Source organism: Panthera pardus, unplaced genomic scaffold (assembly GCF_024362965.1).
Source record: "Panthera pardus isolate Hobbes unplaced genomic scaffold, ASM2436296v1 HiC_scaffold_1, whole genome shotgun sequence".
NCBI lineage: Eukaryota > Metazoa > Chordata > Mammalia > Carnivora > Felidae > Panthera > Panthera pardus.
The window spans coordinates 7191138-7313033 of NW_026526654.1; the positions used below are offsets into that span (position 1 = coordinate 7191138).

Sequence of the window (121896 nt, forward strand, 5' to 3'; positions counted from 1 at the left end):
GTCCACGTTAGTATTATATAGTGTCCTTCTTTATCTCTGTTATAGTCTTTGTTGTAAAGTATAGTTTTTCCAATATAAGTTTGTTTCTCTTGCTTGCTTGTTTCAGGGAGTATGGCCGGAGTCGCAAAAGATGATTCCACAAAGTACAGTTAAGTGAAAGTCTTCATACTAAAGTCGGAAGGAGGCCCTGGCTCCAGAATGAAGCTTCTTTTTATTAGGATAATTGCTAAAGACTACATGCATAAAGTCAGCTAAGCAAGTGTGTTAATCAATCTAATGGTTTAGCTTTTCAAGGTTGAATTTTGAGTTAATTGGTTTCTATAACACTAAGAAGAGTCAGGTGTGAAGGAGGATCCAGCCCTGGACAATGTTAATGGCTCTAGGCATTTCTTACTAGCCACAGCCGTGTTCAGCTATGTAAACATGTCCTAAGGCCTTGCACCTTCTCCAGCCCTTCCCTTTTGAAGTCTTTTCTCTTGATGCTTCTCTCCTGCCTCTCCCACACTTGTTTTGACATCCATTTGCAGGATAAATATTTCTCCATTCCCTCTTTCAACCTGCAGATTTCTTTAGGTCTAATATGAGTCTCTTGCAGGCAGCATATAGGTGGGTCCTATTTTTCTTCCATTCTGACAACCTTTGTTTTTTGGTTGGTGCATTTTGTCTATTTATATTCAAAGTAAGTATTGAGAGATATATATTCATTGCCATTTTATTTCTTGTTCTATTGTTTCTGGTGATTTTTCTCTGATCCTTTTTTGACTTTGTCACTTTTGTTCTCTTCTTTGCATCCAAAGATTTTCCTTTAATATTTTGGTCAGGGCTGGTTTGGTGGTCATGATCTCCTTTATTATTGTTTGTATGGGAAACTTTTTATGTATTCTTCTATTCTTAATGATAGTGTTGCTGGATAGAGTATTCTCGATTGCATTTTTTTTCCTATTCAGCACTTTGAATATATCATGCCACTCCCTTCTGGCCTGCCAAGTCTCTGTTGGAAAATCTCAAGCTAGACTTACAGGTTTTCCCATGTATTTTAAGGATTTCTTTGTTTTTGCTCTAAGATTTTGTTCTTTATCATTATCTTGTGCAAATTTAATTACAATATGTCTTTATTTGGGCATGCTTTTGTTGATTTTCATGGGATTCTTCTTTCCCTTCTGCAACTGGATGTCTATTTCCTTACCCAAATTAGGGAAGTTTTCAACTATTATGTCTTCTAATAAATATTCTGCCCCCCTTTCTCTCTTCTTTTTCTGTTATGTCTGTAATATGAATGTTATTATGTTTCTTTTCTCATATTGCATAATTCTCCTTTCTCTCTTTTCTTCAGGTTCATTTATTTCCATTACTTTGTCTTCAGGTCATTAATGTGTTCCTCTGCTTTTTCCAGTTTTCTGTTCATTGCACCAAGGGTGTTTCTAATCTCATTTATCATAGACTTCATCTCTGATTGATTCTTTTTAAATTATTTCATCTTTATGTTAAGGGTCTCCCTGATATCTCCCATTCTTTTCTCAACCCCTAGTTAATATCTTTATGATTGTTGCTTTAAATTTTCCATAAGTCATGGTACTTTATGTATTTTTCACTTAGGTCTCAGGCTATGGTTTTACCTTGTTCTTTCATTGAGGATGAATTCCTCCACTTATGCAGTTTTTTAAGTCTCTGCCATCTTCTTTGTGTTAAAAAGCCAGTTATGTCCCCTGCTCCTGAAAAAAAAATGGACTTATTAAGAAGAGGCCATGTGGTGTGTGCCCAGGGCCTGGCACTTCAAGGAGTGTCTCCAGTGTTTGCTGTGTGCACTCTGCTTTTGTATTTTGGCTGTTCTGTCCTTCAGGCCACTTGTCTGTAGAGGCTATCCTTTCCTGTTGAGGGCAGTGTTTGGTCGCTGGCCTGAATGTTATGACTCTTAACTAGGTGCCCGTTGTCTGCTTGTGAAATAAGATCTCTTACTCCCTCCACCCAAACTTATACCCTGCAGAACTTTCTGACTGGAAGACATGATGTGGGCAAGGGTTTCTGCTGCTCCCCTAGGGGAGAAGCCTGCTGCACTGAGACTGAGGCAAATGTGACTGAGAAGGGCACCTCCACCAGTGAGCAGGAGGATGGGGCCTGGTTAGTCAGCCAGTGTCAGAATTGTGCTGCTTTTGGTGGGTGGCTCTGTGTTTATGCTGAGGGACGGAGGAGGGAAATGGCACTGACCAGTTTCTTTGTTCCCAAAGAGGTGACCGCATTAAAGTTGCCTTTCAGGAAGCTCATAGAAGAGTGAATAATCTCCCCACTGTGTGCTCCAAGCATTCTTCAGATCAGTGTTTCTATGCTATCTGCCCCTGTGTTGTTTGCTTGCCTTCTGTCTAGGATCAGGGTGTTGCCCTCTGGGACCTATCCCAGGCAAGCTCAGTGACCTTTAAAATTGCAGGCTTTAAGCCCCTCTGGTTGTAAGAATTCATAAAATTCAGCCACTCATTTTCCATTTCATTGCATTTAGGGAAATCTTTTCCTTGTGCATTCCCCTGCGTGCTCCTTTTTGGCCCTCTCTGTGACCATGGTTTCATCCCCTCTACAGCACTTATGATCTATTTCTTCCTGAAACCCTTTCTTCACACTTCCTACCTTCTTTGATGTTTCCTCTTCTTCCCATTAGTTGTGAAGTTTCTTCTGTCAGTTTTCAGGTAGATTTCTGGGGGTATTTAAGATGATTTGACAGTTTTCTTGTTGTAGTTGTGGGATGGGGCAGCAGGGAGTCCTCCTACTCTTCTACTCTCTCCCCACAAAAGTGCAACTACTAATAGGTTTAATCATGTTAGATTTCTATGAATGAATAAATAGAAATGTTATAAATATCCATTTTAGAGTTTGTAGTAATTACAGAAACAGACAGACATTTGATACGTAGTAGTGCAATTGATGGATTGTAGGGTAGTTCTATTTCTAACTTTTTGAGAAACCTCCACTATATTTTCCACAGTAGCTGCATCAGTTTGAATTCCCACCAATAATGCAGGAAGGTTCCCCTTTCTCCACATCCTGACCAACAACTGTTGTTTCTCGTGTTGTTTATTTTAGCCATTCTGACAAGTGTGAGGTTGTATCTCATTATAGTTTGGGTTTGTATTTCCTTGATGATAAGTGATGCTGGGCATCTTTTCATGTGTCTGTTGGCTCTTGTTAGTAAAAAAAATATATAGAAGGCTTATCAGAGTCAACATTCAAACAACAAATGATCCAATTAAAAATGGGCAGAGGATATGAATAGACATTTTTCCAAAGGGACACACACTTCTTAATTTAAAAACTAACAATAAGAGCTACGGTAATTAAATGTAAATTACAAAAAGACCAGTTGGATAGAATAAATATCGTGTATAAGTTCTCACATGGGAAATCAAATTATTTTCAAGAAAGTTGTCTGAAACATTCAATTAGGAAATAACAGTATTTCAAAAAGGGGTACTCAGAAAACTTGGTATCTATACACAAAGCAATAAAATGAAACTATTCCCACCTAATATACAAAAAGAACTTGAAGTTTATTAAAGCCTAAACATAAGCACTGAAACTATAACATTTTTGGACAAAATAAGAGAAAATGTTAATTACATTGTTTAACAATGATTTCTTAGATGTGACACCAAAGTACATGCAACCAAAGAAACAAAAAACAGAAAATTTGGATCTCTTAAATATTAAAAAGAAAAAAATACTGTACATCAAAGAAAACTTATTTTTTTAAGTTTTTATTTATATTACAGCTAGTTAACATACAGTGTAATATATTATTTCATGTGTAACATATGGCGATTCAACTCTTCCATAGAACACTCATTGCTCATCACAAATGAAGTCCTTAATTCACATCACCTATTTAACCTTCCTCCCACCCCACCCTCCTCCCCTCTGGTAATCATCTTTTAATAAAGTGAAAATAAAGCTCATTAAATTGAAGGAAATATATCATATAAAAATAAATATCTAGAATACATAAATAACTCATAAACCTCAACAACAAACGTTACTAAAATATGGGTAAAGTATTTAATCACGCATGTCTCCAACAAATATATACAAATGCCTGATAAGCAATTGACAAAACAGTCAACATTACTAGGTGTTAGAGAAATGAAAATAAAAACCACAATGAAATATTCCTTTTACCCATTATGTAAGCTATTGTTAAACAATAAATAATAATAACAACAAATGTTGGCAAGAATATGGAGAAATTGGAAACTTAGCATATTTTTGATGGGAATGTAGAATGGTCACATGCTTTGAAAACCAGTATGGCAATTCTCTGAAAGTTCACCATTAACTTATATGATTTAGTAATTATGCTTCTAAATATATAACAAACTGAGGGTTGATGGGGGGTGGATGGGAGGGGAGGGTAGGTGATGGGTATTGAAGAGGGCATCTTTTGGGATTAGCACTGGGTGTTGTATGGAAACCAATTTGACAATAAATTCCATATATTAAAAAATAAATAAAATAAAAAAATACAATTCATGTGTAAAAAAATAAAAAATAAAAAGTAATTGAAAGCAGGAATTCTAGCAGATATGTGTACACTTGTGTTTAGCAGCATAATTCACAATAGGGAGAAAGGTAAATGCTTACTGGAAGAGGAATGCATTAAAAACGTGATATATACACATAATGGATTATTTACACTTAAAAATGAATGAAATTCTAATATATCCTACAATATAGATGAATCTTGAGAACATTTGTCTAAGTGAAATAAGCCAAACAGAAAAGGAAACTATTATATGTTTCCACTTTTATGAATTAGCTAAAATAGGCAAAATTGAGACAGAAAGAATTGTTAGCGGGATATAGGATGGGGGACTGGGGAAGTATTGTTTATACGATGAGAAGCTTCAGTTTGGGCTGGTGAAAATATTGTAGACATGGATAGTGATGATGATTGAATAAAAATGTGAATGCATGTATGTCACTCAATTGTACAAAGATGGTTTGAATTGTACAGTCAAAGATGGTTAAAATTGTCAAATATGTTATATATATATAACAAATTCTAATACTATATATATATATATATAACAAATTCCAATACTATATATATATATATATATATATATATATATATATATAACAAATTCCAATACTAAATATATATATATGTATATATATACATATATATATATGTATATATATATATATTTAGTGTATGTATATATATATATATATATACATATATATATAATTAAAAAGTTTGGGAAAAACACTTAAATTAGACTAGTGGTACCCCTTCCCAAGAGAAATGTATCACTGATGCATATACTGGAGGCTATAGAAAACCTAAGAACATTTAAGGTGTTATCTGCAATAAAAAATGCATTATTGAATATTATCTAAATAATAGTCTACCAAGGAGAATGGTATTAAAATTTAAAACATGTTTTATAATTTAATGGCAATTTCTAACTTAATGAGAATAATTCATAATAAATATCTACACTAAATTAAAGTTTATAGGCAAATTTTAAACATTTTAAGAATTTAAAGAATTTTACAAATTTCTGCCTGTGTTTATATAAAATTTATCATATTCCATTATAATGTACCTAATTTTAAGGCATTTTTTTACAAATTGCCAAATAATATGTTTTCACATTATATTTTTTAAGGTTTATTTATTTATTTATTTATAGAGAGAAAAAGACTGAACACACACGCAGGGAGTACCCAGAGAGAAAGGGAGAGGGAGAGCTCCACACTGACAGCAGGAGCTTGATGAGGGGCTTGAACCAAAAACTGTGAGATCATGACCTGAACTAAAATTTAGAGTCTGACATCCCGTGGACTGAGCCACCCAGGTGCCCCTGTTTATACATTATTCTTATGCAATTGATGAATACCAATATATAAAATTTGTGACTTCATAAAACTTTAGAGATATAACAATGTTGGAAAAATATAAATAAATATATTTGTTTCTCGACTGAATAGACCCTTGACACATCTTTGAAAAGATCTAAATAAATTATAAGAACTTTCCAATCTTGGCCTGAGGCCATATTGAGTTATTAGTGACTTAAACTACATTATTCAAATCTCCATGGACATTCCCAAGTGAACACACACATACACACAAAATAAGTCTTATCTTTAATTTCTAGGTAAATAAGAGCTGGAATCATGGTTGCTGCTGAGTCTTACTAAAATTATCTAAGATGTCAAGTGCAGGGATAAGAGCTGAATATATACATTTGTTTGAAAAGTATTCATGGAAGTCTTTTCAGAAAAGAGATATTCATATGATGACTGTAGAACCACTCTCGCCTATTCGATCCAGTGATATTTTAAAATTGGGAGATAACAGGGGCACCTGGGTGGCTCATTCAATTAAGTGTCCACTTCAGCTCAGATCATGATCTCACCATTCCTGAGTTTGAGCCCCATGTTGGGATCTGTGTTGACAGCTCAGAGCCTGGAGCCTGTTTCAGATTGTGTCTCCCTCTCTGTCTCTGCCCTTCCCCCGCCCCCCCCGCTCTCTCTCTCTCTCTCTCTCAAAAATAAACATTACAAAAAAATTTAAATTGGAAGATAACAAAAGGTACATGTCCTAATTGTATTTTTATTTTAATTTATTACATAAGCAACAAGACTCCTCTACAAGTACCTAAAGGAATTTGATTATAATTAATTAAGAATTGCTGTTTTTAAACTATTAAAATAAACAATTGTAACATTAAGTTATCTTATAAGCAGGAGATTTCAAAAAGCAAATTTCATTTAATTGAAATAAGTTTGAAAGGTCATGTGTGTGTGTGTGTGCACAATTAAAATACTAATCAATTTCTGAAACGTGTGTATTTAAAAATGTACCTGTCTTTATTTTTTTAAAAATATTTATTTTATTATTTTTGAGAGAGAGATACAGAGCCTAAGTGGGGGAGGGGCAGAGAGAGAGAGAGATAGACACAGAATCTGAAATAGGCTCCAGGCTCTGAGCTGTCAACACAGAGCCAGATGTGGCGCTATTCTGGAACAGTGAGATTATGACATGAGCCAAAGCCAAATGCTTAACCAACTGAGCCACCCAGGTGCCCCTAACCTCTGCTTAAACCTAAAACATAAGTCATTATAGAATCCTGGAAAGAATTGGCATTTCTCCTAAAAATCTATTGTAAACTAGCAGTAAAACAGAGTAAAATTCATAATATAGTCAATGGTTGATATTATCTATGAATTTATTTTCTGGATATTTGCTGAATAACACCATGGTCTATACTAAATGATGACATGTTCATGAAAATATGGAAACTTTAAAAATAATAATTCTGTGTCACAAAATGTATGCTAAATATTTATATGATGCAAAATACACTTCAAATGTGAAAAGAATGTATTTGTCCCATAATTAAACCAATACATTTTCTGAAACAGTTATATTTGATATATAAATCATACTTATCAAGGAAGGGAAGATGCATTGCACCCAGAGCCTGTAATGAATCTTTTGGAGATGGAAAAAAATTGTAGCTAAGTGAATACTTTAGTATGATATGTGAAAAATGAATTCTATTCATCAGAAGTAGAGCTATTTTCATGCCAGAATATGATGTGCTCATTTAAATGTTGATTCCATTGCATTAATCCTTCTGGCACTTTGTATTAAAATCATTATAATTTTAAGGTGATCAATTTAAGAAATTAGTAACTTATTCTATGTAAGAGTTAGTTGAGTCCAAAATTAGAATATTTTAAGTAAAGTTGGAGTGGCAGAAATTTTACAACACAAAATGATTCTGGAATTAGTTCATAAATATGCTGCCTGAATGGAAAGGAATGAAGGTATTCATAAAATATAAGATAAGTCATATTGGCATAGATTTTAGATGGCTCACATAAAATTTGATGAAAAAAACTAACATGTAAGAGTCCCAATCCTAAATAACAATAGTAGAAAGTAGAATTCCCTTGTTCTTACTTGGATTTTTGTGTGCTTTGTTTGTTTGTTTACATTTTTATTTGTGTATGGTTGACATACAGTGTTGTATTAGTTTCAGGTGTACAACATAGCGATTGGACAAGTTTATACATACTCTACACTCACCATAAGTGTAGCTACTACATGTTAAATCACAACACTATCACAATATCATTGACTATATTTTCATGCTGTGTCTTTTTTCCTGTGATTTATTCATTTCATAACTGAAAGCACATATCTCCTTCTGTTCTCTCTAATGAATTTTTGCTAATGAGCATAGTGGCTATGGGGTTGCCAGGGCAAATTTATTATTACTTATACACTGTCTTAATTTAAATGAATATGTTATTTCTAATTAAATGATACCTTGTCTCAATTTTATTCAAAACATAAAATTGAAATTATAATAAAGGCAAAAAAGATTAAAAGCAAAATCTGTCTGTTTCTGGGACAATTGTAGATTATCCAAATTTAAAGGACATCTAGAAATAATTGAAGTATTCACAGAAATAGAGGATGTATTAGTTATAAATTTCTTTTTCCAAACACAGATTGTGACTAATTTTACTTTCTCTATTTAACTTTTGTAGTTTATCTTTTAACTTCCTGTATGTATAATTGAACTTCAAGTGAAATAATAATATCTCCATTAGAAATTAAGGATACTTTGGGAAAATCAGATGGAAATGGTACACAGAAATAATTTGGAAACTATATTGATGATAAATCTAGGCATATCTGGTGTATTTATGAAAATAATTTGTTGGTAATTTTCTTGATGTTGCTGGATCATTATCATAAAGATGGTAAATATCACACCTATTTTTCTGTGAAGTCTGAAATTGTGATGCTTTCAAGTTTGCTTTTCTTTTTCAAGTTCTTTTTGGCTATTCTGGGTCTTCTGGGTTCCATTAAAAATTTTAGGATTGTTTGTTCTAGCTCTGTGAAAACTTCTGTTAATGTTTTGATAGGAAATTCATTAAATGTGTATATTGCTTTGGGTAGTATAGACATTTTAACAATATTTTTTCTTCCAATCCATGAGCACGGAATATCTTTCTATTTCTCTTTGTCCTCTTCAAATTTTTTCATCAGTGTTTTAAAGTTTTCACAGTACAGTTTTTTTACTACGTTGGTTAAGTTTATTCTTAGGTATCTTACTGCTTTGGGTGCAATTGTAAATAAGATTAATTTCTTACTTTCTCTTCATGCTGCTTCGCTTTTTGTGTACAGAATGCAACAGATTTCTGTTCTTTGATTTTGTATCTTGAAACTTTACTGAATTCTTTTTCAGTTTTAGCAATTTTTGGGTGAAGTCTTTTGTGTTTAATATATATTCCACACTTTCTCTATTCATTCATTTGTTTATGAAAACTTAGTTTGTTTACCTATCTTAGCTATTAGAAATAATGGTGCAATAATTATAGGACTGCAGATGTTGCTTCAAGATATAGATTTTTACTTCCCAGAAGGAGGATTGTGGGATCATATGGTATATCTATTTTTAATTATTTGAAGAACACCTAATTTACAGTCCCATGAACTGTACACAAATATCCTTTTTTCTCTCCATCCTGGTCAATACTTCTTATAATTTTGATAATAGCCATTTTAACAGGTGTGATATCATATCTCATTCTGGTTTTGGTTTGCTTACCTTAAATAACATTCATAGAGTTAAATTTGGTAATCCAAACTTTTCTATTTCTAAGTTGCAATACTAGAACTAGATCTAGTTTGGACTCCAAACTATGTGTCACATTCTTGTGCAATAAAACAGAACAAACCCATCTTCATTCTGAATCCAAACTCAAAGTACTTCCAGTAGTAATTATTTTCTTTTCATCTCTCAAAATATGTCTGCCTATTTTCATATTTATCTAGCTATTAATGGTAATTCATTACATGAAATTTCATAAAAGCATGTAATATAAAGGTATAAAAATATCTGCATTACAAATACTGTGTATTCTATACCTCTTTAACATAATTATGCATCTGAAACTGTATGCCCTTTTAAAAAATAAGTCACATGTTTCTTGGAGTGCCTGGGTGGCTCAGTTGGTTAAGCATCCGACTTTTGGTTTCAGCTCAGGTCATGAGCTCATGGTTTCATGAGTTTGAGCCCTATGTAGGGCTCTGCGCTGACCGTTGGGAGACTGCTTGGGATTCTCTTTCTCTCTCCCTCTCTCTATACCCCTCCCCCACTCATGCAGTCTTTGTCTCTCTCTAAATAAATAAATAAATTTTAAAAAATAAGTCACATTTTTCTTAAATATGTAATAACTCATTCTAAGTACCTACAATACACAAAGTATATACTCTGTCTGTTTTTAGTAGAATCTATAGTGGAAACACCTGAAGGGATGTGTAATCTTATGTGAGATTTCATGAAAGGATATTGTGTAGAACTATGCTTGCTAAGACCCCAGAGGACACTCTTTTGGGGTTATGATTTGAAAACATTGAAAGCCATCTCACAATGCTGTAAATTCTAGATGACTTAAGGCAATACAAAATAATTATTATATAGGGATGTCTAAATACAAGCATGATGAAACATTTCAAGGAACCAAGGTAGACTTTAGGAAACCAATGGGCTTCAAAATTCTCTGGGAAATCTGACCTGGTAGCTCTTTCATAGAATTCCTCCCTTACTGGTAGATAAAAACATTCCCTTTTGGTAAAGTGAAGCACTTTAGACTATTTCAAGAATCTTGAGAGTGTCTGACCCTAAATTGATGTGAAATCTTCTGGAGAGTTTTTACAATAACATATATATATATATATATATACGTTATATATATATATATATATATATATATATATATATATGTATATATATATATATAATGAATATATAAATATAATATATATAAATATAATAATAAATATAAATATAATAATATATAAAGAATATATATAATGGATATTGAAATCATGTGATGGCAATTTGCCCATCACCTTGAAACTTGACAGCAGTTGGAAAATTTTCTTCATCATGATATAAGAATAAACTGAATATATCTTGAATATACATATTTACAACTTGATTTACAGAGGAGATAATACGAATGTTTTTTGTAAACAAAATTACTGGGGGACACTTTGGTATTGGGGCAAGGCGTGAATTGCAGTTAATTTGGAGAATCTGGAAATTATATCTGCATTCTCTACAACTTCATTAGAGTTGTATATGTGCAGGGAACAAGTGACAGTGTGGTAATCATCGAAGAAGAGGAAACATAGGAAGAAGATCTTAAAACGAGAAAAATTAAACACTAGACCAATTCATTTGGGCATAAAGGAACTTGCTTATTCATGATGGGTTTGGGGTTTCTTTTCTGTTATGCTTCTAGTTCCTTTAGATATGCTGCTAGATTTGTATTTGGGATTTTTCTTGTTTCTTGAAATGGGCCTGGATTGCAATGTATTTTGCAAAAGACTGCCTTTGCTGCATCCCAAAGAGTTTGGATTGTTGTGGTTTTATTTTCATTCATTTCTGTATATTTTTAAATTTCTTCTTTAATTGTCTGGTTGACACATTCATTCTTTAGTAGGATGTTCTTTAACCTCCATTCATTTGGAGGCTTTCCAGACTTTTTCCTGTGGTTTATTTCAAGTTTCATAGCATTGGATCTGAAAGTGTGCATGGTATGGTTTCAATTGTTTTGTATTTATTGATGGCTGTTTTGTGACCCAATATGTGATTTATCTTGGACAATGTTCCATGTGCACTCGAGAAGAATGCATATTCTGCCTCTTTAGGATGAAAGTTCTAAATATATCTGTCAAGTCCATCTGGTCCAATGTGTCATTCAGAGTCATTGTTTCTTTATTGGTTTTCTGTCTAGATGATCTGTCCATTACTGTAAGTGTAGTATTAAAATCCCTTCAATTACCACATTCTTACCATTAACGTTGCTTATATTTGTGATTAATCATTTTGCATATTTGGGTGTTTCTGAATTTGGTACATATACATTTATAACAGTTAGTTCTTCTTGATGGCTAGACCCCATGATTATTATATAATGTCCTTCTTCATTCTTCTTACAGTTTAAGTTTAAAATCTAGTTTGTATGGGGTGCCTGGGTGGCTCAGTCAGTTGAGTGTCCGACTTCAGCTATGGTCATGATCTCGCAGTCCATGAGTTTGAGTCCCACATCAGGCTTCATGCTCACAGCTTGGAGCCCAGAGCCTGATTTGGATTCTGTGTCTCCCTCTCTCTCTGCTCCTCTCCTGCTTGCACTCTGTCTCTGTCTCTTTCTCAAAAATAAATAAACATTAAAATCTAGTTTGTCTGATAGAAGTATGACTACTTTAGCTTCTTTTGACTCCCAGTAGCATGACAGATGATTCTGCATCACCTCACTTTCAAGCTGAAGTTGTCCTCAGGCCTAAAATGGGTCTCTTGTAGACAATAAATAGATGGGTTTTGTTTTCTTTTATCCATTGTGATACCCTATGTCTTTTGATTGGAATATTTAGTCCATTTACATCCAGTTTTATTATTGAAAGATATGAATTTAGAGTCATTGTGTTATCTGTAGATTTCATGCTTGAAGTGATGTCTCTGGTACTTTGTGGTCCTTGAAACATTTCACTCACAGGATCCCCATTAGGATCACTTGTAGGGCTGGTTTAGTAGTGTTGAGTTCATTCAATTTTTGTTTGGGAAAACATTTAAGTCTCATTCTATTCTCAATGACAGACTTGCTGAATAAAGAATTCTTGGCTGCATATTTTTCCTATTCATCACACTGAAAATTTCCTGTGTTTCCTTTCTGGTCTGCAAAGTTACAGTGGTTAGGTCTGCTAATATCCTTGTGTGTCTACCCTTGTAGATTAAGGCCCTTTTATCCCTAGCTGCTTTCAGAATTCTCTATCTTTGTATTTTGCCAGTTTCACTATGATATATTGTGCAGAAGATCAATTCAAGTCAGGTCGGAGGGAGTTTTCTGTGCCTCATGCATTTCAACGTCTGCTTCCTTCCCCAGATTGGAGGAGTTGTCAGCTATAAGATGTTGAAGCACAACCTCGGCCCCTCTCTCTCTTCTCCTTCTGGAACTCCTATAATACAGTTATTGTTCCATTTCAATGGATCACTTAGTTCTCTAATTCTGCCCTTGTGATCCAGATTTTTTTATCTTTTTCTCAGATTTCTCTTTTTCCATAATTTTATCTTCTATTTCACCTATTCTCCCCTTTGCTTCTTCAATTCTCGCTGTCACCACCTCTAGTCTATTTTGCAGCTCATTTACAACATTTTTTAATTCATCATGGCTATTTTTTAGTTCCTTGATTTCTTCAGCAATAGATTTTCTTTTCTCTTCTATGTTTTTTTTTCAAGTGCAGCAGTTAATCTTATGACTATTATTCGAAATTATTCTTCAGTTATAGTGTTTATATCTGTTTTGAGCAATTCTTTAGCTGTCACTTCTTCCTGTAATTTCTTTTGAGGAGAATTCTCCTGTTTCATTATTTTGACTAGTTTTCTGTCCTTTATGTGTTTTAAAAACTTGTTATGTGCCCTGCACCTGTGAACACTCCTATATTAAAGAGGGCTTATACACTTCCCAAAGCCTATCACTTCAGGAGGTGTTTTTGGAGAGTGTTACTTGCTCTCTGTTGTTGTGACTTTGGTTATTTTATCTCCCTACTCATAGTGATGTTTTGAACCCTCCACTAGATGTGCTTTGATTTGTTCATTGAAGCAGCCCTGGAAAGGAAAACAAGCAAACAAAAAACCAAGCAGAGAGCAAAAACACACAAACACACAAACAAAACCCAAAAACAAAAAAAACCCAGAAACACCAGCTACAAATAAACAACAGGGTGGAGGTGGTGCTGATGGAAGACACCTTATCCCATAAAAAGACAGAAATGACAGGGGCAGGGAAAAATAAAAAATAAAAATTGACCATCCAGGGAAACTATATGGCTTAATCCAGAGAGAGAGAAAGGAAAATAAAGAAGGAGGTGTGGAACATTTATCAAGAGAATGGAGTAAATATGTCTGCTTAAACAAACCAACAACCCAGTAGAGGAGGGAAAAGATAAGAAGGAGAAAAGGAAGGAAGATATATTTATAAGAATTGTTGGAGAATTAAACCAGGCAATGAAACGGTGCTGGTCTGGAGGAGGCGCTGTCTGTTTCATCAGTGTCAACCCTCCTCCAGTAGCTAAGCAGTTACCAGGCAGAGGGGGGTGGTTTAGTGTAGGCTGATCCCGCCTCTACTGTGGGCCTGCTCTCCAATACCTGAAGCCCCACCTTGGTGGTGATGGGGAGAAAAATGGCAACACCTCAATCTTTCCTCCAAGAACCAGGTGTCCCAAACCACTGTATTCAAGCAGTCCTCACTGTGGTGTGGTAGTAAACTAGGCCGTTTGTCCTGCTCAGCCTACTCCAGTGCTCTGGTGCTTGGCCTGGATTCAAACTCCACTCTGTGCACCCAGGTATTGGAGGAGTGCCTCTCCATGCCGCCTGATATATGGTCCTTGGCTGGTGGACACAGGCAGGCTTTGTCCCGTCCCAAACCACTCTGGGGAGGGGATAACTTTCTCCTACTTCAGAATGTCCCCGACCTATCCACCAAACCCAGGGCTGGCTCCCCTCCTCCCCAGGTGCGTGATATGGGTAGCTGGCCCCAGTCCAGAGAAAGCCCCTCAGTTAGAGATTGGATCTTTCTCTGTCCTGGTCAGTGGTTTTTCTTTTTTCCAGATACAGTCCTATGTTTTCCCAGTCTCTCTTTCTCTTCCCTTTTTCTCTCCACAGAAGGGATCCTTCACCTCCTTTCATTTTATCTCTTCCAGTTCACAATCACTCACCTATGGCCCCCGTCATGTTGTGCCGGTGGGTCCCTGGAAGTGGCTGTCTCTTTGTGTCCTGGACTCTCAGAGTTAAAAATCCTTTAGCTTCAACACTGCTTTGTTTTAGAGATGAGGGAAATTCAAATCCCCCTACTTCTCTGCCATGTTGGCCCCCTCCCTGTTTATCAATTTAAATCCAATATTAACATGTAAATACCTGTGCCTTTTCATCTAGAAACTAAATTACTAGCAGGGGAATCAGGGAAAGTCGCTTACCCTGAATCTTGGTATATCATCTATAATACACTGAAGTTACCTCAAACTCAAGAGCCATTGATCAGGATTAAATAAAATTAAATTCTGGTACAAATCTTGACAGAAGTCAGATTAAAGCCAGTGAATATAGCCAACAAAAGTTGATAGCTCTGTATTCTCCTTCATGTATAGACCTTATTCACAGACAAGACTTGTTTCTCCAACTCAATAAAAACTTGATTGTTCACCTGTGTATATTTGTAGCATAAAAAAAAAATCAAGGTGGTGAAAATATGTAAATGGTCTATAAATAGATCGCTGACTTATTTAATTGGACTAAATCAAAATGAAAGGGGAAATATCTAACTAATTTTGTAAATGAAAACATATTATTACTTTAGACCTTGAAACAGGTATTTGGACATCTGAGTGGCTCAATTGGTTAAGCAGCCACACCTTGATTTCTGCTCAGGTCATGATCTCATGGTTTGTGAATTTGAGCCCCAGATTGGACTCTGTGCCTACAGCATGGAGCCTGCTTCAGGTCCTCTGTCTCTCTCTTTCTGTCCCTCCTCCTTTCACTTTCACTCTCTCTTTCTCAAAAATAATTAAATGTTAAAAAAAGAACATATATTCAATGGCTGAGGTTGCTCAGATGCAATATTTCCTTAAGTTATGTCACTTATAGTTTATTAATCTTAAACCATAATTTGTAAATTGGGCCACTGTGAATGAGACTCTGCTCCCTTTCTACGTCATCACTCATTCTTTCTGTCCTCTTATGCTCTCATCACAGTTACATACCACTTTATGTTTGGTAACATGAGTTGATGGTATTGTTTCATCTTCTATAAATTAATGGTTTTATATAGAAATATAACATTATTGAAAACTTTATACAATTTTATTGATTATTGCTAAATACATGTCTTCTACTTAATCACTGTAATTCTCTAAAGAAATTTAAGATTATAACTTTTTGGATGATATTAAGAATTATCAAGAAATTGTCCACTAGAAGATGGAATTTTCCAAGAAATCCTTTAATGCATCATTTATCCTTTATTCTTCTGTGTTCTTTGCATTGTATTTAAGTATTATACCTCATATATAACAATTCTGTGAATTTTGTTTATGATATTCACTCCTCAGTTATTATGTCATATGCATTTTTAGGAAAATCCATATGCATAAGTTGAATTCTATTAATTCTTAATTATCTTTTATTTTAATTTCAAACTATTATATTTTGTTTCTGTTTTTGTTTTCTTTCTGGTCAATTTTCTCCAACTTATCGTTTGAAAATTTTAATAAATCTATTGTATTAATTATTATATTTTTAATTTCAAGAAGTCCTTTATTGTTATCTGACACTTTTTTTATATATAATACATAATATTTCTACTGGAGATTTAACAACTTCTAATAGTATTCTGAGTTCCTTGCTAATAGTATTCCATCTTGAAGAGAATGTCTCCATGCATTCCAACTAAGAAGACTCTCAGGACGACATTTCTCCTTCTCTTTTAAAATGAAAAGTCCTGAACTCTTATGGCAATTTATAAGGGTTAGAAAAACATCTAAGTCCTATTAATTTAATGTGTAAATATTTTCTATTATAATTTTATGCAGATTTTGAAAATATTTACAAGAAAATGTTTATCACCTGAATCTTGCATTTTGGGGACATGGAATGTGATTTCTTTTTCTTTTTACCATTTTTACTATATTATTACTGAAGTGTACTTGACACACTATGTTACATTAGTTTCAAGTGTACAACATAGTGATTTGGAAAATCTATGTTATGTTAACTCACGACACGTGTAACTACCATTTGTCAACATGCAATTCTATTACAATACCACTGACTCTATTCTCTATGCTATACCTTTCATCACTGTGACTTATTTACTCCATAATTGAAAGCCACTTCCTCCCACTCCCCTTCACTCCTTTTTACCCATCCTCCACTCACCTTCTTTCTAGCAACAACCAGGATTTTTTCCGTATTTGTGGGTCTCTTTCTGTTTTTTTTTCTTTGTTTTGTTTCTAGATTTCACATATAAGTGAAACTATATGGTATTTTTTTCTCTTACTGTCTGATTTATTTCGCTTAACATAATATCCTCTAGGTCTATTAATATTGTTTCAAGTGACAAAATATCATCCTTTTTATGGCTAAGTAATGTCTCATTGTATCTATATACCATATCTTCTTTATCCATTTATTTATTGATGGACACTTACATTGCTTCAAATCTTGGTATTATAAATAATGCTGTAACAAACATAGGACAAGGGGTGTACATAGTTTTTTGAATTAGCAGTTTTGTTTACATTGGGTGAATACACAGTAGTGGAATTACTGTATCACATGTTATCTCTATTCTTAACGTTTTGAGAAACTTCCATAGTTTTCCACAGTAGCTGTACCAGCTTACCTACCCACGAGAAGTGAACAAAATCCCTATTTCTTCTAATTCTCACCAACACTGGTTATCTCCTGTCTTCTCGATTATTGCCATTCTGACAGGTTTAAGGTAGTATCTCATTACGATTTTTATTTGCATGTCATTGATGATTAGTGATGTTGAGAAGCTTTTCATGTGTTAGCCATCTGTATATTTCTTTGGAAAAAAATGGCTATTCAGGTTCTCAGCTTAATTGTAATTAGATTCTTTCTTTTAGTGTTGAGTTTTATAGCTTCTTACAAATTTTATATACTAACCTCTTACTGTATATATTATTTGTAAATATCTTCTCCCATTCTGTAGGTTGACTTTTAGTTTCATTGATGGTTTCTTTGATGTGCAAAAGCTTTTTATTTCAGTGTAGTCCCAATATTTTATTTTTGTTTCGGTTTCCCTTGCCTGAAAAGACATCCTAGAAAAATGTTGTGAAGGTTGATGTTAGAGATCTTAAAGAAATTTAAGATCTTAGAGATGATCTTAGAAATTTAAGATGTTAGAGATTACTGCCTATATTTTCTTATAATAATATTATGAATTCAGGTCTAAAGTTTGTGCATTTGAGCCATTTTTAGTTAAGTTTTGGGGCACCTGGGTGGCTCAGTCAGTTGTGCATCTGACTTCAGCTCAGGTCATGACCTCACAGTCATGATCTCACAGTGGGTTTGGGACCTGCATCGGGCTCTGTGCTGACAGCTCAGAGCCTGAAGTCTGCTTTGGATTCTGTGTCTCCCTCTCTCTATGCCCCTCCCCTGTTCATGCTCTGTCTTTCTCTGTCTCAAAAATAAATAAAAACATTAAAAAATTTAAAAAATTTGTGTACAATATAAGAAAATGGTCAAGTTACATTATTTTTCATGTAGCTGTCCAGTATTTCTACAACCATTTATTGAAGAAACTGTCATATTTTTATTACTTTTATTTTTTAACATTTATTTATTTATGAGTGATAGAGACAGCATGAGCAGAGGGAGGGAAGAGAGAGAGGAAGACACAGAATCCAAAGAAGTCTCTGAGTGGTCAGTACAGAGCCTGATGCAGGGTTCAAACTCACAAACCAGGAGATCATGACCTGAGCCAAAGTCGGGCACTCAACCTACTGAGCCACCAAGGGGCCCCTTGAAGATATTTTCTTTACCCCATTGTATATTCTTGCTTACTTTTTCATATATTAATTGAACATATTTTCATGGGTTTATTTCTGGACTGTCCTTTTCTGCTCAATTAATCTATATGTCCATTTTTGTGTCAGGAATTTACTGTTTTGATTATTATAACTTTGTGGTATATCATGAAATCTGAGATTATAATACCTCACACTTATTCTTCTTTCTCAAGATTTCTTTGTATATTCAAACCACTCTTTGTATGAGTGGTTCCATACAAATTTTGAAATTATTTCTTATGGTACTGTGAAATGTTATCGGTGCTTTTATAAGAATTACATTGAATCTATAGATTGCATTGAATAGCATGGGCATTTTAACAATACACAATTTTCTAATCCGTTAGGATGGAATATTATTCCACTTGTTTGTGTTATCTTTAATTTCTTTCATCAATATTTTATAGTTTTGAGAATATACTTCTTTCACCTCCTTGGTTCAGTTTTTTCCTAGATATTATATTCTTGGTGCAGTTGTACATTAAACTGTTTTCTTAAATTCTCTTTTTGCTACTTCTTTATTAGTGTCTAGAACCTAACTTATTTCTGTTCATTAACCATATATCTTCCAAGTTTACTGATATATATATATATATATATATATATACACACATATATATATGTGTGTACACATATACACACATAAATATACACACACATATATATACACATATACCTTTAAAAGGTTTAAAAGAGACTATTGTTCATAGTGTATTCCCAATCCTACTTATGTACCTGTTGATAAATGTATGTTGTTTCCACTTACCTTCCTTTGCTCACATTTTTCCTTTTCTTTTTTGTCTTAAGCTCATGCTTGATTAGTTGGTCATGTGTTATTTTTTTTCCTTTTTTCCTCTTCTCCCCCCATGCTGTTTAACGTATTTTTTTTTAATGTTTTTAAGGTTTATTTATTTTTGAGACGAGAGAGAGACAGAGTGCAATTGGGGTAGGGGCAGAGACAGAGGGAGACACAGAATCCAAAGCATGCTGCAGGCTCCGAGCTGTCAACACAGAGCTCAATGTGGGGCTGAAACCCACAAATCGTGAGATCATGCTCATGAGGCTGAAGGTGGATGCTGAACTGACTGTGCCACATACGTGTTCCCCGCACCATGCTCGTTTTTAATGGTTTACCCCTACCCTAATTTGTCCTTGCAGAAACTATTTCTTTAGTGTCTGTCCTTTTAGTACATCATTTCTGTCAACTCCATTGTCAACATATTGGTTATGGAATTCTACTGTGTGTGGTTTCCATCCATGACTCATCGCCCCACAAGGTTTATTATTCTTTTTTTCTCTTTCTTGGAAGGAGCTGAGCTAAATGTTTTTGTAATGTTTGTATTTCTCTTGGAAAGGGAGGGAGAGAGAGAAAGAATGAGCAAGTGCTAGTTGTTGTGATCTGAAAATATGCAAGGTATGATCTCAGTCCTTTTATATCTGTGGAGGGCTGTTTCGTGACCCAGGATGTCACTTATATTGGAGAATGTTCTATGTGCACTTAAGAAGTATGTGCATTCTACTGCAGTTGGATGAAAAGATCTCAAGATATCGGTGTTGATACTCATGTATATAAATGTATATATTAGGCCAATATATATCTATGTATATCTGAATACATCTGGTCCAATGACACATTGGATGTGTGTGTCCTTACTGATTTTCTGCCTTGACGATCCACCTATTGCCATGAGTGGAGTCTTAAATTCGTCTACAATCATGGTATTTTAGTGTATACATTTAATCATGTTTGTGATTAATCGATTCATATGTGTGGGCATTTCACTTTGGGGGCATAAACATTTGCAATTGTTAGCTCCTCTTGATGGATAGACCCCTTAATTATGATCCAATGCCCTTCTGAATCTGTTACTACAGCCTTTGGTTTAAAATCTAGTCTTTCTGGTGGAAGTGTGGCAACTCCAGCTTTCTTTTGACTTCTAGTAGCATGGTAGGTGGTTCCCCATACCTTCCCTTTGAATCTGGAAGTGTCCTGGGGTCTAAAATCAGTGTCTTGTTGATGACATATAGATGGATCTTGTTCTTTGGTTTTGTTTTTGTGTTTTATCCATTGTGATTCCCTGTGTCTTTTGATTGGGGCATTGAGTCCATTCACATTCAGAGTGATTAGTTAAAGATATGGATTTAGTGTCATTGTGTTATCTGAAGGTTTCATGCTTTTGGTGAGGCCTCTGGTCCTTTGTAGTGTCTGCTGCTTTCCACTCACAGAGTCGCCCCATAGGATCTTCTGCAGGGCTGCTTTACTGGTCATGAGCTCCATTAGGTTTTGTTTGTCTTGGAAAGCCTTTCTCTCTCTTTCTATTCTAAATGGTAGCCTTGCTGGGGAAAGGATTCTTTGCTGCATATGTTCCCATTCAGCACATTGACCATTTCCTACCCTTCCCTTCTGCCCTGCCAAGTTTCTTTGGACAGGTCTGCTGCTACCCTTATGTGTCTTCCCTTGTTGATTAAGACCCGTTTGTCCCTAGATGCTTTCAGAATTCTCTCTTTATCTTTTTATTTTTCTGGTTTTGCTATGACATGTCACTGTGTTGACCTGGTTTTGGTGACTTGGAAGGGAATTCTGTGTGCTGCCAGGACTTGGATGCCTGTTGCCTTCCCCAGATGAGAGCATCTCTCAGCTATAAGTTGTTCAAATAAAACTTCTGCCCCTTTCCCTCACTCTTCTTCTTCTGGGACTCCTAGGATGTGGCTAATATTTCATCTCACCGAATCACTTAGGTCTCTAATACCTGCCTCGTGGTCTAGTAATTTCTTTCTTTCCTTTCTCTGCTTCATCTTTGTCCACAATTGTATCTTCCGTTTCACTGATTCTGTCTGCTGCTTCTCCCATCCTTGCTGTCACTGCATCTAGTTTATTTTGTATCTCATTTACACCATTTCATTTTCAGCATTCATCTTGACAATTCCTTAGGTCCTTGATCTCCGAAGCAGTAGATTGTCTTCTGTCTTCTATGCTTGATTTCAAGCGCAACTATGCGTCTTATGAGTGTTATTCCAAAAACGTGCTCAGATACATTTTTCTGTCTCTTTTGAGCACTTCTCTGGCTGTCCTTTCTTCCCGGAATTCTTTTTGAGGAGAATTCTTCCATTTGTCGCTTTGGCTAGATTCCTGCCCTTTATGTGTGTGTGTGTGTGTGTGTGTGTGTGTGTGTGTTTATAATATTTTCTTTTTTTTTTAATTTTTTTAAAGTTTATTTATTTTTGAGACAGAGAGAGACAGAGCATGAACAGGGGAGGGGCAGAGAGAGAGGGAGACACAGAATCTGAAACAGGCTCCAGGCTCTGAGTGGTCAGCACAGAGCCCGACGCAGGGCTTGAACTCACGGACCGTGAGATCATGACCTGAGCTGAAGTCGGCCACTTAACTGACTGAGCCACCCAGGCACCCCTACCCTTTATGTGTTTTAATAGCTTGTTCTGTGTGCCACACCTGCGAGTACTACTATATTAAAAAGAGCTCCAACATTGTCCAGGGCCTGGCAGTTGAACAAATGGTTTTGGAATGTGTTGTGTGCACTCCTTTGGTGCATCTTTGGCTGCTTTTCTGGCTACTTGGAGTGGTCCTTTGGGTCTTCCACCAGGTGTGCTTTGATTTGTTTGTTGAAGTAATCTTGGAAAAAAGGAGAAGAGGGTGGTGAAGAATCCTTAGCCCAAACAAAGAGAGAAATGACTGGAGTTCAAAAAAAGACCAGGCAGTGACTCAAAGGAGCTATAGGGATTAATCCAGAAAGAGAGGGAAGAAAATGAAGAAGGACATCTGGAAAAGTATAGAGAAAATGCCCGATCCAACAAACAAACAAACAACCATACCAGAAGAACAAAGTGAAAATATAAATATATATAAATAGCTTTGATTCACAGTCCAACCGAGACTACTAGGCTGATTCCAAAGGGAGAAGAGGAAAGAGGAGAGTAGAAAGAGAAAAAAGGGAAAAGAGAAGAAAGAGAAAGCAAAGGAAAGAAAAGATGGGCGCCTGGGTGGCTCAGTTGGTGAAGCATCCAACTCTTGAATTTGGCTCAGGTCATGTTTCGCTGTAAGTGGGCTTGTAACCCCCATCAGGCTCTGCAGTGAGAGTGTGGATCTTGCTCGGATTCTTTCTCTCTCCCTCTCTCTGCACCTCTCCTGATTGATCACTCACTTTCTCAAAACGAAGAAATAAACATTAAAAAAGAGAAGAAACGATAAAAATAATAATAATTCAAATGAAAACAAACAAAGATAGAAAAGCAGAGGAGAGTTGTCTACTGGTGCGTGGGACAGGTGGTTGTGCTGGTCTAGGGGAGGGGCTGTCTGGTCCCATCAGTGTCAGTCTCACTCCCATAGAGAAGCAGTTACGAGGCACAGAGAGCCAGGGTTCGGTGTAATGGGCCTGCCTCCACTGAGGCTCACTGTCCATTCCCTGAAGCCCCACGATGTTGGTCATGGGGAGAGAAATGGCAACACCCCAATCTCTCCTGCCCACACGAGGTGTCTCAAAACTCACTGTTTACACCGTCCTCACAGAATATCCTGGGTGGCCGGCTTGCCTTGCTGCACAGTCTCCCGTGCTCCCAGAGCACTGAGCTGGGATTCAAAACCCTATAGGTTCCCACTTTTCTCAGACATGGTTTTGGAGTAGCACCACTCTGCCCAGTTGACAAAGGGCCTCTGGCTCGTGCCTGCAGGATCTTTTTCCCTTGGGCCGGGCAATATCTCCCCTTTCCAACATACTCTAGGTGTTCTCTCCCAGTGTTGACCTGAGAGCCTAGGGGCGGCTCCCTCCCCACCAGGCATGGGAGGTGGCAGCTCTTTTCTAGAGAAAGTCTGGAAACCTTGAAAATTCTGTTTTTTAGCTTCTAAGGCTGTTTTGCAAAGTAGAATTGGCTCTCTGGTCCTCTCCTTGGTGTGTGGTCTGGACAGGTTTTCTCATATCCAAATGCACTTCCCACAGCCTCTCTCTCTATCTTCCTTTCATTTCTCCACCAAAGGGATTCCCCCACTCCATGCCTGTGGGGACCATTTTACTTCTCCCAATCTGCATACACACCTCTGTCCCACCAAGCTGTGTCTTTGCACCTGTGGAGATTTTTCTGTCCCTCTACAGCCTGTATTCCTGGTATTCCAAGTGTTGTGACCTCAATACTTCTGTGTTTGAGGGTCAAGGGAAATTCTGATCCCTCTCCTCTGCCATCTTTACTCCTCCCGCCTCCTTTTACTTTCCTTTTCACAATTTCACACTTCTCTGTAGGTTTGCATTATTATATCAGTTTAATATGTTTTATAGATATTTATGATGGTCTTTTCTTACATGAAGTGTATTGATCTGAATTTTCTGTCTTTTTCTTTTTTAAAGTTTATTCATTTATTAATTGGAGAGAGAGACAAAGAGAGCACAAGTGGAGAGGGGCACAGAGACAGAGGGAGAGAGAGAAATTCCCAAGCAGACCCTGCACTGTCAGCGCAGAACCAGATGAGGGGTTTGAACCCATGAACTGCGAGATCATGACCTGTTCCAAAATCAAGAGTCAGGTGCTAACTGAAAGAAGCATTTAGGCGGCTCTAACATTTTCTTTGGTAGTCCCCTGGGTACTTTCAATTTAATATGCCTTAGTTTAAAGACATTGTTTCTGACCCTTTCCCTTTCCTCTTCCCTGACTCTTTGTAATCTGCTCTGTCATTCGTGTTCCCTAGCCTAATAAATAGCAGCCCTGGAACAGGAAACGTCCTGGACTCTGAACTTCCCTGAAATCACCGCATCCAGTCACTCACCACATTCGATATTTTGTACCTGCTTACCATTTTTCATATGTTATTCCTGTAATTCACTCGCTCACCTATAATTTTGCAGTACTCTTCTGGTTTTGCTTCCTTTACGTTCATCCTACATTGCTGCCAGAGTGACCTTTCTAAAATATACTTGTGATGATGTCACTCCTCTGCTTATTCATGCTTATTCAATGGATCCCCATTAACTGAAGGTGTAAATTCAGGTTCTAGCATAACACTGCTCTATTTTTTTTTTTTTGGTTTCGTCCTGATGTTCCAGTAAATCTCTCTATCTATCCCATTCCCAATAACTCTGTTCCAGTTTTGCCATATTGCATAGGTCTTGTCACTTACAATATTATTTCATACTTGATCCTTTAGCCATTATATAATGCCCTTCACACCCTCCCTGTGCACTTTGTCTGTCTTTTAAGATACAGCCCTATCTTCCCAACGTTTGCTCAGCTTCCCAAATGTAAGTGTTTTCTCCTTTGTGCGTTCACTGTACGTTATTCACTTCCCTTGCAGAACTAGTGGATGCTATTTTTTATGCCCTTACCTGTTTTCATGCATGTCTACTGCTACTAGCATATAGAACAGACTCTGTCTTTTACTTATATTTCCAGCTCTTTCCCGAATCGTGGCTGTGACTTGACAGATACAGTATGTGCTTGTCTTTCTGAGTGGGTGAGTGCGTGACCAAATGAATTAATGTGATATTTTTCTGAAGTTGGTTTTTTGTTTTGTGCTGTTTTTCTAGGAAGGCACAGCAAAGTCAGCAATGGAAGCAAAGGAAGATGGTGTTGGTATTATTGAAAATGTGCCACCCGAGCAAACAGTTAATGACAGTTTGACTTCTGCTGGTGGAGTGCATTAAAATTACAGAAGTGGTAAGCTAGTGAATCTCTGTGAGTTGTTTTCCTATGACTAAATGATAGTATTAAAAAAATCTGGAAGTATGTAGATTCAAATATATTATCTTTTTATCATGAAGATATTTTTCTGTTGCTATCTTTCTTTAGAACTATCCCAAGTACTACCCCTTTTTACTTATGGAAAATCTTGAACCCCCTGAACATCTTTTCTGCTATTTCTTTTATTTTATTGAAATATTCATGAATGGAGATAGACTTGTGTATGTGTTTAAAATTCATAGTAACATGTTTTCATTAATTTATCTGTGACCCTGTTCTGTAGATATCATGTCAGCATTAGAATTAGAAGAGGAAGATGTAGAATCACCTTCTCTTCCTGAGGTACTGTCTTCTTCTTATTTTTAAGTATAAGCATGGAGTGATGCTAAAACATCCAAGAGATGCTTCGACTTTGACCTTTGAATGATTAAAATAACATCGCAGTCATACTTGTAGTAATATAAGTAAAGTAATGATGACCTATTCTAAGGTGACAACTCGGGAAGGAGGTAAAAAAAGTCCTGATCTCTTAGGCCCAGGCTGCTGATGCATAATGCTACAAGCACTGTATTTATAATCAAAGACATGCTAGCATCTTGGTTCCATCACTTCCTAGCTGTGGGATCTTGGAAAAACTTGTTTGAAGGTCAAAGACATCGTTCCTAAAAATGGCACCAATACCCACCTCTTGGTTATGCGTAATGAACAAATGTGGCAACGTTTTGTAACCTGTAAAGGGTGCTATAGAAATAGAAGACAATATGATCACAGTGGCTTTTAGTGACTTACTAAATATTGAGCATAGTTTTTTTTGGTGAATGTTTGTTTATTGTTCAGAGGGGGGTGGGGGCACAGAGGATCCGAAGCAGGCTCTGCACTGAGAGCAAGGAGCCCAATGCAGGGCTTGAACTCATGAAATGTGAGAACATGAGCTGAGCCAAAGTTGGGCGCCTAATCAACTAAATCACCCAGGCCCCCCAAGAATATTTGTTTTAAATGTGAAGATGTCTGAAGGCCAATAAAATGGCCGTAGCGTTCAGAAAAGAATGGGAAAGTAGGAATGGGTTTTTGATTTTCTAATTTGGCGCTATGTTAACTTCCGGTAATCTCTTAGTGGAGACATCATATAGGTATACAGTTGACCCTTGAACCAGGTGGATTTGGACTGTGGAAGTCCACTTACACACAGATATTTTTCAATAAATAGAGTACCATCGTGTAAATGTATTTTCTGTTATTTATGGTTTCTTTTTCTTTTAATTCTTTCTTTTGAGAGAGGGAGTAGGACAGATCAGGTGGGTAGGTGAGGGCAGGGTGAGAGAGAGAATCTTAAGCTGATTCACACTGCCAGCATATTTCTTTCTCTTTGATATTGATTGATTTGGCTGCTAATAATTTAAAGTTTTCCAATTGTCTAGTTATTAATCTTTTTTTTTTTTTTAATTTTTTTTTCCAACGTTTTTTTTTTTTTTTTTTTTTTTTATTTTTGGGAGAGAGAGAGAGAGAGACAGAGCATGAATGGGGGAGGGGCAGAGAGAGAGAGGGAGACACAGAATCGGAAACAGGCTCCAGGCTCCGAGCCATCAGCCCAGAGACTGACGCGGGGCTCGAACTCACGGACCGCGAGATCGTGACCTGGCTGAAGTCGGACGCTTAACCGACTGCGCCACCCAGGCGCCCCTAGTTATTAATCTTTAAAAAGTACTCAAATGCACTGTAGTGCTCATTATAAGGGATCGTAAGCTAAATAGTTTTTAAGGTTTGTAACATTAAAAATCATCTAACTTATTTTTTGGTCGATTTAACATGTAATGAATTGTTTAGTTCCAAAAACTGACAAGCTTAAGTTTATGAGTTCATATTTTCCTGTCTTAGGCTAAGGCAAGTTAGTTTTCACTTCTTACAGGAAGTTACAATCCAGTGACTTGGGAACAGCTAAACATAGATGAAGAAAGTTAACAGTAAATTTGTAATTATTTTCTCATTTTTGTTTGTCCATACTTGATTACTTAAGGATAAGGTGTTTTTACAAACATGTATCCTGCCCGAAAAGACATGTGGAAATCAAAACAAGGAAATTAACCATCCGTTTTTGCAACTGCAGAGAATGACTCAAGGACCAGCAATGAATAAGGAATGTGATAGGGAGTATGATATATGTCTATATGTAAGACATGCTTCTATGCAAAACTTTGGAGGAAATGTGTATCAAATAAGGCATATTAGACTGGAAAAATAGCTTAAAACTCATCACCAGTGAGTGAAAGCTGAAGTTTGGTGAAATTTGTTAACAATACAGCATTCCTACTCATCTTGAAGAAGAACCACCATGGGGTCACTCTCAGGAGGAACCAACTGAAAGGAAATACCTTCGAATTGGACAAATACTGTACTTGATTGTGAGGAAGAAGATGCATTTGGAGTGTCTGTCTTGGTAGTATTTCAGGCATTTCCTGAACAAAAAGAGCCTAGTCTTGAAAATGTCATTCTCTCTCATTCTTACTCTGGGTCCCCAGAATATGCTTGCCAGTCATCTTCTAAGCTTTCTTTAAATGAAAGCAAATCATCCGGGACATATAAATCAAAACCACACTGAGATATCATCTCACAACAGTGAGAATGGCTAAATGACCAAATCAGGAGACTATGGATGCTGGGGAGGATGTGGAGAAACAAGAACCCTCTTGCACTGTTGGTGGGAATGCAAACTGGTGCAGCCACTCTGGAAAACAGTGTGGAGGTTCCTCAAAAAATGAAAGATAGATCTACCCTATGACCCAGCAGTAGCACTGCTAGGAATTTACCCAAGGGATACAGGAGTGCTGATGCGTAAGGGCACTTGTACCCCAATGTTTATAGCAGCACTTTCAACAATCACCAAATTTATGGAAAGAGTCTAAATGTCTATCACCCGACGAATGGATAAAGAAATTGTGTTTTATATACACAATGGAATACTACTTGGCCATGAGAAAGAATGAAATATGGCCTTTTGTAGCAACGTGGATGGAACTGGAGAGTGTGATGCTAAGTGAAATAAGTCATACAGGGAAAGACAGATACCATATGTTTTCACTCTTTTGTGGATCCTGAGAAACTTAACAAAAGACCATGGGGGAGGGGAAGTGAAAAAAAAAAAAAAAACCTTAGAGAGGGAGAGAGCCAAAACATAAGAGACTCTTACAAACTGAGAATAATTTGAGGATTGATGGGGGATGGGAGGGAGGGGAGGCTGAGTGATGGGCATTGAGGAGGGCACCTGTTGGGATGAACACTGGGTGTTGTATGGAAACCAATTTGACAATAAATTTCATATTAAAGAAAGAAAGAAAGTAAATCAGACTATGAAAATGAGAACAAACCAGACATTGAGCATCTTTTTAACAACAATGAGGATTTTTAAAATGATATAGAAAATAAAAAAGCAAGGAACCCACTAGTTACATTTAAAGTGAAAGAAGGCCAAGAGTTTGACATGCAAATGGCAAAAAATATGGACCAAAATACCACCGATTGTAAATTAGACCTCAGTCTAGTGATTCAGAGAGCCTTTTTCATTTGTGGCTTGCCTGCTGCGATGTGATGAAGCACATGGTTCAAACAATAAGGCATGATATTTCTGATGTCACAAACATGAGAAAAGACAACCAGTACAAGACTTTTTTTCCAGAAGCCATTATATGCAGAGAATGGCAGTACTCCTAACTATAAAAGTACTGATTCTGAATTAGAAATTGTGAGTTCTTCTTCAGCATCTAGTTTTACAGCATCTGAAGTACATCTAAGTGAAGAATTACATCAAGATATGCAAAGGTTTAAGAATGAGATAGGCATGTCACAAGTAGAGTTCCTGTCTTTGGAAAGAGAGAAAGTTCAACCTCCAAAAGAGAAAGAGGTCTGCCTTGCTGTTACACTTGTTTTTTCTCTTTAGCAATTATCTGATCCATTCTGATTTTCCACTCAAGATAACAAGAGTGTGCATACAACGGAATTGTCTAAATAAGTAATTGTGTCTGGAAATAGATTATTTCTGCTATCTAACTAATAGGAGTTCAGGAAAACATTCTTATGATTTGTTTTCCTGAAAGTTTCTGTGTCAGGCTTCCAAGTAGTATATGAACTGGGAAACTAACTTAGCTATATAAGTACCATGTGACCTCACGAACCAGAATAACCATAAAGAAACTGCTTAAAAAACATAATAATCTCAAGGTTTTTTTTTTAATATATTGGCTTAAATATAAATTGCATTTCCATAAACAATAAAATGAGAAAGAAGCAGTAACTAAGAGAAGGAATATAAACACATATTCCCAGCTAAAGCAATCTATTTATTGCTTGAGTATCTGTCTGTAGACTCTGGGTCTAGGGTTCTTGCTTGTCTAGCAAGACAGCAGCGGGATACAGGATTACAATGGGAGAGACAGCTAATGTCCCGGAGAATACACAAGCCTGGATTAAGGGTCCTTGCTCTGTTTTTAATAGGATCAGAAGGCTTCCGAACATGGTGATGGATGTGCACAAAGAGACAATCAATCTGTGAACATGAACTCATGGGCATGAGGGAAAGGGGGTTTCAAGATATAGGGTGTTAGGTGTTAGGGTCAATATAAAACAAAATCCTGGTGCCTGGCAGATGGTTGTTAACAGCTGACCTGAAGCAGCTTCTCTGTTTATCTTAGCTAGTCTAGGGGAGAAGACAGATGCTACCTCAGGATCCACAAGGCACCTCTCTTTTGCTAATTAGCTCCTCTCTGGGCATCTTCACCCTGCAGCCTACAGCCTATAGCCCTATTTACCTGTTTACCTCATTTGGTCCTTCCTTCCTGTGAAAGCAGCTTTCTGCTATAGTACTCAATTGGGGAGTGTGTCCTCCTGAATATCTAATCTTGTTTACCTCTCACACCTTGGTCTTGGAGCTTTTGCCCCACCCTCTCTATACCTAGATACCTAATATCGTTTACCCAAACTTGGGTGTGAGCATCCTATGGCTTTGTAATTTTCTATGCCTGGTTAACCCATCAGTGCAGGCTCAGGGAATTCCTAAGCTTATTGCCCACAAATATAGGCAGTCTTGTCTGCTTTACTCATAATCTTGGAACTTAGAATTTAAACATGACCCCTTTGAGGTATGCTTAATAACAGCTATTTGTGTTATCACCCCTTTTTTTCACATTTTTTAATCTTATTCTCAGATGTTTCTGTTGAGTCAAACCTTCACTTTATGTTCAATAGAGTATGATACCTTTTGGCCTGTATGATTTTTACCATGTAGGTAGCATAAACCTTCAGCAAACCTTCAGTATTTAACTCCAAGGGAGAAAACTGAGTTTTGAGATGTGTGGACTTTAGAAATAGACAAAATCTAGAGGTACCCTCCTTTAAAAAAATAAGTAGCTAATCTCCTCGTCCCCTATCAAGGTATTAATTTACTGTGCCAAAGTCACACTTTTCATGCATCTGACTAATTTAATGAATTTGTGGTCATTTCTCTGATTCAGCATTCAAGAATTGTATCGTCTCTTTTGGTGCCACAAAATGCTAGCTAATGCCACTTTAGGAACGTGGGACAAATCATTTAACCTTTTTGAGTTTTGCTCGCATTATCAGTAGCAAATGGGATTAAAGGTGATCATTACTTTTATACCCTCTCCCTATAAAATTTTATGGTTATTGAATGTGAGATTCGGAGAGCATTACTAATTACCCAGAATTCCACCCTAACGTGCATTTCACTTTGTTCCTTTTGGGTTGTGGCAGACTTTGGTTCATAAATTTTAGGGGACACTGTGACTTATTTTGAGAACCTTAGGATCCAAAAGAAAAGAATTTTAAAAGGCAGTCAGGGAAAGTATAGCTCCGTGCAGAAAGAGGAAAGCTTCCTGGTTTTGTTACTGGAGCACCTCCATGTCACATGTTTTAAATCTGGCAGTTGTGTTAAACCCAGGTGGTAAGGATAGAAAAGGACAAATTTTGTCTCTTGTCTTTTTATTTCTTTGTATCTCTTGGTCAGATGGGGTGGGGGTGGGTGGGGAATTCTCAGTAGCAAAGTGTGGATATGAATAAGAGTACAAAATTAAGAAAGCCCTTTTAGAAATTTTGGTAACTTCTGCTTTTTTTTAAATTCCAACAGAAATGAAGCCGAGTTTATAAAAATTACAATTACTTGTAATGATAAAGTAGACACAAAATATTTTCCTCCATTGAATTTATGACAAACTGTCAACTGATAAAGTTAATGAAAAAAATTTCTTTTTATTGACTAAAGTAACAATTACCTTTAGTATCAAGTTCCATTAAAGGTTGAAGAAAAAAAGAAGCACAGAGGAAGTGACATGGAAGTATCAGAAAACATACATGATGCTGCGGCTGCTGGATTAATTCCACAAAGACGGAATGGAAAAACTGATAACCATCAATTGCCTATTACAGAAAATAAAGATTCTGATAGGTAAGCCTATAGCAATATTTAAATAGTAGGTAATTGTTATTTTCCTATGCAACAAACTTTTCTAGTTTGAGCTAATGTTCATGATGAACAAATTTTGTATTTTTCGTGGAGATATTTCATCCTACGTGCTAATGAGAAAAATGTAATACCAATGAGATACCGTTTTTTGCAGTCATAGTGATAAATATTTTATTTAAAAAAATAACCAAAGTTAGGAAATGTGAGGAAAATGACATTCTTAGACCCTGTGGCTGGATGGAATTGGTAACTCCTTTCTGAAAGGTGATTTAACAGTGTATTTCAAAATTTCAAATATGTCGGGTGGCTCAGTAGGTTAAGCGTCCAACTTCGGCTCAGGTCATGATCTTGCTCTTCATGAGCTTGAGCCTTGCGTCAGGCCCTGTGCTAACAGCTCAGAGCCTGGAGCCTGCTTCAGATTCTGTGTCTCCCTCTTTCTCTGCCCCTCCCCTGCTTGTGCTCTGTCTCTGTCACTGTCAAAAATAAATAATATAATGTGAGAAAAATATTTCAGGTAGGTTATCCCTTTATTCCAATGGTTTCATTGCCAGGACTGAGTCCTTCTGAAATACGTGACTTCTATAAGTAAGCGCGTGCACCTGCACGTGCAAACACACACACACACACACACACACACACACACACACACTATAAGGGCATTTATTATATATTATTACATATTCAAAATAGGACAGATATATTAAGGTTACTTATATAAATATGTTACATGTATGTGAATGATATTTATCATAGCATTCTCATATCAAACATTTGGAGATAGTCTAAATGTTTATTGACTTATTTTGAGAGACAGACAGAGAATGTGCACACTCGGGAGCCCAAGCATCGAGGGGGAGCAGAGACAGAGAGGGAGAGAGAGAGAATCCCAAGCAGACTCCACGTTAACAGTGCAGAGGCCAACACAGGGCTTCATCTCATGACCACAAGATCATGACCTGAGCCAACATCAACAGTCAGATGCTCACCAGACTGAGCCACCTAGGTGCCCCAGAGATAGGCTAAATATCCATTCATTAATATGGAAGTAAAGTTTCACTTCTATAAAGTAATGGGGCATGTGACCATTTTAAAAAATGAACCTAGGTCTATGTGTACTGATGGTTTAACAAAGTATATTTAAAGCATTTGGTTTGGTTTGATGTCATGTCTTATGCACATTTTGTTAGAATACTTTTAATATCTACTGAATTGCAAACGGAAGTTCCCTGCTACACTGGCAGTCTACCAACAAAATTGCTAGTTATTAGATTTTTGGCTTTGTTTCCCAGTGCATGAGTGCTCCAATGTTGGACCCTCAACTTAATCTGAATATTGTCAAGAGGATTCATGTGGCAACATGTCTCATATTCTATATAAACATTTCATGACCCCTGTGCTATAAACCAAGATGCTGATAATGCAATGAATCGTTTTTATAAAGGTACCTTGCTTGCATGCCATTATCCTGCCTTTGTAGAGAATATATTTCAACATGCACCACACTAAATTTTTCAACAGTGCCTTTATGTTATACCATTTGTGACAATTCAGTTTACAAAGTAGGACTATTTTCTGCATTCCCAACCCCTTTTACTTCTGTGTATAAAATTTTAATATGACTAATTACTTTGGATAGTATAAAATTTCCTAGAGTTGGGTGACTTTTTAAAAATATTTGTTTATTTTGAGAGAGAGAGATAGAGTGAGCATGAACACATGAGTGGGGGAGGAGCAAAGAGAGAGAGAGAGAGAGAGAGAGAGAGAATCCCAAGGAGGCTCCATGCTGTCAGTGCAGAACTCGATGCTAGAGAACATAGAGATCATGACTTGAGCCTAAATCAAGGGTTGGATGTTTCGTGGACTGGGCCACCCAGGTGCCCTTAGAGTTCAATAATTTTTATCAAGCACGAAATACTGCCCTTGAAACTTAGTTTTTCTGTGGTCTTTCTAAGCATGAGAAAAATGGTAATCAGCTTATATAATATCATATATCTAGAAAAATTTTAAGGAGTCTTCTCAGTGTATAATTTTGTGAGTTATTTAGTACCTTAGTCTGGTATTTCAAAAAAGCAAAAAAAAAAAAAAACTACTGTTACATATATGCAATTTTTAAGACTTCCAAATATTACAAAAATACTACCTAATCATTATGTAACAATTGAAAACTACAGCAATAATAGAAAATTAGATCAACCATGACCATTCCACTTAGCTATGAAATCCTTCAAGAGCCTTCTTCACTCTTTGATCCTGATTTCCCTCCCTCCCATCCACTCTTGAATTCATTGTAGCAATTTTCCCTCTCCTCCAGAATGGTTTTTTCAAGGTTACCACCGATTTTCACTTTAATAAATCTAAACATAATTTCATACATCTCATTTTACTTAACCTTTCAGCAATATTTGACCCAATGGAAAACTCTCTCCTCCAAAATTCTGTCTCCATGGTGCTTGTAGGATATCACTCACTCACCTGATTTTCCCGCTGCCTTTCTAGTCTGTACACCTCAGCCTGATTTGCTTGTTTCTTCTCGTCCCCCACCTTTTAACCCATTGATGTCTTCCAGGAATTTGCCTTTGATTTTCCTTCTCTTGACTTTTACTATCTTGTATATTCTAATGATCCTCAAGTTTGTATCTCCAGCCCGGATCTCTCTCCATAATTCCAGGCCCGCATATCAAACTGCCTACTTGATATCTCTTTCTGGATAGCTATTGCAAACTTAACATGTCCCAAATTGAACTCCTGGTATCCTTTCTTAATATTTGCCTTTCATGTCTTTCCTAATTGAGTTAATAACAGTTCTATGAGTTGCTCTGCTAAAAAACTTGGTGTCATCTTTGACTCCTGTCTTTTTTTCGTTTCCTTTCACTTTTTCCTTCTATTTTCTTTTTCTTTTTCATACACATCACATCTCATCTGTCAGCAAGTCTTGTCATGTCTTCCTTCAAATATATCGAGAATCCAAACACATCTTCCATGACCAATAGACTGTCATCTGTTGTTTATATTGGTGTAATAGGTAACTAAATGGTCTTCTTGTTTGTTTGTTTCTTCCTTTTGTTTTTCCTGTTTCCGTTAATTCTAAACACATTGGATCTAGTAAGACATAAGTCGGATTGTGTCCTTCCTCTGCTCCAAGCCTAATTGCCTCCCATTTCACTCAGAGTACATGCCAAAACTCTTCCTAATGCCGACAAGGCCTGTATATGATCAGGTGTCTCCTTCTCTCTCTCTGATTTGAACTCTTTTCTACCCCTTTCATTCTGTCCAGCCATACTGATTTCTCACTACTCTTTAAGTACTTTGGACATACTTCCGTACTTGCTGTTGACTCTGTCTGGAATGCTTTCCCTCAGATACCTCATGGCTTGATTTTTCCTTTGTTGTTTGTTTTTCCTTTCAGGTTTTTGCTTAAAAGTCACTTTCTCAGCAAGGCCTTTCTTGGCCATCCTGACTAGTACTTCAACTACCCTTTTCCCTATAACACATCAAAATGTGATTTCTCTGCTTTAGCTTTTCTCCTCTAATACTGTATACTTTGCCTGTGTAGCTTATTGTTATTGTATGTTTACTTCACTCATGAGTAGGATTGTTATCTGTTCTTTGCCATGTCCTCAATGCCTAGAAAGTGTTCTAGTCTATATAATACTTATTCAATAATGTTTATTGAGTGAACGGAGTTTAACTTGTGTGTAATTTTTTTAACCTAATACTAGTCCCCACTTTGACAAAGTTTGGCGTGGGTTCATTCTGACAACTAAACCTGCTAGTTATATACAGTTTTTGGATTTTGGGGGGCCCAATATTGTGTTTACTTGCTACTTATTCTTTTAGTTGTATTTATGTTAGTTTTCATTATGGTGAAATGTATCAAAGGAATAGCAAACTTCCTTTATATTTATTAAGGAAACTAAAATATGGTGGCAAATTTTTATAGGACTTTAAAAATTCTTGCCAAAGGATTATGAGCCCTCAATATCTGAAATAAAAAGATGAAGTTGGAATTGATCACTTCCAAATAAGAGCGAGCTATGCTGGTTAGGTATAGTCTTTTCTAACAGAGCAGTCTGCTATTCTTATACAGGGTTTGGGGAAGAGTGGAGTTTAAGGATTGGGGGACTTTCAGAAAATTAAATGGTTTGTCATCATCTGAAGCACCATGCTTATTTGGGTGAGACTGTTGTGGATTGGTTGGCACGCTGAAGCATGTGTATTGGAGTGATTTTTGTCCTTTATTCGCTGTCTTTCAGAAGGAAGGAGCTGAAATGGATTGGTTGGTGAGTAGGGCTGGTGCACATTGATTAACACATTTAAAACTGATTCTGGTGGCTTCTTGTTACCATAGCTACGTGTTAGGGTTTCTTTTTGTTTTGTTTTGTTTTTTCTACGTTTGAGGTGGCTTTCACCAGATGTTTTCTACTTAAAAGTTGCTTCTATTGACTGGGTTCAAAATGAAAGCTATTTCAAATTCTATAATTACAGATTCATTTTTGAAGTTTGAGTCAAGAGGAATTGTTTGATAATTGCTTTCAGAAAGATTCTTCTTTTCTTGGATGTTATTTCCATGAGAAAATTTATCTGTATAACAGTTTTTTTAAAAAAAAAACACAATTGTTAGTTTTGTTTTTGTTTTTGGTGCTCTTCGGGGCTCATGTTTAAGTCCTAAATAATCTGTGGGAAATTTCATTATTTTTTGGAAATGTACGTAGCTGTATGGTAATAATATTCTGTTGCATGCATTTAGTCCATGAAAACAGAATTATAATTTTCTTTTTGGTGAATCCCCCATTTTTTTTTCTATCAGGATTAGATATTAGGCTAAAAGTATACAAAAGTTAACAAATCATTTTTTTTATTTTTATTTTTTATTTACTTATTTTTTAAAAATTTTTTTAACGTTTATTTATTTTTGAGACAGAGAGAGACAGAGCATGAACAGGGGAGGGGCAGAGAGAGAGGGAGACACAGAATCTGAAACAGGCTCCAGGCTCTGAGCTGTCAGCACAGAGCCCGATGCGGGGCTCGAACTCACGGACCGTGAGATCATGACCTGAGCCGAAGTCGGACACTTAACCGACCAAGCCACCCAGGCACCCCCAAATCATTTTTTTTAATTTTTTAATGTTTATTCATTTGGAGAGAGACAAAGTGAGAGTTGGGGAGGGGCAGAGAGAGGGGGAGACAAAGATTCCAAAGCAGGCTCCAGACTCTGGGCTGTCAGCACACAGCCCGATGTGGGGCTCGAAGCCACAAACCCTTAGATCACAAACTGAGCCAAAGTCATACACTTAATGAACTGAGCCATCCAGGTGCCGCAAACCATTTTTTTTTTTAGACAAAAGCATAACTAATCAGATGATTTTTATTTTTGAGCGATAGATAATGACATATGAGTACTTTTGAATTTTTGAAGTTTTTCCAGATTTATGAGATATAAGTAACACACATCTGTGTAACTGTAAGGTGTACCTGTATTAATTTGATACACTTTTATATTGTCAAATGATTACCACAATAGTGTTAATACTTCCATCATCTCACATAAATATCATTTCTTGTTTGTGATGATCTAGTCTTGTAGCAACTTTCAAATGATAGGATACAGTATTGTTCACTGTAATCACCATCCTGCACATTAAATCCCCAGAATTTATTAATCTTGTAACAGGTAGTTTGTACCCTTTGACCAATATCTACCCATTTCTCAAAGCCTCCTAACCCCGGCAACCACCAGTCTGTTCTGTTTTTCGCGCAATTTTTTCTTAATTCCACATATAAGTCAGATCATACAGTGTTTGACTTCCTGTGTCTGACTTATTTTCACTAAGCATAAAGCCCTCAAGTTTCACTCATGCTGCCACAAATGGCAGGATTTCCTTCTTGTTTGTGGCTGAAAATATTCCATTGTAAATGTATACCATATTTTTTAATCCATGGATCCACCGATGGATGCTTAGGTTGTTTCTTGACTATTGTAAATAATGCTGCAATAAACATAGGGCTGCAGATATTTCTCCAAGGTAAGGATGTCATGTCTTTAAGATATGTACCCAGAAATGGGATTATTGGCTCATATGAAGGTTCTATTTTTAGTTTGTTGAGGAGCCACCATACTGTTTTACATAGTGGCTATCCCAATTTACAGTCCTACAGGAGTACAAGGAATTCCTTTCCTGTACATCCTTGCCAACGATATCTCTTGTCTTTTTGACAATAGCCATTTTAATAGGTCAAAGTGATATCTATATACTGCAGTTTTGATTTGCATTTTCCTGATGAATAGTGATATCGAGCACTTTCTTGTGTACCCTTGGCCATTTGAATATGTTTTGAGGAGAGACGTCTTTTAAGGTGCCTTGCCCAGTTTTTAATTATATTTATTTTTAGCTGTTGAATTGTACGAATTCCTTACACATTTTAGATATTGACGTTTTTCATATTTGTAGCTTGCGAATGTTTTCATCCTTTCCATAGGTTGCCTTTCCGTCATGTTGCTTGTTTCTTTTGCTGTGCAGAAACATTGTTGATTGCATTGGTTGGTTTTGCTTTTATTGCTTGTACTTTGGATGTCCTATCCTAAATCATTGGTAAGATCTATGTCAAGGAGCTTTTATCCTATGTTTTCTTCTAGGAGTTTTATGATTTAAGATTTTATATAGAAGTCTTTATTTGCGTTTGGGTTGACTTTTGTGAGTGGTGTAAGGTAGAGGCACAGTTTTATTCTTTTGCATGTTAATATCCAGTTTTCTCACCTTCATGTATTGAAGAGATTACCTTTTCTCTTTTGAGTATTCTTGGGTCTCTTAACAAAGAGACTTTATGCACGGGTTTTTAGTTGACTTTATGCATGGGTTTATTTCTGGGTTCTTGATTCTGTTTCATTCATCTTTGTGTTTTGTTTTTTTGTGTGTGTGTGTGCAACTTCATACGGTTTTTATTACCATAACTTTGTAATAGTTTGACACCAGCAAGTGTGATGCTTCCAGATTTGTTCTTCTTTCTTAGGATTGTTTTGGCTATTTGGGGTCTTTCTTGTTCCTTACACATTTGAGGAATGCTTTTCCTATTTCTGTGAAAAACATCATTGGAATTTTGACAAGGATTGCACTGACTCTGTAGGTGGTTTCAGGTAATGTGGATATTTAATGATACTAATTTTTCGAATCCATAAACAACAGGGTATCCTCCCATTTGTTTGTGTCTCTGCTGTTTCTTTTACCAATGTCTTGTAGTTTTTACTGTACCTATCTTTCAGAAAGTCCTTGATTAAATTTATTCCAAAGTATTTTGTTCTTTTTGATGCTTTGGGGAAGGGGATTTTTTCCTTATATTTCTTTTTCAGCTATTTCATTGTTATTGTTTAGAAATGCAACTGATCTCTTGATGCTGATTTTGTAATTTTTTTTTACTAAATATAATCTATTGTCAAATTGGTTTCCATACAACACCCAGTGCTCATCCCAACAGGTGACTTCTCAATGCCCATCACCCACTTTCCCCTCTCCCCCACCTCCTATCAACCCTTAGTTTATGCTCAGTGTTTACGAGTCTCTTATTATTTGCCTCCCTCCCTCTCTGTAACTTTTTTCCCCTGACCCACCCACGCATGGTCTCCTGTCAAGTTTCTCAGGATCCACATATAAGTGAAATCATATGGTATCTGTCTTTCTCTGCCTGACTTATTTCACTTTGCATAATACCCTCCAGTTCCATCCACGTTGTTGCAAATGGCCAGATTTCACTCTTTCTCATTGCCAAGTATTATTCCACTGTATATATAAACCACATCTTCTTTCTCCATTCGTCGGGTGATGGACATTTAGGCTCTTTCCATAATTTGGTGATTGTTGAAAGTGCTACTGTATACATTGGGGTACATGTGCCCCTATGCATCAGCACTCCTGTATCCCTTGGGTAAATTCCCAGCAGTGCTATTGCTGGGTCATAGGGTTGTTCTATTTTTAATTAGTTGAGGAAGCTCCACGCTGTTTTCCAGAGTGGCTGCATCAGTTTGCATTCCCACCAACAGTGCAAGAGGGTTCCTGTTTCTCCACATCCTCGCCAGCATCTGTAGTCTCCTGATGTTTTCATTTTAGCCACTCTGACCAGCGTGAGGTGGTATCTCAGTGTGGTTTTGATTTGTATTTCCCTGATGAGGAGTGACGTTGAGCATCTTTCCATGTATCTGTTGTCCATCTGGATGTCTTCTTTGGAAAAGTATCTATTCCTGTCTTCTGCCCATTTCTTCCCTGTATTATTTGTTTTGTGGGTGTGGAGTTTGGTGAGCTCTTTACAGGTTCTGGATATTAGCCCTTCCTTTATCCGATATGTCACTTGCAAATATCTTCTCCCATTCTGTCCGTTGCCTTTCGGTTTTGTTGATTGATTCCTTTGCAGTGCAGAAGCTTTTTATCTTGATGAGGTGCCAATAGTTCATTTTTGCTTTCCATTCCCTTGCCTTTGGAGATGTGTCAAGTAAGAAATTGCTGCAGCGGAGGTCAAAGAGGTTTTTTTCCTGCTTTCTCCTCTAGGGTTTTGATGGTTTCCTGTCTCACATTCAGGTCCTTCATCCATTTTGAGTTTATTTGTGTGTATGGTGTAAGAAAAGTCGTCTAGTTTCATTCTTCTGCATGTTGCTGTCCAGTTCTCCCAGAAGAAAAAGACTGTCTTTATTTCCCATGGGATACTCTTTCCTGCTTTGTCAATGATTAGTTGGCCATACATTTGTGGGTTCACCTCTGGGGTTTCTATTCTATTCCATTGGTCTGTGTGTCTGTTTTTGTGCCAATACCATACTGTCTTGATGATCACAGCTTTGTAGTAGAGGCTAAAGAGACAGAGTGTTAACAGGGGAGGGGTAGAGAGAGAGAGAGACAGAGAGAGAGAGAGAATCCAAAGCAGGCTCCAGGCTCTGAACTGTCAGCACAGAGCCCAATAGGGCGCTTGAACCACAAACCACGAGATCATGAACTTAGCCGAAGCCAGAAGGTTAACTGACTGAGCCACCCAGGCACCCCTGCATCTTTATGTTGATTTTGTATCCTTCATCCTTGGAACAGCTTTTTGGTGGTATCTTCAGGATTTTCTATATATAAGAATATATCATCTGCAAACAAAGACAGTTTTATTTCTTCTTTTCTGATTTGGATGCCTTTTATTTCCTTTTCTTGCCTGACTGCTTTGGCTAGGACTTCCTCTATCCTGTTGAATAGGAGTGGTCAAGTGGGAAACTTTGCCTTGTTCTTGAACTTAGAGTAAAAGCTTTCAGTTTTTTAGCACTGCATATGATGTTGGCTATGGGCTTATCATATTGGGCTTCATTATGTCCAGGTGTGATAATTCAGTACCCACTTTGTTGAGAGTTTTTATCCTGAAAAGATGTTGAATTTTGTCAAATGCTTTTTCCTCCCATGCTGGGATGATGATATGATTTTTTTATCCTGTTAATGCGGTGTATCAAATGTATTTATTCGATTTGATTTCTGAAGGATAATTTTGCTGAGTAAAGTATTCTTGATTGGTAGTCTTTTTTCTCTTAGCACTTTGAATATGTAATCCCACTGCCTCCTGGCATGTAAGGTTTCTGCTGAGAAATCGCTAATAGCCTTATGAGGGTTCACTGGTAGTCACATAGTCTTTCCTCACTCTTTTTCATTCTTTTGACTTTGTTCTCTGCTGACTGGATAATCTGAGAGTTCCTGTCTTTCAATTCACTTTTTTTTTTTTGCTTGATCCATTTCCTGTCAGTGATCACTCTTGCTTTTTTCATGTCCTTCATTATACTCTTCAGCTCCAGGATTTTTGTTTAGTTAGCTTTTACTATTTCCAGCTCTTTGTTAAGCTTCTCATTTTATTCATAGAGTGTTTTTCTGATTTTATTGAATTGGCCTTTGTGTTTTTCTTGTAACTCACTTCACTGAGTTTCCTTAAAACTGCTATTTTTGAATCCACAGGTGATTCTTAAAGAGTGTTTTCTAGGGAGGAACTCCCAGATGTGGCTGAGAGGGAGGGGCTGGAGGCACTTTATGGGCTATTGCTAGGTCTACAGATTAGACTGTAGTATGTCTGCCTGTTACCTGATGCACGGGTAGGCAAGACTTTTCCTCGGTCCCTTGGAATATAGTGCTAGATTCCCACAGCTCCTGCAAAGGCAGTTTTGCCTGTGGGTGGATAAGATGCCAGTTTGTTGTAGGTGGGGAGACGCAACAACGTACATCTTGTTCAGCTATGATACTGATATCGCTCTGACATATGGGTATTTTAAAAGTAGTTTTTCCGCTAAGATATTTCCCTGATTTCTTCTTTCATGTTATATGGACCTCATGCTACTTTAAAACTTTGTTGAAGTTAAGCATTCTTATATTTAAAAGCAAAGCCAAAAATAGAGCACACATCTAGTTATTACTCCCATGTCTAAGAGTCACTGCCTTTAGGCAATGAACTCTAACTTTTTAGTGTAACCTTCAAGGTTCCTGACTGATCTCTTACTACTTGCTTCCATGTATTTTATGTTTTTTTTCCCAAGTTCCTAAAAGCTTATACTTTTTCCTTTCAAGGCACCTAGATGCCATCTGTGTAATCTTTGTGCTCACATTCTAACCTCTAAGAAAATGGTTTTCTCCCATTTCTTTCCCTGGTGACCTCTGCTGTTTATTTTCCCTCTTCAGTAAAGCCTTTCTCGTCCTCACTTACAGCTTTTCACATGTCAATTCTTACAAATCACATTGTATTCTAATTGTATATTTACCTGTGTTTGAAGCAACAGATGAGTATTTCCTTTTGTACTGTTGGTACTTCAGCACTGTTCTCTGAATTAATCAAATTAAGTCAGGTGGGTAAAATTCAGAACTTGATGAAAATTGTCTTTTTATTCTTTATCAGTAAAATTATTAGAAAACATTGCCTTTTTTATGGCTTTTTCATGGCTTTGTTTTTTTTTTTTAAGGAGGGAACCTGGTTTACATATGAAGAAGTTAAAGAAAGGTGAAAATGAAAAAGGGACATCAAAAGGATCTGTGATCACACCAGTGTTGCAGAAGACAGATTCCTTAACTGGTGGTCCACTACAAAAGAAGGATGGCAGCCATTTCAGTGAAAAGGATCAGCATGAAAGCAGGTAAAATCTATAAATTCTTTATGTGCCTGTGAAGGAATTTTAGCAGTGATTACCTTTTGTGGAAATAAAATGCTGTAGTGTAGGTAGGTCCAAGCTAAAGCAAGAAATACTCAACATATCAAACACACTGCTTGAAAAGTTGTGATGAGGGTAAGTGATTTTGTCAAGGAACAGTTTCAGTAGTCACCATGGAAGCATGGAAGATGAGTAAGTGTAAACAACTCCTTAGAGCATTTTAATTGGGAAAGGTAATAGAGAAATGGATGATAACTGAAAAAGAATGTGAATTGCAAAGGCATTTTCTTTCTCTTTTTATTTTAAGATGGGAGCTTTTAGAGTATGTATTCTGTTGGAAATGATCAATAGAGATAGACATGGTTAGTTAATTTAATTTTGTTTGTGTTTCCAAACATTAGGAAGTTTGTTGATTGTATTACATTATATTTTAAAGATTATAGTAATTGTCTTTAGTACTCTTATTCATGTGATTTTGTGCAAGAAGTTGGTTTATTCTGAATTGGTTCCACAATGGGGTATTCTCATACAATTGAATATACAGATTTAAAAATATATATGTATGTATGCAAGTGTATACACTTATATATATACTTATATATATGTATATATATATATACACTTATATACATACATATAAGAAATTATATAGCCATATATATATAAATAAATATATATATTTAAATTATATATATATTAAAATTATATATATATAAATATATATTTAAATATATATATTTAAATTATATATATATTAAATAAATATATATATTTATTTATATATATATGGCTATATAATTTCTTATATGTATGTATATGTATATTTATTATATGTATATTATATGTATAATATACATATTATATGTATATGTATATGTATATGCATAATATACAAATTATATGTATAATTTCTTATATATGTATATATAAGTATATGTGTATAAGTTCTATATCTATATATTTGTATACACACACACACACACACACACCCTTATCATAAATGTATGCAAACACTGAGGCCATTCTGAATAAAACTAAACCTTCCTTGATGCCTTTAGATATCCAGTGCCTTTGATAATATCACAAATAGCTATGATTTTGTTAGGGACTTTAAAGTATCTGGTTCTATTAAGTTAATATTATTTAGGTTCTGGGGAAAGGGGAATATTTTGTTTATTTACAATTGGAAAAGAAACTAGTAATCCATAACAGATTATTCCTTTTGGACTAGAGAGCTCTAGATTACCAAAACCATGCTTCCTGTACCAACAGTGCCATTGACACAGATTGTATGCTCAATAAGTATGTGTTGAATGTGGGAATAAACAGTGGAATGAATGAATGAATGAATGAATGCCTGTTGAGGAACTTCTCTAGAAGAAGCAAATCTTTAGTTTATTGAAAGTAGATTTCCCATCTTGCCAAGTATATAGTCTCTTAAAAAATGTGTAAGATTCAGAAATTGTTATGTATCACTATAGCTAGAAATCGAATCATAATATAGATTCATTTGCTGTCATATTAGTTAGAAACACTGGAGTATTACTTTAACCACATAGTATAAAACACATGCTTTGAAGGCACATTCCTGGGTTTGAATTCAGGGTCTGTTCTTGGCCAGCGACGAGGGCTTCTTGGGCAAGTCACTTCGACTTTCTGTGCCTCATTTTCTTCCCATGTAAAATACCTAATATAATAACCTACTTCATAGGATTGTTGTGGGGCTTCAAATACCTTGAAGACATGTAAAGTGCTCATAGTAATGCCTAGAGAGTAGCTGCATAGTGAGTCTTCAACACGTTAATATCATGATTGTTAAAAAGGGGTTCTTTCATATAGGGAGTTAACTTGCACTTTCCAAGTAGGTTTTAGTGCCAGTAAAAGCTTATTTTTAGTAAAATGACAACAACACAAACAATGGTATCATTCCTATCAAATAATGCAAGTAGCATTAGGATTTTCCTTTGCTTTTGTTAGTTTTTACCTGACGTTAGTACTTTGTTGTGCTTGCTTCAGCAGCACATATACTAGAACTGGATACACCTAATCCTTTGTTGATATTAGCAGTAGTATGTTTTCGATGTGGTTTAATGTTACTCTGTTGTTTAATCCCCTTTGTAGAAAATTAGTTTCAAATGCAGAGATTTTATATCAGAAACAATAGGTTTAGATATGCTTTGTATTTTAAGTATTTAATATTTGCCTGAAAAGAATTGTTGGGTTTTTCCAGACCTGCAAAGAAAATTTCTAAGAAAAAGAACAAGGTAAGCAAAAGAGACAATGTAATTTTATTTTATTTATTATTTATTTTATTTTTATTTTATTATATCATTTTGATACATATTTGTTAGGAATATTGTTCAGTGGCAAAAAATTACTTTATGAAAGATGTAGTGAAAAAATAGAAAATCTTCCTTTGTTGTAGAGACATTTGCTGTGAAAAAGTTACTTAGAAATACTAGCTATGGATAACAGTGTCTTTTTGATAAAAATCCGTTCTTTTAAAAAGTCTCTGTGGTTTCGCTTTTAAATGTTCATTCACTTATTTTTAAAATGTATTTTGAGAGAGAGCACGCACAAGTGGGGGAGGGGCCGAGGGAGAGGGGGAGAGAGAATCCCAAGCAGGCTCCATGCTGTCATTGTGGAGGTCAACGTGGGACTCAAACTCAGGAACCCTGAGGTCATGACCTGAGCCAAAATGGAGTCGGATGCTCAACCGACTGAGCCACTCAGGTGCCCCTGTTTTTGCTTTTATAAAAAGATGGCTATTTATCACTTCTCTACACCTAGTATATTTTATAAATATTTGGGGGACATTTTGAAATGGTATACTCATTGGTAGGTCAAAAAGCAAATTACCTCTATGGATGACCTTGTCGACTTCATTCAGTCATCTGAAACAGCTTCAGAGCATTGTGAGTTGCCTTACTCTAAGAATTTCATGTTGCTGATTGAACAACTTGGCATGGATTGTAAAGGTAGGAAGCCTTTTTACATATATTGCTGTAGTAATATGTGCACACCTTGCCTACTACTGCACCATAGAGCACTGCTGTATTATAGAGCTGCTCATCTCAGAAATATGTTTTATATTAAAATAAAAGGAGCACTATTGTATCCTCTCAGCCAAAGAGTCATCATTTCTACTGTACCTTTCTTAGTGGGAATGGCACATCTAATGTGTTTGTTAACTCTGCTTCTCTTCTGTGCCTTCACCCAGGTCAGGTCATTATTTTTCTCCTAGATGACTGAAATAACGTCAGGACTGTTTTCCCTGCCGTTCTACCTCCCAGGACCTTGGTCTACGCTGCAACCATAATTAGTATATGTTTTAAAAAATGTGTCTTTCATCATGGTACCCCCTTGCTTAAAGCATAGCTATTACTTCTCATTGCTATTAGGTTAAAGGCCACAGTCCTCTGGCTTCATCTTGTATGGTTTTACATCCTTCTTTCCGTCTGTGTCTTATCCAATGTTTTAGACGTTCTTCCTGTGAAAGAGCTTTTTGTTTCCAACAGCTTTAGTTAGGTAAACTGCACATATATGAAGTGTGTCATTTGATAGTTTTGACATATGTTTACACGTATGAAACGATAACCATAATCCAGACAGTTAACATATTCATCACCCTTAAAAATCTCATGTCCCCTTATATTCCCTTATTATGAAGCTGCCAAATTGTTTTCTAAAGGAGTTGTATGGTTTTCCATTCCCACCAGCAGTCTGTGACAGCACCAATTCCTACATACATATTCATGAACACTTAGTATTGTCAGCTTTTTAAATCCTAGCCATTCGGATGGATATTTAGTATATATCTCATTACGGTTTCAATATACATTTCCCTAATAACAGATGATGGTGAGCATATTTTCATGTGCTTGTTTGCCATCTGTGTATCTTCTTTGAATTGTCCAAGTCTTTGGTTGTTTTAAAAATTTGTTTGTTTTCTTAGTTGTTGAGTTTTCAGAATTCTTTGTATAATCTAGACACAGTTCCTTCTTATTTTGTTTTCTTTTTTTGTGGTTGTTGTTGTTGTTGTTGTTGTTTCCACTGAGGCATTTTATTTGCACATATTTATTACATCCATAGAAAAAGAATCCCAGGATTTCCCCTTCTGTGTGTTTTCATCTTGCTTCTTCATGGTCCATGACTGTAGCTGAGGTGGTCAGTATAATGAAACCAAACTGAGCAGATTATTCTGCCATTTTTCTAGATCTTTGCATTGTCCATCAATTCTGGGGCCAGTCACTCCATGCTTGCTTAACCTGCTTGTGAGTTTCACAACAATTTTCCCAACTCTGTGATCATCAATGATTTTCAATTCACCAGTGTAACCATGCTTCATCATCACAGTTAGAAAATGGACAATATCTTTGGAGCATGGCCTAGTAAGAACCTGGAGTTTGCTTCTCTTTTCAGTATTGTTATGCTTTGGGGAGCATCTGCCACGACATTCACATGCATCATGATGGTGGCACAGAAAGATGGTAGAAAGAGCTAGATACAGTTCCTTTCTCACCTCTCTTTTTTTTGCAAGGTTTTTCTTCTCCCACTCTGTGACTTTTCCTTGTCTCAACAGTGTTTTTGAAGAGCAGTTTTTCTTTTTGGTGAAGTCCAGTTTACACATTCATTTGTTCTTGTATGATTGTTGCTTTTGGTTTTCATATCTAAGAAATATTTGCATAGCACAAGGTCACAAAGCTTTTATCTCATGCTTTCTTTTAGAAGTTTTATAGTTTTGGGTCTTACATTTAGATCTATTACCCATTTTATATTCTTTTTTATTTGTGATACAGAGTACGGATACAAGTTCATTCTTTTGCATATGGATATCTAGATGTTCCAGCACCATTTATTGAAAAGGCTGTGTTTTCTCCACTTTATGCCATTGTTCCTTTGTCATAATCAGTTGGCCACATATGTGAGGGTTTAAGTATGGGCTCTATTCTGTCTCATTGATCTCTTTGTCCATCTTTGTACCAATATTATGCTGTTTTAATCACTGCCAGTTTATAAGGATTTTTGAAATCAGGTAGTGTTTGTCGTCCTGCTCTGTTCTTTTCAGTGTTCTGCTACTCTGGATCCTTTGCATTTCCACGTGAATTTTAGAATCAGTTTGTCTGTTTCTGTTTTTTATTTTCAGTGCAGTTGTAAATAATATCTTAAATTTAAGTTTTTTTAATGTTTACTCTTGAGAGAGAGACAGAGCATGAGTTGGGGAGGGAAGGAGAGAGAGGTAGACACAATCTGAAGTTGGCTCCAGGCTCCAAGCTATCAGTACAGAGCCCGAAATGGGGCTTGAACTCACCAACGGTGAGATCATGACCTGAGCCTGAGCCCTGTGCTTAACCAACTGAGCCACGCAGATGCCCCGAAATTTTAATTTTTGATTCTTTATAGCTAATATATAGAAATACAGTTGATTTTTTGTGTAATGATTCTGTATCCTCCAACCTTGATAAATTTATATGTATAGATATATTCAATATTAGAGAGACTACATGAGCAGCGGAGAGGGGCAGAGAGAGAGAGAGAGAGAGAGAGAGAGAGAGAGAGAGAGAGAGAATCTTAAGTAGTCTTCATGCTCAGTGCAAGCCTGACATAGGGCTCCATTCCATGACTCTGGGATCATAGCCTGAGCTGAAATCAAGAGACAGACACTCAACCGACTGAGTCATCCATGTGCTATGATAAATTCATTTATTAATTCTAGTAGCATTTTTCTTAATGCTGTCAGATTTTCTACATAAGCAAAGGTCATAAAAATTCATTTTTAACTACTATTTTACTAGCAATGCTAAATACTGTAGACTTGTAGCCAATACATTCACAACTAATCAGCTTTTCCATTGTACTATAAGAGCAGCCAATAGATACTGCATAAATTAATGGACATGGCTGTATTTTGATAAAATTTAATTTACCAAAACAAGTAACGTGGCCCATAGGCTGGAGTTTGCCAACTTCTATTTTGTGACCATGTGATTGCTAAGAGACAGTTTCACTTCATTTTCTATCTGGATGTCCTTTGTCGCTTTATCTTCTTTGATTGCATTGGCTAGAACTGCTGGTATAGTGCTGAACAGAAGAAGTCATTCAGTGAATGTCATTCCTGTCTTCTTCCTGATCTTACAAGAAATGCATTCAGTTTTTCACCATTATATATAACGTTAGCTGTAGAGTTATCATGACTTGTTTTGTTTTGTTTTGTTTTAAATCATATTGAAGTTCCCTTGTATTCCAGGATTGCCGAAAGTTTTTATCTGGAATGGATGTTGAATTTTGACAAGGAACTTATTTTATCTACGGAGATAGATACGGTTTTTGAATCTTAAACCAACTCTGCATTTCTGGGATAAACCCCATTTGGTAACAACAAATTATCCCTTAGTGTATTGTTAGATTCCCCCCCCACACACACACACACGGCTGTAGTTTAATTAATTAATTAATTAATTAATTAAATATAATTTATTGTCAAGTTAGCTAACGTACAGTGTATACATCGTGCTCTTGGCTTTGGGAGTATATTCCCATGATTCATTACTTACATACCACACCCAGTGCTCATCCCAACAAGTGCCCTCCTCAATGCCCATCACCTACTCTCCCCTTTCCCCCACCCCTCCATGAACCTTCAGTTTGTTCTCTGTATTTAAGAGTTTCTTATGGTTTGCCTCCCTCTCTGTTTGAAACTATTTTCCCCCTTCTATTCCCCCATGTTCTTCTGTTAAGTTTCTCGAAATCCACATATGAGTAAAAACATATGATATCTGTTTTTCTCTGACTGACTTATTTCACTTCACATAGTACCCTCCAGTTCCACCCATGTTGTTGCAAATGGCACGATTTCATTCTTTCTCATTGCCAAGTAATATCCATTGTATATATAAACCACATCTTCTTTACCCATTCATCAGTTGATGGACATTTGGGTTCTTTCCATAATTTGGTGATTGTTGATAGTATAAACGTTGGGGCACATGTGCCCCTATGAATCAGCACTCCTGTATCCCTCGGATATATGCCTAGTAGTGCAATTGCAGGGTTGTAAGGTAATTCTATTTTTAATTTTTTGAGGAACCTCCACACTGTTTTCTGGAGCAGCGGCACCAACGATGCATTCCCACCGACAGTGCAAGAGAATTCCCATTTCTGCACATCCTCACCAATGTCTGTTGTTTCCTGAGTTGTTAATTTTATCTACCCTGACCGGTGTGAGGTGGTATCTCAATGTGGTTTTGATTTGTATTTCCCCGATGATGAGCGACGTTGAACATCCTTTCATGTGCCTGTTGGCCATCTGGATGTATTCTTTGGAAAAGTGTCTATTCATGTCTTCTGCCCATTTCTTCCCTGGATTATTTGTTTTTCGGGTGTTGAGTTTGGCCAATTCTTTCTAGAGTATGGGTACTAATCCTTTACCTGATATGTCATGTGCAGATATCTTCTCCCATTCCGTTGGTGCCTTTTAATTTTGTGGATGGTTTCCTTTGAAGTGCAGAAGCTTTCTACCTTGATGAGGTCCCAAGAGTCCAGTTTTGCTTTTATGTCCCTTGCCTTCAGAGATGTGTTGAGAAGAAGTTGCTGTAGCCAAGGTCAAAGAGGTTGTGGCCTGTGTTCTCCTCTAGGGTTTTGATGGTTTCCTCTCTCACATTGAGGTCTTTCATCCATTTTGAGTTTATGCACGGTGTAAGAAACTGGTCCTGTTTCATTCTTCCGCATGTTGCTGTCCAGCACTCCCAGCACCATTTGCTAAAGAACCTATCTTTTTTCCGTTGGATACTCTTTTCTGCTTTGCCAAGGTTTAGTTGGCCATACATTTGTGGGTCCATTTCTCGATTCTCTATTCTATGCCATTCGCCTTTGCGTCTCTTTTTGTGCCGATAGTATACTCCCTTGATGATCGCAGCTTTGTAGTAGAGGCTAACGTCTGGGATTGTGATGCCTCCAGCTTTGGTTTTCTTTTTCAACATTACTTTGGCTATCTGGGATCTTTTGTGGTTCCATACAAATTGTAGGATTGTTTGTTCTAGCTCTGAGAAGAATGCCGGTGCAACGTTGATTGGGATTGCACTGAATGTGTAATTGCTTTGGGTCGTTATCGACATATTTACAATATTTCTTCTTCCAGTCCATGAGCATAGAATGTTTTTCCATTTCTTTGTGTCTTCTTTAATTTCTTTGATATGTTTTCTATAGTTTTCAGGATACAAATCTTTTATAGCTTTGGTTAGGTTGATTCCTAGGTATCTTATGGTTCTTGGTGTAATTGTAAATGAGCTCAGTTTCTTGATTTCTCTTTCTGTGGCTTCATTATTGGTATATAGAAGTGCAATCAATTTCTGTGTGTTGATTTTGTATCCTGTGACTTTGCTGAATTCATGTATCAGTTGGAGCAGCTTTTTGGTGGAGTCTTTTAGGTTTTCCATGTAGAGTATCATGCCATCTGCGAAAAGTGAAAGTTTAACTTCTTCTTTGCCAATTTGGATGTGTTTTATTTCATTTTGTTGTATGATTGCTGAGGCTAGGCCTTCCAACACTATGTTCAACAACACTGGTGAGAGTGGACGTCCCTTTTGTGTTCCTTATCTTCGGCGGGCAGGGTAGGGGGGAAGTTCTCTGTTTCTCCCCATTGAGGATATTCGCAGCAGGCTTCTCATATAAGGCTTTTATGATGTTAAGGTATGTTCCTTGTATCCCAACTTTCTTGAGGGTTTCTTATTAACAAAGGATGCTGTATTCGGTCAAATGTTTTTCTGTATTTATTGACAGGATCATATGAATGATCATATCTTTTCTTCTATTAAGGTGATGTATCATTTTGATTGATTTGCGAATATTGAACCAGCCCTGTAGCCCAGGAATGAATCCCACTTGATCATGGTGAAGAATTCTTTCATATACTGTCGAATTGGATTTGCTAGTATCTTGTTAAGAATTTGGCATCCATGTTCATCAGGAATATTGGCCTGTCATTCTCCTTTTTAGTGGGGTCTCTATCTGTGTTGGGAATCAAGGTAATGCTAGCTTCATAGAAAGAGTCCGGAAGCTTTTCTTCCATTTCTTTGTTCAACAGCTGGAAAAGAATCGGTATTAACTCTGCTTTAAATGTCTTGTAGAATTCCCCTGGGAAGACTTCTGGTCCAGGACTCATATTTGTTGGGAGATTTTTGATAACTGATTGAATTTCTTTGCTGGTTATGGGTCTGTTCAAATTTTCTATTTCTTCCCATTTGAGTTTGGGTACTGTGTGGTTGTCTAGGTATGTGTCCATTTCTTCCAGGTTGTCCAGTTTGTTGGCATATACATTTTCGTAGTATTCTCTAATAGTTGTATTTCTGTGGTGTTGATTGTGGCCTCTCCTTTTTCATTCGTGATTTTATCTATTTGGATTCTCTTTTCTTTTTGAGAAAGCTGGCTAGGGGGTTATCAAGTTTATTTATTCTTTAAAAAAAACAGCTCTTAGATTCATTGATCTGTTCTACTATTTTTTTTTTTGTTTTTACGGGTTTTTCTTTTGGATTCTATAGTGTTTATTTCTGCTCTAATCTTTATTATTTCTTCTAATGGCTGTAGGGTTTCTTTGCTGTTCTTCTTCTAGTTTCTTTAGGTGTGAGGTTCGATTTTGTATTTCGGATTGTTCTTATTTCTTGAGAAAGGCCTGGATGGCGATGTGTTTTCCTTTTAGGGCTGCCTTTGCTGCATCCCAAAGGTGTTGGACTGTCATGTTTTCATTTTCATTTGCCCGTATATATATTTTTTAATTTTGCCTTTCATCGTCTGGTTGACCCATTCTTTCTCCAGTAGGATGTTCTTCAACCTCCATGCATTTAGAGGCTTCCCAAACTTTTTCTTTTGTTTGATTTCAAGTTTCATAGTGTTGTGATCTGAAAATACGCATGGTATGATCTCAGTTCTTTTATATTTATGGAGGGCTGTTTTGTGACCCACTGTGTGATCTGTTTTGGAGAAGGTTCCACGTGCACTCGAGAAGAATGTGTATTCTGCTGCTATTGGATGAAAAGTTCTGAATAGATCTGTCAAATACATCTGGTCCAGCGTATCATTCAGGGCCTTTGTTTCTTTACCAATTTTGTGCCTAGGTGATCTGTCCATTGTTGTTAGGGAGTATTTAAGTCACCTACAATTTCCATATGATTATCAATAAGATTGCTTCGGTTTGTGATTAATCAATGTATATATTTGGGGGCTCTCAAGTTGGGGGCACCAACATTTACAATTGTTAGCTCTTCTTGATGGATAGATCCCTTACTTATGATATACTGCCCTTCGCCATCTCTTGTTAGAGTCTTTGGTTTAAAATCTCATTTGTCTGATCTAAGTATGGCTACCCCAGCTTTCTTTTGACTTCCAGTAGCATAATACATGGTACTCTATCCCCTAACCTTCAATCTAATGGTGTCCTCATGTCTCAAATAAGTCTCTTGTAGACAGCATATAGATGGATTTTGTTTGTTTTTTAATCCATTCTGATACCCTGTGTGTTTTGATAAGGGCATTTAGTCCCTTCACTTTCAGAGTGATTATTTAAAGATATGGATTTCATGTCATTGTGTTGTCTGGAGCTTTCATGCTTGTGGTGATGTTTCTGGTCCTTTGTAGCCTTGACAACATTCCACTCACAGAGTCTCCTTAGGATCTCCTGCAGGGCTGGTTTAGTGGTCATGAGCTCTTGTAGTTTTTGGTTTTCTGGGAAAGCCTATCTCTCCTTCTATTCTGAGTGACATCCTTGCTGGAGAAAGGATTCTTAGCTGCATATTTTCCTATTCAGCACATGGACTTTTTCCTACCATCACCTCCTGGCCTGCCAAGTTTCAGCGGGCAGGTCTGCTACTACCCATATGTGTCTACCCTTGTAGGTTAAGGCCCGTTTGTCCCTTGCTGCTTTCAGAATTCTCTTTTCTCTTTGTAACTTGCCACTTTCACTATGATATGCTGTGGAGAAGACCTATTCTTATTGAATCTGAAGGGAGTTTTCTGTGCCTGCTGGATTTGGATGTCTGCTCTCTTCTCCAGATTAGGGAGGTTCTCACCTATAATTTGTTCAAGTAAACCATCTGCCCTTTTCTCTCTCTCTCTCTCTTATGCTGGAACTCTTATGATCCAGATATTATTACATTTCATCGAATCACTTAGTTTTCTAATACTCCCCTCATGGTCTAATATTTTATTAGCACTCTTTTTCTTGGCTTCGTCATTTTCCATAATTTCATCTTCTATGTCACTTATTCTCCCCTCTGTTTCCTCCATCTTTGCTGTTACTGCACCTAGTTTATTTTGCATCTTATTTACAGTATTTCTTAATTGCTGTGACTATTTCTTACTTCCTTGATCCCTGCAGCAATAGATTCTCTGCTGTCTTCTATGCTTTTTTGTAAGCTCAGCTGTTAACCTTACAACTATTGTTCTAACTTCTTGAACCGATATATTGTTTATATCTGTTTTGAGCAATTCTCTAGCTCTAATTTATTCCTGGAGTTTCTTTTGAGGAGAATTCTTCCATTTCATCAGTGTTCGGTACTTTATGTGTTTTTCTATTTGTCGTGTGTCCTGCACCTGTGAGCACTACTATCTTAAAAAGGGGTCATATACTATCCAGGGCCTGGCCCTTCAACAGGTATCTTTGGAGTGTGTTTCATGCTCTCTGTTTTTGTGACTCTGGTTGCTTTATTTCCCTACTCATATTGGTGGGTTGGCCATTCCAGCCGGTGTGCTTAGATTTGTTCATAATGTAACCTTGGAAAAGAATTTAAACACTGGGGGGGGGGGTGATGGAAGATGCCTTATCTCAAACAAAGGGGGAAATGACAGGGGCAAAGGAAAAGAGAAGAAGACAAAAAAATTGACCAGGCAGAGAATCAGAGAAACTATACAACTTAATCCAGGCAGGGAAGAGAGAGAGAGAGAGAGAGAGAGAGAGAGAGAGAGAGAGAGAAAGGAAAATAAGAAGGAGATACAGAAGAGGTGCAGAAAGAATAGATTAAAAATCTCCATGACCTGGCAAGTTGTCCCCATGGGCCCTTGGAGATGTTTATGTCACTCCGTAGCCCGGATTCCTAGATTTCCACATCATCTTGCCTCACTGCTGTGTTTGAGGGATGTGGTCATTTCAGGTACCCCTACTTCTCTGCCATGTTGACACACACCCCTCTTTAATGTAGTGTTGACTTGATTTGTGGATGTTTTCTTCAGAAATTGGACTCCCATGCTTATGACAGAATTTTCTTTCTTATAGTATCTTTGTCTAGTTTTGGTTTCAGGTAATGCTAGCCTTATAGAATGGGGTGAGAAATATTTCTCCTCTCCATTTTGGGGGAAGACTTTGTGTAGAATAGATAACATTTCTTCCTAAAGTGTTGGATGAATTTACTAGTGTAGCCACTTGGCCCTGGAATTGTTTTCTGTGGAAAGATCTTTATCTAAGACTTTAGTTTCTTTTATACATATAGAGTTAGTTAGTTTATCTGTTCTTTTTTTCCTTTATTTTATTGTATTTTATTTTTTTATTTTATTTCATTTCACTTCATTTCATTTCACTTCACTTCATTTCATTTCATTTCATTTCATTATTTCATTTCAGTAATCTTTACACCCAACATGGGGCTTGAACTCACAATCCAGAGATCAAGAGTCACATGCTCTACCAACTGAGCCAGCCAGGCACCCTTTACTCTTGATTGAGCTTTGATAATTTCTGTCTTTCACGGGAGTTACCCACTGCATCTGAGTTGTCAAATTAATTATATAAAGTTCATAATACTCCTTTGTTATTTTTTTAGTATCTGTGAATCTCCAGTAATGTTAGTTACATTACTAATTTCGGATATATTGTTAATACTTCCCTTGTTTCTCTTCATTTTGGGATCAGTCTTGGTAGAAATTGATCCCTTTTTTCACCTCCTGAAAGCATTTGGTTTCATTAATTATTCTCTATCATTTTTCTGCTTTCTTTCATGTGATTTTTGTCTTTGAGTTTTATTAGTTCCTTTCTTCTGTTTGGTTTGGGTTTAATTTGTTTTCATTTTCTAGTTTCAAAAGGTGGAACCCAATGTCATAGATTTCAGACCTTTCTTCTTCCTCATCCTCTTTTTCCTCTTCTTCTTCTTTTTCCTATCCTTCTTCCTCCTCTTCTTCTTCCTTCTCCTCCCTCCTCCTTCTCCTCTCCTCCTCCTCCTCCTCCTCCTTCTTCTTCTTCTTCTTCTCCTTCTTCTTCTTCTTCTCCCTTTCCCACTCTGTCTCCCTCTCCCTCTCCTCCTTCTCTCCACTTCCCCTTCCTCTTTCCTCCTCCTCCTCTTCTCTTCTTCTCCTTCTCCTTCCTCTTCTTCATCTTCTTCTTCTTCTCCCTTTCCCTCTCCATCTCTCTGTCCTCCTTCCCTCCTCTTCCTCCTTCCTCCTCCTCCTCTGTCTTCTTCTGTCTCCTCTTTCCTCCTCCTCCTCCTCCTCTTCTTCTGCTCCTCCTCCTTCCCTCCTCGTTCTCCTTCTTCTTCTTCTTCTTCTTCTTATTCTTATTCTCCCTTTCCCTCTCCATCTCTCTGTCCTCCTTCCCTCCTCTTCCTCCTTCCTCCTCCTCCTCTGTCTTCTTCTGTCTCCTCTTTCCTCCTCCTCCTCCTCCTCTTCTTCTGCTCCCCCTCCTTCCCTCCTCCTCCTTCTTCTTCTTCTTCTTCTTCTTCTTCTTCTCCTTTTCCCTCTCCATCTCCCTCTCCTTCTCCCCCTTCCCTCCTCTTCCTCCTCCTTCCTCCTCTTTCTCTTCTTTTTCTTCTTCTTCTTCTTCTTCTTCTTCTTCTTCTTCTTCTTCTAGATACTGTAGAAATCTATTGGCAATATTTTACCAAAATTTTTCTCAATTGTGAAAAATTCACATCAGTTCTTCAACCTTTAGAAAGAAAAAAGAAGAAAATCTCTTTACTATAATACACCATGAAAATAGGCTATCTGCTTGCCACATTGTGTGTGTGTGTGTGTGTGTGTGTGTGTGTGTGTGTGGTTGTTTTAATTAAACTATGGCCATAATCCATTTCACACAATTTTTAAGACAGGTAACTAAATACCAAATTATTTCCTTTCAGTCCAGCCACAAACTTTAAGGAATAGACCCTAGACATGTATGTACGTGACAGAGCAGGCTCCTGGTTGAGCCAGGCAGCTTTAGTATCATTTCCAGGGGTCAGCAATCTATGGCCCATGGACTGAATGTGGCTTGGCTTGTTTGTGTATGGCCCTGAGGTAAGAAAAGTTTTAGATTTTTTAAAGGGTTGTAAACAAAGCAAAAACAAAGTACTATGTGACAAAAGTACATGGTCTACAAAGGTTAAAATATTTACAGTTTGGCCTTTTACAGAAAAAGCTTGCAGACCCTTCATTTATACCAATGTTGTACAGAATTCAGACGGTGCAATTACAATTCTGAGATAATGTTCCTTTATTCTGACCCAGAATGTAGCAACATCCTACAAAGATGATCCTCTGATGTCATGGGTTAGAATTCCTTTTCTCTTTTTTCTTCATCTTCACATCATTAAACTTCATCCTTATCTCTCTCTCCATGAGTGTGGAGATTTTTCAATTTTTCATTTAGTAAGGCAGCAATTGCTTTGGCATCTCTGGCATCTATTTGCTCTCCCCAAATGTTTCTCTTTGCTTTTTCATAGGGATAACATTTAACAGTCGGATAGGCTCTGATGCCAGCTTTCTGGCATGTTTGAGCCTAAGCCTTACAGTCTATTTTTCCAGCTTTCACTTTTCCTTTCATCATCTTAGCCAAGAGCTTAAACTCTGGAGCAAAATTTTGGCAAGGTCCACACCAAGGAGCATAGAATTCAATCACCCGGTGATTTTTCCCTTGTATAACTTTTTCATCGAAAGCTGAGTCATTAGATTTGTGGATGCTTGAGGTAGAAATGCCGTACCCCAAATCTCTCTTCTAGCCATTGTAACTGTGATACTGAAAAGCTTTATTTGGTTTTGGGGGAGGGGAATCTTATCTCAGGGTATCTCTGAACATTTTCTTGGGCACAAAAAGAATGATACTGTTGGCAGTCTATACTGCCCACAGTAACTCTCCAGTTAGTGTCCGGGCCATTCTTTTCGATTCTGGCATTAGGACTTGACATGGATGACACCATGGGAGTAGAAGTCAACCATCCAGACTTCATCATGGTTTCTTTGTTTAGCTAGTTCATTGAAAGTGGTGGGTGTCAGGGAGGTCACTGAAGGTTCCTAAGATCCTCTATGAATTCCAAGATCTGTTGTTCAGCAGAGTGATGTCCTTCTTATTCATAAACCTCGGATTGGTTGAATACCACTGTTGTTGGATCCGCCTGAATGTTACACGTGTTACAGGGTCCCTCGTGAACCGTACCATCTAGTGTACCAAACTAAAGCTGACCACGCAGATGCTTTGATGCTTTTTGTATCTCTGGCAATAAAGCTTGACATGGTGGACACCATGGCACAAACAAATCAACAAGCCACGGTTCCTATAATCGGCAGGAACATTTTGAGGTCCAAGTGTGGCAACATGAGAATTACCACTTTCTTTGGCAAAGGGTAGTATATCATATAGAATCTTCTTTCCATGATGAATTTCATATTCTTTGGTTCCTTGTCCTTTAAATACTGCTAGACATGGCTGAAATACAGAGAGATTACTACAGATGTCTGGCGCAGAGGGACAGTCAGCCTTGCCAACTTGAATATGTTCACTTTTGAGTGGAGTTTTTAGTTCCCTCAACTCAGGATCATTTGGATTTTCATGTTTTCCGAAACTAAACGATAAAAGCCACCGATGATGCGCCAATCGATCCGTTAGCGTATTTGCCAAAAGTAGCTCAAAATCTGGAAGACTATGCATGATTTCCAAATATATTTCTCGAGCATCCAATGAATTAAGGAACAAAACACTGCTTTTCTCTCTGTTATTTAATGTGGCGCCAGAGGAAAATAGGCAGTAGTACTTGTCATAATATCCAGACTTTTACAAAGTTTGTCCTGGGTGGCACAGTCCGTCCATCCTACATTAACAAGACCATCCAACATGCCCCTGAGCCTGAGTCGTGTCTATGAAGTTAAACAATCTCCTCCTTTGCAACAAAAAGTGATCAGCTGGCCAATACCAGCAGCAAAAGCAGTTTCTATGGAGTGAACACAATTTCCTGTCCATAATTCCATCACTGTGTTTCTAACGCGCTGCATGGTGAAAGTCACCAAACTTTCCTTTGATCTGTCCCTGTGATATTTCACTGTGGCCGTTCCAGACCTAAAAAGGAAGAGGCTGGGAGATCCGTTGACTCCTTTCATTCAGCAAAACATTCTATCATCACCACAGTTAACAGCACCAATTTGAAGTAATCCATCTACTTCTTTAGCACAGTCTCTCCATGTGGGAGCTAATTCATGGCAGTGTGAACATCCTGGGGAGTAAAAGTTCACAAACCACAGTTCTCCAGAATGAACAGCAGCATCCAATTCTCTTCTAGTCAATGTCATGCTTTCAAGATCATCATCATAAATACCAAAATCATAACGATCATAATCCCAGCTTTCATACGGGCCACCTTCTGGATCATCTGCAAGTCCCTTTTCTCCGTATTTGTCATACTTTTCCCACAGATCTTCATCTTTGAGTACTTCATATGCTCTATTTATTTTTGAAAATCACTCTGTACGTTAGGATTATTCATTTGGTTGGTAGGTTGGTTGGTTGGTTATTTATTTATTTATTTATTTAGTGTTTATTTACTATTGGGAGAGACAGAGATGGAATGCAAGTGGCTTGGGGCAGAGAGAGTGGGAGACACAGAATCCAAAGCGGGCCCCTGGCTCCGAGCCATCAGCACAGAGCCCGACGTGGGGCTCTAACACACGACCTGTGAGATCATGACCCGAGCGAGCGGAAGTTGGACGCTCAAGTGACTGAGCCACCCAGGCGCCCAGGGTTATTCGTTTTTGTTTTTTGTTTTTTGTTTTTTATCAGGATGTAACTTCAATGCCAACTTCGTGAAAGCTTGCCTTATCTCTCTACTGTTTGCAGTCCTGGATACTCCAAGTAAACTGTAAAAATCCTGATCTGTGCCCACTAAAATGGCCATATACACGTTTAGGAAACAGAATGACCCTTTTCAGGTCCCGGACATAGTCATTTTCGTTGAAGCAGACTCCCATTCTTTCTCTGATACATGTTCTGATGAAAGTGGACATTCAGATATACAGCTGGTTCCAACTGAGAGAATATGCAGGTTTGAGAACTTGTGTTCACGTTACCCCAAGAGCGAATCAAGCATCGTGAAATTTTCCCAAAATGTCAATCTGTGTAGGCTCAGTAATCTCCACTTCCTCAGATCACAAAAGATATCAAAATACTTTCAGGAATCTAACCTTCTTAACATTCTGTTTCTCCTTTCTTCCTTTAATCCTAAATGTCTAAATCTTCTCCTTACCTGCGAATGGTCTCTGGCTCATTTCTAACTCCTTGTCATGCAACCAAAACATACGTTTGTAAAGTATAGAGGTGGAGGTAACAAATATTCAGACTAAAATAAGCAACCAGAGGAAAATTGAGAACATATTGTCCAATACCACCATGGGACAAGTGGTTCTCCTAGGGGTCGTTCTCAGCATGGGTGTGGTGGACTTGATCTGCGCCACGCTTCAGGGCCAGGTAGAAACTGCCGGTAAACGCAATAGGAAGGATTTCTGGCTGCCATCAGCCCAGAATAGGATGTGGGGAGAGGGGAAGGATGGGGACATCCCATGAAAGAGACTGCTGGCATATGAAGTCTCCGGCAAGACTAGGGTGAAAAGAGCCTGAGTAACTTTGGCTTAAGTGAGAGAAAGTGTCGCAAGAAGGTGGGAAGCGAAGTCGGAAGAAGGGTGATGATGTAGGTAGTGAGAAAAAGATGGGGAGCTACAACACAAAACCCATGGCAGGGGCGGAGAGGAAGGGAGGGGAGACAGGTGCACAGGCATTGGGCTCTCCCTTCCAGAAGGGCCATGCCTCTGCCACCGCCGCAGCCTCCCGCTCCAGCAGAGCCTGGGGCCCGGCCCATGCCCACCTCAGTCTAGGGGGGGTCGCCTCCTACAGCTACTCCCCCACCTTCAAATCCCGGCAGGTAGCGGACCCCGCCCCCACCCACCCAAGTCCTGCTGTGGGCGTGTGAACAAAGCACCTGCTCTCCAGCCACTGCCAGGGTGGGGCGGGGCAGGGCAGGGTGCCTTGGGAAGCCGGGCGAGGAGCCACAAAGGCAGCAAGGAGCATCGCACTTCCCTCTTCTTTTTTAATGTATACATTCAGTGCTATAAGTCTTCATGTGAGTGCTACTAAAGCAGGACTCTACAAATTCTACTATGTTTTCATTTTCATTCAGTTCAGAATCCTCTCTAATTTTTTTTTCTTTTTTCATTACTTCTTTGACCCAGGGTCGATGTGTTTCGATGTGTTCTGTAGTGCACAAATAGTTGAGTATTTTCCAGAGATATTTTTGTGCTTGATTTCTGATTTGATTGCTTAGTGGTCAGGGAACACACTATTATGACTTCAGGCCTCTTGACTTCTTCCTTTTATTAAGATTTATTTTTTACCCAGAACATAGTCTTTTTTGGTAAGTGTTCCATAGATCCTTGAGAAGAATAGTGGCGGCCAAGTCTACTATGCCCTGGCTGATGTTGAGATTATTGAAATATCAGACTATAATTGTGAATTTGCCTATTTCTCTTTTCAGTTCTATCAATTTTTGCTTCATGTACTTTGAAGCTATTAACAGATACATGAACATTTAAGATTGCTCTTAATTGACCCTTTTATGGGGCGCCTGGGTGGCTCAGTAGGTTAAGCGGCCGACTTCGGCTCAGAGGGTCACGATCTCGCGGTCCGTGAGTTCGAGCCCCACGTCGGGCTCTGGGCTGATGGCTCAGAACCTGGAGCCTGCTTCCGATTCTGTGTCTCCCTCTCTCTCTGCCCCTCCCCCGTTCATGCTTTGTCTCTCTCTGTCTCAAAAATAAATAAAACGTTAAAAAAAATTAATTGACCCTTTTATGATTATACAATGACCTGTTGTTTATTGCTGGTAATAATTTTTTTTGCTTGAAACTGTTTTGTCTGCTATTCATATAGCCACTCTAGCTCAGCCTTCTTTGGTCAAGTGTTAGTGTGGTATATCATATTTCTGTCTTTCGAACAAATTTCTGTCTTGACATTTAAAGTGCATTTTGTATAGGTGGCATATAGTTGAGTCTTCCTTTTTTATCCATTCTGACAGTCTGCGTTTTAGTTGAGGCTTTTAGACCGTTTTCATTTACTGTGATGTTTTTTTTTCAATATATGAAATTTATTGTCAAATTGGTTTCCATACAACACCCAGTGCTCATCCCAAAAGGTGCCCTCCTCAATACCCATCACCCACCCTCCCCTCCCTCCCACCCCCCATCAACCCTCAGTTTGTTCTCAGTTTTTAAGAGTCTCTTATGCTTTGGCTCTCTCCCACTCTAACCTCTTTTTTTCTATTTTCCTTCCCCTCCCCCATGGGTTTCTGTTAAGTTTCTCAGGATCCACATAAGACTGAAAACATATGGTGTCTGTCTTTCTCTGTATGGCTTATTTCACTTAGCATCACACTCTCCAGATCCATCCACGTTGCTACAAAGGGCCATTTACTGTGATTTTTGAGATAGTTGATTTGAATATGTCATCATGCTGTTTGATTTGCATTTGTCCTATCTGCTCCTTGTTCCCGTTCTCTTCTTTTTCCGCTTTCTTTTAATCGAGTAATTTTTATGATTCAGTTTTATCCATTTATTTATTTATTCATGTATTCATTTATTCATTTATTTATCTAGGCTTCCTAGCTAGAACTTTTCAGTTTTGCTGCTTTAGTGGTTGGTTTAGGGTTTATAGTCTATGGCTTCAGCATCACAGTCTCCCTTCCAGTAATGTTATACCACATCGTATAGAGTTTAGGCAAATCACAAGAGTTGACTTCCATTTCTTCTTTCCTAGACATATCCTTCCTGGGTCAGTGGAATTATAGTTTTCATGAGGTTTAGGAAGATTTGGGCCATTTTTTTTTCCTGTCCCTGTCCCCTGCCTCTTTGGGCAATTGTATATTTCCCAGTTGAAGTTTTCTCCCAGGTTTCCTATGTTAAACTTCAGTCTTTTGTTTTGTGAGGTCTAATATGTGTTTATTCCTACCCATCGTATTGTTCATGGCTAACATAATTTACATCTCTGTAAGTGCTATTTGGTTTTTAAAACAATAGCTTCCATGCCTCTAGTTATCTTTTCATGCTTTGTTTGGAGATATAGTTAAGTTACTTACAAACAGTTGGATCCTTTAGTCTTGCTCTTACGAATTATTGGATGAATCCAGAGTGGTGATCAGCCTATGGCAAATTATGAGTTTTTCTATCTTAGCTAATGTGAATAGATACTGTCCCTCGTGCTGTGGTAGCACCAGTCAGTGTTTCCTCTACTCTTTTCAGATTTTTTTTCCCTTGATGACTTCCTTCCATGTATGCACTGGTTGTTACTCTGCTGAATAGCCAAAGGGGACCCTGTGCAGATGCCCAGGGTTCTTTCTGTGTCCTGCTTTCTCCTCTCTTGGATGCTGACCTGTCGTCTCTATCTGCCTTGACTTCACCAGACTCTCAGTTTTGCCACCTTGACTCAAGGAGTCTGGTGAAATCTACTTAAATCATATATGTCTCTTGTGTCGTAGCCTGAAAACTCTCTCAAGGCAGTGAGCTTGGGCATACGTGTTAGGCTAACGTGTTTTGTTTTCAGGGATCATTGTCCTTCATTGTCTGAAGTTCTGTGTCTTGAAAATCATGTTAAAATTGTATTTTGTCTGTTTTGTTTTTGCTTGCTTCAGGTAGGAAGATCAATCAGTACGTGTTACCCCATCTTGGCCAGAAGCAGATTACAGTGGAACTTCAGCACATGCTCTAGACTGTCGAGTGTGCTTGTCTTCCTCCTTTGCTTAATTGTCTCCTGCTCATCCTTCATTCCTCAGTATATTTATCTCTTCCTCAGGGACATCTATCTTCCTTGGGCCCAATCTAGATCAAGTTATGATCACAGAACTCTGTCTTCTAATAGGAACTATCTGAATTTAGAATTACCATTTGAGTTGTCTTTCTCCTTCACTAGACTTTAAGCTAATCGAGAGCCAGGGGTCTTCTCTATTGTATCTGTAGAGCTGAGTATAACATCTTCCATTGAAGGTATATATTTATTCAATGTGTGAATGAGTGAATTGAAGATGCACAGGCCTGTATATGCAAAAAGTACTCATCTATTTTATTTCTGTTTCTTCTCTGATGCAGATTATGCTGGCTTCTTGAAAATCCGAGATGTACGTGTTTCTTATGAGAAATTAAGGAAACTTAACAAAAATCACTGTAAACTTCTTACGGGAAAAATGACAGAAATGGACAAAGTGGTTAGTGCACTACAAAGCGAGCTACGAGAAGCCAAAGACATGATATCACGGTTAGAACATCAAAAAGTGGAATGGGAACGTGAATTCTGCAGTTTGAGGTACAGCATCTTGGCTTTAAGGAAATATTTCAACTGTTTCCTTTTATACTACAGATGTGTAGGGGCAGTTTTCTAATTGCTGACTTACCTTATGGGATTTTCCTGGAAAGAATACTTGTTTAGTGTTGTGAGGTGTGTGATTCTTGGCAATAACACAGCAAGTTCTTAACAGTGAATACTTCTAATACTTAATGTATATTCCAAATCACAATTTTAATGGCCCTATAAAAGTCCACCATAGTCCAAGAAACATCATTATTTAAGAGATTGAATTATGATTGTTTTTCATCTTTCAGTATTTTAATTAATGCTGTCAGGAATGTCTTTTATATAAATCTGTTTCTACATGTCTGCTTACTTACTTGGAATCAATTCTTCAATATAATGTAATCTGGTTAAAGTATAAAAATTTTTAAAAAGGTCTTTGATCCATATTTTTAAGTTGTTCTCAGGAAAGTTTATATTATTTTCTGTACCTACTAACAGAGTATAAAATGGTCATTTTTCTCAAGACAGTAAAATTCGCCAAAATTGAATCCGTTTGCTTCTTAACATGCAGGGGTTAAAAAGTAAAGTGGGGGTGCCTGGGTGGCTCAGCTGGTTAAGCATCTGACTTCGACTCAGGTGATGATCTCGTGAGTTTGAGCCTTGCTTTGGGTGGGCTCGAGCCCTGCTTTGGGTGAGCACGAGCCCCACTTCGGGTGAGCTCCTCTTCTCTCACTCTGTCTCTCCCTCTCTGTCTGCCCCTCGTGGGATTCTGTCTCTCTTTGTCTCTCTCTGCCCTCGCTCACTTGAGTCATCTCTCTCTCAATAAAAAATTTAAACAAAGTAAAATGGGGGCGCCTGGGTGGCTCAGTCAGTCAAGCGTCCGTCTTTGGGTCAGGTCATGATCTCAGGGTTCGTAAGTTCGAGCCCCACATCGAGCTGTGTGTTGTCAGTGCAGAGACCACTTCGGATTTTCTGCCTCCCTCTCTCTCTCTCTGCCCCTCCTTTGTTTGCATGGGCTCTCCCTTTCTCTCTCAAAAATGAATAAACATTAAAAAAAAGTAATACGGGAAGTGATTACTGATAAGTTTTTTCAACATCTCTGTCATAGGTAGATAAAATTAATTCAAAAGTGTATGCTGAAAGGTCATATTACTCTTTATTGTTTACTTAATTAATACGTATCCTGTGTTGTTCTAAAAAGGGATGTTGAAGTGATTCCTAAAGTAGGTAATCACCCTCAACAAGGTAAGTTGCAAGTATTGTGGAAGAAGAAACAAAAAGTATAGGCAACAGATATTAGACTTGTCAGCGTAGTCTTGGATGACAGTAATCTGCACGTGTATGTTGTGTAAACAACATCCACAGATGCTCTCTTTCACTGCACATCATTTTTGGAGGTACCTGTAAGGTTTCGTCAAGTGGAAATTTTATTTCCAGTGAATTGATAAACTTGCTTATAAACAGTAACTTCTCTTTTTAATGAGAAACTGAATTATCTGTCCTATGGAGGAATAATTATACTGTGGGAAAGGGGGTAATTTTCAACTCTAACTTTCCTGAATAATTTCAAACTTCCTTTCCTACAACATCTACCAGAGTTATTACTGACTAAAACTAACTAAGTTGCATAATGCTTTCTCCTGGCTTTTTTTCAACTGTATATATGGTTTGGAAGAGATTGAAGTGACAAATTAAAAACATGAACCCTACAAGGAAAACAATCGGAGAACATAGAAATTTTTCATTTGGATAATAAGCCAACTTATGTGGAACCAGATCATAAAATGAACTTTTTATGTCTAACAAAACAAATTTTAAAAGAAGCACATGTAGGGGCGCCTGGGTGGCTCAGTAGGTTGAGCGTCCGACTTCAGCACAGGTCACGATCTTGGGGTCCGTGAGTTCGAGCCCCGCGTCAGGCTCTGGGCTGATGGCTCAGAGCCTGGAGCCTGCTTCCGATTCTGTGTCTCCTCTCTCTGTGCCTCCCCCATTCATGCTCTCTCTCTCTCTCTGTCTCAAAAATATAATAAATGTTAAAAAAAGAAATTAAAAAAAAATAAAAGAAGCACATGTAATTGCAGATGTACCTTAAAACAAGAAAAAGAAGAAGAAAGAAGAAATGCTGATATGTTATATGAAAATATTAGGGAAAAGTTAAGAAGAAACGAAGGTGAATATAAGAAAGTAGTTGAAACAAAACAAGTTGAACTCGCTCTTAGAATGCTAAACATGGAATTGAAGGCCACAAAAAATAAGGTAAATCAGTTTTTGATAAAAACTGTATTTCCATCATTATTACATAGTGTAATACATATATATTTTATAGTATCCCTTTGACTCAATATATATTATTTAGGTTTAAAATAAATTAAAACATGGGATCATGTTCTTTTGAGCTTTTTTTAAAGTTCTCCTCTTCAGTTTTTGACCTTTTTTTTTTTTTAACAGTATGAGACCAGAATCATAATGAAATATGTCTCCAGTTTGTAGAAGAGCACAGTGACACTCAGTGGCAACTTTCTCCAGAACAGAAGGCCAGAGTCTTACAAGATGGAAGTCTAAACAATCACCTTTACAAGAAAAAGGAGCTAGAAATGGCTCATAAGAAAACTAATTCTGAGGTATCTTCTTTAGTTATTTTTTATGTATTTGTATACATTCTATTTTTTAGTTACTATTACTTTTTTCTCCGTGTGTGTGTATAAATTATATATGTGTGTATATATATATATATATATATGTATATATGAAACTGAACTCTGTTCATCATGGAAACTATAGAGGATTTTAAAAGCACATATATTTATGGAGGGGCATGGGGGACGGTGGCATTTCTGCTTCACTGGATAAAATAATATTCTTGATTAAATGCATTTGTCTGCAACAACTAGTGACATTCATAATGTCCTCATCCAAAGGAGAGGCTTTTATTACTTTCTGTAGGAATTGATGAGCTTTCCCTAATCTCAAAACTATTTCTACTAGCAACATGTGTTTTGGTTTTGAACAGTTACTTCACTGCCTTGATATATTAATAGGTTAGTTGAACACTTCCACTAATGGACAGGAGGACGAGTGTAGCCAGTTCACTGATCATATTTTCGGTATCAAGTCTCCTACTTTTGAGAAAAGTAACAGTTTTGCTTCAAGTAGCATCCTATTTCATTACACGGAAATTTGATAACAATGGTATGCTGTGGTATATACTTAATGATAATTTATTGATAGGTATTTTATTCCTAATAAAATGGTTGAGTGTATTTCCCCTCTTTTATATTTATTACTGTTTTCAACATGAAGAGGAAATACAAGTCATTGCAGCAGTAAATGATCTCATGATTTTCTAAGACAGGTATAAATTTCACCTTATTTCCTATGAGTATTTTGAAATACAAGACTTATTTTGTACTTGTGTATTTACACTAGAGAAGTGGCAGTGGTTGGTGCAAGAGCACTAGTTGTGGAGTGAGAAGACCTGGGGAGAGTCCTGCAGCTCACCGTTTTAATCTCTCCATTCTAGAATTGTGATAACCAAATGAGTTCATTGATGTATGTAGAAGTGTTTCTATTATAGTACAGTGCCTAGATTTTTCAGTTATCAATAGATCTAATTCTTATAACTGACTATAGAAATGGTAGCAAAGTAGATATCTATGAAATAGTCTCAGGAAAGAAGAATTTTAGGAAATTTAATCTGTCCGAGTATATGCAGAGCTAAGGATTGTACTGTGGGGTCGTTGTGTTCGATACCTACTGTAAACTCAATTTTTAAGTATAGTCAGATTTATTGATCTTTTATTTTAGGCCTTCTGGTTTGTTGTAAATCAGAGAAAGGCTTTTCCAATTCTGAGATTCTGAACACTTTTCTCACAAATTCTTTTTTACTTTCATGTCTTCATTATCTTCGGTTAAAGTTCTGAACTTTTGGGAACTTATGCTTGTCTAAAATTTGAGATTTGGAGCCAACTTTATTTTTTTCCAGTTGGATATTCACTTACTGTAATCTTCCTTCCTTCCTTCCTTCCTCCCTTTCTTCCTTCCTTCCTTCCTTCCTTCTTTTCTTTCTTTCTTTTCATGTTTCTTTATTCATTAGAGAGAGAGAGAGAGAATGCAAGAAGGGGAGGGGCAGGGAGAGGGAGAGCGAGAATCCTGAGCAGGATCCTGACTGTCAGCACAGAGCCTGATGCGGGGCTTGAACCCACAGAATGTGAGATCATTCCCTGAGCCAAAATCAAGAGTCAGACACTTAACCAACTGAACCACACTGGCACCCCCTGTAACCTTTTCATTGTTTAAACATAGATTATACTTTCATTTCAAAGAAAATCATGATAATGCCATTTTATTGAGTGCTATCTGAAAATGTGCTTGGTTTTACTTAGCTTTCTGATAATCATGAGAAAACACAAGATCGGTTGCATAAAAACCACATGTTGCAGGATGAAATTGTCGTGCTAAGACTGGAAAGAGACACCATAAACAATCAGAAGTAGCCAGGGAGATAACACCTTTTGTGTCTTTAACTGAATTCAGTGAACAGGAATGTGTATGTGTTACAAAAAGATGGTGAATTGATGTGTGTGTTGATATTTCTCAAAGTACGTATGTGAGAGTTGTCTATTATTAACATAATTTAATAATAAGATGATTTAGAAAATCAGTAACAGAAATGTCTTATTAGGTAGTTGTGAGACAACTTCAACAGGAACTGGCTGATACTCTGAAGAAACAGTCTATGTCAGAGGCTTCCCCAGAGGTTACGTCATATCTTTGTCTGGAAGATGAAACACAGGATCTCAAGAAGAAATTAGGTCAAATCAGAAGTCAGGTATGCAGTAAATGTAACCTGTCACCACCTAACCTATAGCTGGTTAAATAATATAAAGTGTTTTAGGATACCAATTTCCATGGACCGCTTTCTTTGGTATTTTCATTATATTAATTTATTATGATTTTAGTATCTTTACAATGCATTTATTTCGTAAGCTTCTGCGTCTCCTTCTCCTATTTGTGTTATACATTGTTTTCTTATAATACTTACTCTTAGGAAAGTTGAGGCTTTTGTATCCTTCCTCACAGAAATTGAGAGACTTTTTTCATTCTTTCTTTAATTTAAAATTTTTGTGACAGTTTATTTATTTATTTATTTTGAGAGAGAAAGAGTGAGAGAGAGTGTGTGTGTGCATATTAACAGGGGAGGGGCAGAGAGAGGAGAGAGAGAGAATCCCAAGCAGGCTCCATGCTGTTAGTGTAGAGCCAATGTGAGGCTCAGTCTCATGAACCGTGAGATCATGACCTGAGCTGAAAGCAAGAATTAGACACTTAACTGACGTAGCCACCCGGGTGCCCAAGAGACTTTTGTCCCCTACTAAACAATGCTTTTAATGATATCCCTATTACCATGATGAGGCAAGCTGGATCAAATCAGAAGATAATGTTTAATGGAATGTTTCAGATAATTGTCTTAGTTCTCATCTTCCCTTTTGGGAAGAATGCGTACTGATTTCACTTAACAAACCACTTGAACTTCGGCATTTCCTTCATTTTCTTTGCCTTTTAGACATATTGTCAAAGCACGGAAATATTCAGATCATGTATAGTATGGACGCCCAAAAGCGAGAATTAAGAACATTCTCTGTGTCCTGCCATTGGTTTTTTTTTAAAGCTATTTTGAGGTACAATACACATACCATAAAAGTCACCCATTTGCCACGCACAGTTCACTGTCTCTGTGTACACTCGTGCAACCATCACTGCCATCAAGTAGAATGTTTTCCTCACCCTGAAAGGAAACCCTTACCCGTTGCTCCCAGCCTCAGGCAACCACCAGTCTACTACTTGGTCTCTCAATGGAGTTGCCTCTTGTGAATATTTCATATAAATGGAGTCACACAACATGTGGTCCCTTGGGACTAGCTAGCTTCACTTAATGTTTTCTGGGTTCATCTGTGTTGGTTACAGCTTATATCAGTGCTTCATTTCTTTTTATTGTCAAACAGTACTCCATTGTGGGTTAAGGCCCTTGTTCATTCATCAGTTGATGGACCTTTGGGTTGTGTCCACTTCTTGCCTATTAATACTGCTGCTTATGAACATTTATGTAGTTCTTGTGTGGACATCCGTTTTTAATGTCTCTGCCATCAGATTTTATCCTCTGAGTTGATTGGGTTGATTTCACCATCTCTCAGCCATTACTCATGCTGTCCTTACTGTCTTTTTAGTTTCTGTTCCTCTTGAGTAAACCTATGTTATTCAGACTTGGCTCACAGTCTCCTTTCCAATGAACTTTCTCTGACTGTTCTAACTCCCATTAGCTTTAACTCTCTTGACACTTGTCATCTAGCCTGTGAAGAACAATTCAGTCATTTATTTGACATTGTTATTCTTTTTTTTCATGACAGGTAATTTCGTCTTCCTAAGTATAAATTTAAGGGATAGTAATAATTGATACGTGTGGTTCTTTTCCTTGTATAAATTGAAAATATTTTAACTTAACAGTTTTTCTGAAAAAATTAAGTGCTTTATACTGTATCAATAAATTCTTCTTGGAAACATTGGTATAACAAAGCTTTTATTCTAAATGTATGCTAAGAAATGAAATACTAAATTGAGGGGTACCTGGCTGGCTCCAGTCCGATCAGAGTCTGCCTTTGGCTCAGGTCACGATCACCATGTTCTTGAGATGGAGCCCTGCATCAGGCTTTCTGCTGTCAGCAGAGCCTGCTTTGGATCTGTTGTGTCCCTCACATTCTGCGCCACTCAGACTCGTGCTCTGTATCAAAAAATAAACGTTAAAAAATGTGTGTAATCTCTATACACACACACACACACACACACACACACATATAAGTAAAACAATTAATGAAAGCACTTAATCAAATAGAGGAGAAATGTTCAATCAAATGTCTAGTTTATTTTTCCCTCTCACTATGAAAAAGCATGCTAAATTTGTCTTTCTTCCTTACACAGCCAGAACTGGGATTTAAAAAAAGAAATTTTTTTAAGGTTTATTTACTTTTGAGACAGAGAGACACAGAGCATGAACGGGGGAGGGTCAGAGAGAGGGAGACACACAATCTGAAACAGGCTCCAGGCTCTGAGCTGTCAGCACAGAGCCCGACGCGGGGCTCAAACTCACGGACCGCGAGATCATGACCTGAGCCAAAGTCGGCCGCTTAACCGACTGAGCAACCCAGGCGCCCCCAAACTGGGATTTACAGATTGATAGCACTTTACCAACTGCAAATATATGGGGGCAGCTTTTCTGATATGCTTTTACCACAAAGCCTTAATCTCTTCATCCAGAGTACATGCTAAAGCAGCCTAACGTAAACGGTATGGACATGAAATGATTGAGGAACTTTAGTTTCGCAAGACTCAATTATTTCCATGTCAGTGGTTTTCCCTTGCCTCTGATGGTCATGTAAAGGATCTACTACTCAGTGAAGGAGGTGCTATTTGTACCATAGTCTGTGAGCATTGTCCACTGCGTGGTATAGAGAGGAAGTATGTTAAAATGATTATAAGTGGGAAAAAGTACTGTTGGCTAGTGGCATTGGCAAAGTTTTTGAAGTACTGAGGAGATTCTAGGCCTCATGCTCCCCATTTGCTACCACTTGCGGTGGAATGAAGAATAACTTCAGTATAATTTGTATAGGGGAAAACTTGTATTGGCAGGTCACCTGCCTAAACTATCACATTGTATTGGAATGTTAACTACCGCAACAGTAATCATGCTACATGCAGACACTTAGAGCTGACTATGTTCCACCTACCCTTCTAAGTTGTTCATTCCTTATTTCCTAATTTAATCTTCCCAACATCCCAGTGGGGTAGATACTATTATTATTTATTTTGAGATCACTTTTTTAAGGTCCTTTTGTTGAGAGAGACAGAGAGACAGAGAGACAGAGAGATTGTGGGGACGGGCATGTAGGGAGAGAGAGAAAAAGGGAGAGAGAGAGAGAGAGAGAGAGAGAGAGAGAGGGAGAGAATCCCAAGCAGGCTCCTCGCTGTCCATGCAGAGCTCGATGTGGGGCTCAATTACATGTCTCTGAGATCATGTCCTGAGCTGAAATCAAGAGCCAGACACTGAACCCACTGAGCCACTCAGGTGCCCCAGTAGCTGCTATTATTACCTTTATTTTACAGATGCAGAGATTGAGACATGGAAGTTTTAGGTAGTGTGCTCAAGGTCATACAGCTCATAATGAGCAGAAGTGGGAATTCAGACCAGGCATTCTGGCCCCTACTAGGATATTGCTTCTCAAATTCTTCCATGAAATATCTTGTTGTCACTGAAAACAGCATGTTCAGTTTTATAATCATGAGAATAGCAACGTCATTCACCTATGTGAATATGTAAAATCATAGTTGATGTGGTGCTAGGAATATGAAACTAGAAATGTTTACCATAAGGTAAATTCCTATATTTCCTCCCATTTGACCAATAGATACGTTTGAACATTTATCTCATCATATATAATATAGAAACATTAACAATGTTATGTTTTTGTAGGAGAGTAGGCTGGTAAACTATTCTGTAAGAGTATTGAAACATTTCGTCTTTGTAGGCCATAGTCTCTGTTGCAGAAGCTGAACTCTTTTGTTATGACCTCAAAGTAGCCATCAATCAGCATGTAGAGGAGAGAGAGGCTGGCTCCAAAAAGATTTTACTTACATCGGCGCTTGGGCGGTTTAGCTGCTTGAGGTCCTGACTCTTAATATCCACTCAGGTCATGATCCCAAATCCCACATCATGAGACCGGTCATGAGGCCAAGCCCCACATCAGGCTTTCCCCTGAGCTTGCAGCCTGCTTACCATTTTCTCTGTCTCTCCCTCTGTCTGTCTTCCCCACTTCTGCATACTCTCTCTCTCTCCGTCTCTCTCTCAAGTCAAAAAAAAAAAAAAAAACAAAGAAGCAGGTGATGGTGTTCTACTAGATTTTCAGTGGTTAAAATTATTTTTTCTTTATTTTAGTTGCAGGAAGAACAGAAACGACATGCAGAGGCTGTAAGATATGCTGAGGAGATGAAAGATCATATGCAAAAGTATAATTTAAACCTCACAGAAAATGACTTGTTTATTTATAAAGCAGATAAACAGTGTAGTATGGGAAATATATTAGTTATGCCAGTATATCACTGTTAAGCTGGATACAAATTCCACCTTTGAGCTATTTTGAAATGCAAAATTGTGGCATATTATCTCTCAATTTTGCACCTTATCCACAAAACACAATGAGAGAAAGGGCACAACTCCCAAATCTTCCTCTTGATACAATTTAAAGAATTTCTGTAATACCGTGATTTGTTCAGAAGTTATATGATGTTGTTTTAGATTTATGTGTGAGAATAATTATCTTAAGATCTGCATTTTAGGCTACAGGTTAAAAATGCCACACAAGAAGCAACCATCAAACATCAAGCGGCCCAAATTCAAGATCTTGAGAGCAACGTGATAAAGACAAGTTTGGTAAGTCGGTCTCTTAATGTCTGTCCTACTGAAAAGGAATCCGTATTTCACTAGGAGTAGTACATAAGAATGTTTTGGAACCTATGGAAAATCTCACTGCTCCAAAGGTTTGGTTGATATTGTTCCTACTTGCTACTAGTGTTGTAATTCTTCAATATAGATGAAGTTGATTGAACTCATAAAGTAATGATGTTTATAGTGAGATTTTCATAAAAACATTGTGAGAGTCTTAAAAAGCAACATTTTATCTACACCCCAGTTAGCGTTTGGTTTAGTACACCTTTGGCTACTATTAATAATGCTGTTGTGAACGTTGGCATGCAGATGTGTGAGTCCCTGCTACTATTTTTCAGCGTGTTTCCAACTTCCGCACACTTTGAGTGATCGTGTCATTTGAATTCTGACTTTCTCTTGTAGCCTCAACCCTTCAGTGAGAGTTTGAGAACGGGTTATTTTAATGATGATTTGTTGTAATTTGTAATTACAAGTTCTCAATTTATTGTCTTCATCAAGAATGACTAGCAGGTCTTTATGCAAACGTCCTTCTCAAAGGAATGGACTTTTCTCCTTGTTGGATTTTGTAAAGGAAAAGAAATGCCAGTGAAAAAGTAGAAATGTCTGCTCTGTCAGGGCCTTACCTAGTAACATAGTGCTCCTACCATTGCAAGTTCAGAAACCCATTTTCTTTTTCCACTCACTTGAGTTAATCAGCCTTTCAGAGATTTCACAATTCAGCCTCAGAAAAGACTAATGTGCCATTCAGGATTCTAATTTATTGATATGTAGTGAAACCCCAACTGTTTTCCAAGCAGAACAGTTAATGTCCTTGCACTCTCACCCTCCTTTGGAGGATGCTCATTGTAAATCCTAAGCGGGAGCAATGAGGTAGATACACTGGCCAACTCGTTTCTGTCAGTCACAAAAGCTATATAATATACATGCAAGTTTCATTAGACAGCTATACCCATCAGGGGAATTAGAACATTCTGTTGACTGGTCCTTGCTGTGGCTGAAGAGACATTGAAAATCATTTTCTTTTCTAGACGTCTTACAAATGAGTCACATTGTAATAGGGAACTTTTCATGCGAGTAATATGACACTCTTTTGATCAGTCTTCTATGAATGAGAGTGCTAGGCATTGTCCTGCTACTGTGCCCTAAAGAAATCATTAAGGTCTCAAAAACTAAAATTTGTAAGAATACGCGAAACTGATGAAGCTTATTAAAGAATAACGAGGGATTTTCTGTACATCTCTATAGAAAGGAATTAGGGTCATGGTATGAAATTAGCTGCCACTTTAAGGTCTTCCCTGCAAATCAAAAACTTAAGATTGCATTTGGCCAACTCAGTCCATAGCTCTGACTTCTCTAGAAGGTCCTCATCTCCTGAATCCCCAACCAGAGGCTTCCTGGGTTGAGAAAGTTTTTGGTGAGGCTGGGGGCGTTACTCTTTTTGTTGTATATTTAGTTTTAATTTTTTTTTAAATTTGCATCCAAAATAGCATTTAGTGAAGCAATGATTTCAGGAGTAGATTCCTTAATGCCCCTTACCCATTTAGCACATCCCCCCTCCCACAACCCCTCCAGCAACCCTCAGTTTGTTCTCCATATTTATGAGTCTCCTGTGTTTGTCCTCCTCCCTGTTTTTATATTATTTTTCTTTCCCTTCCCTTTTGTTCATCTGTTTTGTCTCCTAAAGTCCTCATACGAGGGAAGTCATATGATTTTTGTCTTTCTCCGACTAATTTCACTTAGCATAATATGCTCCAGTTCCATCCACGTAGTTGCAAATGGCAAGATTTCATTCTTTTTGATTGCCGAGTAATACTCCATGGAATATATACATACCACATCTTATTTTTTTAATTTTTTTAACGTTTTACTCATTTTTGAGACAGGGGAGACAGACCGTGAACAGGGGAGGGTCAGAGAGAGGGAGACACAGAATCTGAAACATGTCCAGGCTCTGAGCTGTCAGCACAGAGCCCGACGCGAGGCTCGAACTCACGGACCGTGAGATCATGACGTGAGCCGAAGTCGGCCGCTTAACCGACTGAGCCACCCAGGCTCCCATACCACATCTTCTTTTCCATTCATCCATTGGTGGACAGTTGGGCGCTTTGCATGCTGTGGCTACTGTTGAGAGTGCTCCTATAAACATGGCAGTGCATGTGTCTCTTCGAAACAGCACACCTGTATCCCTTGCATAAATGCCTAGTAGTGCAATTGCTAGGTCGTAGGGTAGTTCTATTTTTAGTTTTTTGAGGAAACTCCATACTGTTTTCCAGAGTGGCTGCACCAGCTTGCATTGCCTCCATCAATGGAAAAGAGATCCTCTTCTCTGCATCCTCACCAACATCTGTTGTTGCCTGAGTTGTTAATGTAAGCCTTTCTGACAGGCGCAAGGTGGTATCTCAGTGTGGTTTTGATTTGTATGGCCATCTGGATGTCTTCTTTGGAGCAGTGTCTATTCATGTCTTTTGCCCATTACTTCACTGGATTACTTGTGTTCAGGGTGTTGAGTTTGAGAAGTTCTTTGTAGATTTTGGATACTAACCCTTTATCTGATATGTCATTTGCAAATACTTTCTCCCATTCTGTCGGTTGCCTTTTAGTTTTGCTGACGGTTTCCTTCGGTGTACAGAAGCTTTTTTATTTTGATGAGGTCCCCCTAGTACATTTTTGTCTTTGTTTCCCTTGCCTCCGGAGACATTTTGAATAAGAAGCTGCTGCAGGCAAGATCAAAGAGGGTTTTTCCTGCTTTCTTCTGATGGCTTCCTGTCTTCCATTGAGGTCTTTCACCTATTTTGAGGTTATTTTTTGTGTAACGAACAACTTTTTATGTGAACATGTTTTGATTTCTCTTGGGTATATACCTATAAATACAGTTGCTAGTTCATATGGTAACTCTGTTAAATAAACCTTTTTTGTTTGTTTTTGTTTTGTTTTTTTCAACCTTTTGAGGAGGGGCAGGCACCTGGGTGGCTCAGCCGGTTGAGTGGCCGGCTCTTGATTTCAGCTCAGGTCATGATCTCAGGGTTGTGGAATCGAGCCCTACATTGGGCTCTGCTCTGAGCATGGAGCCTGCTTGGGATTCTCTGCCCACTCTCCTCTGTCCCTCTACCCCACTTGTGCACTCTCTCTCAAATAAGTTTAGAACAATTGTTTTTCTAGTTTAACCTTTTGAGGAACTGCCAGACTGTTTCCAAAGTGGCAGCAACATTACATTTTCATCCGCAGTTTTTGAGAGTTCCCATTTTCCTGATTCTTGCCAATGTTTGTCATTATCTGTTGCTTTCATGATAGCAATTCTAGTGGGTATGAAATGGCATCCTGTGGTTTTTGGTTTGCATTTTCTTAGAACTAATGATGTTGAACGTGTCTCTTTTATTTTTGAGAGAGACAGTGTCAGCAGGGGAGGGGCAGAGAGAGAGGGAGACACAGAATCTGAAAGTCTCCAGGCTCTCTCAGCTGTCAGCACAGAGCCCAATGTGGGGCTCGAACCCACAAACTGTGAGATTGGGACCTGAGTCCAAGTCAGAAGCTTAACTGACTGAGCCACCCAGGCACCCCAAACACCCCCCTTTTAACGTGATTATTATCCAATTCTGTATCGTCTTTAAAGAACTAATCCATTCTTTTGCCCGTTTTTATATTGGTTTGTCTTTTCGTTATTGGAAGAGTTATTTAAACATCCTACATACAAATCCCTTAACAGATATGGGATTTTCAGGTATTTTCTCCTATTTAGTCACTTGCCTTTTCACTTTCTTGATGGTGATATTTGAAGCATAGTACTTTTTAATTTTGATGAAGTAATCTTAATCTGCTTTTGTCTTTTGGTGTCATGTCTAAGAAATCATTGCCAAATCCAGTCACAAACATATACACATAAGCTTTTTTCTAAGAGTTTTATCATTTTAGCTCTTAGATTTTAAGTTAGTTTTGTATATATGCTATGGGGTAGAGGTCTGATTTTATTACTTTGCATGTGGATATCCATTTGTTCCAGTGCCATTTGTTGCAAAGACTATTCTTATTCCATTTTATTGTCTGGCACCCTTGTGGAAAATCAGTTCACTATAATGTGAGATTTATTTTTAGATTCTCAATGTTAATACGTTGATCTATATGTCTGTCCTTATGCCAGTACCATATCAAATTTTATGAAAACTTCTTCCTAGTTATCTTGCAAATTACCAATCACTTATGTAATAATAAAAAGTCAATGTAGTAGAACTTAACTTTGCTCCTATAGAGATTTTTGCTTCTTTAAGGACGCTTTCGCCACCCTATGCCTTGCTGACCCCATGACTCGATGTGAAGTCAGGCCAAAAAGATAAAATGCTCTTTCTTTAGTATGTTCAGATTTTTATTTATTTATTTATTTATTCATTCATTCATTAATTTATTTATATTTATATATTTTTTTAGAGCGTGCACAAGCAGGACGACGTGGTGTGTGGGGAGAGAAAGAGAGAGAGAGAGAGAGGAGAGAGAATTTTTAGCAGGCTTCACACTTAGTGTGGAGGCTGACAGGGGTCTTGATCCGATGACCCTGGGATCATGACCTGAGAGGTTGAGGCTCAACTGACTGAGCCACCCAGGTTCCCCGCCTGTGCAAACTTTTAGTGTCTCAGTCAGTGCTGCCCACTTTCATTTCCATCAAATCTTGGCCATAGGATCTCTTGACTCAGTCTACCGTTTACTTCATTATATTTTATTATCTCATAATGCATAGACTCATCCATAGTTGTCACCTTCTAGGAAGGAAAAGATTAACTCTGGGCTATTCCTCATTCCTGTTAAGAAATCTTGCTAATCCATCATCTTGCAATTCACAATGAGATCCTCTTCTGACCTGGTTCTTGTGTGTAACACTGGTGTTAATCCTGTTCTTGGCACAGATCCTACATTCTTGGAAAACACAGTAGCCTGTTTCCCCTTCTTTCACTTAAATAGAAAGATATGCATAGCTATAAGTTATAGCTCAGCGTATAATTAATGGAATAAACATTACATCATTCAAATACTAAAGCTGTACAAAGTGAAGTAGTATTAAGTTGATTTATCAGAGACAAATAGTAGATTGGTAATTTGAATGACAAAAAAATTTTGAAGCCAACTTGTATGATATGGAGAAGCATTGTGGGACAACACAAAGATGAAGTGGTCTTACCTCCCACACAAACAAGGTTGGAGTAAGGTAAAGGAGAATGTGCAGTTAATTTAAGTAGTGTTAAAGGACAGTACATTTGTTTTGCTACTGAAAAGATGAAAAATGATTCCATGACATTCTCTTTATTTCCTCACTGAGGAAAGGAGAATGAAGATTGAGCATTCAATGGATTAAAAAATACTCAAAGCTGCCTATTTCCTTTAATTGAAGTCAGATCAAAGGCCCAATTTTGGTTATCAAATTGACTCTTTCTAGTTTTTCAACTATTGTGCTTCAAATTGTATGTCTCTGTGCTTCTACCTTAACTTGAGGGGAAATTCTAAAGAGGCATTCCTTCCTACTTGTAAGAGTAGTTGGAATTGAAGGGAATTTTACAAAAAAATCTTAGAGACAGGAAGATGGCAGAGGAGTAGGAGGACTCTAGGCCTGCCTCATCCCACGAATACAACTAGATAACAATCAGCTCACCCTAAATACCCCAGAAATTGACCTGAAGACTGACAGAACAAACTCCACAACAAAAGGGAGAGAAGAGGCCACATCAAAGAAGGTCCTTGATGCAGAAATGTCATCTAGAAGAGAAACAGATCCTGGCTGCTGCAGAGGGGAGGGAGTCGAGGTTGTGGGTAAGGGTGAGAGAGAGGAACGTACAGGGGAACGCACAAAGAGAACATTTCCCCATAGCCACTGGCTTGGAAAATGAGGGGCTACATTTCGTGAGTTCTTGTAACCAGTAGTGCGTAAAGTCTGGAGTTTCAAAGGGCATTTGGTTTAGCTTGGTTAGAGCCCTGAGGTACTGCACTGCTCTTGGACAGAGGGCAGGCAAACAACGTGGGAGCATATAGCATGGGTACAGTGGTCTGAAGAGCGCCTGGGGCACACAGTGGGGAGATTATTTGCTCTTCTCAGAGCACGTCCCTCAGAGGCAAAGTTCAGAGAGCCCTGTCTGTAGGAACAAAGCTGCTGGCTGGCACCAACACCTTCTCCTGCCCCTCACCACAAACATAAAGCCACCTGCAGGAAGCACTGCATTGCTAACACTGGCTACCTAACTTGCTTACACCAAATACCACCCCCTTGCACACTGGTGGAACTACCTTTCTCAATCACTCTTGCTTGAGTCCCAGCACAGCAGACCCCTCCCCCAGAAGACCAGGACAAATGCCTGCCCACACCACATCTCCCAACCAGAGAGTTTCCCTTGGCCTCAGTTCCAGTAGAGGTGGTGACAGGTCTCATTTCCTAAGCAGACCAGAGCACACCTAGTTAAAACTCGCTACGTTCAGGCCAGGGACCAAACACTCACCAGCCCAGGCGAGGAGAGCCTGGGCAGATGACTGGCCTGAAGGATAGCATAGCCAGAACACAACAGCAGAACACATGCAGCACACACTGGTGACACTCCCTGAAGTGCTAGACCCTGGGCATTACATGACGTCTTTTTCCTAAGTCCATTACTTTCGGGAGCAGGTGACATAACTGGCTTCTCTAACACACAGAAGCTGGCAGATACTTAGACAAAATGAAAAGACAGAGGCATTTATCCCAAATGAAAGGACAGGATAAGGCCATGGCCAGAGACCTAAATGGGACAGATGTAAATAACACGCCTAATGGAGAATTTAAAACCATGATCATAAGGATATTCACTGGACTTGAGAAAAGAATGGAAGACATCTGAGAGACCCTTACCACAGACATAAAAGAGTTGAAGAAGCAGAGATGAAGAGTGAAGTAAAGATGAACAGCAAGCTGGAAGAAGCAGAGGAACAAATTAATGACCTAGAAGACAAAGTAATGGAAAGCAGTGAAGTTGAAGAAGACAAAGAAGAATTATCCAATGCAAGAATAGACTTAAGGCACTCGGTGACTCTGTCAAATGTAAAAACATTCATATGATAGGAGTCCCACAAGAAGAAGACAGAGAGAAGGGGACAGATAATTGATTTGAAGACACAATAACTGAAAAATTCCCTAATGTGGAGAAGGAAACAGACATCCAGATCCAGGAGGCACAAAGAACTTCCATCAAAGTCAATACCCAAGACATGTTGTAATTAAATTTGCAAAATATACTGCTAACATCTTTTATTTTTTTTTAGTGTTTTGTTTTTTGGTTTTGTTTTTTTTTAATTTCCGTGACAAAAAGCAGACACAAGCAGGGGAGGGGCAGAGAGAGAGAGAGACAGAGAGAGAGAGAGAATCCCAAGCACTCTCTGTGCTGTCAGTGCAGAGCCCACTGGAGGGCTTAAACCCACGAACTGCGAGGTCACGACTTGAGCTAAGATCAAGTCATGCTTCACCAACTGAGCCACGCAGGCGCCCCACTGCTACAAATCTTAAAAGCAGCAAAACAAGTCATTCACTTCCAAGGGAAAACCCACAAGGCTAGCAGGAGATTTTTCAACAGAAACTTTGCAAGGCAGAAGGAAATGACATGATATATTCAAAGTGCTGAATGAGAAAAATCTGCAGCCAAATATACTCTATCCAGTAAGATATCATTCATAATAGAAGGAGAGATAAAGAATTTCTCAGACAAACAAAAATGGAAGGAGTTTGTGACCACTAAATCAGCCTGTAAGAAATATTATCAGGGACTCTGAGTGGAAAGGAGAGATCAAAAGTGACAGTATAAAGGCAGGAAATGTAAAAGCAGTAAAAAAAATGTATATTTCTGTAAAAAAAAATCGTCAAGGAATGTCCCAAAAAAGGATATACAATATAATAGCTTATCAAAACATGGGGGGGGGGGGGAAATGAGATCTAACTTAAGTGACCATCAACTTAATATAGACTGCTACACGCAGAAGAGGTGATATACAAATTAATGCTTATCATATACCAAAACCCACTAATAACCATGCAAAGAATAAAGAGAAAGAATTCCAAATATATCATTAAAGCAAATTAGAAAGACATCAAAGGGAGAAAAACAATAAAGGATTTGAGAAAATCTCCAGAAACAACCACAAAACAAGTAATAAAATGACAATAAATACATACCTGTCAATAATTACTTTGTATATAAATGGAATAAACACTCCAAGCAAAAGACCTAGGGTGACAGGATGGATTAAAAAACAAGACCCATCTGTATGCTGCGTATAAAAACCTGATTTTAGACATAAAGACACCTGCAGATTGAAAGTGAGGGGATGCTTGCACTGTTGGTGGTAATGCAAACTGGTGCAGCCACTCTGGAAAACAGTGCGTACGTTCCTCAAAACAATTGAAAATCGAACTACCCTACGACCCCTCAATAGCACTACTGGGAATTTATGCAAAGGATACAGGAGTGCTGATTCATAGGGGCACATGTACTCCAATGTCTATAGCAGTGCTTTCAACAATAGCCAAATTGTGGAAAGAGCCTAAATGCCCATCAACAGATGAATAGATAAAGAGATGTGGTTTTTATATATACACTGGAATACTACCTGGCAAGGAGAAAGAGTGAAATTGTGCTATCTCTTGCAATGTGGATGGAACTGGAAGGTATTATGCTACATGAAATAAGTCACAGAAAAACAGATATCATATGTTTTTGCTCCTATGTGGAACGTGAGAAACTTAACAGAAGACCGTGGGGGAAGGGAAGGGGAAAAATAGTTACAAACAGAGAAGGAGAGGGGCAAACCATAGGAGACTCTTGAATGCAGAGAACAAAGAGAGGGTTGATGGGGGGCGGTGGGTGAGAAGGGAAAGTGGGTGGTGTGCATTGAGGAGGGCACTTGTTGGGTTGAGCCCTGGGTGTTGTCTACAAGTGATGAACCACGGGAATCTACCCCCAAAACCAAGAGCACACTGTACACACTGTATGTTAGCCAAGTTGACAATAAATTCTATTAAAAAAAAAAAATGAAAGCGAGGGGATGGAATAAAATTTATCATGCTAAAAGAAAAAATAGTGATACTTTTGTTAGACAAAAGAGTCCTTAAAACAAAGACTGTGGGGCACCTGGGTGCCTCAGTCATTTGAGCGACCGACTAGGTCTTGGCTCAGGTCATGATCTTATGGCTGGTGGCTTTGAGCCCATGTTGGGCTCCAGGCTGACAGCATGGAGGCTGTTTGAAATTTTCTCTCCCCCTTTCTATATCCCTCCCCAACTCTGTCTCTCTCAAAATAAATAAACAACCAAAAACAAAAACAAAATCATAATAAAGGGTACAATCCAATAGGAAGATCTAACAATTGTAAATATTTATGCACCCACCATGAGAGCACTCAAGTACATAAAACAATAACCAACATAAAGGAACTAATTGATAATAAGACAGTAATAGGGTACTTTAACACCCCATTTACATCAATACCTTAACAAAAAAATCACCAAAAAATACATCTTAACAGAAAATCACCAAAGAAACAGTGGCTTTGAGCCATACAGAGAAAGACAAATATCATATGTGTTCACTCTTATGTGGATCCTGAGAAACTTAACAGGAATCCATGGGGGAGGGGAAGGAAAAAAAAAGAGGTTAGAGTGGGAGAGAGCCAAAGCATAAGACACTCTTAAAAACTGAGAACAAACTGAGGGCTGATGGGGGGTGGGAGGGAGTGGAGGGTGGGTGATGGGTGTTGAGGAGGGCACCTGTTGGGATGAGCACTGGGTGTTGTATGGAAACCAATTTGACAAAAAGTTTCATATATTTTTTAAAAAAAGAAAAAGAAACAATGGCTTTGAATGACACAGTGGACCAGATTGGACTTAAGAGACTTTTTCAGAACGTTCCATCTTAAAACAGAATACACGTTGTTTTCAAGTGTACATGGAATATTGTCAAGAATGGATCACAAACAAAAAACAGGCCTTAATTATTAAAAACAATACATGCAGGTTAAATAACGTGCTACTACACTGGAATGGGTTAAGCAAGAGATACAAGAAGAAACTTAAAAACGTGCATGCAAATGGAAATGAAAAAACAATGGTCTGAAACCTTTGAGATGCTGCAAAAGTGGTCCTAAGAGGGAAGTACATAGCAATATAAGCTTACTTCAAGAAGCAAGAAAAATTTCAAACAACCTAACCTTACACCTAAAGGAGCTAGAAACAGAACAAAAATGAAGCCTGAAGCCAGCAGAAGAAAGCAAGTAATAATCATCAGAACAGGGGGCCCTTGGGGCTTAACTGGTTAAGTGTCTGACTCTCGATTTTGGCTCAGGTCATGATCTCACAGTTGTGAGATCGAGCCCCGTGTTAGGCTCTTTGCTGGCAGCATGGAACCTGTCTGGGATTCTCTCTCTCCCTCTCTCTCTCTCTCTCTCTCTGCCCATCCCCCACTCATGTGTGGTCTCTCTCAAAATAAAATTTAAAAAAAGATTGAAACAGAAATGAATGTTAAACAAAAAACCGATAATACTAGAACAGATCAATGAAACCTAGAGCTGGTTCTTTTATTAATTTTAAAAATTAATAAAACTGATAAGGTGTTAGCCAGAGTAATCAACAAGAAAATAGAAAAGACCAAAATAATAAAACCACAAATGTGAGAGGAGAAATACGAACCAACACCACAGAAATACAAACATTTATGAGAGAATATTGTGAAAAAATGTATGCCAACAAGTTGGCCAACTTAGAAGAAATGAATAAATTCCTAGAAATATATAACTTACCAAAATAAAACAAGAAGAAATAGAAAATTTGAAAAAAGTCAATAACCAGCAAGGAAACTGAATCAGGAATCAAAAAACTCTCAACAAACACAAGTCTAGGACCGGATGACTTCAGACGTAAATTTTAACATGTAAAGAAGAGCTAATACAAAAAAAAAAAAAAAGAAGAAGAAGAAAAGGAAAGAAAAGAAAAAAGTTTAACCTGTTCTTTTCAAATTGTTCTAGAAAAACATAAAAGGAAGGGAAACTTCCAAATTCATTCTATGCCAGCTTTACCCTGATACCAAAACCAGATAAGACGCCACAAAGAGAATTACAGTCCAGCATCTCTGATGAACATGCAAAAATCTTCAACAAAATAAGCAAAATGAATCCAACAATACATTAAAAAATCATTCACGGGGGGCAGGGGCAGCTGGGTGGCTTAGTGAGGTAAGCATCCAACTTCAGCTCAGGTTACGATCTCATGGTGCATCGGTTTGAGCCCAGTGTCAGGCTCTGTTGACAGCTTGGACCCTGGAGCCTATTTCAGATTCTGTGTTTCCCTCTCTCTCTGTCCCTCCCCTGCTTGTGCTCTTTCTCAAAAATAAATAAACATTAAAAAAAAATCATTCACTATAACCGAATGGGATTTATCCCTGGTTTGCAGGGGTGGTTCAATATTTGGAAATCAATGAATGTGATACCTCATATTAATTTTCAAAAAAGAATAAAATCATATCATTGCAATAGACGCAGAAAAAGAATTTGACAAACTATAACATCCATTCATGATACAACCTCAACAAAGTAGGCTTAGAGGAACCACACCTCAACATAATAAAGGCCATATATGGAAAATGAGCAACTAATATGATCCTAACTGGGGAAAAACTGAGAGAAAAACTTCTTAGATCTTGCTTCTAGTTATCTGCTTCTTCTCATTAGCACCATTGGTTGTTAATAAATTAATCTTAACATTCATTACATCCTACTTTAATGGAGACCAATTTCTCCTATACAGGTTTATGTGTCTTATCTCTTTTTTTTTTTTCATCCACTTTTCAATTTATCATTTTTGTTTTTTTTCTTAACAAACTGCCCAAAGGTTAGATTTCTTTTCTTCACAAATCTGTTAGGAAAAGTGTGGCCAGGACAGCTAGTCTCTGCCCCGCTCAGCTTCAGGTGGGGCAACTGAAAGGTTTGGGGTTGGATCCATTTGAAGATTTGTTCACTAACGTCTGGTGGTTGATGCTGGCTGTTGCCTGGGACTTCAGTTCAGGAGGCAGCAGAAACACTTAAACTGACACACCTAGACCCTCTTTGTGGCCTAGGCTTCCTCACTAGATGGGGAGCTAGATTCCAAGTAAGCAGCCTGAGATACAGAGCAAGGAAGAAGCTGTATCGCCTTTTGTCACCTAGGCTTGGAATACACACAGGATCATAGTCACATATTCTGTTCATTAGGAGCAAGTCACTAAGTTGTTCCATGGCCTTTTTTTAAATGGAATTAATATTTAAAACCTATGGACACCTTTAAAAAGCAGTATAATTTACCCACTGGCCACAAATGTTTGTATTCCTCCCACCTGAAAAATACATTCACTCCCCTCCCCCTCCAATACCTCCTGCAAGTCTCAGTTATCATGGCCTCAGGTTCAGGGCTTGAGTCCAAGATCTTACCATCTTAATCAGGTGCAGTGGGGATAAGCTGCCTGGGTTATGGTATCTAAAGTATAGCCCGTCGTCGAGTGCAAGGGTTCTCAATATGAGGACTTGAGAACGAAAGAGTTATTTACCACTCACAAATGCAACATTCTAGTCAACTGCTGAAGACTCTCCCATTCAGAAAAAGAAGATGGAAAGCACCCTAGTCCATAAGAGTTTTGAAATATAGCCTGATGCATGCTGTCAGTTCTTAAGTTAGGACTTAATCCTAACCACGGGAATACTTTCTCCATGTCTCTTCCCTTTCTTTACTCTTTGAGCTCTTGGTTCCTTCCTTTTCATAAGGAATGACCTGTATTTGCAGCTGTTTTTTCATCCTGCTTCCTCCCTGTGAGACTTCTAAGACCCAAAGGCCTCTTTTCATTTTGCACTATTTGGCCCCTTTTAGTCCAAGGTAGCAAAGAGTATGTTTGCTACTATAAATCTCTTACCTTTTTTAGTTTTCTGTAAATATTACTGGATTTCATGCCGCATTTTAGCAAAGCGACCCTCCCAAGTCCTTTTGAGATAAGCTTTTCGCTTCAGGTTTCCTGTGAAGCTCTTATAGGAAAATGCCTTTAAAATTCGTCTACTCTTGGCGCTCCTGGCTGGCTCAGTTGGTAGAGCATGTGACACTTGACCTCTGGGTGCTGAGTTTAAGCCCCATGTCGGGTGTGGAACCCACTTTAAAAAAAATCTTACACTCTTAAGATCCTTAAAGAAATTGGAGGCATACCTTAAATCTTTCTGTTTTCCTGGTAGCACCCTGGAGTTTCTCTTAACCCAAAAGCCATTTCTTTATTTTAGCATTATTTGACAGTTCAACATGTAGAGAGGCTGTAAATGAGAAACAGATACTTGAACCCAGTAAGTCCTGGTTCCTTTCAGTTGCATAGTCTTTAGTTTCTCTTTCCTATCCGTTTTACTTTCAGGTGTTTTCTAGCATGACTTCCCTTTCCTCCAGTGTCATTTTCTTCACTTGCTTAGAAACCCTTGCTGTCAGCCTCTTCACAGGCCATCAGGTTTCCACTAAGAGTCTTGTGGAGGCCCTTTTTGGGTCTCATTCTTACCCTTTTCTACATCTTTCCAGGTTCGACCTACCTCCTGGTTCAAAGGAAGTTTAGTTTTAGGTTTTTTTGAATAGCAGCACACCATTTTTAGTATCAGTATCTGTGTTAGTAATTTACTGCTGCATAATAAGCCACCTCAAAACCTAGTAGTTCAAAACAGCGTTTCTCTTGTTCACCAATCTTTTGTTTAGGCAAAGCAGAGTAGGGCAACTCATTTCTTCTTCATTTGGCATCAGCTGGCATAACTGGAAGCTGGAGACTAGAATCATCTAAAGGCTTGTTCACACACGTGTTTGGCTGTTGAGGCTGGCCTTTGGCTAGGACGTTGGCTAGTCTCAGCTGGAGTATCTACATGAAGACTCACTAGGTAGCCTGGGATTCCTCACAACGTGGTGGCTGCGTTATAAGGGTGAGCTTCCCTAGAGAAAGAAAGTCAGATGGAAGCTGTATCACATTTTCTAAGCTGGCCTTAAAAATCACAGCAGTTCTGCATATTCTGTTCACTAGAAACCAGTTACTGAAGCCAGCATATATTTAAGGGGAGGGATTTTCACAGAAGTATCAACAAATTTATAAAACCACCACATCCACTCACCTTGTCTTACCAATCATATAGAATGGATGGAAGTCGTTCCCAACTCAGCATCACTGAAACTCTAGCCAGTTTTGTTGTTGTGGTTGTTTTTGTTTAGTATGATCTCTTATTTTCTAGAAAGTAACAAAGGATTACAAGATAACAGTATTGAATTAAAAAAAATTTGCCTCAAAAACATATTTGGATCATCCAATTAAAGTTTTATACTGGGAGATGTGATTTCTTAACACATCCCCAAGAATCATTTCTCCTGGGAATGCAGTTCAAATTAGCATAGAACATTTGCAGTTCAGAAACAGGCCGTGGCATTAGAAGCATTACTTATAGATTCATGAATTAGAGTCTTATTTCCAGAGTCTTACCTTGGGACGTATTTTTTGACTTGGGCATACATAAGTCAATATGATATTGCTAAAACTTCTTTAAAAATTATGGAGTGTTAAGATGGGGGAAGGGCTAAGAGACATTCTCCTAAGAGGGGACTTATTTTATGAAAGAAAGATATGAAAAAATCATAGAAAAATAAAAGTATAGAATCAAGTGCAAATGTTGTGTAGTAAAGAGAATGATAGCAAAGATCTATTTCAGTAACACCTGATGGCTTTAACTTGGCTCTTGATTTTCTGAGTTGTTTAAGGTTCCACATTCTAAGACAGGTAACATTTTGTTGCAAATGAGTTTATTTAAAAATTTGAGTGCCTGGCTGGCTCAGGTACTCTTGATCTTGAGATTGTGAGTTCAAGCCTCACACTGGGCATAGAGATTACTTAAAATCTGAAGAACAAATTTTGATAGTAGTTCTGAGTTAGAGTCTTTTCACTCCACTTCCAAACTATAGTGTTTTATTCATGCAGGCTGATGTCTTTACAACAGAACTGGAAACTACATCTTCAAAATGTCTACACCTGGATGCAAAAATCAAGTTCTCCAACAAGAGTTATTATCAATGAAAGCTTTCGAAGGAGAATGTGAAAAGCTAGAGAGCAATAACAAGAAGTTACAGCAAGAAGTAGTAAAATTGAAACAATTTATGGAAATGAATATGGTAGAACACGGTCAAGTGGAACAGTATAAACGGGAGATTGAAGAAAGAGCACGACTGGACATAGTAGAAAAATTACACGAAGTCAACCTGTTTTTACAGGTTAATTGATTGATCTGTAATGTGCTGTATTTCATTTCACTGAAAATTAAATTTTGGATAGATGTATTGTATGGGTTTCCTCTACTTGCTTTATGGTAATTTGTAGATTTCTGGAGGCATTTGTTCCTCCCTTTAAAGATTTCACTTTTCATCACTATTCCTACTAAATCGAGAGGATAAGAAAAAATGATGATTTAAACAACTAGTCTCACTATTAAGAGGAAAAGAAAAATTATGATTTAAAAATTGCACTGTACTTGGATTATTCTTAAGTTTATTGTTGACTTTTAAAATTTTCTCATTGATTCTATTATTTGAATTATCAGATTGCATGATTACTAATACAAGAATGATTGAACTTTAATTTTATAAATCATATTTAATTCAGTTGACATTGGTGATAAATATTTTACACTTGAGCTTTTTTGCATTTAAAATTGCTCTCTGAATCATTGACTCTGAACTAAAGGAAACAGGTATAATTAATTATTCAGATTATAGCTATTTTGAAACTATCCTGTTAATTTTTTTTCATTAGGCACAAGCAGCAGCTCGAGAAAACTTGGACCAGTTAAGAGAAAATGCTCATGCTTCAACAAGAAGTCAAATGGAACTTAGAATTAGAGATCTGGAATCTCAGGTCTCTACAATGAAGACTTCTCAAGAAGATTCTACTAAAACAGAGTTGGAAACCTACAGGCAACTCTACTTAGAAGAATAAAACGTTAGAAAGTCCTTGATAAATAAGCTGAACACGTAAGTCAAAACAGAATCATAGACAAGAAATTTAGCTTATTAATTTGCCTCTAAAGCATAATTTCTGTGGAGTCAAGATCATGAGATGAGTAGGAAGTGAAAGCCAACTAGATCGTGTCATTTTGGAAAAATGAGGTTTCTAAGTGAACTTACCTTTGAAATGTTAGTCCAGGACAGTTTGCATCCCTCCTCTTTTTTTCGGTTTTACAGGACCTCTTCCCCCACCCCACCCCTGCACCCCCCGCCCTGTATATTTTCCATTGATCGGATCTGCTAGTCTTTAAGTGCATTGTTCGGAGCTTTCTCATTTAGAAGCATATTATTATAAAATTGCTTGTCAGAATTACCCGAGATAGAAATGTCGATGAGTTTCTTTTTGGAAGATTACATCTTTAACCTAAAAGGTCAAGTACTACTACTACTCATCCTGGCAGCTTGGTACATTTATTCTCTTGATTGTGATCTTTGGTATGATTACTAGAGTGGGCCTTGAGGCAAACCACCCTTTATGCCTTTTCTACTTGACATAAAGGCAAACAGGCGAAATACAGAAAGACTCACACAGGGATGAAGGGTAGTATAATTCCCAAAGTGGCTAAAAAGAGCACCATGGTGGGAGGGAGGCATGTGGAAGACTGAAGACAGAAAGGGCAGATTCTGTCTCCAGTGCCTTGGTAACTATTATAAGCTAATTGCCTCTGTAGCTGTTTTAGTTCTTTCTGATTACACCTCTGCCATCTACTATCTCCCCTAGAGATTGTTGGTCTCAATGATTCCTCAGTGTCAAATGCTCAGTTTCTTTGAGATAATAAATGTACAAGAGTGGTGAAAGCAAACGCTTGAAAATGTCTTTGAGGGATGGTTTAGTTTTATATCTGTAAACAGGTTTACTAAATATAAGTATGTATATATAATGGCATCCTGACGGATACTGTCAGTACAGCCATTCCAGAAGACAGCAAGTATTATTTGTTACGCCATGTACATCACTGATAGCCACTTCTCTCCCTTCCCTAATTTGAATTGTTAGTTAGGAATCCCCCTGGAAACATAAGTATTTCTTTAGAACAATTTTAAAAGTATAATTTTAGATAGTAGGTGTGCTCCGTCACATGTTCAGTGTTAAAACACTGTTCAATGGCAAATGCTATTTACTATTATGGAAACTTAAAAAAAATGTAAGTCATTTAGGAATGATTTAGGGAAAAAGAAAATGTATTTGTGTTTTTTAATCTTCACAGGGCTAAGGAGAGACTGTCAGAGAGCAATACAAAACTTCTTGAGGAGAGACAGCAGCACCAAACTTTACTCAGGACCCTTACTATGAGCCCAGGCCTGGAACCACCTTATTGTGGACATTTTGAAAATAATTTAGTGCTCAATGGGAACCTTACTCCAAGAGGAAACTTAGTGATTCCTACCTTAAACCCACGGCCGTCATATGACGACAGGGAGACTTCCTTGTGGAAGGTTAGTTATATTATCTGTTTTACTTTGGGTTTCAGATATCTGATATAATTGTTGCTTTTAATTTCGTGAAATTATGAGTTGTTTAAGTAACCAATACATACGAAGTAAAAGTCATAATTATACATGCTAAGAAAGAACTGAGGTTAATTTTATATATATTAGTCCCTTGATCTCTCATTTCTTAGAGATACTTATTTTTATTTTATTTTAGCGAGAGAATGAGTGAGTGCATGCAGGGGAGGGGCAAAAGGAGAGGGAGAAAGAGAATCCCAAGCAGGTTGCATGCTCGGCCCAGAGCCGAATGTGGGGCTCAGTCTCAAAACCATGAGATCATGACCTGAGTCAAAATCAAGATTTGGACACTAAAAACAACTGAGCCACCCAGGTGTGCCACAAGAGACACCTAGCATTAACTGTATTCAGTAAATATAACTAAACTTACCCATGTTAAATTTCTTGAAAAGCTTTCATTCAGATTTGATTTTAGAAAGTAAATGTTGTTGCCTGCTAACCACAGGTACACTTAGATGCTTGGACTTATTTTCAGTTGGCAGTGGTTCATAAACATCTGAAAGTTTTGCTATAATCCAGTTTTTCCACCCTTGTATGTCAGTGAATGATCGTCCTCCAAACACTTAACGACATATGAATGTTTACTATTTAAAAGAATCCATGGTGGTGCCTGGGTGGCTCAGTCAGTTCAGTGTCTAACTCTTGATCTCAGCTCAGGTTTTGATCTCAGGGTCATGAATTCAAGTCCTGCATTGGGCTCTACGCTAAGCATGGAGGCTACTCTAAAAAAAAACAAACAAACAAACAAAAAAAAAAAAAACAAAAAAAAAGAATCCATGGTAAGTCCTTTTTATGAATTAAATCAACTTGTAAAATTAAAAGGTTAATTTCTCTTTTAAGTTAAAAGTTTTGCTATTTTCTTACATGAGAATACATCTTTAATTGCTTTCTTATTTATGGCACTCTTTTTTCTTTTTCCTTTTTTTTTGACTTATACCACCTTTGTTTCTATTTTTATAAAATATCTTGATGAGTGATTGTAGAGCATTTTATAAATAGCTAAATCAAGCAAATATTTGAATTTTTTAAATGAAACTTTTATTTCTTCAAATGAGTTCTTTGCCCCTTTCTCTTTTCTTTTTCTGGAACCCCTTGAATGCAAGTATTATTACCCTGGATGTTGTCCCACAGGTCCCTTAACCTAGCCTCATTTTTAAAATTCTTTTTTCTTTTTGTTTTCCGGCTTGGATGATTTCTACTACCCTGTCTTGCAAATTGTTGATCTGTTCTTCTGCATCTTCTTATCTGCTGTTGATTCCCTCTAGTGTATTTGTCATTTCTGTTATTGTATCCTTCAGCTCTGATTGGTTCTTTTTTATATTTTCTATCTCTTTCTGATGTTATCACTGGATCCATTCATTCTTCTCCCAAGTTCACTGAGCATCTTTATGACCGTTACCTTGAACTCTTTATGAGGTACATTACTTATCTCTGTTTCACTTAGTTTTCTTAGGTTTTGTCATGTTCTTTCATTTGGAATATACTCCTCTGTGTCCTCAGTTTGTCTGACTTTCTATGTTTGTTCTTAAAATGGTTCCTTTCAACTTTTTCTCTCTTTCAAGTGGGCGTTGCTTTTGAACAATGTACGTTAGTTATGAAGTCAAGGAAGAAGAGAATGTTTCTGTAAGTGTTGTCTAGTCATTTTTCTTGGTGGAGCTGTGACAGGTGACACTGGGTAGGCGGCAAGTAACCCTGCTCTTCTCTTTCTAAATTCAGAACACAGGAGACAGGGAGATGGAGAGAAACTTAGTAGCTTTATTACTAATACACACTAACAAATTGGAAGATATGATTTAGGTTATGTTAGCCACGTTGGGCTTCCTCCCAAATTGGGCACTTCCCCACACAGTTGTAAATTGAGGAAACAAATGCTTGACCCCCACCCCGGGGGCCGGGTGCTTACCACAGAGCTGAGAGCAGACCCAAATTCATGTTACTGTGGGCAGGCACATCTTTTCAAAGAGGAGATTCAGAAACGCATAAGCACTGCTTAGCTCCTTCTCCCAATTTCATCCGTTAGGTAAGTCTCCCTTCCCGTCGGGAGGGAGACAGAGATAAGTCCACATGTGAGAAGTGAAGGTTCACCTATAATTTCCGACTGGATTTAAATTATTAATAAAGTGAATTGTGTCTTTTGTACATACCAACGAATGATGAGAGGTTAGGCAGAAGCATGCTAGAAGGGAAAGAGAAATCTGTGTTGGGTTTTAAAGTTTGCTATAAATAACCACACCATGGGTTCACTCATTTGTTGATTGATTTTGATAAAACAGATTTTCTTTGGAAGGAATAAATAATGCTTTCAGGAAGAATTTCCTCAGTTTCAGCTTGCTTGCTTCACCTAAAGATTTTCTCTTTCAAGTTCTCTGTCCTGTGGTTTACAAAAGTTGTGCTTGGGGTGCCTGGGTGGCTCAGTCGGTTAAGCGGCCGACTTCGGCTCAGGTCATGATCTCGCGGTCCGTGAGCTCGAGCCCTGCATTGGGTTCTGTGCTGACAGCTGAGATCCTGGAGCGTGTTTCAGATTCTGTGTCTCCCTCTCTCTGACCCTCCCCCGTTCATGCTCTGTCTCTCTCTGTCTCAAAAATAAATAGACGTTAAAAAAATGTTTTTTAAAAAAATAAAAAAGTTGTGCTTAAAAATTGACTGCTACTCAAAGGACTTAACATAATTTCTGTTCCTTTATTTTCATACATGACTTTAAAATTTGTAATTTAGTTAGAGAGTTAGTATTGTGTGCCTCATACCTAAGCATTACTGAGCCACATGACAAAGTTTTATGTATTCATTTTCTCTGAGTTATACTTAAAATACACGTATTTTTCCTGACTATGAGGAAGTAACTGGCATAGAACTCTAGGCTTGGTAAGACCACAAGTGTATTCCTGGTCTGCATCTAGTTGGATTCATGACCTCAGGCAAAGTACACCCTCTCTGAGCCCTTTTTGTCTATTATGCAAAATTCGGGACTTTGACTAAATTAGTGACTTTTATACCTTCAAAATGATTTTTTTCAAAGAATAGAATGTATTTTTTTTTTGCATTAAACTGTATTGTGTAAAACAGAGAGAAGTAGAGCTGTCTAACTAAAGGAGAGATGGAGACTACGGCTGTGACTTCCTTGTCCCTCAATCCTGCAGTGTCCCCAACCGAACCTTAGATTTCTATGGGCCATATTTGAATGCTAACAGTTAATGAGAAAATCCTTCTAATTAAAAATCCTTTAAAAATGTTCTTTGAATTAAAATTTGCTGATATATAGTTTTTCTGTGTATAATTTTCTCACCCTCTTATATTTCTGATCAATGGAAAGGTATACACAAAAATACACATGTGTTCTTATTCATGGACTTGAAAGCTATTTTCACCATCAAAACACAGTTTTTACCTAGAAATAAACATAAAGGTCACAGAGGTAAATATTTAGGAAAAGAGCTTTTGGGGAAAAGATGCAACATTACCTTGGTAGCTCCTTAAGTCATGTCATATAAAAACATGGTTTATATTTTATATCGTATTTATTAATGGTAATATGAAATTGTTTGAATACAGCCTTCCCCCATCATCTGGTATTGAGTTATTAATTTTACAAGTCTGGTATAGTCATGTTGTCCCATTCATTTTGTAAGGCCTGAATATAATGCTATTGTCAAAAAAGTGTTATGGTTCCTCAAAAACTTAAAAATAGATATTCATTAATTCCACTGCTGCGTATTTACCCAAAGAAAATGAAAACACTAATTTGAAAAGTTGTATGCATCCCTATGTTTATGGAAACATTGTTTGCAATAACCAAAATAGGGAAGCAACCTAAGTGTCCATGGAGAGATGAATGGATAAAGACAATGTGTAATATGTATACAATGAAATATAGCTCAGCTATCAAAAAGAATGAGATCTTGCCATTTGTGACAACACTGATAGACCTAGAGGGTATTATGCTAGGTGAAATAAATCAGAGAAACACAAATAAATACCATCTGATTTCACTTACATGTGGAATATAAAAAAACAAAACAAGTGAACAAACAGAATCATAACTACAGAAGACAAATTGGTGGTTGCTAGAGGGGAGGTGGGTAGAGAGGTATGGGCAAAATAGGTGAAGGGGAGTAAGAGGTATAAATTCCAGTTATAAAGTAAATAAGGGGCGCCTGGGTGGCTCAGTCGGTTAAGCGTCCGACTTCAGCTCAGGTCACGATCTCAAGGTCCGTGAGTTCGAGCCCCGCGTCGGGCTCTGGGCTGATGGCTCAGAGCCTGGAGCCTGCTTCTGATTCTGTGTCTCCCTCTCTCTCTGCCCCTCCCCCATTCATGCTCTGTCTCTCTCTGTCTCAAAAATAAATAAACGTTAAAAAAAATTATTTTTTTTTATTTATTTTTATTTTTTTTTATTTTTTAATATATGAAATTTACTGTCAAATTGGTTTCCATACAACACCCAGTGCTCATCCCAAAAGGTTCCCTCCTCAATATCCATCACCCACCCTGCCCTCCCTCCCACCCTGCCCTCCCTCCCACCCCCCATCAACCCTCAGTTTGTTCTCAGTTTTTAACAGTCTCTTATGCTTTGGCTCTCTCCCACTCTAACCTCTTTTTTTTTTTCCCTTCCCCTCCCCCATGGGTTTCTGTTATGTTTCTCAGGATCCACATAAGAGTGAAACCATATGGTATCTGTCTTTCTCTGTATGGCTTATTTCACTTAGCATCACACTCTCCAGTTCCATCCATGTTGCTACAAAAGGCCATATTTCATTTTTTCTCATTGCCACGTAGTATTCCATTGTGTATATAAACCACAATTTCTTTATCCATTCATCAGTTGATGGACATTTAGGCTCTTTCCATAATTTGGCTATTGTTGAGAGTGCCGCTATAAACATTGGGGTACAGGTGCCCCTATGCATCAGTACTCCTGTATCCCTTGGATAAATTCCTAGCAGTGCTATTGCTGGGTCATAGGGTAGGTCTATTTTTAATTTTCTGAGGAACCTCCACACTGCTTTCCAGAGCGGCTGCACCAATTTGCATTCCCACCAACAGTGCAAGAGGGTTCCTGTTTCTCCACATCCTCTCCAGCATCTATAGTCTCCTGATTTCTTCATTTTGGCCACTCTGACTGGCGTGAGGTGGTATCTGAGTGTGGTTTTGATTTGTATTTCCCTGATAAGGAGCGACGTTGAACATCTTTTCATGTGCCTGTTGGCCATCCGGATGTCTTCTTTAGAGAAGTGTCTATTCATGTTTTCTGCCCATTTCTTCACTGGGTTATTTGTTTTTCGGGTGTGGAGTTTGATGAGCTCTTTATAGATTTTGGATACTAGCCCTTTGTCCGATGTGTCATTTGCAAATATCTTTTCCCATTCCGTTGGTTGCCTTTTAGTTTTGTTGGTTGTTTCCTTTGCTGTGCAGAAGCTTTTTATCTTCATAAGGTCCCAGTAATTCACTTTTGCTTTTAATTCCCTTGCCTTTGGGGATGTGCCGAGTAAGAGATTGCTACGGCTGAGGTCAGAGAGGTCTTTTCCTGCTTTCTCCTCTAAGGTTTTGATGGTTTCCTGTCTCACATTCAGGTCCTTTATCCATTTTGAGTTTATTTTTGTGAATGGTGTGAGAAAGTGGTCTAGTTTCAACCTTCTGCATGTTGCTGTCCAGTTCTCCCAGCACCATTTGTTAAAGAGACTGTCTTTTTTCCAGTGGATGTTCTTTCCTGCTTTGTCAAAGATGAGTTGGCCATACGTTTGTGGGTCTAGTTCTGGGGTTTCTATTCTATTCCATTGGTCTATGTGTCTGTTTTTATGCCAATACCATGCTGTCTTGATGATGACAGCTTTGTAGTAGAGGCTAAAGTCTGGGCTTGTGATGCCTCCTGCTTTGGTCTTCTTCTTCAAAATTACTTTGGCTATTAGGGGCCTTTTGTGGTTCCATATGAATTTTAGGATTGCTTGTTCTAGTTTCGAGAAGAATGCTGGTGCAATTTTGATTGGGATTGCATTGAATGTGTAGATAGCTTTGGGTAGTATTGACATTGTGACAATATTTATTCTTCCAATCCATGAGCAGGGAATGTCTTTCCATTTCTTTATATCTTCTTCAATTACCTGCATAAGCTTTCTATAGTTTTCAGCATACAGATCTTTTACATCTTTGGTTAGATTTATTCCTAGGTATTTTATGCTTCTTGGTGCAATTGTGAATGGGATCAGTTTCTTCATTTGTCTTTCTGTTGCTTCATTGTTAGTGTATAAGAATGCAACTGATTTCTGCACATTGATTTTGTATCCTGCAACTTTGCTGAATTCCTGTATCAGTTCTAGCAGACTTTTGGTGGAGTCTATCGGATTTTCCATGTATAATATGATGTCATCTGCAAAAAGCGAAAGCTTGACTTCATCTTTGCCAATTTTGATGCCTTTGATTTCCTTTTGTTGTCTGATTGCTGATGCTAGAACTTCCAGCACTATATTAAACAACAGCGGTGACAGTGGGCATCCCTGTCGTGTTCCTGATCTCAGGGAAAAAGCTCTCAGTTTTTCCCCGTTGAGGATGATGTTAGCTGTGGGCTTTTCATAAATGGCCTTTATGATCTTTAAGTATGTTCCTTCTATCCCGACTTTCTCAAGGGTTTTTATTAAGAAAGCGTGCTGGATTTTGTCAAAGGCCTTTTCTGCATCGATTGACAGGATCATATGGTTCTTCTCTTTTTTTTGTTAATGTGATGTATCACGTTGATCGATTTGCGAATGTTGAACCAGCCCTGCATCCCAGGAATGAATCCCACTTGATCATGGTGAATAATTCTTTTTATATGCTGTTGAATTCGATTTGCTAGTATCTTATTAAGAATTTTTGCATCCATAGTCATCAGGGATATTGGCCTGTAGTTCTCTTTTTTTACTGGGTCTCTGTCTGGTTTAGGAATCAAAGTAATACTGGCTTCATAGAATGAGTCTGGAAGTTTTCCTTCCCTTTCTATTTCTTGGAATAGCTTGAGAAGGATAGGTATTATCTCTGCTTTAAATGTCTGGTAGAACTCCCCTGGGAAGCCATCTGGTCCTGGACTCTTATTTGTTGGGAGATTTTTGATAAGCGATTCAATTTCTTCGCTGGTTATGGGTCTGTTCAAGCTTTCTATTTCCTCCTGATTGAGTTTTGGAAGAGTGTGGGTGTTTAGAAATTTGTCCATTTCTTCCAGGTTGTCCAATTTGCTGGCATATAATTTTTCATAGTATTCCCTGATAATTGTTTGTATCTCTGAGGGATTGGTTGTAATCATTCCATTTTCATTCATGATTTTATCTATTTGGGTCATCTCCCTTTTCTTTTTGAGAAGCCTGGCTAGAGGTTTGTCAATTTTGTTTATTTTTTCAAAAAACAAACTCTTGGTTTCGTTGATCTGCTCTACAGTTTTTTTAGATTCTATATTGTTTATTTCTGCTCTGATCTTTATTATTTCTCTTCTTCTGCTGGGTTTAGGCTGCCTTTGCTGTTCTGCTTCTATTTCCTTTAGGTGTGCTGTTAGATTTTGTATTTGGGATTTTTCTTGTTTCTTGAGATAGGCCTGGATTGCAATGTATTTTCCTCTCAGGACTGCCTTCGCTGCATCCCAAAGCGTTTGGATTGTTGTATTTTCATTTTCGTTTGTTTCCATATATATTTTAATTTCTTCTCTAATTGCCTGGTTGACCCACTCATTCGTTAGTAGGGTGTTCTTTAACCTCCATGCTTTTGGAGGTTTTCCAGACTTTTTCCTGTGGTTGATTTCAAGCTTCATAGCATTGTGGTCTGAAAGTATGCATGGTATAATTTCAATTCTTGTAAACTTATGAAGGGCTGTTTTGTGACCCAGTATATGATCTATCTTGGAGAATGTTCCATGTGCACTCGAGAAGAAAGTATATTCTGTTGCTTTGGGATGCAGAGTTCTAAATATATCTGTCAAGTCCATCTGATCCAATGTATCATTCAGGGCCCTTGTTTCTTTATTGACTGTGTGTCTAGATGATCTATCCATTTCTGTAAGTGGGGTGTTAAAGTCCCCTGCAATGACCACATTCTTATCAATAAGGTTGCTTATGTTTATGAGTAATTGTTTTATATATCTGGGGGCTCGGGTATTTGGCGCATAGACATTTATAATAGTTAGCTCTTCCTGGTGGATAGACCCTGTGATTATTATATAATGCCCTTCTTCATCTCTTGTTACAGCCTTTAATTTAAAGTCTAGTTTGTCTGATATAAGTATGGCTACTCCAGCTTTCTTTTGGCTTCCAGGAGCATGATAGATAGTTCTCCATCCCCTCACTCTCAATCTAAAGGTGTCCTCAGATCTAAAATGAGTCTCTTGTAGACAGCAAATAGATGGGTCTTGTTTTTTTATCCATTCTGATACCCTATGTCTTTTAGTTGGTGCATTTAATCCATTTACGTTCAGTGTTATTATAGAAAGATATGGGTTTAGAGTCATTGTGATGTCTGTATGTTTTATGCTTGTAGTGATGTCTCTGGTACTTTGTCTCACAGGATCCCCCTTAGGATCTCTTGTAGGGCTGGTTTCGTGGTCACAAATTCCTTCAGTTTTTGTTTGTTTGGGAAGACCTTTATCTCTCCTTCTATTCTAAATGACAGACTTGCTGGATAAAGGATTCTCGGCTGCATATTTTTTCTGTTTAGCACACTGTAGGTATCGTGCCAAGCCTTTCTGGCCTGCCAAGTTTCAAAGGAGAGATCAGTCACGAGTCTTATAGGTCTCCCTTTATATGTGAGGGCACGTTTATCCCTTGCTGCTTTCAGAATTTTCTCTTTATCCTTGTATTTTGCCAGTTTCACTATGATATGTCGTGCAGAAGATCGATTCAAGTTACGTCTGAAGGGAGTTCTCTGTGCCTCTTGGATTTCAATGCCTTTTTCCTTCCCCAGTTCAGGGAAGTTCTCCGCTATAATTTCTTCAAGTACCCCTTCAGCACCTTTCCCTCTCTCTTCCTCCTCTGGGATACCAATTATGCGTATATTATTTTTTTTTTAGTGTATCACTTAGTTCTCTAATTTTCCCCTCATACTCCTGGATTTTTTTATCTCTCTTTCTTTCAGCTTCCTCTTTCTCCATAACTTTATCTTCTAGTTCACCTATTCTCTCCTCTGCCTCTTCAAGCCAAGCTATCGTGGTTTCCATTTTGTTTTGCATTTCGTTTAAAGCGTTTTTCAGCTCCTCGTGACTGTTCCTTAGTCCCTCGATCTTTGTGGCAAGAGATTCTCTGCTGTCCTGTATACTGTTTTCAAGCCCAGCGATTAATTTTATGACTATTATTCTAAATTCACTTTCTGTTATATTATTTAAATCCTTTTTGATCAGTTCATTAGCTGTTGTTATTTCCTGGAGATTCTTCTGAGGGGAATTCTTCCGTTTGGTCATTTTGGAGAGTCCCTGGCGTGGTGAGGACCTGCAGGGCACTTCCCCTGTGCTGTGGTGTATAACTGGAGTTAGTGGGCGGGGCCGCAGTCCGACCCGATGTCTGCCCCCAGCCCACTGCTGGGGCCACAGTCAGACTGGTGTGTGCCTTCTCTTCCCCTCTCCTAGGGGCGGGATTCACTGTGGGGTGGCGTGTCCCGTCTGGGCTACTTGCACACTGCCAGGCTTGTGTTGCTGGGGATCTGGCGTATTAGCTGGGGTGGGTAGGCAAGGTGCACGGGGGCTGGAGGGGCAGGCTTAGCTCGCTTCTCCTTAGGTGATCCATTTCAGGAGGAGCCCTGTGGCAGCGGGAGGGAGTCAGATCCGCTGCCGGAGGTTTGGCTCCGCAGAAGCACAGAGTTGGGTGTTTGCACGGAGCAAGCAAGTTCCCTGGCAGGAACTGGTTCCCTTTGGGATTTTGGCTGGGGGATGGGCAGGGGAGATGGCGCTGGCGCCTTTGTTCCCCGCCAAGCTGAGCTCTGCCGTCCGGGGGCTCAGCAGCTCTCCCTCCCTTTGTCCTCCAGCCTTCCCGCTTTCCGAGCAGAGCTGTTAACTTATGACCTCCCAGACGCTAAGTCGCGCTTGCTGTCGGAACACAGTCCGTCCGGCCCCTCCGCTTTTGCCAGCCAGACACGGGGGCTCTGCTTGGCCAGCGAGCCGCCCCTCCGCCCCGGCTCCCTCCCGCCAGTCCGTGGAGCGCGCACCGCCTCGCCGCCCTTCCTACCCTCTTCCGTGGGCCTCTAGTCTGCGCTTGACTCCAGAGACTCCCTTCTGCTAATCCTCTGGCGGTTTTCTGGGTTCTTTAGGCAGGTGTAGGTGGAATCTAAGTGATTGACAGGACGCGCTGTGAGCCCCGCGTCCTCCTACGCCCCAGGTTTGTTTTTCAACAATACACAATAAAAAGGCACGCGCCCCCGGTTATTACCCCGCCCGCCAGCGCGTGCACCTGAGCTTGGGGATCTGTCCGCCAAAAAAAAAAAATTTAAAGTAAATAAGTCACAGGAATGAAGAATACAGCATATGGAATATCGTCAATAATATTGTATTAATGTTGTATGGTGACAGACGGTAACTACACGTACGGTAGCAAGCATAGCATAGTGTACACAATTGTCCAATCTGAATTTGTATACTGAAAAACTAGTGTAACATTGTATGTCAACTATACTTCAATTAAAAAAAGGTATTAGGGAAAACAGTCTCTGAAGATATTGGGAAACATGTCAGCCAAAACATTTGTCCTCACACCCAAATTTGTAAAGACATTGGAATCCTTATCACCACAGTGTTGATTATGTCCTGTACACTATTTTGGAGCCTGTTTGGGGCATTCAGGGAGAGGCTACCTTGTCTAAGAAAGATCTAAATAAGAACATTCTAGACAGGAACAGTTGTAATATACAGTTGACCCTTGACCAACATGGTTTTGACCTGTGAGGGTCTACTTTACTTACACATGGATTATTTTTGGACACTGTACAGTACTGTAAGTGTATTTCCTCTTCCTTCCATTTTTCTCAATGTCATTTTTTGCCCTAGCTTATTCTACTGTACAAAACAAGTATGAATCGAATGTTTATGTTACCGGTAAGGCTTCCGGTCAACAGTAGGCTATTAGTAATAAGTTTTGGGGGGATGAAAAATTATATACAGGTTTTTGACTGTACCCCACCCCTGTGTTATTCAAGGGTCACCTGTAGTTGGAAATATTTGTACACATTTCATAAGTGGATAACCATAACTTTAATAAGTCAAGTGTTTCAAAACTTGGTCCTAATTTAGAGAAAGGAAACAAAGTTACAATTGAAAATTGTATATTGTTTTCCTTATCTCTAATGGAGAAAGTTATAAATCAGAAGCTAAGTTTGAAAACTGTTGTAACCCACTATTTTTCCTTTCTTCAAAGAGATTTTCTGAAATCTTTGTGTGCATATGAAAAGAAATAAGTGTTTTAGTCATAACACAGATAGCAAAATATTTTTACTCAATCAATTTTTTGCCAGTAGAATTTCCACAGGACAGTAAGACAGTCCCACTTTCTTCATTTTATATGTATTTAAGAGTCGGTCCTGAAAAATTAATAGCAAAAAGCATTCCTTCAAATTTTGTTTTTCTAAGAGTGAAAAAATGGAAAGCCCATTTTAAGGAACAATTCATTAAGGTAAAAAACTGATTAAACTTTCACAAATGGCAGTTTTTCCTAATCATTTCCAAGTAATAATTCAGTATACAATATGATTCTTGTTTAAACTTTTTTGTACCAGTAAGATCAAACATCACGTTTCAGAGATTATACACATTCAATAAATCAATATTAATTGTGCTTTTTATCAGATTCACTTAAATAGCATTATATATATAATATACACATATTATATATATTAATATAATACACATAATATATTATATATATATAATATACACATATTATATATACGTATACACACACACGTATATATGTATACATATACACATGTTTGTGTGTGTGTGTGTGCGTGTATATATGTATCTGTTCTCCGTTATCTAAAACTAAAATAAAATAGGTAGGAATTTATTTTATTCATGTGATAGTTTTTCTGTTTAAGCTAACCCTATCTTTGGTTTAATCTCTACAAGTATTATTTCAAGACCACATGTCGTAAGCTATATATAATTCCTACCATGTCTTTTGTTTACCTTACACATTCTAAATAATATTTGCCTTATTTCAGACGCAGCGGGAGTTAGAGAAAAGAATAACCAGAGCACTAGAAGAAGGTATGTTGCCAAAATGTATGAAGTTAGATATCATTGATTTCTGAAATAAACTATAAATAGTAAATGGCATCCCTTTCCATTGTTTGGATAATAGATACTACATTCACATTTTTTTGTACATATAGAATAAAAAATGTAAAAGCATGAGCATAATGAAGAACACACTTCTTCCTCATTTAGTCCTCATGTGTCATAGCTCTTTTAAAATCTCCCACAAGTCTAGGGGCACCCAGGTGGCTCAGTCGGTTGTGTGACTGATTTCAGCTCAGGTGGGTTCAGGCCCCACAGAGGGCTCTGTGCTGAAAGCTCGGAGCCTGGAGCCTGCTTCAGATTCTGTGTCTCCCTCTCTCTGTGCCCCTGCCTACTTGTGGTTTGTCTCTCTCTCAAAAATAAATAAACGTTAAAGAAGTTTTTTCAATCTCCCTAAGTCTACATATCTGTTATTATTTCTGGCGACAATCTTCCTTCACTGGTGCCATCCCTATGGAACTGTCAACCTGCACAAGTCTCAGAAAAGGTGTGCTTTATCAAATTGTTGTTTCTGCTAGTGATAGAAGACCCAAAAAGCCAAAGTCATCTTAGTAATGCTTGGTTAAGTAATTAGAGGTCATATAACTGCCATTGACAGGTAAAGGTTTTCAATCTTCACTCATTGATTTTGTCATTGCTTTTGCCCTTGGGTAAAACTTCAAATTCCTTAGCATGGAATGAAAACACCCAAATCAGTTTGCTTCTTGCCAGATGATTCAGCCTTGTCTCTCACTCTTTGCCCTACTCTGCTGCTTTGCTCTAGCACCTTGTCAAACTAAACTACTCATAATTGCACAAGTGTTCTTCCTCACTTCTAGCTCTTTGTATGTGTTCCTTCCCTCTACCTAGCATACTTTTTCCTTGTCCTTCAGGTATCAGCTGACATATCACCTTCACCAAAGAGCAGACAATATTGACACAAAGCTGGGATGTCCCTTCCGTATGTTCCAGTAGTGCTGTGTTTTATACCTGTCACTTACATCTGTATACTTGGCTCTGTTTGGAAATGCCTGTTTGATTTTTCCGTTTATAGTTTATGATTGTTCAGGGTGGACTGTGTCCTCATCTTGTAATTTCACCTTGTAATGAAAAAAACAGAAACTCTGATATTTATCCACAATAGCAATTAATTCAGTGTGCAACCCTGAGCAAAATATATTTAATACTAATCTTGGGTTTCATATTGCAGTTGTACGTAGGTATTTTTCATTTTTCTTAACACTCATAAAAGCCCCAACTTTCTTTTTTTCTTTTCTTTTCTTTTCTTTTCTTTTCTTTTCTTTTCTTTTTCTTCTTTTTTTTTTTTAATCACTTGTAGTGAAAAGTATTTTGGAGAAAGAAGATAATTCTTTCTTTTCCTTTTCAGCTGCTACCGAATTTGAATGAGGATCCTGTAGAACGCCTTTAGTATCTACTGATGATTCAATTCTAAATCAGGATCCAGTATGGAAAGCGTCACGAGAATATGTACAGATTTTGAACAAAAATTATATGATTTGAAAAATAAATAGAAAAAATTTACTGGATGCTTACAAAACATTTTCATTGTTTCCCAATTGAACACACTATATGGAAAAGTCTTGATTAAAGGAAAATGTTTTTGTATCATATGTGTGTAATGAAAATCTTTATAATATTTTAAACTATGTTTCTTGGCATCTCATTAACTTTTAAGCACATTTTGTACGTGGAAACCAGCACTAGAGGGTTTTACATACATCAGACTGCTCCACTACCAGCGGTTTGAACAGTACCCAAACAACCAAGTTGTCATTAACACTTCAGTAGTGTTCATGGATGGCTTTTTGTATTTTCCAATTTTTATGACTATATGTGGGCCTAAAGATTTAGACATTATTTTGATGTATTCCTGCTATGGCTATTGCCAATGTTTGTACATATTACATTTTTTTTATAGTGCCATAAAACCTATCTACAATTTTAATTGTAAACACTGATTCGTAGCTCTTTCCACATGGAGAAATAAGATTTGCCTAAGGCTTTTCACTTTTCCTATTTATTTATTTATTTATTTATTTTGATTTGCTTTTTAGAAACAAAGTTAGAGAAAAGAAAAATTAGAGAGAGAAAAAAAAGAACCCCCCCCCCCCGCCCCAGAGTCATTTGCAAGTAAATTGCTAATGGGATGCCTGATTCCTGTAGCATTTAAATCCTACAAGTCAGTACATTCCACATAACTACCATACAACCTTCACAATCAGAACATTAACTCTAATACACTGGATGCTTGAACAATGGGGTTAAGGGCTCTGACCACGATCTCCACAGTCAAAAAGCCATGAACAACTTTTGACCCCCAAAGACTTAACCACTACTACTACCAATAATGTTTTGTGTATGTATCATACTCTATTCTTAAAATAAAGTAAGCTACAGAGAAAAATACCATGAAGAAAATTATAAAAGAAAATACATTTCCAGTACTGAAAAAAAAAAAAATCTGTGTGTAGTCAGTACACCCATTAAAACTGTTTTGTTCAAGGGTTCAGTATAATTCTATCATTTATTCCTCATAATTCTTTTTAAGTTTGGTCACTTATCTGTAGTATACGTTATACCAAGGAAGGTCCTGCTCAGAGCCATGTATTGAATTCAGTTGTATGTCTTAGTCTCTTTCACTCTAGAACAGTTCCTTTGTCTTTCCTTGACTTTCATGACTTTTAACCTGTTGACGACTAAATTCCAGTAATGTGGAATGTCTTTCAACACGGATTTTTCTTAGGTTTCCTTATGGTAAAATTCAGATCATACATTTTTAGCAAGAGTATCACTACAACCTACTCTTTGCATCCTATCATGTGACCTACAATTTTGATTTGTCCCCATACTGGTGATGTTAATGTTGGCCACTGGAGGTACTATCTGCCAGGTTTCCACTTTCCAATTATTTAGTATTTTATGGGGAAGTACTTTGAGACATGTAAATATCTCCTTTCTCAAACACCCTGTGCCAGGCCACCTCTTCTGCAGATGACTTGCCCCCCTGCAGGTTCCGAAAACCCCCGCTGGGCTATTCTTCCCCTGTGCAGATGCCTCCCTACCCTGTTCAGTCTGTGATACTTCATTATTCTATACCATTCACCTTTCAGTAATGCTCTCACTTGAGCTCCAACACTGTGCAGGGTGACTGTCCTACACGTAATGCCTTCCCCATTCTAAGTTCCAGCACCTCACTCTGGACCCCAACTCCATGCCTCTGTTTCTAGGACTGGGAACTAAAATGTTGGGGATGAGAAAGAAGAAAGGAAGGAAGGGCTCCACAGGTCTTTTATAATCAACTTGGCAAGCTCTCCAAAGCCGTTTCTCACTGGAATTGCATCGAATCGGCCAACAGTTTGTAAGGAAAGACATTTCTTATACTGATTTTTCCAAACAACTAGTCTTTTAATTGTCTAAGCTAATTCCCCACAATATATTGTTTCTTACTCGAGTGTTTTTATCTGCAGATTCCTTTGCATTTGGTACATGCAGCGACATATAATCTATAAATAGTGGCATTTTTGTTTCCAATTCCTAGAGCTTTCATTTTTTTTTTCTTTCCTACTACAAGAATGACGTTGAGTAAATGTGAGGATAGTGAGTGTTCATGTCTTCTTGAAATTGCAACATGTAAAAGTAGTTTTCTATAACTATCTAGATAGTGGGGTTTTTAAAAGTGTATGTCTGTTATTAGTCTCTTAGTTTGCTCTTGCCGTTTACAACAGATCACCATCAACACAGTGCCTTAAAGCCACACGCATTTATCTCACATTTTTATGGACCAGAAGCTAAGCAATGGCTTAGCTGGGTCCTTTGTTCAGGTTCTCACAAGGCTGTAGCCAAGGTGTCCGCTAGAATGCGCTTCCCCATTTGGGTGCTTCAACGGGGAAGAATCTCCTTCCAAGCCCATTGAGTTTGTTTTTAAGAGAATTTCCTTGTGACTGTATGACTGGACTCATTTTCATAGCTCTTTGCTAGTTGTCGGCTAGTTGGAGGCTTAGGTCCTAAGCGTTCCCAGACACTTGTCTTAGTCCTTTTGGGCTGCTCTTACAAAATACCATAGTCTTAAGAAAAAAAAAAAAGTTTTATTTTTCACAGTTCTGGAGGCTGGGAAGTCCAAAATGAAGGCACTGGCAGATTCTGTGTACAGCGACGGCCTGCTTCCTGGATCATGGATGCTGGTCTTCCTGCTTGGTACAGGGCCAAGGGAGCTCTCACAGCCCTCCTTTATAAGGGCACTAATCCCATTCATGAGGGCTCCACCTTCGTGACTTCATCATTTCCCAAATCCCCCACTTCTAAATACTATCACGTTGAACGTTAAGATTTAACACATGAATTTGGGTGAGTGGGGACACAAATATTCAGCCTAGAGCAAGGCTGTTCCTTGTTCTTGGCCACGTAGACTTCCTCAATACGACCGCTTAGTTTAGGAGGCCAGCAAGGAGAATGTCACTTCAGAGAAGGCTCAGTCCTCCTTGAAGGGTGTTCATGTGATTAGATCAGGATTGCCTAGCATAATCCTCTTTTGATTGACTCTGAATTAACTGAATTATGTCTGCAACATTCCTTTACATTTGCCATATTGTAATAGCTAGAGTCACGTCACAGATCTTAAGAGAAAAGAAGTATAAAGAAAAGGTGACAACACTCAAGGGCAGATATTGTGGGGTCACTTAGGGTCTTTCTGCTACAAGTATATTAAGGAAGTTCCCTTATAATACTAGTTTTCTAAGTTCTGTCATGAATGAATATTGAATGTTAAAAGATGTTTATTTCACATCTATTGAGATAATTTTTTTTAACTGTTTATTTTTGAGAGAGACCAAGCAAGCCAGCAGGGGAGGGACAGAGAGAGAGGGAGACAGGATCTGAAGCAAGCTCTGCACTGACAGTGGCGAGCCCAATGCGAACCCCACGTGGGGCTTAAACTCACATACTGTGAGATCATGACCTGAGCCTAAGTTGGATGCTTAACCGACTGAGCTACCCAGGTACCCTGAGATAAGTTTTAAAAATATTTGTGAATGGGGGGAGGGGCCAAGATGGCGGAACAGCATGGAAGTTTTGTGTGTCTCCCAACCATGAAATACAGCCAGGCCAACACGAAACCATCCTACACACCTAGAACACTGATTGGAGGACTAACACAACAATCTGCACAACCTGAACCACAGAATTCAGCAGGAATTTACCCCAAAAGAAACAGCATGAAGAAACGACAGCCAGGGATTTAACCAACACAGATACAAGCAAGATGTCTGAACCAGAATTTAAAATCACGATAATAAGAATATTAGCTGGGGTCGAAAATAGATTAGAATCCCTTTCTGCAGAGATAAAAGAAGTAAAAAATAGCCAGAATGAAATTAAAAATAATGTAACTGAGCTGCAATCACGGACGGATGCAGGGGCGGCAAGGATGGACAAGGCAGAACAGAGAATCCGTGATATACAGGACAAACTTATAGAGAATAACGAAGCAGAAAAAAAAAAAGAGGGAGATTAAGGCAAAAGAGCACGATTTAAGCATTAGAGAAACCAGTGACTCATTAAAAAGGAACAACATCAGAATCATAGGGGTCCCAGAAGTGGAAGAGAGAGAAATAGGGATATTAGGGTTATGTGAGCAAATCATAGCGGAAAACATTTACGAAACCTGGGGAAAGACACAGACATCAAAATCCAGGAAGCACAGAGGACCCCCATTAGATTCAACAAAAACCGACCATCAACAAGGCATATCATAGTCAAATTCACAAAATATTCAGGCAAGAAGAGAATCATGAAAGCAGCAAGGGAAAAAAAAAAAGTTCCCTGACCTAAAAGGGAAGACAGATCAGGTTTGCAGCAGACCTATCCACAGAAACTTGGCAGGCCATAAAGCAGTGGCGGGATATATGCAGGGTGCTGAATCAGAAAAATATGCAGGGGCGCCTGGGTGGCTCAGTCGGTTAGGCGTCCAATTTCAGCTCTGGTCATGATGTCGCGGTCTGTGAGTTCGAGCCCCGCGTCGGGCTCTGTGCTGACAGCTCCGAGCCTGGAGCCTGCTTCAGATTCTGTGTCTCCCTATCTCTCTGCCCCTCCTCTGCTCATTCTCTCTCTCTCTCTCTCTCTCTCTCTCTGTCAAAAATAAATAAACATTAAACAAATAAAATTAAAAAAAAAATAACTGCAGCCAAGAATTCTTTACCCAGCAAGGCTGTCACTCAAAATAGGAGAGAGAAAGTTTCCCAGACAAACAAAAATTAAAGGAATTTGTTACCACTAAACCAGCCCTGCAAGAAATGTTAAGCGGGACTTTCTGAGGGAAGAAAAGTTGAAAAAAAAAAAAAAAAATATATATATATATATATATATATATATATATATATATACCAAAAGCAACAAAGATTAGAAAGGAGCAGAGAACACCACCAGAAACTCCAAGTGTACAAGCGTCATACAATGCAATAAATTCATGTACAATGGCAATAAATTCATGTCTTTCAATACTCAGTCTAAATGTCAGTGGCCTGAGTGCTCTAATCAAAAGGCATAGGGTAACAGAATGGATAAGAAAACAAGGTCCATCTATATGCTGTTTACAGGAGACTTAGTTTAGACCTAAAGACACCTTCAGATTGAAAATAAGGGGATGGAGAACCATCTATCATGCTAATGGGCAATCAAAGAAAGGTAGAGGAGCCATACTTATATCAGACAATCTAGACTTTAAAATAAAGACTGTGTCAAGGGATGCAGAAGGGCATTATTTCATAATCAAGGTGTCTATCCACCAAGAAGACCTAACAATTGTAAACATTTATGCGTCAAATGTGACAGCACCCAAATATGTAAATCCATTAATCACAAACATAAAGAAACTCATCGATAGTAATACCATAATAGTAGGAGACTTCAACACCCCACTCACAGCAATGGACAGATCATCTAATAAAAAAAAAAATCAACAAGGGAACAATGGCTTTGAATGACACACTGGACCAGATGGACTTAACAGATATATTCAGAACATTTCATCCTAATCCAGCAGAATATACTTTCTTCTCCAGTGCTCATGGAACGTTCTCCAGAATAGACCATATACTGGGACATAAATCAGGCCTAAGTAAGTACAAAAAGATTGAGATCATACAGTGCATATTTTCAGACCACAACACTATGAAACTCGAAATCAACCACAAGAAAATATTGGGAAAGGTAACACATACTTGGAGACTGAAGAACATCCTACTAAAGAATGAATGGGCCAACCAAGCAGTTAAAGAGGAAATGGAAAAGTATATGGAAGTCAATGAAAGGGATAACACCACAACCCAAAACCACTGGGACACAACAAAGGTGGTTATAAGAGGAAAATATATAGCTATCCAGGCCTTCCTAAAGAAGGAAGAAAGATCTTAGATACACAACCTAACCTTACGCCTTAAGGAGCTGGAAAACGAACAGCAAATAAAACCCCAAACCAGCAGAGCACAGGAAATAATAAAGATTACAGCAGAAATTAATGCTATCAAAACCAACCAACCAACAAACAAAAAAAAAAAAAAAAAAAAAAAAAAAACAGAAAAATACCAGTAGAACAGATCAATCAAGCCAGAATCTGGTGCCTTGAAAGAATTAACAAAATTGATAAACCACTAGCCAGTCTGGTCAAAAAAGAAAAAAGGAAAGGACCAAAATAAATAAAATCAAGAATGAAAGAGGAGAGATCACAACCAACACAGCAGAAATAAAAATAATAACAAGAGAATAGTATGAGCAATTATATGCCAATGAAATGGGTAATCTGGAAGAAATGGACAAATTCGTAGAAACATATACACTACCAACACTGAAACAGGAAGAAATAGAAAATTTGAACAGACCCATAACCAGTAAGGACATCGAATTAGTAATCAAAAATCTGCCAAAAAACAAGAGTCCAGGGCCAGATGGCTTTCCAGGGGGAATTCTACCAAACATATAAGGAAGAGTTAGCACCTATTCTCTTGAAACTGTTCCAAAACATAAAAATGGAAGGAAAACTTGCAAACTCTTTCTATGAAGCCAGCATTACCTTGATTCCAAAACCAGTCAGAGACCCCACTGCAAAGGAGAACTATAGACAACTTTCCCTGAGGAACATGGATGCAAAAATTCTCAACAAGATATTAGCCAACCGGATCCAACAATACATGAAAAGTATTACTCACCACGACCAAGCGGGATTTATACCTGGGATGCAGGGCTGGTTCAATATCTGCAAAACCATTAACATGATTCATCACATCAATAAAATAAAGGGCAAGAATCATATAACCCTCTCAATAGATGCAGAGAAAGCATTTGACAAAATACAGCATCCTTTCTTGATAAAAACCCTCAAGAAAGTAGGGAGAGAAGGAGCATACCTCGAGATCATAATACTAATATCATCCTCAGTGGGGAAAAATGGGAGTTTCCCCTATAAGGTCAGGAACAAGACAGGGATGTCCACTCTCACTACTGTTACTCAACATAGTATTGGGGGTCTTAGCCTCTGCAATCAGACAACACAAGGAAATAAAAGGTATCCAAATCAGACAGGAGGAGGTCAAACTTTCCCTCTTCGCAGATGACACGATGCTCTATATGGAAAACCCCAAAGATGCCACACAAAACTGCTAGAATGGATTCATGAATTCAGCAAAGTTGCAGGATATGAAATCAATGCGCAGAAATCGGTTTCATTCCTATACACCAACAATGAAGCAACAGAAAGAGAAATCAAGGAATGGATCCCATTTACAGTTGCACAAAAAGCCACAAAATACCTAGGAATAAATCTAACCAAAGAGGTGAAAAATGTATATACTGAAAACCACAGAAAGCTTATGAAAGAAATTGAAGAAGACACAAAAAAATGGCAAAAAGATTCCATGCTCCTGGATAGGAAGAACAAATATTGTTAAAATGTCGATACTACCCAAAGCAATCTACATATTCAATGCAATCCCTATCAAAGTAACACCAGCATTCTTCACAGAGCTAGAACATATAATCCTAAAATGTGTATGGACCCAGAAAAGGCCCCAAAGAGCCAAAGCAATCTTGAAAAAGAAAACCAAAGCAGGAGGCATCACAATCCCAGACTTCAACCTATAAAAACAAAGCTGTAATCATGAAGACAATATGGTACTGGCACTAGAACAGACACTCAGATCAATGGAACAGAATAGAGAACCCAGACATGGACCCACAAACGTATGGCCGACCAATCTTTCACAGAGCAGGAAAGAATATCCAATGGCATAAAGACAGTCTCTTGAGCAAGTGGTGCTGGGAAACTGGACAGCGACATGCAGAAGAATGAACCTGGACCACTTTCTCACACCATACACAAAAATAAACTCAAAATGGATGGAAGACCTCAATGCAAGACAAGAAGCCATCAAAATCCTCAAGGAGAAAGCAAGCAAAAACATCTTTGATCTTGGCCACAGCAACTTCTTATTCAACACGTCTCCGGAGACAAGGGAAACAAAAGCAAAAATGAACTAGTGGGACCTCATCAGACAAAAAAGGCTCATGCACAGAGAAGGAAACAATCAGCAAAACGAAAAGGCAACTGACAGAATGGGAGAAGGTATTTGCAAATGACATATCAGATAAAGGGTTAGCATCCAAAATCTACAAAGAACTTCTCAAACTCAACCACCCAAATAACAAATAATCCAGTGAAGAAATGGGCAAAAGACATGAATAGACACTTCTCCAAAGAAGACATCCAGATGGCCAACTGACACATGAAAAAATGCTCCACATCACTCATCATCAGGAAAATAAAAATCAAAACCACACTGAGCTACCCCCTTCCGCCTGTCATAATGGCTCACATGAACAACTCAGGCCACAACAGATGTTGGCGAGGATGTGGAGACGGAGGATCTCTTTTGCATTATTGGTGGCAATGCAAGCTGGTGCAGCCACTCTGGAAAACAGTATGGAGTTTGCTCAAAAAAACGAAAAATAGAACTACCCTACGACCCAGCAATTGCACTACTATGCATTTATCCACGAGATACAGGTGTGCTGTTTCGAAGGGACACATGCACCCCATGTCTGTAGCAGCACTATCAACAATAGCCAAAGTATGCAAAGGAGCCCAAATGTCCATCGATGGATGAATGTATAAAGAAGATGTGGTATCTAGATACAATGGAATATTACTCGGCAATCAAAAAGAATGAAATCTTGCCATTTGCAACTACATGGATGGAACTGGAGGGTATTATGCTAAGTGAAATTAGTCAGTCAGAGAAAGACAAAAATCATATGACTTCACTCGTATGAGGACTGTAAGAGGCAAAACAGATGAACATAAGGGAAGGGAAAATAACATAATATAAAAACAGGGAGGGGGACAAAACAGAAGAGACTCACAAATATGGAGAACAAACTGAGGGTTGCTGGAGGGATAGTGGGAGGGGGGATGGGCTAAATGGGCAAGGGCACAAAGGAATCTACTCCTGAAATCTTGTTTCACTCTATGCTAACTAATTGGAATGTAAATTCTGAAAAATAAAAATTAAATTAAAAAAGTAAAAATAAAAAAAATAAAATAAAGTATTTGTTAATGTGGGGAATTACATTATTTGCTCATGTTAAAACAACTTTGCATTTCTCAGATTAACTGAATATACTTGTGATTTCATTCATTTTTTTTTCTTTTCATGATTTTATTTTTTTTTATGTTTATTTTTGAGAGAGAGAGAGACCGAGCGTGCGCAGGGGAGGGGCAGAGAGAGAGGGAAACACGGAATCTGAAGCAGGCTCCAGGCTCTGAGCTGTCAGCACAATATCATGACCTGAGCTGAAGTGGTCAACCAAGTAAGCCACCCAGCTGCCTCTATTTTAGTTTATTTGGGGGAGAGAGAGAGAGAGAGAGAGAGAGAGGGAGAGAGAGAGAGAGAGAGCACACAAGAGTGGGGGGGGGGCAGAGGGAGAGAGAGAGAGAGAGAGAGAGAGAGAGAGAGAGAATCTTAAGCAAGCTCCAGGCTCAATGCGGAGCCAGACGCAGGGCTCAATCCCATAACCCTGGACTCCTGACCTGAGCAGAAATCAAGAGTCGTATGCTTAAACCACTGAGACACCCAGGCGTCCCTCGGGGCCTACATTTTCATTTGGCACTGGGCCCCACAAATTCTGTCACTGCAAAGTCCCCACCAGGGCAAGTCCCCCCTCCCCCCACCCCACCCAACCTCCTCCCACAAGACCCTCCCCTGGACCCCACCGCATACTAGTCTCCCTCAGAATGAAATCCAAACTCCTCTCTGGGCCCACAGACCCCACCAATCTAGTCCTGGAATCTTTGCTGCCCTCGCCGCCCTCGTCCACACGGCTCCAGTCACAGTCCCCACCTGTCCGTCTCAGGGTCCTCCCACTGGCTGCTCCTCGGCCTGGAATGTGTCTGCCTGCTCAGAGGGGCCCTCCTGGCCCTCCAGCTACAGCGGCTATCCCCTGCCCAGGTCTTCTTCTCCCCAGCACTCACAGCGGAAGCTAGCCATCTCCTTGTTTACCTGTTCATGGTTTGTCTCCCCCACCCACACCCTGGCGCTTAGAATGTCAACAGGAGAGCAGGGTCATCTTAAGCCTGCAAGCCTCAGTCACCCGTCACCAGTCACAGTGGAGCCCCACCCCCTAGAACAAAGCCTGGCCTGGAGCAGACGCTCCCTAAACAACTGGTGCCTGAGGACACACCTTGCCTGAGAAGTGATGACAAGTACCATCTAGTGTGGGGCGGCAGGCCCGGCCAGTGCGAGCCCATACATGGCAGGGTGTTCTCCCCTGATCCCAGGCCCAGAGAACCCACCCCCCCACTCCCCGCACTCCCCATCTGGATCCTCACTGCCCCTGAGATCAGCACAGGGTGTAGGGCAGTGCCAGACCCTCCCACCAGGCTCCCCCATCCTCCAGGGGGACAATGTACAAAGGGCCACTTCAGCACGGAGCTTCAGCTCCATCTCCATCCCACAGGCCTGAAGTGGGGGAGGGGAGGGGAGGGTGTGCCCCAGCCCTCTTCTGTCCTCTTGGAGCCTGCTCTAGCACAGGGCAAGGAGGGTGACAGATTCAAGCTATAGTGCGGAGAGGCTTTGTTACAGGAGCTGCGCCTTGTGGCCTGGGGGAGATGCCCTTGCACAGCGAGTGGATGAGACACATCAATGCACAGGGTCAGCGTGCCGGGGCATAGGGCGGGCCCCGTGTACCCAGGCAGCAGGAGTGGAGTGGTGCTCCCCCATGTGTACAGGGCACAGTTGCAAGGTGCAGCCGTGCACTCAAGAGGCTAAAGTGCCTGTAGGGTGAAGGGAGAGAGACGAGCAGACCCGGCGGGGTCTGGGCCAAGCTGGAGGGCAGAGGCCTGGGCTCAGAGTCAGCTCCCATCCTGCCTGGGACCCTCTGCCACAAAACCAGGCACAAAGAACTTGCTCCAATAGTGGTTCCCGAAACCTGAGCTGATAACCCAAGATGTGACCATCCACCCAGTCTCCCAGGCCAGGAGCCCGGCATTCATCCTGAATCTGGCTTCTCGCTGACCTCGAGCTCCCCATCGCCAGGCACATCTCTTCGATGCCCAGGTGCTTGTTGTCCCACACGGCCCCCTGTGCCACTGTCCCATGCTGCCTGCGCCACCATCCACGCTCACCTGGACAACAGCAGCAGCCTTGCCAGGGAAGGGGCTCCTGGCTTGAGCCCCACGAGCCAAGCAAAAGCCACATCTGATGCTGCCCCTCTCAGCTTGGAACACCTGCTCCCAGGATAAAGTCCAAATCCTCTAGGAGGCTCCAAGTTTCTGTGTAATCTTTCACTCCCTGCCCAGGTAGGCTCAGCTGAACTGCAATTCCCCCAGACTGAGGAAGGACTGAGCTGCCTCACCCCTGGCCTGCCCCGCAGGGCTTCTCACCCTACACTGGATGGTGCTGACCAACTCTCCTGGGGCCCCAGCACAGAGCCTGATGCAAAGGAGGTGCTGACGACAGCCCCCCCCCACCCCCCGCCCCCAAATCCACACACCTGCACCTGCAGTCAGTGCTGCTGGGCTCTCACAAATGGTCTGGGGTTGGAAAAAGTCTAGTCCTGCCTGGGCAAAGCACACCCCGATGAGGTGGCTCATGTACAGGAACTCAACGGGCCCCCACAATGGGAGTGAAGTGGTGGAGAGCAGAGACACAGGGAAGGGCTCCAGCCTTCAAAGCCCTCTGAGCAGGATGGCTGATGGTCCGGAGGAGACCCGGCAAGGAAGGAGGGGAAACAGGAAGGGATCTCAGTTCACCCCTAGGTGCTCAGTTCTCCCCTGGTTCACCCCATCAGTGCCTGGCACCATGCCCGGCTGCTGCTGGCTCAAAGGATGGGCTGGGACCCTGGCTCTGCCCCCCGCCCCCAACTCTGGAATCCTACTCTCTTGGAGGCAGAAAAGCGGGGGCTGGTAATGCCACCTCACGGGGATCTGGGGAAGTGACCAGGCTGCTCCTGGCCCAGATCCTACAGCTCCGGCTCTCTGGGAGCCCGATCAAGGTATTCCACCTCCTTCAGGAGAGGTGGCCTGGAGCAGGTGCGCCTGGGGAGCCTCTGTGGAGCTGGAACAATGAGCCCTTTCTCTTTTCCCTTCCCAATCCACCTCTGCCCACCCCTGCCTTCGAGGGGCCGTGGTGCCCTCGGCTCAGGACCCGACTGTCTCCACCGGGGGACACTCAAGAAGCCCTCACCAAATGGCACAGGGCACCATGCAGGGCTGTAGGCACCAGGGCCTGCTCCTTCATATGGAGCTGCCAGTCTGTTCTTGCTCCTCTGATTAGTCTTTTCCCTCTGCTAGATCCCGAGAGCATTCCGGAAAAGGGCCGCAAGTGCCCAAATGTCCCACTGAGTGTGAGAAAGAAGAGAAAGGAACAGCAGTGACCAGACCATCACCACAAGGGGACAGAGTCATTCAGGAGTCAAGTGGCCAGGGTCCAGGCCTTAGCAATGCCACTAAGCTTGCCGGGAGAGCCTGAGCACCAGGTGAAGTGCTCCATCTTGTCTCACCATCACGTGACCATTTCACAGAGGGGGAAACTGAGGTTTGGAGAGGGGACAGGACTCGCCCCAGGTCAGGCAGCAGCGAGCTGTGGAGAGGTCCTGGCTCAGCAGAGACCACGTGCGTGCCACTGCAGCTCACCAATGCTCAAGAGCTCCCCGTTCCTGCCGGACCTCAGTTTCCCCCACTGACCATCGGGGGCACAGACTGGATCTTCCAGCTTCCGGCTGACTTGAGTGTTCCAGGTTCTAGAAGGCCCACATTCTAGGTCTCTGCTCCATCTTCCTCCTCTGAGTTCCGTGATCCCGCTTCTCTGGTCTGGATCACGGGGTTCTACTTTCCAGGTGCTGTGTTCTGGTGTCTGGTCCCCAAGTTCGCCTCTCAGAAAGGTCTGCAGCCCAGGCAGGTTCTCCAGCCCACATGCTTCATTTTCATTCCCTGTATTCTCTCCCAGCCCCCAGCAGTCGGGGCTCACAGGTCACCACCTGGAGCTCCGGTTCCGTCGGCCCGCGGGGCTGCTTTAGGGCATGAAAATAGTTGGGGAGGCCTGTCCCAGGCCCCAGATCACTGGGCTGAACGGGATACTGGAGATCATATTCACAGCTGGGCAGGAACCCCCTTCCCCACTCTTCCCTGTGTCTCCAGGACCACGTTTCTGACCACCCCCAGCCCTGCTGGCTTCTGCCCCCACCAGTCCTCACGGCGACAGCCCCCAAGATGGTACTTCCCAAGGACAGAGAACTTGGGTCATTTTTCTTTGGGGTCAGAGCCTGGTACTTCCTTAGTGGGTGTCTGTTAAACACTTGCAGAATGAATTAACCTGGTGTGCCCGGAGTCCCGGTAGGATTACACACTGTCACAGCCTCAAAGACCAGAGTTCACATATGACAGAGATGCTCACGCTGTGTGTGCGTGCAGGTGATGTGCACAAAACACGTGCTCAAAAACACAGACACGTCACACCCTCAAGTCAGCAGAGCTGTGCCCCTGGCACCTAGCCTGGGCCCTGGCACTTGGCTGAATGACAGCTGACCAAATGAATGGGTGCTCTGTACTAGGTATATGGGGGAGACGGAGATCGAATCCTCACCCAGGATCAAGGCTCAGCTGTGATTTCAAAGACCATTTCCACGAGGTCGAACTTGACTACATTGTAGGTAGACCCCCTGGAAAGGCACTTCGGGGCCGGAGTCAGTAGGAAGGCAGTCAACAGTGCTATGCACCCACCTGGGCACCCGGATGGAGGTGAAGCAAATAGCCCTAGGGCCACCTCTGGCTGGGAGGGGCAGAGGGCAGCCTGGGGTGGGGTGGGGTGGGGTGGCTTTCCAGGTGGAGGTGGGAAGGTGAGGGCCCTGAGGCCCAAGCCACACGACAGGAAGGACAGCAGAGGTTTGAATGGAATTCTGGGTGTGCTACTTCCCAGTAGCCCCAGGTCTCTCGCTGACCCAAATTCCGAGAAAGAGAGACACATAGGCTTAGCTGTCTGCCCCAGGCATGCCTGTTCTGGGGGATGGGCCCAGGGCCAGGGTCCCTCTGGAAGCCACTGACACTTGGTGACCCCAGAGTCTCATGAATGGGGAGCTGGCTGTTCTCAGGGCACCTTTTCTTAGACCTCTCTTCTTTACATGGTAACTTCATTTTTCTGGCTATAAAGGTTTCACCTACAACCTAGGAAATGTGAAAATCACAGCGTAAGAAGGGTAATATCACCCACCATCCCTGGCCTAACATTTGGGCCTAAGTTCTCACAGGCTTTTTTTCCCATGCACCTTCTTGCTAGAATGAGCTATCGATGTGGATTTCCTGCCAGCTTTTGGACAGCAAGCATTTTCTCTAAGGAGCTTTGTCCTCCACATGGGAAGACCGAGTGCAGACCTGAGCCCTGGGGACTTTGCTCTCCTGGGCTTCTTCCCATCCCCCTCAGACCTGACCTGGATCCTGCAGACAAATGTTCCAGCTGGGGACCGGAGTTGGGGAGGGGTACGGCCACATAGCCCTGGGCTCTCCTCTTACAAGCCACAAAGGGACTACCAACCACTCCCCAGGGTGCTCTGGGTCAGTCCCAAGAACCTCGGGCCTTCAATGTTCCCTCTGTGAAATGGGCATGTTTGGCTAGCTCCCCAGCATGGTCTCCTCTCTGGGCTGCAGGGACAGTTGCCTGAACTGGGCTGCACCTTACAGCTGCTTTCCCTGTCCACTCCACTGGCATCTCAGACCAGGCCCTCAAGGTTCTCAGCATCTTGTGGAGCATCCAGATGGAAATCCTGGCAGGGTGGGTCAGCCTGGCCCTTGGGGTGGGAGTCAGGCAGGGCTTCCTGGTGGGGTCTTAAAGGATGAGCCAGCACCTGCCAGGAGAGGAGGGGAAGGCCACTGCAGACAGAGGGATAGCATCTGCAAAGGCCCAGCGGTGGGGCGGGGTGGGGCGGGGGTGGGGGAGGTGTGTGTGGGGGAAGCCAGCACCTGGATTCTAGTCTGGGTGGGGTGCTGGTGCATTTTGCCCTCCCCACATGCCAGTGCCTGGAGGCAGACCACAGAGTCTGTTACATCCCCCACTGGTGGCTGTAGGACCACTGCCCCTATTCAGGTATGGCCCCGAACTTCCGTGACAGCAATAACACGCCAGGCCCCACAGCAGTCCTGGACACCCCTGAGAGGGGGTTTGCCTGGGGGCCCTTTGGGGCCAGGCTCTGTGGTTTAGTGGCTCTGACAGAGGTCATCCTGCATACACAGAATGCCCCTGCCCCATTCCCTGGACCTCTCCGCCGTGGTGGAGGAGCCTCATACCCTCTGCTCTAGTCCTTATGGCAGGTATGACCTTGGACCCGTCACCCACACCCTGTGTGGGCCTTGGCTCAAAGACTGGAGACTGATCTGGGCTGTTCCAAGGTCCAGATGGGACCAGAGCTGGCTCTGCCTGAACTGACCGCAGGGGTTCCCAAACACCTACTATGTGCCAGAGCCCTCAACACTGCCTCTTTGTTTCTCTCTCCCGCCAGCCCGGAGGCAGGATCTCTTCCCACCACCGCCCCTTACAGACACAGAAGGCCCCTGGATGCAGGATTTCTGACCCTGGGATGTGGGCATAGGTGAAAATGTAGAGCCACACCTCCAAGCCACAGCTAGAACCAACTGCGATAATGTGTTACTGCTTCAGAAACTGTAGAGTGCAGACTCATTTTTTTTTTTTTCACACAATGGGCAAGGCTCCATTCTGCAGGACCCCTCCCAGCTGTGTGACCCTACTAAGTCACCTGTCTAGGGCTCAGTTTCCATTGAACAAAATAAGGATTACATCAGCACCCCCTCCCAGGGCTCCTGAGATACTGAAATGAAATCAAGCAAGAAAGCACCAGCCCCTCACTCCCATCCGAGCCATAAATGAGTTCGGACCATTAATATTCACGGTCCTCAGAGATGGCCCGGAAGGCACCTTCTCCATCTTTTGCTTAAACCGGCCAATCTGCACTGCTTCCGGAAGTGGCCCTCACCTGTCACACGACCCATCACCATTCATTAAGCAGTTAAGAAACAGTCATCAAATGCCTTTTGCATGTTAGGCAAGGTGCCGGCCCCCAGAGAGTGCCTGTGTGCCCAGCCTAGAAGCCCTACCTGTCATGGGCAGCCCTCCCTTGTTCCGCCTTCCCCGGCCACCATCGCTCACCCACCATGATTCCCCCAGGCTGTGTTCCAGGCCCGGGCTAGCAAGAGCGGGGCCGCGATCGACCAGTCCAGAGTATTACACAAGTTCTGTGGGGTCTGTGGCCAGTTGGGACCTGTTTCCAGAAGGAAACAGCGGCAGCAGGTGCCTGGATAAAGGCAAATTGGGGCGTGGGGGGTCAGTGTGTTGTGGTGTGTGCAGAGCTGGGTTAGGGTAGCAGGGGGCAGAGGCTGAGAACACAAGCGGGGGCAGGGTCATAGGGATCTGGGTTAAGGGCAAGGGAGTCTCTTAAAGCAGCCTGAACTCCACTGGGCCGGGCAGCGGTTCTGGGAGTCTGCAAGCCTCTGTATCCCCAGGACAACATTTTAAAATCTGGGTTTCCAGCCCCCTCTCCCGTAGTGGGACTCTGACT

The 121896-nt window shown here is 39.2% G+C and overlaps 1 protein-coding gene and 1 pseudogene across 1 annotated transcript; one reads left to right on the top strand and one right to left on the bottom strand.

Annotated features, from left to right (window-relative positions):
- Positions 1–14443: 14443 nt before the first annotated feature.
- On the top strand, positions 14444–105399 carry LOC109257159 (ankyrin repeat domain-containing protein 26-like). The gene is given in 19 exon segments (XM_053901549.1): positions 14444–14590; positions 25195–25324; positions 25632–25690; positions 31633–31799; positions 42766–42936; positions 45182–45215; positions 45794–45929; positions 64294–64507; positions 66577–66751; positions 66979–67116; positions 69177–69323; positions 73476–73508; positions 73863–73970; positions 88978–89032; positions 89035–89267; positions 89806–90023; positions 91265–91493; positions 103716–103761; positions 105158–105399. Coding segments are annotated over 19 exon segments (2574 nt in total). The 3' UTR covers positions 105292–105399.
- LOC128778239 (dnaJ homolog subfamily C member 10-like) lies at positions 57494–60138 on the bottom strand (annotated as a pseudogene).
- Positions 105400–121896: the final 16497 nt, after the last annotated feature.